The sequence below is a fragment of the Vicugna pacos genome, chromosome 18, assembly GCF_048564905.1.
Source record: "Vicugna pacos chromosome 18, VicPac4, whole genome shotgun sequence".
Lineage (NCBI taxonomy): Eukaryota > Metazoa > Chordata > Mammalia > Artiodactyla > Camelidae > Vicugna > Vicugna pacos.
Genome location: NC_133004.1, coordinates 28,708,633 through 28,852,811, shown reverse-complemented (window position 1 = coordinate 28,852,811; position 144,179 = coordinate 28,708,633). Strand labels below are relative to the sequence as shown.

The 144,179-nt window shown below is 45.5% G+C and overlaps 1 protein-coding gene across 1 annotated transcript; it reads right to left on the bottom strand.

Annotated features, from left to right (window-relative positions):
• Positions 1-50,530: 50,530 nt before the first annotated feature.
• HS3ST2 (heparan sulfate-glucosamine 3-sulfotransferase 2) lies at positions 50,531-132,538 on the bottom strand. Its single transcript, XM_006201198.4, has 2 exons — positions 131,603-132,538; positions 50,531-51,889 (listed from the first exon to the last, which is right to left on the bottom strand). The coding sequence occupies exons 1-2, from the start codon at positions 132,085-132,087 to the stop codon at positions 51,271-51,273; spliced, it is 1,104 nt and encodes a 367-aa protein (XP_006201260.4). The 5' UTR covers positions 132,088-132,538; the 3' UTR covers positions 50,531-51,270.
• Positions 132,539-144,179: the final 11,641 nt, after the last annotated feature.

The following is a 144,179-nucleotide window of genomic DNA, read 5'->3' as shown; positions in this document are numbered from 1 at the left end:
GGCAAAAATGAAATATGTGCAAGGTACAGTATTAGCATAGATTCAGGAAGTATTTCACAGAACTTTGATTTGGGTCTTGAGGGATGAATAGGAGTTTGCATATGACAAAAAAGGGACAAGAACATTTTAAGAGATGGGAAAAATAGAAAGCATGAGGTATAAAATGAGCTTTGAGAGCCTAGTCATTTCCTTCCTTTTGTTTTCCTTTGAGTATGATTTTTCTTCTTTTAAAAATTTAAGATGAAATGCTTTTTTTCCTTTTTAGATATTAGTATGATTTAAAGCTATAAATTCACCTTTGTATGCTACAATGGATACGTCCATACTTTTTAGTATAAACTGCTTTTAACGCTACTTCCCAGATCAATACCCTTTGGGTAGAAATCTAGTTATAAGATAAAGATGCAAATAGTCAGCATGGCGTAGTACTGCGAACTGACCACTACTTATTCCTTCAATTTCACATCCTACTCTTCTCCCCCAGTACTCATGCAGGAACGCTATTCATAGTTCTTGAACAAACCGTATTGTTTCTCCCTATCATGAGTTTGTACATACTATTATTTTTGCCTGAACTAGGAAAACCTCAGTCATGCTTCCAAGGACATTTGATGTTGACAACACAGTCTCCCCGTGAGTCTGCTAAGTTAGCAGCAAGATATACACAGATACCCTAAAATGTTACCTTGGTAGACAGTCATTTAATACAGATTGTCCCTGACTTACGATGTTTCAACTTACTTTTTTTTTTGATTCTACAATAGTGTGAAAGTGATAAACGTTCAGTAGAAACAGAACTTTGAATTTTGAGTTTTGAACTTTTCCCTGGGCGATGACACCTGGTATGATATTTTCTTGTGATGCTGGGCAGTGGCAGCAAGTTGCATATCCCAGTCAGTCACGTGATCACGAGGGTAAACAACTTACAACCATTCTGTACCCAGCACTCATTCTTTCAGTACAGGACTCAATACAGTACGTGAGATATTCAAAACTTCATTAGAAAACAGGTGTTGTGTTAGTTGATTTTTGCCCAACTGTAGGCTAATGTAAGTGTTCTGAGCATGGCCTATTTAAGGTAGGCTAGGCTGAGCTATGATGCTTGGTGGGGTAGGGATATTAAATGAGTTTTTGACTTATGAGATTTTCAACTTATAATGGGTTTACCAGGATATAAATTCATTGTAAGTCAAAGAAGATCTGTATTGATCAAATAAATTTGAGAAGTGTTTGCCAAAGACAATAATTTTTACTTTTACAAGACTGCTATTTTTATGATTGCAGTTAAGTACCAGAGTTACTTGTCTCATGAGGTCCATGGTAATAAATCTTGGTTCAGGATAATAAAACCATGTCCTCAGCACATGAATGTAATATTTCTCTTCCTTTTTGCTGTGGCAGAATGGCATGGACTCAGTTCATAGAGAAGCAATATATCTGGTTACCAAAGTCTAAAATTTTATGACTTGGCTCTAATGGAAACATTTTTCGAAAATGGAGCTTTGATCTGCACCCCAACTAGTCTTATTTTCTCTGGTTTTTATAGTGAAATAAAGATACAAACCTTTTAGATGACTCAGGGCCTAAAGATTTGCCTGAAGCTCCTAGATCTTAGAAAATTCTAGCCACAGAATCAAAGACCAATGAGAAAAATGAAAAGCTTCCATCAGCCTTACCTTTCTCCTGGCAGATGTCTTCATAAGGCAAAGGAAACTTTGTGGTTAACATAAAATAAGAGCCTTAAATATGTTTGATACTTATATGAAGCATCAGGCTGATTTATTCAGAGTTGCAGTAAGGTGGGTAGAAATCTGACATATGCATTTGAAGGATTATCTGGAAAATTAACAGCTCCGTAGCTTTGATGGAGGGTAAAGTTGCAAGCTGACTTCATCCAGAGGGGAGAGTACCCTTCAGCAATGGGGGAACTGTAGCGCATCCATCAGAAAAGGCTTTCAAAAGTTCTGGTGGACAAAGATTTTTCTGGACCAGCATGTTTCAGAGTAGGAGATTTTGCACACTACGGCATCTTTGGAAGGCACACCTAACCATCCACGCTCTGGGACATCATTGAGATGCCTTTTGCTGTTATGATTCTAGCCAAATTTATGTGGAATCATCAAATCCACAGATAAAACTCTGGGCACAATTCTTTGTACATTTCAGACGTATCTTCTGGGATCAATTGTCTTCCTTCCTGGAATACTTTCCTTTATTAATTCCTTAGTGGAGACATTATTCTATTTTGTCTTAAATGGCATTATTTAGCTCTTGTTCGAGACTGATAGTTTAGCTAGGTATACGATTCTAAATGGATAGTTATTTTCTTCAGCACATTGATGTCTCATTCCACTGTCTACAGGTTTCCGTTGCTGCTATTAAGATGTTTTCTGTAGTCAAATTTCTATTTCTTTTTAAAAATGTATCTTTATTTTTTGCAGGGAGAGGTAATTAGGTGTTTTTTTTTTTTTAATGGAGGTACTGGAGATTGAACCCAGGGCCTTGATGCATGCTAAGCCCAGACTGAGCTATACCCTCCCCTTTCTTTTTCTTTTATTTCTGGCTGCTTTTAAGGTCTTTCTTCTTGGCGTGGGGTTGTGTTGAGGAGGAGCCTGAATATTCTTCAGTTTCACTGTGATGTGTACAGGCGTGGGTTTTGTTTTTTTTTTTTTTAATTGGATTTGTGTGCTTTTTGAGTCTGAGAATGAGTGTCTTGATCAGTTTTGGAAAACTCTCAGTCATTATTTCTTCAAAGATTTCTTTTCTTCATTCTTTCTATTCCCTTCTTTTGTTCCCTCTTTGGGGGCAAAGTCTTAGGATTCCTTCTTGTGCGCCTTCTCTGATCTTGCAGTCAGGCCAGGTGCTAAGGACAGTGCCTTGAAGTGTTCAAGGTCTGTGCTTTCTCCCAATCCTGTAGAGTAGCGCCTACTGCTGACACCCGGTGTGCTGTCTATGGGGGTTTAGATGAACCTGCTGGAAGAGTACATGCACCCCATTTGCAGAGACTCAGATGCACTGTTTTGGGGGGTATGCATGGCATACTGCAGGCTGCACTGGCCAGCTGGGGATGCTGCAGGTGAGCAGTTCCACAGGATTCATCATGGTCAGGCCACTTGGTGAAGTCTGAGCCAGTTAGAAGGATCTGTGGCTGAGTTTTGAGATCCATGGGGTGATTGCCATGAGCCCTTGTGCCTTTTCCCTGATCCTAGCTCCCCCCAAGTTATTTAGCTGTGCTAACCCCCTCGGTGAACCGGGTAGGGCAATGCAGAAGTGGGCTTCCTGGGCAACGTCCCTCTAGGCTGGGGAAGCCAGGCACTCACTCTGCTCTCCCTTTCCCCCTTGGGAGAAATTGTAGGCAAGGGTCTCTCTTGGCATCGAGCTGTGCTGCCTTGTGGAGAAGGGAGATTCTTCTCACCCTCTTCAGTGTATTTGTTTTTGGATTTTGAATGAGTTGCCGGAATCTTTCCACTGGACTCTTGGGTTCTTGCAGAGGTATTCCCATCCACGGATGGTTGTCACACTGGTGTTTCTATCTGGGTAAGGGCTGGAATCTTCTATCTCACCATCTTGCTTACATCACCTTGCAGTGCCTTCCTTGGAACTATGACTGGGTATGTCTTCTAGAATCACTCTTAATTTTATATCTCCTGAACACTCATGATTCTATCTCTCTTTCTCTCTCTATGCAATATGCTAGGTAGTTTTTTTCAGGTCTGTTTTGTAGGTCATTTTATTTCCTCTTTATCTGTTTCTAATCGGCTGATTATCTGTTCATTGAATTTTTCACTTAAATGATTATTATTTTTTATTTTGAAAAATAGGTGGTTAGTTTTCACTCTGGCCTCTGCTCTTTGGGGATAGTATTCTTTTTCTTTCTCATTTAAAAATACATCTTTTCATATTCTGAATCTGACAGTTCTATGTTATGAAGTTCTTAGGGGTCTAATTCAGCAGTTTGTTGTTCCTTATTTTCATTCGTGGCGGCTTACTTATCCATGTGTTTTTTAGTGTTGGTTTGTGAGCTAATGTTTAGTGGGGCATTTTCTGTGGATTCCCGGGAGGCTGGGGTTGAAGTGCACTTCTAGAGAGAGTTTCTTTTTTTCCCCCTGGGCACTCTGAAGTGCTACCAACCTGGAACCACGCTCCTTATTTTTCACCCTGGAGTTTTCCAAACCATGTTGGGAGTGCAATTTAAATGTTTATTTTTACTTACTTACTGTCTTTATTTTCTGGGGGAGGTGATTAGGTTTACTACTTTTTTTTTTTTTTTGATGGAGGTGCTGGGGATTGAACCCAGGACCTCACGCATGCTAGGCATGCGCTCTACCGCTGAGCTATACACCCACCCCCGCCCCCACCGCCTGTGAGAACAATCCTGTGGTTATGAATTCAAAGGGAAATGTTTTTTCCCTTTTAGATCCCAAATCAAGTCCAACAGGCTTCCTTTGTCTAACCTCTTTGCCAGCGGGGAAATTATTTTCTAGTCAAATCTTTCAACAAGGGCATGGCACTTTGAGGGTCCTGGCCTTATTTTTCCACCATGGGTAGATCTAGGACTTCGGTCCTCTGTCCCTGTGTAACTGTTAAAATTTGTAAAGCTATAAAAACCTCTTGGTCCCTGAGATTGGCAAATGTCCCCTACCCTGTTACAACCTCAGTGTCAATTTGCCACTCTGATTTTCAGCCCTCCCTTCATATTTGACATCTGGGATTTCTGTTGTTTGTATTCTAGCTCAGCGATTCACTTCCTGAAAAGATTTTTACATGTTTTGTGTCAGCAATTTTTCCAGGATGTCTAGTCTATTAGACTATTAGAAATGCAAATCCTATGTTTTGTTTTGTTTTTTGCCCCTTAACAATATAAAATGAACATAATTGCTGCCAATACATATTCATTTAAAACATAATTTTTATGAATGAAAGAATTTACCTATTTGCATATTTCTTTGTACCTTTCCAAAAGAGGTGTTTATTTCATTAAAAATATTTTTTACACAGACAAATTTAAACATATGAGTTGATATCTTCATTTTGAAAGTTAGCATTTTCTTTTCCTGGTGTGGCAAACAGGCCATTATAGTCTTGTTGTTGCATCTTAATGATAACTTAAGATACCGCCTTGCACTTTTGTCCCAGATGTGGGGTTTTTGTTTTTCACTTGTGCAGACATTTTTTTTTCTCTCCTTGTCTAACCATCTCAGACATCATTATCATTGTACATGCTTGCCAATGCTATTTATAAAGGCAAAAAAAATCCAGAATGTATTTGTGTGTGTGAGAGAGAGACAAAGAGGAAAAGAGAGAGAGAGAAAAAGAGAGACAGAGAGAGATTGAAGATGCTCACAGACATGTATTTACCTGCTATGCAGATGTCTTTATGTGAGAATAGGAAAATACACAGTCATCAGACTGCAATTTTCTTCCCCAGCGAGCTCCTGAAACACACAGAAGCTTAACCGGGGCTGTGGCTACGCCTGTTTTTGCATTTCCTAGGGCCGGCGTGGGCTAGCTATTGATTTCAGCCCTGCTAACGACCATACAAAATAGAAGAAGCTTTTGTGGCCAGACTGAATCTAGGCTGGGAATTGCATGACTAACCATTCTCGAGACATCATTTGCTGAGATCATCAGAGTGGGTTTTATTTTTTTTGATTAACTTTCTGTCTCTAGTCTTCCTGTGGCTACAGGTGAGGTACAGCTGGGCGAGCAGTCTGGACAGGACTGGGGGGCCCCTGAGAGCCTGAGTATGTAACAACAGAAAAGTTTCTTCCTGGGGTAGTGGGTCCTTGGCTAAGTATCTGGACAGAAAACCCATACGAGGTGCAACCTTCCCTCAGTGTCACCCCACATTATCCCCTGGGGAATATGTACTATATGGGGAAGCCACGGTCTCTAGAGCTCGCTTTGTGCAGGGTTATGTAAAAAGTGCTTACAAAAGAACCACACACCATGCCCTAAATCATCAGATGTTTCAGACGCACTGAAAACTCCCTGCGGTGTCCAGAGCCTAATTTTCAGACTGTTGCTCACCTCAGCTGGGTTGACTACTGAGTTTCTAGTTCTGGCTTTGCCCAGGCATCTGATGAGGCTCCTCAGGGCTTTCGTTGGGGGGTCATCTCTGGAATATCCTTTGCTAATAAGTCACCTCCATGAATTATTCTAAATTTGACCAATCACGGCCCCATTGTTTGAACAAGAAGAAGTTGGGGAAATGGAATTTCCCACCCCTTTCATTCATCCATCCACCCATCCATCCATCCATTTGAATGCCCACAGAGTGTCAGGCACTGTGCTGGGCTCTGGGGCACAGACTGAAAAAGACAGGCTTGGTTACTGACAGCAGAGCACTCATACTCCGTCAGGTGAGATAGAGAGACTCTAAGTGATTACGGGATTAATCGTACCTGCGGCCGGCGGTGCATAGCGTGTGTGGACTCCTCCTAAAGACTTCCGGGCTCTGCACCTGCCCATTCTTCACCTGGAATGTTCCTCTCCCAGATGGCCACATGGTTCGATCCCTCCCACCTTCAAGTCTTCACCAAAATGTCACCTTCTTATTCCCCTGATTTAATTTTTCCTTAGTACTTATCATGAACACGCTATTTTTTATGTATTTATCTTATTTATTGTTCATCTCTCTACTTTGACATTCAGGCCCAGGAAAGCATGCATATTTGTCTGCTTTGTTCTTAGCTGTAACTTCAGCACATAGAACAGTGCCTGGCACATAGTAAGTGCTCATCAAATATTTGTTCAAAGAAAAAAATGAATATGAAAATAAATATACGTATATTCATGTATGACTGAAAAATTGTACTGTACACCAGAAATTGACACAACATTGTAAACTGACTATAACTCAATAAAAAAAAATCCTAAGAAAAAAAATGAATGCATCTTCAGTCTCAGTCTCCTTGGGTGATTCTCTGTCATCAGGCCATAGTCTCTTCTATCTGTTGTAACAAGGAAGCTAAGGAAAGGAGAAAATGTGGAGAGAGGCCCCATTCACCTGGCATGGCCTTTCCCTGCCCACTGCTGGGATGGTGGAAAACATAAGACATCCTTAAACTTAACCGATTCTAGCAGCATTCTTTCTCTTTGAGGGCGGAGTACCTTGCTCCTGATGCTGGGTCTTGCCTGGGGAGGAGTGAGAAGCTAAGTGAGGACAGTGGCAGGGCAAAGGAACCTCAAGCTACATTTTTAGAGGCCAATACAGGGCACTTTTGCAGATGGATTAGTGGTCCCACTTGATAGCAGTGAGTAAATGATGCCACCTTGCTGTGCTTTGGGTTTCTTCTGTGCAGGGCAGGGTCAGTTTCCAGGTCTCTTGTGGAAGGGAAATGGGCCTCTCTAACTGGCCACAATTCCAAGCAGATATGAGCAGCTCTGACCCGCAGCTGCGGCAAGATGAGCTGTCTTGAGGCATAATGATGGCGCAGAGCCAAACTGGGGTCCAAATATGCACAGCATCCAACAGCTAAACAGCTGAGAACAGAAACGGGACACACTAACTAAGCTAGTGGTCAAGCAGCCAGGAACCAAACCAGGGGCCAAGCTGTTCAGTCCGGAGTCCAGCTGGCCAACAGCAAGAGAAGACTCCCTAGACTAGCTGAAAAGCCAGGGTTGTCACTGAGGGTGGAGTGCCATGGCAGAGAGTGAACCTGGGACAATTACTAAGCGCATTGGGTGGCCAGCCGGCTCTGTCTGAATTCACTTTCCACTGTCCGATCAGTCCTTTCTATCCACCCGGTGGGGGGGGGGCGTATTTTTACCCTCCTTTCCTTTTTTGTCCAGTAGAGCCTGTAGTTACTGTCTTAAACCACCAGGTGGTGACCCTGCTTCGAAAAGTCAAAACCTGAGGTTATCGCCAGGAGCTGAGCACAGACAGGCAACCACGCTAGGTGCGTTATTTCCTTTAAACTTCAGACAACTCTAAGTGCTGTTATTATCTCTATTTTAGCGATGAAAAACACTGAGGCTTAGCAAGTTTGAAGAGCTTTGTCTAAAGCCACCCATCCAAGGGGACCCTCTTAACACATTGCTTTTTGAGTAAGTTTGGGGTTGGCAGAAACTGATCAATGACCATTTTAAATGCTGGGCAGCGACGGTGCTCTCAGATGACTGCATACATTGGAAAGAAAGATCACTAATAGTATTTAGTGCTCACGATGGAATCCTTCCTATGTCTCAGGAGCCAGAAAAATGTTTTACAAACACAATTTATTTGAGTCCTCCTATAACCCTGTCAATCAGGCCCTGTTATTCTCATTGTGTAGATGAGTTCGCTGAGGCTCAGAGAGGTTAAATAAATTGCTATGTAGGTGTGTCTGAGTAGGTGACAGCCCCAATGCCAAGAGCAGGGATTGCTTATACTTCAAGTTTTGAGTGGAGAGGTAGTTAGGGGTGCAGGGGAGTCTAGGTCCCAGTCCTCTGGTGGGGAGGTCAGGTCTCAGGAAGGCAGAATCCCCAACTTTCCTCCAGCAGGACACAGTCAGAGTTTTGACCTCAAATCCCACTGCCAGCCATGACTCAGGGATGTGACCCACTGTTGGATGGGTCTTGATTTTCTCACATACAAAAGAAGGGGTTGGACTCTCTCTATATAAAGGTTCCAAACTCAAATGCGTTGTAGGGCCAGGCAAGTGGCAAAAATGAATGATCTGAGTCAGGCAGGGACCGTGGGAAACTGGTGGACACATGCCCCATTTTAAGGGGCAATTCCAGACAATTGTTGCCATGAGGGAATGTGGGCTGATTGCTGTGAGATCCCCTGATTTTCCAGGAGAATCTAGAAGTCTAGATTTTTATGTAAAATCTCCTTTAAAAAATATTGCAATGGATTCAAAGTGTAAAAAAAAATGTGCAGATTAACACATGCACACGCACACACACATACACACACGCCATGAGCTGGATTTAGCTGACAGCCCCTTGCTCACTGTGCTTGAAGATGCCTCCAGTTCCTGCAGTTCTGAGGTTCTCTTATTCCTTGAGCTTTAAGAGTCAGGGTGCTGGCCAAGCAGAGTTGAGGAAGGAGCAGAAATTGGGAAGGGAACTGTAAGGGAGGTTTCCATGCACTCCTCCTCCTCCCAGCAGTTCTCCTAGACCAGCAGTTCTGCTTCGGTCAGTTTCAGGGTGACCGGGGAACTTGGTGATTCTTACCAAGCCAAGACTGTCCTCCTTCATCAGGTCTGGACCTCTGTGCACCTTGTGGGCCCTCCAGATGATTCTGACACACAACAAAGTGAGACTGTTGTCCTGGATCAGTGGTTCTTAGCTCTGGCTTCATGAGAGAATCACCCAGGGAGCTTTTAGACCACTGATGCGCAAGCCCTGCCCAGGGCCAATTAAATCAGATGCTCTGAGTAGGGAGGCTCTGGTCTTTCAAACAGCCCCCAAAGGATTCTAATATGCACCCAGGGCTGGGACGACTGAACTGGGTCAATGATCCTGGTCAATGGTCAATGCTTTTCACACTTTAATGTGCTGAAGGGTCACCTCTGGGATCTTACTAAAAATGCAGATTCTGAATCAGGTCTGGGGCTGGAACTGAGATTCTGCATTTTCGATATACTCTGGGGACCACTCTTTGAGTAGCAAGGGTCTGGATGGTGCTTTCCAAAATTCCCCGAGTAAGAATCACTATTTTTGTTTTTAATGCAGGTACTGGGGATTGAACCCAGAACTGCTCTATTCACTGAGCTATATCTTCTCCCCAAGCATCACTTGTTCTATTAAATGTATACATTTTGTGGAAGTAAGTGAAGACCACACAGATGAGAACACGTAAGGGCTATTTATTTAGAACTTGTTCTGGCAAAGGAGTCGGCCACCATTGCTTGAGTTTTGGCAGAGACTGGATGGCAGGTGGAGGAGGACGAAACTGGATAGTGGGCTGTGTGCTGATTGAAGGCTGGTGTCTCCCGGCAGCTGGAGGCGGGCTAACTAGAAGCAGGGCACCCTGTGATTGGCCAGGGGAACATATTTGGCTTTCTCTGGTTGGCCCTAAGGCCTGGTTGGCTTGGGCCAATGGCTACAGGGGTTGTTGTTTGATTTCCTGGGTAGGGTGCTGCAGACAATGGGTTAGAGTTGTATTTTTATATATAGCATGGCCATAGTCCATTTGTATATTTAATTTCTCGATTTCTGGCTCTTCTCTCGGACTGATTCAGAAGGTCTGGGTTGGGACCTGGGAATCTGCAGGTGATTGTTATCATTAGGAAAGGGGTGGGGAAGGGGGTGGAAACAGGTGGGAACCCTGTAAATTAGAAATGCCTGGGGACACGAATGAACAGTAGCTGCCGGGACCCTACGCCACAGAATCTCTGGACGTGTGGGGAGGAAGTCTGCATGTTCTGCACATCAGTTATCTAGCCCTGAGTAATGAAGCGCTTCAGAACTGAGTGGCTTAAAACAATGATTCAGTATTTCTTGTGTTCTGTGGGTTGACTGGGACCTCCCCAGTTCAAACACCCTGGAGCCTAAGGACAAAGGTGGGAGACCCTGTCCAAGTCAAATATGTGCCCTTTCGAAAGGCAACTTTGTAAGTTCTAGGAAGTCATCAATGAATTTGGTTGAAGTAACCTCCAAAATGTACTTTGGCAAGTTTTAAATATCAGTGTAGTGATTCCCATGGGCTCTAAGAGGGGATTTCTCTTTTTTTAATGTGGTTAACTGCGCTGGTGGGAGTGATGTAAAATGTGAGAAGTTTCTGAGTGACCGAGGTGATGAGAAGGTCCATTTCAAATAAGTTATGATGACGATAGCTAATATTTATTTACTGTGTGCCGCACACTGTTCTAAACATTTTACCTACTTAATCCTCACTTAATATTCATGACAACCTTATGAGCTGGGTCCCATTTGGCAGATGAGAAAACTGAGGCAAGGTAAATTTGCCTGAAGTCATTTGAACCCAGTCAGTCTCACTCTACACCGCATACACTCAAACACAACGTATTTATCGTATACGTGCAAATAAGAGGAATTAAGCTCCTTTTGAGGCCCCAAGTGTAACCTTTCATCACGTATTTCATGGACCATAGGAAAGAGGTTGCTTTGCCTGGCCTGGCTGGATCAGATAAACAGTCTTGTCAGGCCAGCAAAGACTGGTTGGGGGTCTCAGTCTCCCCAAAGAAATGACCTCCTGTCGCTGTCCAGTCCTCAGCCGGGAGGTTGACCCGCTCAGTGATCTTGTCCCTGCCCGGTGCCCTGCAATTGTCCGAACGCTCCGAGGGCTGGCTGGGCCGTCTAGGGCTGGCAGAAACGAAACTACAGGGAGAGCAGCCCCATCACCAGTTGCTATGCCAACCTGTGCTACACCCAAGGCTGTTTTCTGGGGGATGCTGAGGCAGAAAAGGTTCTGGAGGCTAAGATGTGGAGGAGGTGGGCGGCATTCAGAATCTCCCTGGATGGATTTTGAGTCGAGTCTGTCCGAAATATCCTTCCGTGGCTTACACCGCCTTGAGGATAGTCTTTTGCTTAACGTGGCTGCCGCCCTGCCCCGCCCTCTGGCTCCCCTCCTGTTTCCTCATCATGTGTTCCAGGCCCCCGGGACTGAACAAGCCTGGTTCTCCGTTCCCTTGCTCCAACCTCCAAGCCCTTCCCGCGGATTGTTTTCCGCGAGAACTCGGTGCCCTCCCTCTCTCCTCCTGCTTGGTTCACCCTCCGGCCTCAGGGGGCGCCACTGTGCTCGAGGACCTGTGAGCACCAAGGCTCTGAGTTTGCCCTTCCTTGCAAGCTAACCTGTGAGTGCTGCCACAGCTTCATGGCTGCTGGCAGAAGACGTGAGACTCCGGGTCAGAAAGAGAGGACAGTTTATTACTGACAGCAAGAGCAGAGTCTAGAGTATCCTCATTTTGCTCTGGTTTTCTGAGCCCCAGTTCCCACAGGGTGATGGGAAGAGGGCCAGTGACACCTGTGCACACACTGGGTGGTGTTACAGGAGAGGAACCCGGCGCTGAGGGAACCTGAATCTTTCATCCTGGGCAAGCCCGCCCATTGCTCCAGAGGGAGCTACGATCTCTATCTCCCAAGGCTGTTTGCTGTACAAAAAAGCACACCCAGGACAAAGGCAGTCAGGACCTCTGCTTTCAAGATGTGCAGAGATGCAGGAAGTCTGTGGAGAATCGTCTCCCAGTCACTCTGGGACTCAGTGTCATTTCCCCTGGTCTTCCCAGTTAGCTTCTTCTCAACTGTCCTTCCGTTGAGGGGAACCCTCCTTAATTCCACCCCCCTCCCCATGGTCTAAACCAAGTTTCTTTGTGGTAATGTCTCATAGAGCTGGGCTTCCATCACAGTCTGCAATTATGTGCTCGTTATTGAGATAATTTGATTAACGCCTATTTCCCATTATGCTAAATGCTTCATGAGACGTGGACCTACTTATTTTCACAACTGTATCTGCGATGTCCAACGTGATGCCTAGCACACAGTGGGAACCAAATCAATGTTTACTGAATGCATGGGGCTATCGAATAAAATAAAATAAAATCACTGGGGCCCAGAGAAACGTAGGAATCTGCCCAAGGTCCCAAGTCTAGCTTCCAGTTAACTGGACTCAAACTCCTGGATTCGCAGTCCATTTCCTTTTCCTTCTGTGGATGCTTAGATTCTGTCTCCACACAATGGTGGGTGCTGGTTGGGTGGGGCATTGAGAGGAAGGAGGAATGACTTGGGCGCTGTGTGGAGTATTTGGTCCACTTTGGCTGAAAGATGCCTCCTAGCCATTCTTGCTCTGGGCTCTACTGATAACCAGAGCTGGGTTAAAACTGTTAGAAGCATAAGAGAGTTTAGTTGAGTGGTTCAGAGCTAAGACTACTGTGGAGATTATAAAAATAGCCCCTTATTACTCCCCTCCCATGTTCATGACCTTGGGTGGTCCCCTCTTACACTGAGTCTGAGCTGGCCTTGTAACTTACTTTGGCCAATAGGGCATGGGCAAATGTGATACAAACAGAAACTCAAAAAGCTCTTGCTCATTGGGATCCTCCCCGTCTCATCCATCTTGGGATCCCTGTGACCACCTCTCTGCGAATAAATCCGGGGTAGCCTGCTGGATGATGAGACATGCACAGCCAAGTCATCCTCATTACGCCAGCTGACTTGGATCCAATCATCAGACATGTGGCTGAGGCTGTCCTAGACCATCCAGCCTTGGCCAAGCTGCCAGCTGACCACAGAGATCGGCTGAGCTGGCCCAACCAGCAGTAGCAGTCTGCCAAGTCACATAAACATGAGAAATAATCAGTGTGTGCTGTTTAAAGCCTTTTGGTTTGGGGATGATTTGTTACATAGCAAAAGCTAACAGATACAACCATGGTGTACATTTGTTTACATTGAAATTTCAGCCTCACCATTTAATTGTTTAACCTGAGAAAATTTTCTTAATACCTGTGTCTTTATTTCCTCACCTATCAAGTGAGGATAAAAATAGATCATGTAATTTAAAATGTTAAAGCATTAAATGAATTAACATTTTAAAAATTCTAAGAATGGGATCTGGTACCCAGTAAGTACTACATACAAGAGTAGCTACATTATTATTACTACTACTATTACTATTATTATTATTATTATTACTATTATTAGATTATGGTTTCCACCACTCATCCCATATGTAATTAAAACAAAAGCTTTAAAAAAATGAATACACATAAGGATGTCTGCAAAGTTTGCTTTGGGACTATTGCGTGCTAAGTGCCATCAGCAGTCCCTACCCCCTCATTTCGGGGGCACCCCCTGATGCTTTTGCCTTAAGCGTATGTTAGTCTGGGGGAACCCCAGCTGAGAACCCCAGGGTGGAGGGATTGTCCCTTGTCTCCTGGCAGACATTAAGAAGGCTGGAGCCGGCTTCCTCCCTGCAGCGGCTGCTGTGTTTCAGCTGACTTCATCTGTATTCAAGCCAGGGAGTGACAGCACAGAGCAAGGAATTCAGATGCACATTTGAGACCCCGTGATGCCTGTTCTCTGGACCATGATCTGTAGGGAGGGCAGAGCCCTTCCCGCTGACCCGGCCCTCTGCCCTCCCTCCGGGGCTGTGCTCATTAGAGGGAGAGCTTAGTTAATGGGGGTGCTGAACGGCGGCCCAGCCAGGACCCCGCACATGCTCTGCATGCGTAGCCTTGTAGGGCCCGCAGGGTTACAGAGACCAGGGCCCTTGCTGCAGAAGCTAATGCAGGTCTGTCTCTTTAACACATTTCCACCGTATGGTATTGATAGAGAGAGATGGAGCCGTCTCCCCGCCCTTGTATTATGTGATATCACGAAACCCTCCCATGGGGGTGGGTGTCATTGTGAGCAGTCATCTCTCCTCGAGCCCTTTGGTTTACACCCAGCTCATTATTATGTACCCAGCCCCCAGCATCCTGAAACACTTGATTAAGAGAACGAAATACTAGAGCATATGAGAAAAAGATGTCGTGCTGAAAGAAATGCTGTAGACTCTCCAGTGTTTCTCAATCTCTTTTATTTCATATTGTTTTCCTCCTGGGCACGCAGACCGTGGCGTAGATAAGGGGGCCAGGGAATGGCTCAGAACACAAGCTTTGACGGCAGACAGATCTGTGTCCGGGTCCCAGCTGAGTTCCGTCCTGGCTGTGGGGGCTGGAGGGTGCTACCCTATCTTGGCATCCCTCAGCTTCCTCAGCTCGAAAGTGAGGGTGCCATTTGTCCCTATTGGATAGAGTTGTTTGAGAATTAAAGGACATAAGACAGGTTTCCTTTTCCAAACTTCACACACTTCTCTGCTCTTAGACGCTGAAATGAGTACTAGGTGCGCTGCCCGCCCCCTCCCACCTGCTGGAACCACTTCATTCGATACAGGAAGACTCCGGAAGACCCGAGACGGATGCAGGTTGCACCAGGCTTAGTGACAGAGCCGCTCTCTGAGGGATACGTGCCAGGAGAAAGGGACAGTTGTGAAGTGAAAGGATTTCTAATGTAGAGAAAAGATAAAGGATAGTTGATGAGGACCCTGGTGGGAGGCATCAAGATGCTAACATTCCAGAGGAAAACAGACCTCAGAAAGCAGTCGTGGGAGCCGGGCCCAGAGGGGTTTATGGGAGAAGGTTGGGTATAGCTCAGTGGTAGAGCGTGTGCTTAGCATGCACGAGGTCCTGGGTTCGATCCCCAGTACCTCCACCCCTGTTAAATGAAAGGAAGGAAAGAAAGAAAGAAACCTAATTACCCACCCCTCCCTAACACAAACAAAAAACGGAGTTGTTTATGGAAGGCTGAAGGGACCAAAAGAAACATTTGGAACTTCCTCAGCTTCACCCCTTGCTTTCCAGCCTCACCAACTATGACTCTTGCTCTTGGATTTCCAGGAGATGCTCAATTCCCTTCAGGGATTCTGAACAAACCACCTCTCTCCCCCCTTTTCTGTAGGCTAAACTCTACCGTCTGTAACATGAGATGCACTGTGGCAAAGTGAGGGCCAGGTTGTGAGGTGTGAAGGTTTGGAAGGAGGAAGGAGCGCTCCAAGGACAGGTTGGGGAGAACTAGGTGTACTGACCTCTTTCAGGTCGGACACTGTTCTGGTTATTTATTTCTGCTGTAACAAATCACCTCAAAGCTTAGTGGCCTGAAACAACAATTTATTTTTATCTCCTATGTTTCTGTGGGTTGATTGGACTCCACTGGGTGGCTCTTCCTTGTGGTATCTTGGCAGGTAGATGGCAGTTGAGCCAAAGTCATCCAAAGGCTTGGTTAGATCAGTTGTCCAAAATGGCCCACTCACAGGGCTGGCGGGTGGTGCTGGCTGATCTCTGGGAACGTGGCTGGGGCTCTAGGCTAGGGTGCCTATGTAGGGCTCTTGTGTGGCTTGGGCTTTTCACAGCATGGTGGCTGGATTCTGCAAAGGGGCATCTCAAGAGCGAGCTTTCACAAGATCCAAGCGGAAGCTGAAAGGCTTGAAATGACCTCGGCTTGGAAGTCTCATAACATCACTTTTGCTGCAACCTGTTGGTCAAGCAAGTCACTAAGAGCATTCCAGATTCAAGAGCAGAGTAATCAGACTCCACCTCTCAGTGGGAGGAGTGTCAAGGAATTTGTGTCCATCTTTAATGCATTATAGAGGCCAATCCAGACTCGTATGAAAATATTTCCCCAGCATCCCAGCTGAGATGACAAAGATGCGTGGATTCTGGATTGGGGTTATGCAGGACAGGTCAGGCTAAAAGGCTGGGGACATTAAGGTGGGGTCCAAAGACCCCTCTTCCTCTAACCATCACCATCAACGTCATTGTCATCAGCTTGTTAATAAAGTTAGCTAATCCTTATTGAATGCTTTCTATGTGCTAAGTGTTGTCCACAGCAGTCCAGTGGGGGTAGTGACTATTATTAACTCCATTTCAAGGAGGAGAAACTGAGCCACAGAGACACGAAGCAACTAAGCAGGTCAAGATCACGCAACGTGTAAGCAATAGAGATGGACTTGGAAAAAAAAGGAGTCTAAGGGGGAGGGTACAGCTCAAGTGGTAGAGTGCTTGCTTAGCATGCATGAGGTCCTGGGTTCAGCCCCCAGAACTCCCCCTAAACATAAATAACCCCCCCAAATAACAATAAATAAATAAATACAATCTTAAAAAAATAGAAAAAAGGAATCTAGCTCTAGAATTCATGGTTTGAGCCACTACCCATCACTGCTTGACATCAGTGCCCAACTAGCCCTTACTGAGCACCTACTGTGTCCCACGCCTTTTAAGTCCTCTGTTGTCTCATTTAATACCAAGTGGAAATGAGGAATATGGCTGGAACTCAGCTCTGGGATCCCACAGTGAGTACAAGTCCCACTCATTGCACCCGGCTCGGCCTCCCATGCCATTCATTTCCACTGTCTGTGCCTGGGATTTGTCAACAGGGACAGGGGGAGCAACCATGTTCCAGTGTGAGTTCTAAAGACAGACAAACCAAGTGAGACTTGTCACTCAGGCCACCGAGGTGAGTCACTGAGACACGGCTCATCAGTTCTGAAGGCAGCCTTGCGGGCTGAGTGTTGGAATGATCCATGGCCCAGTGGCTGCAGATCAATTGGATGGAGTAGTGCGACTGTATCATTGTTGAAGGAATTCGAGTGTAATATATTATATGCATTAAATAAGAAAATCACACGTGCTTATACTGGTGGGAAGGGCTTGCCTCTTTTTGACCTCCTCATGTCCTGCTTCCGTGGACCAGGTGAGTAAGTCTTACCCATAAGCAAAATGTTGGTGTGCTCTTAGTCCCCAGTTTGGAGAGATCTGTTGTCAGAGAGACTAGCCTCACCCTCATCCTAGAGTTAAGAATGCCTCTGGACATGCGAGCTGACCTTGCCCCTGAGTGCTAATCTCTCCAAGCATAAGCTTGCTTCCTCAGGTCATCGCGCAAGAACTCAGTAATCAGTGAGGGTGTGTGAGGGAGGCTACCGTCACCCTCCACCACGAGGTGGTGAGGAACTGATTCTGGAAGCCTTGGAAACTGTCCCCAGGGCAAGCACGTTGGTCTTGTAATGGAACAATGGCAGTAGTTTCACAATCCACATCATCTATTAAAACAGAACCTTGTTGCTGTTCCTGTCAGAGACACTGATTGGTTCTAGGGACAAGCACCAACGGTTCAGAGAAGCTAAAAGACTTGATTCAGTTTGACAATTAAACCAAAACGTATTTGTACTTGACTTCATCCTTTAACTGATTCCTAGACAGGCTGGAGAGTGAAGCCGACGGTGGAGACCATGCACTTGTAGTGACATTTGTGTGCATTTCTGAGGTGGTTTCCAGCAGTCTGAATGAATTCTGGGTTACGGAGGTGATGATAGAGGAACAGGGGCCATTGGGAGTGTGAGTGGCAAGCGGTTAGTTGGAATGAGGGGTTGTGGGGTTTGGGCTGGTGAGGAAAGGATGTGAAGCTAAGAAGAAGTTCACAGGTGAGGAAAAAGAGACAGACAAGACCCCGGAGGTCTCAGTGTTACTGGAGCGGTGGAGCAGATAAGTGATTCCAGCTGGAAAGCTTAGCATTTCTGAAATAGATGGGGTACTTCTAGAAGATGCTGAGAAGTTCCAAGCGTGGCTCAAGTTGATGCAGGCAGGCATCAAAGTGGCGGAGCCCAAGAACTGAGGGCTTTCATTGGACAGGCCATCTTGGGACACTGAAGTTACCAGAGGGGCAGGTCCAGGAGGGCATGGATGTCAGTGATGGGACTAGAGGAGCAGGTGGTCAGATGGCCCAGGCTTCTTTTTTGCTCAGGATTGGAAGAGTTGGCAGGGAAGAGGCTCAGGATACTATGGGGATGGGAAAGACGTAGAGGGTAGGTAGTCCAGGTCGTCTGTAATTTGCATGGTGGCCAAGAACGGCAGAGCTGTCTGGTGGCATGAATTGTCTTCAGATTTCTACATTAGGCTAATGCTTTTGCAGGATCCCAAGAGATCTTGGCTGCTTCTGACTTTTGCTCAAGGTCTCATGTAGTTTGTGTGTCTTGACAAACAATTTGTTCCAGAGGCAAATGAGAAGGAGTTAGGAAAGGCACCATGGTGCACCCGGCTGTTACCTGGATGACATAATTACACATGCTTCCACAGCCTTAGGGGAGAAAAAAAAGCCTGGCTGCTTCTTCCCCTCTTTGCAATTTTCTACCCCTCCTGATGGGCATGCTTTTATGTTTCTATGGAATTTTGGAACGAAGAAAGCCACTGGTGGCCTCCGAACCCAGAGGAAGCTCCCTCCCACAGGTAATTTCCAAGGCTACCTTCTCCTTTACTGGTCCACCCTATCTCATTCCTTCCAGGAGCACCAGCTGTGTCCAAAACTGTACTCGTGTTACAGGAGCCTCCCAAACTATAAGGGTCCTTTTGACCTTTGACTAACTCCTAACCACCCACCATTTATTTTTCCTTTGTAATACTTACAGGAAAATGCTCACTTTAGATATTAACAAGGGATTCTCTGTCCTTCCTTGTCCACTGAGTCAGTGGCTTTTAGAGCTTTGGAGGAGGGATGGTTTAGCGGAAGAGGAGGTGAGTGTGTGCTATTTGGGGAGAAAGGCTTGGAAATAGCTGACTGACTGACCAGTGTGACTCTGCCATGAGAATGAGCAGATCTCAGCAAGGATTCTGCATGGATGATGGATGACGGCCAAGTCAGGAGAGGAGCGGGGTGGCTTTGGGGATGCCAGCATGCATGGCGGACAATGAACAAGAACCAGAGTCTCCCTCTGGCACTAGGTCCTTTTGTCTCCAGAATACAGGTGCCCCACCCATCCAGGGAACAAGTGAGGGGGCCTCCCTGAGCTGCTGAGGTTGTGTCTCCACCACCCAGAGGAAACGGAGCTTGGGCTACCAATAAAGACCAGCTCTGGAACCATCCAGAAGGCTCAATTTCTGGCGCCCCTAATTTGGGGACTGAGATTCTTACTTCTGGAGGGGGGCAGGCCATCAGGAACTCTAATCAAATCGTGTTTTAGATTAATTAAGCATGTGTGCATGCCATCCTGATAGCAAACGTTAGAAATCAAGTCACATTCCCTCAGGGACACAGAGTGGTGAGCAGAGGTGAGGTGGCTTTCGGAAGTCACTGGTGATTTCAAAAATGATGTCACCTGTGACCAGAACAGAGGAGGAGGCATGCAGCTGAGCAGGAGGCAGAGGAAAGAAGGGCAGAGAGGGAGGCTTGCTTCAAGAAACTTCTCTCGAAAGTGGAATTTCCGAGAGAACAAGCTCTTTGGCTGGAGAGGCTGTGAAGGCAGAGAAGATTCTGGAATCAAACCAAACCAGCATGTCTCTTAGTTCCCCTGAAGGTGAGCCATCAAGGAGACCGGGGAGGAGCAGTGTGAGGACTCTCTCAGGCGCAGGGCTGCCAAGGGGGGAGCTGGCGGTCGGGGCCCTTGGCCTCAGGAGCGCCGCCCTCATTAGCGGTCTCCGTGCTCCCCCCCACCGAGCGTGGATTGGAATAGTTTAGACATAAATGCCGCCTTCCTGATCGACTTGTTTCCATCGAGTCCATACCTATTAGGGACCTGCTGGTAATTATCCCGCTCCGCTCAGCCCCTGGGGGCCTGTATTCCGCAGCAGTAATGAGTCTGAGCAGCCTCTCTGGCATAATAAACACGCTGGGACGGGTGCAAGGGCACTGGCTTCCTCTCTCAACAGGGTGACTCGGCCTTCAAGGACGATCAAGAGATTCACGATCGCAGGCGAGCATTAATTGCTTTTGTAAAACTGCAGATGAGTAGCTGGCATCGAGGGCCCGCCGAGTCTCAGCCGAGAAGTAAGATCTTTATTCGTTTTGCTTGTTTGGACAGTCGGGGGAATAGTCCCAACAACGAAGCTAGCATTTAGTGAGTATCTGTTGTGTGCCAGGTCCTGCGCCAAATGCTTTCTATGCATTACTTTGTTTAAAATTCACCGCTATCTTATGAGCCCGGGACTACAACTGACCGCATTTTACAAATGAAGAAAGTGAGACTCCCAAGAAGTGACGTGATTTGCCTGGTTGGTAAAGGATGGATCTGGGTGTAAACACGGGGATGTTGGGGAGGAGGCAGGTGTCCTGGACTGGAGGGCACGAGGAGCTGTTTCCTGTGCCCTTTGTCTTCAAGCTTAAAGAGGGGTTGCTATTTAAAAGAGATGGAGGCAAAGCAGTGTTTTCATATATGAAATCTTTGTCACAGTTCCTCTTCCCGTCTCTCAAAAGGAAGGATCTCCTAAAATCTGCCTGGCAAACAGTCTTACTTACATACTACTTTAATTTAATTTAATTTAATTTAAAAATACACAGTATTTTTTAAAAGTGAGCAATACAAAAGATACTGTTCTTCAGCTTCTTTTTTTCAGTTATCAGCTTATCGTGGGTATCCTTCCAGCTAATGCAACATACTTACATGATTAAAACTTCTGTTCATTAAAAAATTGCTCAGTCATTATAAAGTGGAGTGGCTGAGTGCCAAGTGGAGGAGAGTGAAAACGGAGGACAATTTGCAGTGGTCTTCAGCCTCTCTGTACCCCAACAATTCAGCTCTGGCCCTGAACTTGCATGCCCCACTGAGCAAAGTAACATCCCTGCAGTTATTTGGAAAAACCCTCCTTAGACAGTAGCTTCATGACTGTCTATTTGGTTGTTAAGTAAGCTTCTTGAAGGGCTTCACTCCTCCTCTATAAATGGTTCATCAGCATATTCTTTCCAGCCACATGGGAACCTCTGCTTGAGAGGAATTTTGGTGAATACAATGTTCAGTGACACTTGAGTCCCCCAGTGATGCTTTGACTGATGCCTCAAATGAGTGTTTGCCCCACAATCTAGCTCTAAATCTACTGTGGATCAGGGACTGGGGAAATGAGCACTCACACACAGTATGTGGAAATTTGATACAATATTTATGTGTCTCAAAACTGGCAAGCCACTTAACCAAGTAGTTTAACATAAAATATTATGAATGAATGAATGAATTAATATAAATAAAATAAAATAAATAATATAAATAAAATAAAATAAAATAAATAAAATAATATAAATAAAGTAAAAATGCAAGATTTTCTGGACAAAGATTTTACCACCAATGTGTTTACAATACCAAAAAAATTGGAAACAATTTAAATGCTTATCAGCAGGAAATATAATGGTACATTTATGCAATGGAATTCTACATAGCTGTTAATAATGTCACAGAAAAACATTTATTGTCTCAGGAAAATAGTGATGTGGTTGTATGAAAGACATGATTGTGAAATATGGTTGTACACACACAGGTGAAAATATTGAAGGTATTCTAAAGCTCTCCACTTTTATACAAAATGTTTTGGAAACTGGTTCTCTGGACGTGAAACAGTAGGTTTAGATATCATAAAGGATTTCTATTCCTAGAGAGCCAAACCAATGAAAATCCTTACTTGTGGTCACTGCAAGTCTTAGAAGAAGTGGGAGACTCTTTAGAGGTGCTCTGCCTGGACCAAGGATGGGAGGTGTTGATGGTATGAACACTGCCCCTCCTCCATTTATTCAGTGGTGTTCACTGAGTACCTACAGTGTGCCAGTGCCTCTCCGGGGCTCCAGAGAATAAAACTTAACTCATTTCTCATTCCCATGTAGCTTACAGTCCAGAGGTTGGGACACATCTTAATGAAACAATTACATGAATAAATGTGCCCTCAAAGAACAGAACACATCAACTGTCCCTCTTATAGCAGTGACACTTGGAAAAATGGCCTTGAACGTGTCCCCTTACCCAGGACCTGATGGCCCTTCCCTCTTCTCCCTGGGAGCCAGGGCTGGTAGTTGGGCAGCCCTCATCTTTAAGTCTTCCACCTAAACACTCATCTGAAGCATCAACTGAAGCATCGCTGGGGGTCTCAAATGTTACTGAACATTGTACTCACCAACATTCCTCTCAAGGAGAGGTTCTTAAGTGACTGGAAAGAATATACTGATGGGCCATTTGTAGGGGAGGGTGATGTGTCAAAGAAGGGGTAAAGGAAACCATCTTCCCCTGTTGTCTTAGGATCAGGGGATAAGTGGGCCTTTGCTGACACCCCCTTCTTCACTCCCTTCCTCTGCCACTGCCCAAACTCTGGACTGAGTGAGACTCCCTGCCTAGGAAGATACCTCTGGAGGCCACTCCGTGGGGAGAACAAACATGGTGAGTGTAGGAGTGGGGCGAGGAGGAGAAGCCAGGCCAGGAGAGGGGAAGGCCCTGGGATGACCTGAAATCATTTTCAGTCACTAGACACTCCACTGTCCAGATTAAGTCTGTTTTGCACAGTGGTTTTTTTTTAAATTGAATTAATTGTAAACATTTAAAAATTGGGTGATTTAATTAAAAATCCAGATTTTCTAGCTTCTTTTGAAAAAAGTCACAAGATTCTGGCACCACTGGTCCCACATTCCTATATTATAGCAATTTTCAGGAACTGTCTTCATCATTTAGTTTATCTAGGCTCGGGACTTATACAAGAGCTGCCAAGTACAGCTGCACAGATTGTACACTGCACAACTTCAGAGGGTGTTGTGAATGAGAAATGTTGCCTGCTGTACGAGTAAATAAAGGATGCTGTGGCCATCAAGTCATCAGCCACTACCACTCACCCCCAGGGGACTGGAGGGAACTCAGGATGGAGACAAGTGGGCAACTGGGGCTCTGCAGACACCTCCAACAGTGCACCCTGAGGGAATTCTGGATGGAAAAGAACAGGATACTGGCTCTAGATAGCTAGGTGCATATCAAAGGAATGATTTCAATGAGCCCAGACTTTGCACATTCCCATACATAGAAAAATGCTAAATTCCTTAACTTGAGATGCCTGGTAGTTTTTAAGTTCATTTTTATTTAATTTTTTTTAATGGAGGTGCTGGGGATTGAATCCGGGACCACCTGCATGCAAGCATGTATTCTACCACTGAGCTATACCCACCCCCCGCTGGCATTCTTTAAGTAACAGCAATCTTTTGATATTCCAACTACCCGGTCTTTGTTGCAAAACCCCCTATGTATCCTGGCTCCTACCATGTCTCTTCAGAGCTGTCTCTCAGAGCGATCTGAGAGGCTGCCTCCTGGACTTGAGTCCTCAGAAAGTCCACCGAATAAAACATAACTCTCAACTTTTAGATTGTGCATTTTTTTTTCCAGTCGACAGTGTCATTCCCATAGACTAATATGAATGGTAATCTCTGGAACTGTGCAGTGTAGCGGCGCTGGCCCTTTTTCGCTTACATTTTGGATCTCTGAATGAGGGATTTTGACACAGAATGTGCAATTTGCACAAAAGCCATATTTAAGAAAGTCAAGGATCACCTGCACCTCCATATATCAGCAGTGCTTATTTCTTGCTGGTGGCATTATGACTGAGTTTCTATTCTCTTTGTGATTTTTTTCACATTTTCCACTTTTTCTGCAATGAACATGCATTCCTTCTTTAATCAGAGAACAGGGGAGAAATGACAATAAATGCTACATTAAGAAAAAAGTAAACGAGGTGCCTTGAGATTCTGGCAGGAAGGAGAGCAGAGGCCAGCATTTATTTGCAAGTGAGGGGCTGAAAGCAGGCAATGAGAGGATTTCTAATGAGGCCAGGAGTCCAGGGACTGCGCCAGAAGGGGACTGTGATTACCATCTGAATCTAACAGTCTTCTTTAGAAATTACTAAGTGCATGGTGTCCTGGGAACACAGGGCGACTTGGAAACCAGCACAGGAGCAGGGTACATTGCCCTAGGAATGAGGATTGAGGTTTGCTCTCCTTTCTCTCTCTCTCTTGGTTAAAAGACGTGAACACAGGCTCTGAGCTTGGGAGATGCTTGATTGATTGCCAAGCGGTGGTCAGTGAATAAAAAGTTCAATTAGAATTGTGCCTGCTGATGAAATCCGAATGCTGGAGCAGGAAACTGGCAGAAGCAGCCCTGTTTTCTGAAAACACAAAGCAGGAAGCCGGAAGGGGTGGTGCTAGGGAGAGCAGAGAGGAGCTCCCCTGGGCTGGAAGCGCTGTGGGCGGGAGCGGCTTCACTGCAGCCTCGGCAGAAACAAATTGCATCCAAATGCGTAAGCTGTAAGCCTTTTGGTATTTCAATGTCCTCATCTGTAAAATGAGGGTAATAATCCTTTTCTCACAGAATTATTGTGAATTGAATGAAAACCATTGAATGAAATGGTGTGACTTATATAAAGTCAGTTTCCTTTTCTTTTTTCTCAGCCTAGTTCAACATGTTGAGCCCTTATAGACAAAGCACCTGCAGAAGGCAGGCCACTGTGTAGACCCCGTGGGGAGCAATAGGGAGAGAGATACAATACAGCACCATGTTCTGTATGTATGTAATCTCTTTTAACATCACCATGATCCCATAGGATGAATATCTTTATAATAACTTCGTTTTTAACGTTTCATTTGGAAATAATCTTAGATTCACAGACAAGTTGGAAAAAATGGTATAGAAAATTCTTATATAGCCTTCCTCCAGCTTCCCCTAATGTTGACATCTTACATAACCTTAGTCCGAGTTTCAAAACCAGGAAATTAACCGCAGTGTAGTTCTATTAAGTAAACTACAGCCTTTACTCAAATTTCCCCTAATGTTACCCAATGTTTCCCCTAATTTCCTTTTTCTGTTCCAGGATTCAATCCAGAATCCTGCACTGCACTTAGTTGTTGTGTCTCTTTAGTTTCTAAGTTGCTGATATTTTGAGGGTTTTTTGGTTGCATGCGTCTTGAGCAAGGAATGAGGAAAGGTCATTGATGTGAGAAGGATCCACATAGCGAGTTTCATCTGAGATTAAATCAGTGCTTCTCAAAATGCTGTTTATACCCCTAGACATCAAGGTTACCTGTAGTGACTCTGCAGATCCTAGGAGACCAGTCCAGATCTAAATCAGCCTCCCTGGAAGTGGGTCCCAGAAATCTGCATTGTAACCTGTTTCCCAGGGGTTTTATTCACCTTAAAACGTGTAACCTAAAGGGAGGAAAGTACAAAGAGGGGAGGGAGGAAATAGAGTGTTAACCATTTACTTAAATTTAATTTATCTGAAGTGGAGGGTTTTTATGTGCTGTCCTCCCTATAGGAGAGTTACACATCCCTGTCTCTTGAGCTCAGCAAAGCAGTAAGATTTGCTTCTGTCAATCAAATGTGAGCTGGAGTGACATGTGTCACCCCTATTAATGCTAGTACATGGTTTATCACATCTCAGTAATGTACCAAGTAGAGGCTGTGTTATCAGCCTGGTCCTGAGATGAAGATAACATGGAGCAGAGCTTCATTCAACCCATGTTGGAAATGTGGAGCGAGCAAGAGACACCCTTTGCTGTGTTAAGCCACTGAGATTTGAGGGTTGTTACTGCAGCAGAACATAACCCATTCCGATTGCTAGCAGCTGATTTATCTAAAGCTAATTCACCAAGTTTCCTGTACACATAAATATTAGAATATTTTCTTTAATTTGTCTAAAGAAGTTTTTGACCAAATTTTTAATTTCTTTGAAACATTTTCTAAATGTGTCCTATTTTATTCTCACGAATGTCTTTTTTTTCTCTTCTGTTTGCTGAATAACCTATCTCTGATGTGTATGTTTCTCCCAATAAATATTTTCAAACCTGGAGCATTTTGTATAGGATTTACCAGTTTCATCCCTTTTGATTATTTTTGTCTCATTCTTGGTTTTTTTTTTCTTTTTTGTGCTGTGCATGCCTGAGTGTACTTCATGAGCTAAACCGAATTAATATGTAGCTGGCATTCTCTCCTGCTTAAGAAGACATTGGCATTTTGACAGCAAGGATGAAGACACGAGATAGATGAGCTGAGAATTATATTGAATTCCGCTCTGTTTTATTTTTCAAGATACTTAATTCATAAAGGAATTCTGGGATTATGAGACACAATTATATACATAGCATTACTACCAAATGTATGTATTTACCAAATTATAAAACTTTGCAGGAAAGGTCTCTAGACAAGCTGGCAAAAAGTCATGAAAGTGTTTGAACATCCATTCATTCCACAACTATTTATCAAGTGTCTCAGAACCACCAGAGGTACAGCAGGGAAGGATGGGTGGCTGGCTTGTAGAGGGTCCATTAAGACTAGGCAGTTAGAAGCAGGATTTAGGGCCAGTGGTATGCCTGAGCTATTTACTTCATGATCCCCTCCTGAAGCCTCAGTTTTCCCATCTGTAAGATGGAGCTGATCATAATTCACACAGTTGTATGAGAAATGGCTGAGCTCATGTATACAAAATGACACGGAGCCGGCCCCCTGCAAATGCTTAAGGAGCAGAAGCCTTGTTGGTATCAGACAAATTGTCCTCGAGTGAGGATACAGGGGCCATGAATAAAGGTTATTTTTGGGAGAAAAGTCTAACAGTGGAGAAAGAAAGATGGTGGCAGGGCCAAGGGTCATTTGCTTAGCTCAGGACACTTAAGTATGCTTACTGGTGGCAGAGGGACAGTGACAAAATATTGGTAACTCAAGGGTGGAGGGAGGGTATAGCTCGGGGGTAAAGTGCATGCTTAGCAGGCCCGAAGTCCTGGGTTCAATCCCCAGCACCTCCATCAAAATAAATAAATAAACAAACCTAATTACCTCCCCACCAAAAAATTAAAGTTAAAAAAGAGAGAGAGAGAGACAGAGATGGGACCATCTGTGGAACTACATCTTGGAAACCCAGAGCTGGTGTGGAATCCAGGTTATAGGCAGAGAAGTTAGATTCAACCCAAGAGGTGGCGCTGCTTCCTCTGAGGCAGCCATGAAGCCTAGAATGAGGGCGTGAAGAGGCCCAAAAACCCTGAGGGAGAGGCAGAGCTGGGGCTCTCAGCTGAGGGGCCCCTTGGTCTCTTTGATGGGAGGACAGTGATGTGGCAGCTCAAGGCAGCTGGGGAAATGTTGGCTAAATAAGGGCAGCTCTGAGCTGATCCCGTCCCTCTGGTCCTGCCCAGAGGTCAAGGGGTCCTGCCCCGAAGAGACCAACGCTGGGCAGGGACCTCTCCTTCCCTGGCTTTTTTACAGACTGCCTCTCCCTCTCCCCCCTAAAAACATTTACAAAGAATTCACCTGATTTCTAATCTGAGAAGCATGCATTTTTGGGTCTCCGGCTTTCCTAGGGACATAAAGGCATTGGGGTTGTCACTCTGTCCCCAGAGTGACTGTGTGGGAGGAGAAGCTGGTCAGATCCCCACCACTGAGTCCTTTGATGACTTGCTCTTTGCTCGAGAAATGCCAAGAGAGCTAATCCAGCTTTCAAGGCCCACTATGACCTGGCCCTGCTTGCATCACGTGCTACACCTCTCCACCCATCCTCTCCCCAGAGGTGTGGAGGAGGCAGGGCACACTTGGCCTATGACTGAGACAACCTCAACTATCCATCTCAAAGAATGGAGGCAGTGGGACGACAGAAAAGAAAGAAGTCACAGCCGGCTTCTCACTTGATGCTTCCGTCATATGTGAAACGTGGCTTTTTTCCTCTCCCACCTGGTGATGGAGACCCTGGGCTGCACCTGTGCTCACCCCTAGGGCTTCCTCCAAGCTGCTCCCTCTGCCTGGAAGACTTGTCTTCACCCTTCTTGGTCTGGGTAATTTCTACTTATCCTTCAGATTGTAACTTAAATGGCCCCTCCTCCGGCAGCCCTCCTTCGCTTCCCTCCCCTTTCACCATCCATCTATCCTGTACTATAATTGCCTGTTTAAAAGTCTGTCTCTCCGCTAGACTGTAAGTACCTTGTGTCCCGCGGCCTCCGGCCCAGTTCCGTGCTCCTGGCACAGAACACAAATCAATAAATGTCTGTGGAAAGACGCGCCGAATGAATGAATAAAAGAGAATTCAAGTGATGGTCCAAAAGAAACAGTGACCAACTCTACCTGCAGGTGGCGCTAGCTGAACAGGCAGACGAGAGTGGGAAGGGCATTTAGGAGCCAACAGACGTAGGAGAAAGAAACAGCCCGACATGGAACGGAGGTTCGGGGCTGTGAATGGTTCCCTGCGATGGCCGAAGGTTCTTTCACCTTAGTTGCTGGTAATTCCCGTTATCCTTATACAGCCGGCTTTCGGGGCTGAAGTGATGGCCTTTGTCAGAACATGCGTGCTGCTGGGTCTCCCGGTGGTTAAATCAAGACAGCTGGCTTTGGAGTTCGACTATCCGAGTTTAAATCCAGGCCGTGAAAGCTCGAGCCAGTTCCTTAACTTCCCTGAGCCTCGGTTTTCCCTCTGACAAATGGGCTCGATGATAATTGGAACCCACCCCCTCGCAGAGGTGCTACAGAGGCAGAAGGGGAAGCTCAGGGCGGCCGGCGCAGAGCAGGGCGCAGGCACCTAGCGACGGGCGGCAGGAGGGCGAGGGCTGGGCTGTGCGATCTGACTTAACCGGGTTAGTGCGCCTCTTGCTCCCGCCCTGCCCATTCCGGCGGCATGGGGGGCGGCTCTCCAGGCCTGGCGCACCCGCTTCGCATCTCCTGCAGCCTCCCCCGAAGGCGGGGAGCGGGCAGCAGAGGAGCTGGACTTTCCAGCCGCGTTGGGCGCTCGAAAGGAGGCTCCAGAGCTTGTGGGTCGGTGGCTTCCGCTGCTTCCCTCCTCCTCCGCGCTGTGGCTCACAAAGTGGCCCTTTAAATGGTTTTTATAGCGGCATAAAAGCGCCGGCGGGCGGCCGGGCCCCTCCCGTGACCTCCAAGCTGGTGGTAAATTGCCTCTCTAGGCAGAGGCGGCTGCTGGGAGCGCCAGGATCAATAGCTGAGCCCTCGGCCCGCGGAGGGGAGCGCTGGCGCGCTGGGCCTGGCAGCGCCGGCCTGATTGCTGGCCCTGCGGAGGATGAAGGGAGTCAAGGCCGAGACCGCTGGTCCGGGCAGGCAGGGATGAAGCCAGGCCGCCTCCAGTCCTCCTCGTCCTGGGCCCCCTGCATCCTAGGAATCCTGGGGTTGGCGGGAGTGTGTTAGATGGGGTTGGCAGAGATGGAACTTGGATCTTGGATCCCTTAGGCGGCTGGCGCCCGAGTCTGAAGCAGCCCCCGTTGTCCTCTTTGGCCTAAGGGCTCCGTCCGCAGGGGTTGGTGTCAAATTAGGAGGCTGTCATAATTCGACCGTGGTTGCTAGCATCTCTCTTGGACTCAACAAGCTCAAGTGTGTGATTCAAGCTTTGCCTTTCACTGTGACTGGGTAAATTGCTTATTTAGGCCTCAGTTTGCTCACCTGCAAAATGGAGTTATTCAAGTAGCTTCTTCAAGTTGATGTGCTCTTAGAGATTTGGTACATACAGTTCACTCCCAGTCTGCTCTGGTCTGCGTGCTGTGTTCCCCTCAAGCCTCCCTATTCATATGTTGAAACTTAACACCCAACGTGATGGTATTAGGAGGTGAGGCCTTGGGGAGGTGATTAGGTCGTGAGGGTGGAGCCTTCATGAATAGGCTTATTGCCTTTATAAAGGGACCCCAGAGAGCTCGCTCATCTCTTGTGCTATGTGAGGAGACAGCATGAAGAAGGGTATCTATGAACCAGGAAGCTGGCCCTCAGCAGACACCAAGTCTGCTGGGTGCCTTGATCTTAAACTTCCCAGCTTCCAGAACTGTGAGGAAGAAGTTTCTATTGTTTATAAGCCACCAGTTTATGGTATTTTTGTTATAGCAGCTAAAGGGACAAAGAGAATCCTACAGCTATGCAGGCGTGAATAATCGATCACAGCAGCCTCTCCTGCTAAGCCTAGTGGAGCCTCAATCGTTGCTCCCAGTGCCAGCTAATCAATCAGGGTTGGTGCTCAGGATGAAATCTACAGGCCATCAATGGCCTTGGGCCTTGCCAGACCAAGGGCCTCAAGCTCCATCACAATCACGCCTTTTTGCCTCACTTAAGAATGAATAACCCTGCAATTACTGCACATAAGCACGTTCCAGCTCTCACTGCATGGGAGAAGTTTGCATCAGCCAATATGTTTACAAATTAATGTGCACACCTTCTCAGCCATTATTTAGAGGAAGATAATGTATCTGGAGATGTTTCATCTGCAGAATCTAATGAACTAAATAAACACCATCAGACAGTTCTTTAAAACAAATGGAAACTCCGGTGTATCATTTGCCTGGTAGGACCTGTTTCAATGATGTAATAGCTCGTCAGGGCTTGAGACGTGGATGAGATAAGGTATGTGAAGTACTTACACCGTACCTAGAACATGGCATTTGCTCAATAAAAGTTAGCTCATGCTAATACTAAGACATCAGTGAATGCAGCAGGTGGGGTATGAATGTGCATGGTTTATCTAGGATTAGGTTCTGCTCCATAAACAGAAACGACGCTGCCTGATGCCATGCCCACGCTGCGCCCCCTTCCCTTCCCAGTGCCACCTTCCCGTTCCCCACGGGCTTTTCCTGAAAGCGCCTCGAACATACGCTTTCACGTGAATCCTTGTTTCCAGGCCTGCTTCTGGGACACCCAGTCTAGGACAGCCACCATCACGTGCTGATATTGGGACCAGTCAGATTCCAAGCCAGTTCAGCCTTAGAAATGAGCAGCACCTTTGTCCCTGCTGGGCACGCTCTCACCAACAGTAGCTGACACTCGTGCCGGACGCTACACCAACTGCTCAATATATATGAATGAGTTCAATTCTCACAGTAGCTCTATGAGGTAGATACTCTTATTATTTGCATTTCCAGATGAAGAAATGGAGAACCAGAGAGGTCAAGTGACTTGCCTAGAGTCCCACAATAAGTAGCCGTGCCTGAATTCAACCTAGGCCATTTGGCTCTTAGCTTTTGGGTCTTAACGGTACACTTTGTAGCCTGTCACTACGAGGCACCCAGGAGAGCTCAGTAACTGAACATCAGGAGTTATTGATGTAGGCAGCTGATCAGTTGGGAAGTGAATTACCCGTGGCTTTTAAACTAATTTGTTTGGAAATCAACCAAAATGTCTATGAGAATAAATTTTGAGTAAGGTCAGGCAAATCAAATCAAATAAAATGGAGTGATTTTGAAAAGATTATAATGAGTTTATGAATAATGCTTTTCTGGGACCTTGCTCACCTTTGTTTGGGGTCACCTCTGACCTCTGGACATCTTGGCTCTGGGATTCTGTGACCCAAATCCGAAATAGTTCCTGCCTAAAGATCCAGGTGACAGGTGAGTGCAAGGCTGTACACAGATAACACCACAGACACCTGGAGGTGTCATCCTTAGAAAACTAAAGAGGCCTGAGCTGTTTCCATGAGGCCTCTGTTGTCTGCATTCCTCCTTACAGAAGCTGGGGTCATCTCATCCAAGTGATGGCCAAGAGGGATGCTGTTTTGGGGGTCACTTGAAGCTTGAGCTAAAGTGAGGGAGACAGGCATACACTGTAAGGCAGTGGACTGGAATGTTCACAATGGCTTCTCCATTCACACATCAGTGTTGGGAGGGCTGAAACGGCAGGGTGCTGGTCAGCACCCCCCCTCTCTGACTCTCTGTCTCTCTCTTTCTTTTCATGTGACCTCTCTTCATGCCAGCTTGGACTTCCTCGTAGAATGGCAGTTTTGGAGTAATCTGGCTTCTACATGGTGCCAGGCTTCCACCTAAGAGTACAAGCAGAGATTCTGCAGCTTTTTAAAGACTATACCAGGAACTGGCATAGCATTGCTTCTGGCAAATTCCACTGGTCAAGCCAGTCATAGAGGCCAGTCAAGATTTAAGTAGGGTAAAAGGACCCAGCCTTCAACTGGAGGACTGCAAAGAATTTACTTCGCCATAGCTATGATGTAAGAAAGACAAAGTTTCATCCCTAAGCCACTAGGCTGTTGGGATTGTTTGTTACAGCAGCTTTCCCACACTGACTAATATACTTTGTCATATCTTAGATGTGGGGGCTCATTTGCACCTTCCCTCGAAAGGAAGTCCCTTCTATAAGGACCATCTAGTAAGTGAAGCAAAACTGAGAGAAAATGGAAGATACATAGAAGGAATAATCTCTGGTTCTTGTAAAGGCCTTTGTTTTCTGATGTTCCAACTCTTTGCATCAAAGGAAAATATGTTCAAGCAAGAGATACATGGACTCTTATGTTTGGTTCAAAGAACATATTTATTAGAGGAAAAAGCTAGTAATCAGAATGATCTATAGCCAAAATGGACTGTCTTGGAAGGAATGAGGAAGGAATTGAGCAGGGGCTGGTGTCATCAGGATGTTGGGTGAGGAATCCAGCCATTAACAACTCCACTCCCAGGACTAGTTTTACTCAAAGCCCGTGAAATCCCAGTTTGGTGGAACTTTTCCCATCCCAAGAGACCACTTGATTAGAACTCGAAGCTCTAGGTCATCCTGAGCAATCTTTCTAGAAAGTTCCAAAGCCAAGTAATAAGAAATTGGTCTCTGGCATTTGATAGAAATAACTTATTTTACAACTTTTTGTATTGTTCTACTCTGGATGTCTCTAGAGTAGGAACACTGTCTTAAGCATGCTCAGATCCTTTCTGTCCTTGATCCCCAACGTCCGGTGCTTCCATGTGACCTGCCAACTCTACCTCTGAACTACACCCTGCCCTGTCATCCTCACGACTTCTGCTCATGCGCACTGGCTTTCTTCTAGTTACTCACACAAGGCCAGCACCAACACACTTGCTTCTCTCTCTGCATGGAATGCTGTTCTCCTCCATCATCTTCTCATCATCCTTATCTCTGCTGAAGGTCACCTCACCAGAGGAGCCTTCCCTGATCAGCCTGTGTAGAATAGAGACCCCTCCATCATGCTCCATCCCATGTCTTCCCACCTAAAATGTTACTTCCACAAGGCACCTTGACTGTCTCTTTCACTTGTATTGCTGGAGCCCAGCTCAGTGCCTGGCACAGCGTGAGTTTCTGAGAAGTATCAGCAGAACAAATGGGAAAATGAACAGCCATGTGGAGCTCCCCCAGCCTCAAGTGCAGAGCTTGACACAGGACAGGCAACCCCTGACTTCATCAAGTGACTGGATGGACGCTGAGATTGGCAATGGCTTCAAGCTGTCACTACGCTGTGGTTCTGTGTTTTGGAATGTGCAGCGTGGTGATTTTATTCTTCAGAGGAGTCTGTGAAACTCAAGAGAGAATGCTGTGGGAAACAGGCTGCAGGGTGGGGTCAGCCCGTGAGGGATCCTCCCTGCTCTACCCTGAGCTTCCAAAGACTACTCCGTCCGCCCCCTCCTGGACCACCTCACACACTCTGGCACCAACAAGCTGAGCCAGCAGAGATCTGGGGGAGGCAAGTGAACATCGTCAAGGCTTAGTGAAAAGAGACCATCAACACTCGTGGTGTCTGGATGCGTTCCTGAAAGGACACACTGTCTGGGTGGATGGAACATGCAGTTAGAATTTCCTAAATGCTCGTGTTTGGATAATATTGTGACACAATTTGCCTTTTCTCCCTTTTCCTTCCTCCCATGCAGGCAGGTGGCAGGCTTGGTGTTCGGCTGCCTCGGGGGAGGAATGTGTCAGGGCTGAAGGCAGAAGTGTCCCTCGAGATTTCTGTTGTTGTTCTGAATACCTAAGCGTGTTAAGGGTGGGTTTGTGGGGGGAGGCAGAGTGGCTTGGGAGGCTTAGGAAAGAGAGAGAGGGGCTTGCTTCAGACTAAGGAAACGAGATGTCTTCTGGGCTGGTGTCAGAGAGTGGCCCCAGGGTCCCAGGAGTAGTGGGAAGACAGAGTGACCCCAGGGAGAAATGGCTACACAGCGTGTCCAAGGACATAAGACCAAATGGACCTTGGCTCTCAACCTTGCCGCAGGCCCCTGTGTCCTACCCCTGGGATGGAGGCAACAGAGAGAACTCTGAGCCGAAGGTGAGACAGGGAGGAAGCAGGCAGGGCACAGCCATTAAAAGAATGACGCAGCAATTGAAGATAGGACAAAAACTGGTTAAAACCTACAGGGCCCAAGATGGCGGAAAATTCCACTCCCAGTAGACCTTGAGCCTCATTATATGCTCATCGTAATACATCAGCACACTAAATGGCACACCCACAGGTGCCATGGCAGTTCTGAGGCTGACCATAAAAGGCCAAAAAGTGGGCGGTGGCCCAGTTCCTGGGAATCCCCGCCTCTGCCCTAAAGTAGCTGGAAGAATCCTTCCACTTGTCAGCATATAAAGTTACTGAGCCCATAAAAACTAACAGCCCCACACTTTGAGGCTTCTCTCTCTCTGACCTTCTGAGATGGTCTGCAGTCTGTCTATGGAGTATGTATCTCTCTGAACAAATCTGCTTTCACTCTACTTTGCTTCACTCTTGAATTCTTTCCTGTGTGAAGCCAGGGACCCTCACTTGGTGGGGCGTGTCTCAGGGACTCACCTGAGACCTGGGACACCACCATCCTCACACACACACCCATTTTCCTGCAGCAAAGGCACCACGTGGGTGGAATGATAGAACCCTCAAAGGCGACTGATGACCGCAGATCCTGTGCCCAGGCCTTGGCACTGTGTGTGTCCCCAGTGCAGAGCCTGGGCTGAGCTGAGGGAGGCCTGAGGAGCCGAGGCAGAGGTCCCTGCTGGCATCGTGAGGCTCAGGATGGGGAATTCGGCTGGTTATTGAAAACAGAGAGCTGTGACCATTCTTGCGCCCGACTTCTGAGTCAGGGCTTCGCATCCCCTCTGTATTTATTCCTGGTGGGCTGAGAACTGAGGGAGAGAGGAAGTGACTGTGGGGGGTGGTGACGGCGTTTCCGGTTGACTCAGCGTGGGGCTGAGTCTGTGCTTGGTTTCCCGGGTGTCCTTGAGGGGCTCTAGAGCCCGTTGCTTCCCCTGGGCTACGGTATTCACAGTTAAGGAAGTAATCCGTGCTTAATGATGCCATAAGCACCATCACACCTTCCTTTGTGTAAATAACGGCTGATAAAATGAGGTGTGAGCCTGCTGCTGCAAAGAACACTTAGCTGTTAAATGCTTTCCTTTCCGCTCCATTGACTTTCCCTATTTATAGCTATTCCAGCAGAGCGTTCGTGTCATATTCATTTCCTGCCAGCTGCTGGTTTCCTCATCTTGGTTCTAAAGGGAAACCCAGGGGTGCCTCCCCAGGACCACCACTCCCCGCGGCACTGGCCTCTGCTTGGGTCAGGAGTCAAGAGAGAAAATGAACGCTGGGGGAGGGCTCTTCTCTCCTCCTCTCTGGACTCGGCCTGGGAGCCTCTTTGCCAGCCAAGACCTTGAAGGGGGTTTACCTGCGCAGAGAGTGTTAAAGAAGCTGGGGTGGGAGGAAGATTCTTGTCTTGAAGAGAGGAAGTAGGGTGTGGGAGTAACAACTGATGTAAAAGGCCCCAGTGACTTCTAAGGGGGATGGTGACAGACCAATGCTGACACTGTTATTAATAGTAATAGTAACACTGCTCGTTAATCTTTAGTGAGTTGTTTGCTGTGTTCCTGAGCACCGTACTGAGAGCCTAAATGCATAATCCATTGAACTCCAAACCCACAAGGCAGGTCTTGAATAGGCAGTATATTGATCAAAGGGGACTCTGTTTCTAGGAGGAGGTAAGACACTGTGGCTGGTTAGCAGAAGTAAAATGAATTACGTGAGTGCATTTGGGGGAGATCACAGAGGTCAGCTAAGTCTTGTCTGAGCAAAGAGAAAAATAAAGAAATAAGGCATGTGGAACTGTGGGGTGTTTCTTGCTCTTTGGCCCCAAGAGTGATTTTAACCAAGTAGAATTTAGGTCTCAGTAGAGACTGAATCCACACCGGCATCACTTCTGGTTGCCCAGGGAATGGGTCTCACACTTTAGAACAATAACATTATAATGGAAAAAATGCAAATGAAATAAACAGTAATGAGGGAAAGTGCTGTGTAGGGCCCAATTAGGACCACCTTGGGGGAAGGCAGACAGTACCCAAGGGCAGGAGGGAAACGTGTCATGTACAAAAGTTACCTTGAGAGAACGAAGCATGGCACTACCTCTGGTTTCTCCCAGAGACGATGGAGAAAGTGGGATGGATAATAAATTGTGCACTTGCTTGTCCACATTCACTTCTTTTCCCGTCACTGGCATAGCTGCCTGGAGAAGAGTGTTCCTGGGCTCTGGTGAGAGACCATCCTCCTGGTGCCCAGTGGCTTTGTGCTTGGCTTTGGACACTGGGGCCATGGCTGACCTGGGATCTGAGAAGGACAGCACAGAGTCTGTCCTTGCCTCTGGAGGGCAGGTAGGCAGGCTCAGGGCCACCACCAGACAGTGACTCTGATGCTCTGCTGCTAGATTTTTCTTCCTGTCCTTAGTACCAGAGGGTTGGGCATGTCCCCAAGGAGTCATGGGAACAGACGGAGGGTCAGCAGCGCTTGCTGTTGCCATCACTGTATAGATGAGGAAACCGAAGCTCAGGAAGGCTGGGTGGTGCAGTGGTGGAACCCAAATGCTTCTGACTCCAGCCCAAACACATCATTCCCTCTAGCCTCTTATCCATCTTCTCAAAAGCAAAGCAACAGAAGGACAAAGCAGGTGTAGCGGATTCATTCCCCCAAATGGCCACAATCCTTTCCTTCTCTGAATCCTCTTCCTATACAAGGTAACTCTGACGTTCCTTCTATCAAGAGGCAGAGCTTATGTCCCCACTCCAGAAACTGGGCTGGCTTGTTACTCACTATGGAAGTAATGGTGTGTCAAATCTGAGCCCAGGGCTCAGGGGCTCTTGTGGGCTTCCACTCATCCCCTGGAACCCAGCTGTTGCCACGTGAAGTAGCTCAGGCTAGCCTGCTGGAGGATGAGGAACCCCGTGGAGTACAGCTGAAGATCCCAGTGGACAGCAGACACATTTGATCTCACGTTAGATGATGGCCCAGATCAGCAGGATGGCTCAGCCAACCCCGGAACTCATGAGCAACAACACACATTTATGGGTGAGTACCCCTGAAGTCCTGTGGCTGTTTGTTTCCCAGCCCTATTGTGGCAATAGATGGCTCATACAGAAAGCTGGAAAGGTGCACAGTGGAATGTTGGGCAGCAGGATGCTGAGGCAGACTCAGCAGGTCACAAGGACTCTAGGAATCTGAAACCCTCTGAGGAGTCTGTGCTCGGTGATGGATAGGAAAAAATAAATATTATCTAATACCATCCTCAGAGGCATTGCCCTTGGAGAAAGGAAAAGGAAACCAACATTGTGTGCCAGATGGTTTAGATTCACTGTTCACTTGTCTTCACACCATTTCACAGCAAAAGGAGGGGAAGGGACATGCGGGTGGTCACACAGCTAAGAAGTAGCAGAGGAGGAATTCTCACCTAGGTCTGACGGGCTCACAGACCACTTTCTCCTTGGTCAACCCCATGTGTTTTCCACCTAGTCATCAAGTGAGGATTTATTTTGCTGGGCCCTGTGCTAAGCTTGGGATTTCCTAGTTGAATGGGGACAGACAACTTCTGTCCCCTGTGAAAGAGAAGACTGTGTAAAATTGGGTGTTTTGGGTGCTGTGAGACAAGTCTATTCTGAGTGTGACCTCTCTTAGTAGAGAAATGCTGGGTCAGAGGGTTCTGGGCTCAGGGAATGAGGAATGGATGATGGTCTCCAATAACTTGATGCCTTTGACTCCCCACCTCATTCCTCATCCTGACAGGGGCTTGGGTCCTGGTTATGGATTTTATGCAGGACTGAATTCAAGGCTACTCTTCCACTGGGTTCTGGGTTTGCAGTGTTCTAGAATGGGTTATGGAGAGCGCTTTAGGGTTATACTTAAATTAGATTTTAGTTTGTGTCTGAATTGTCCTGGAAATTGTTGGGTCCTTGTCTAGCTTCGACTTTGGCGAGGATTGGGACGAAGTTTGTGCTCCATTAGGCTCTGTACTTGGCTTTGGATACTGGCTTCTTAGCTGGGCTGGGATCTGAGATGGATGAGGCAGGTGGACTCAGGGCCACCACCAGATAGTGACATCCTGCCAGCCCCTCTCTGATTGTTCTTTCCTTCTCTTGCTCAACCATCCCCTAACATATCATCTCCTGGGAAGTCTTCCTCACCTTCATTAGCAGAAGTTTATTCTTCCTCCTCACCCAGGAGCGGACATATAAAAGCATGCTTTGCATGGTTCTTGAATGTATCTGCCGCTTCCCCAAATAACTATGCCACTTGCCTGACACTTGCTATTGGTGAGTCCTGAGTTAATCTGTGTCCTAGACTCTAGAACAGGAGAACCCTAAGGACAGATTCTGACTGCCTGTGGCCACGGGGTTGAAGGAGCCAGGTGCTCCCCGTGGTCACCTTCTGGATGGGCTCAGGCTGCCCGGCTGAGTGTTGTGGGGTTCTCTTTGTGCAAAGTGAGATGAGAAACTTGGGGACTTGAGACGCTTTCTTGGATGGGTTTATTTTTCTCCCACCACCATGGGAGTGGAGGGGTGGGGGTGTGGGTTCCCAATCAGAAAGGTTGGTAGCAACCCTATTTCTGCAGGGTCCAGGCTTTCTGCCCATGCTCAGTAAAAAAGCCATTGGTCCAGAAACAGGCTTACAGAGGTAAAGGTCAAGATTCTGGGCCAGAGAAGACAGCACGGACAAAGACGGGGCCACAGCTGGAAGCCACATTGAGAGAAGATGGAAGAGCAAGGAGACGGGAAATTTAATAATCACATTAAAAAATTAAACACCAGGCCCCAGTGGTTGTTGCTTTCTATCCGCTGAGATTCACAACACTTGACATCCAATTATAATTGTGGGTTCCTATAAAACAGCCCATTAACTGCAACTATAAATTATTATTGCTTATGTGGAGTAGGTTGCTGGGTTAGTCGCTGATACTGAGGATTATGGAAATTATTAACAGTCAACAATGTCTCTTTGAGTCCTCTTGCTCTGGGGAAGATGAATGGACCCCGGAGGGATGAAGACAGGAGCCTAGGAGTTTTAACTACGTGTTCTCCCACAAAGTACAGCTGCCTTTGTCTTTGATGGATGGAGGGCTTCTCTCTGTACTGCTCCTCAAATTCCCATCTGGTCACCTTCCACAGAAAGGAGCGGACATGGCTGTGCCTGAGGACCTGGAATGCAAATACAGGCATGTGCGCACACCCACCTCTCCTCCTACTCACCCCAACCCGCACAGACACACACATTGTGTAACTCCTGCCAACAGCGCCTACCTCTGAAGGAAAAATCAGTACACACCGTGGATCCAAGGAAATACTAAAAAATTCTAAAGTGCTTATTCCATTCTTTATCAGCACCCAAGTGGGCAACGCGCACCCCTCTTCCATTCCTCTACTTCCAGTGAGGGGTGGGCCAGGCAAGGAGCCTTGGGCAGGGCAGTCCAGCCTTGCAGCAGAGCAGGGACTGCTCAGCCCTGACGGAATCGTCTGCCCGTCTGTCTGCATCCTTTTCACGTCTTCCAGGAACTCCTCAGAACTTCTTGTCTGTTGGTGGTAGCGTTCTCCCTTTTCCAGGGTTACTAAGATTTCTGCTTTTGCCATTGCAGTGATGTTTTGGGATGGAACAGAGCGATAAACATGTAGGCTAAATTCACCCTCTAGAAACCAGAAGTTGTCCATTGCATTCTAAAATTTGATAAGTTTTTTTAAAATTTTTTTTTTGGAGGGGGGCGAGGTCATTAGATCTATTTATTTATTATTAGTTTTTTTTTTTTTAATGGAGGTACCGGGGATTGAACCCAGGATCTCATGCATGCAAAGCATGTGTTCTACCCCTTGAGCTATACCTTCCCCTCCTTTAATTTGATAAGTTTTTTTTTTAAATGACAAAAAGGGTATGTAATATTTAGTAACTGCTTTTCCGAACATTTGGCATATATCATCACACCAATCTTCTGGAGAATTCTGCGAGGTGAGGACTACCCTTACCAGCCCGTTTTGCAGATGAAGAAACTGAGGTGCGGAGACAAGCTCACGTAGCTAACAGACGGCAGAGCCACATTTAAACCCAGGTGGTCCAAATCCAAAGCCTGTCCTTTTAACCTAACTTATGCCTTCTTTGGGCTAAAAACAGTATTTCTTAATTACTGCCTTTTTATAAAATGTAAGGCCTTTTAAAAATCACAAGAAAATATGAAATAAGAACTGTAAAAAGCTTTCTCATTTTTCTTGGCTTACATCTAAGCATAATCTTTATTTAAACTCCTGAATCTTCTCTTAGTTTTTTCTCCCCCTGCATCCCTTCTCCCGGTAATTTTTCTGTCCCTGAGCATCTTTATAGAGGGAAATCTTGTCCGTTCCTGAGTTTTAAAAAAGTAGGTTCTGTCAGAGAGCCCACGGGCCCTTGTTGGATCTTTTCGTCTCAGACAAAGGGGAGATGGGGAAGCTTGTGTTTTTCTAAGTTTTCTTTTGCTGGATCGGGGTTTTGGTCGCCTGTGATGAGTAGGAAGTGAATTTCCGGGAGAGTCAGCATTGCGGGAGAGAAGTTTTCTGCTGAGCAAAGCAGTTTCCTTTCTGAGTTTATTTTGGCAGCAGAAGTTAGCAGGGCACTGCCCTCCCCTCTAAGTGCCCTCATTAGGAGCTTACTGCGGAAATGCCTCGAGTGGCCTGGCCTGCTGCCAGGGACTTGTCAGGGCCACCGGCTCCACGGGCCCATGTCCTGTCCTGTCCCCATCTCTCTGAGTTGGGGTTCTTCGTGGGCATCCCACATTAGGCTTGTTGCTTGACAAGATTCCTATTTCTCAGTGCTTCCCCAACCTACCCATTTTCATTTTTTGTGTGTGTGACCATTTATATTGGGATTTCTTAAGGAGAGGAATTAAAAGCGCGTGCTTAAATAATTATAATAAAAAGATAAACTTTAAATTTCCTTTTTAACAAGAAAAGGATAAATACTCAAAGGTCTATCTGGGCAGTGAAATAACGGATGACTTTTATTCTTTTCCTTGTAATTTTTCTTATCTCAATTGGGTACCCATATTTTTACTTAATAGATTTTTTTATCTTTTAATTTCAAATTTTCAAACATATGAAAAACAGTACAACAGCCCGTCATGTACCCACTGTAGAAGTTTAACAAATGTTAACCATTGCCCTATTTGTTCTGGAGCGGGGGCCTGAGAATCTGCATTTCTAAGAGCTCGCAGGAGATGCTGATGGTGCTGGTCTGCAGAGCTCACCCAGGGTAGCAGACCCTTAAGGACTTGGCAGCATCCCAGGCTGAAGGAGGCCACCCTGGTTCCACATGGCTAGAATCTGTTCTCATTGGCCACAGACAATGTTTGTATTTTTTAAATCTTTGGCTTTTGAATCTTTTGACTATCCCCCTGTGGTTTTTTTCAGTCTTTTGAGTATCACCCTGCCTCTGGAGAAAACATTTGATCATCAGAATGCCTGAGATTTTGCTCTTAGTTTTGAGTACCCCAATTCTTACAAATGATTATCATTAACTCTTTGAATAGAATCCATCAAGGTAAATGCGAAGGGTAATTGACCCTATTCTGGGTCTCTCTAATCTGTTTGGAGATGAATGCCTCACTGTTGGCATGTAAGAGGATTTTAGGAGGCACACTGATAATTTTAAACATTTAAAAATATTTGTTAAGATCCAATAAGGTACAACTTTATTCTTTGAATTCTGAACAAACTGAGGATAAAAGAGAAAGGCACAAGGCAGATGGGCGATTACAATGACATTATGGCAAAGACTAGGCTGACTCCTGACTTTGTTAGCGTCAAGGGGGCCTTACTACTGTCCTCCCCACCCCACTGGCACCCTGGGAAGCCCACCTCAGGGGAAATGAGTCTGAGGAACAGACCCACTGACCCAGACCACTACCTGACTCCAGTCTGGGTGGAGAGAGAAGGAAAAAGAGCCGAAAGAGACTAAAAAATTTTTGATAAATTAGCTCTACCCATCCAATCAAGACACATGGACCAAGAGTGTGCCCACCAACCAGGTAAATTCTCAGTCTTCTGGGAAGAGGCGAAAGGGTGGACAAGAATCTAAAAGTGTTTTATAAAAATATCTTATCTTTGAAACCAGAGAAATGGGGAAAAGACGTCCCTTCATGGCAACAGCTGTATTCTGTATTTTAATTTATTAGGGTTAGTGGAGCTGACTCTCCACGTATAATAGAAACATAAGATTTCCTTCCTCTTAAAATAAATTTAAGTGAACAAAAAGGAGATGATTAAAAAAAGATTAAGGTAATAACAGGGGTAATACATGGAAATGGCAGAATTGTAAAGATGATGCTCAAATGTCTGGAGTTTGGGAAACACTGGGCTAATGAATGTTCCCTGAAATCTCAGTGCCCCATTTCATCTTCGCAAACTGCAGGTCAGGGTCTCTTGTTCTAATGTTCGCCTAAGGCAGCTTCAGTTCGGTTATTTGACCATTGATCATGGTTTGATTCTGTTTCACTCAACAGAGAGTGGTTTGAACGAATCAACTGAGACCCTTGATATATTATTGGCTTTGATTTCATATATATAAATCATTTATGGGTCAAGTCATATGATCTTAATAGTATTGATCCAAGGCTTTTAATTCTCTCTCCTCTTTCCCTCCCTCTCTCTCTCTCTCTTTTTTTTTTTCTAAATTCACTGTGAGAATCAGAGTAGGTAGGAGAGCAAATTCTATTTTTTTTTAAATGGAGGGAAATAAGGCTGTGTCCTTCAATAATTTGATGCAGTTTCTCGGTGAACTAGAAGCATGTCCTATTGCCACAACAAACAAGGGGCTAGTGTACTTTTATCCACTGGAGGTTAAGGTTGCATTCACAGGTTCCAGGAGACATCAGAAAACAGCCAAACCTGTTGGCTCAATGGTGCCAGGTAGAACCAGCTAAGTGTGAATTATGCCAAAAAGAAAACCTGCATTTGGCAAAAAAAAATCTTGACATCCACATAGGGAATGTTAAATCGTCCTACTCAAAGTTTCATTCACTCAGTTACCTGGGGGCCATTTTGCTGCCAAATTTTCCCAAAAGGTTAATTGCTATATACTTGTACTTGTACCTTTGTTTCCCTGGATATTCTGCCTCTGCCATTTCATCTTTGTGTCTCCATGTGGCCCAGAGTCCTCTCGCTATGCCTCTGTCCAAGGCCTCTGAATGGCTGCAGCCTCTGGAGAGAGGGTTCAAGACTCTGAAGGTGGCATGAGATGCCTTTAACGCCACTTTGAGGAGTCCAGAACTGACCCCATTAGGACCAGGTTCAGATCTGGGTAGAGTGAACTGCAGGGCTCATCCTGGGCTCCGATAGAGCCAGATGCCCAGCATGGAAGGACGGCCAGGGGTTGAGGAGCTGTTGCAGCCAAGCTACAAATGCATCCTTTGCTCCAGGCTTACCGGGGAACAGAGCCCCTTCCCAGAAGCCTGAAGGCAGGACTGCAGGCCCATCGCAGATGGCAAGACGCCAGCTCCACTGCAAGACTGAGCATCTGTCAGTCAGACAAGCTCTGGGGCTGAGGTGTGCTGGGTGGGCCATGCTCACAAAGCATATGTCAGTCAGCTGTGATCCAATTAGTCGTGTGTCGTCAATCATATTCTGGTTAGACGTGGATCAGCCTGACACGTGTCAGTCACACAGACTCATCTCCAGCCCTTCAAGGCACCTGGGAGGAAAATAAATGTCAGTCACACACATGCCCGCTGGGTGTGTCTCTGCCAAACACTCTGCTGAGCGAGGAAGGGGCGTCAACCATGTGCCCCCAGCAGGAGGAAGGTTGATGTAGGAATTAAAAGGATGCTGGAAGCTCTTGCATCCTCTCCTGCTTTTCTCTTGCTCCTTTCATTCCTGGTCTGGTCCCTCCTCCTGTAGTCTGAGTCTGTGTGTGTGTATGTGTGTGTGTTTGTACACAGTGGGTGGGTGCTAAGTGGTAGGAGGCAATAAAGTGGAGTTACCTCTTACTCAGAGATTGGGTTCTAACGTCAACAAGTCATGTGACAAAGTCACAGTTGCAAAACCGCCTGGGAAAATCCTCCTAATCTAACACTACTGCTTTTTAAAAAAAAAAATTCTTGTTTTTTGACGTGTAGTCAATTTACAATGTTAGTTTCAGGTGTGCAGCAAAGCAATTCAGTTATACACATACATCCATTTTTTTTCCAGATTCTTTTCCATTACAGCTCATTACAAGAAATTGAATATAGTTCCCTGTGCTATACAGTCAGTCCTTGTTGCTTATCTATTTTATATACAGTAATCTAACACTACCACTTCCGTCTTCCCTCATTGCTATGGATTTGCTTATTTATCCAGCTGAGCATCTGAGGAAGTAGCTGGGTTGCATTTAGGGGCCATGGAGGGTGAAGCATAGGTAATAATCTACATTAACATCACAGTCAGGGAGAAGAAATGCTCACACAGTCATGGGCATGCGAAGATGGAGGGGATGGAAGAGTCTGGTGTCTTCTCATGGTCACCGCCATGACCAAAATGGCGGACAGAACTGCTCACACTATTTACATTACCTCTTTCCTTCTCTCTCTCTGATAGAACATAATTGAATTTAGGTGAATTGAATGCTCGTATGACGTGACTCCTTCACATCATCGGATGAAGTGTAATCTGACTCATTGTAGAAGTGTTGAAAGCATCTTGGTCCAGTGCCAGAGCTCAGGTTCAATCCAGGCACGAGTGCATAACAAGGCTGCAGGTCCCCTGATTTATTTTCTCAGGTGTTTCCTGACTAGGCAGGCAGGGAGCGAGGGGTTTTACAGCAGTGTGCCAGAGCTGACGGAGCAGCCTCTGGAGAGAGGGTTCAGACTCTGCCTTCAGTGATGTCACAGTGATAGCCTGAAATTGCCCATGGTGGGTGCGTTTACACCAGGGAAATGGGCAGATGCTATAGATCAGGTGTCTACCTCATTGCCCCACACCCTAGTCCCTCAGAGAGCTGATTTACTAGCTGGAAATGCAGGCTCGGGGAAGTTGGCTCTGGAGGCATTTGCTGTGAGAGGTCAAGTGGAAGGGATAAGGAGACAAGTTGAAGGTCTCAAATGTGGGAGGTCCTGGAAGATGGTTGTGGGACAATTTGAAGATTACTTGGAATATATAATAATCCCTAAATTGGAATGTATTAGTAATCCCTAAGTAATCCCTTTCAAAGTGTTGGAGATTCATTGTTACAGACTGTTAATTGCCTTCTCAACATCCACTGTCACGTTCCTTAGTGTCAAAATCCTGGATTATCAGGGAGACAATATGTTCAGCTAAGAGACTATATTTTCTAGGCTCCCTTTCAGCTAAAGGTGGTCAATGAGATCTAAGTATAAGTTACTGGGTAGAATATCTGGGAAATCTCAAATGGGATTGACTTGGTTACGAGGAGTGCTTTTTGTTTTTATTTTTGCTTTACCTCTTTTCTTCTTTCTGACTGAAACATAGATGTGGTGGCTGGAGCATCAGCATCCATTTTGGACCATGAGGATGAGAGCCAATGGACTAAGGATGATGTGGCAGAAAGACAGAAGGAGCCTGAGTCCTTGTTAACATGATGGAGCTGCTTTACTAGCCCTGGACTGTCTGACTCCAGACTTCTTTCATTTGAGAGAATAAATCTCTAATTCGTTTAAGCCACTGTTGTCAATAAAAAGCAGTTAGGAATATAGTTCCTAAATAGCACAGTCATATTTCCAGTTCACACTAGAAAAATGGGATACATTTTGCTCTAAGTTTGTTTTAGGGGCTGAGGTATATATGTTTTCAATCTTTCCTTCTTTCTCTTTCTCACTCCCTTTCTTTCTTCCAAATGACAAAAGCAACACATTCTCTTTATTTATCAGGAAGCCAAGTTTATCAAGAGCCAAGTTCATCGTCAGAGTGTGAGGGGCCCCCTGGAGCATACATTTATCTACCTGAATTGGTTCTTCTGATCTCCAGTGCTGGGCACTGGAAGGTGAGCAGAGAGGAAGAGATCACATATGTCTCCTAGAGAAGGCATCTAAGCTGACTGGGGGCCCTGGAGAAAGAGTGGATCTGCACTTCTGCCCTTAGTACTGGGTAGGCAGGTGTCTGGTACACTCTGAATTGATGGAAAACCTGAGAGTAGCCTCTGGACTGGGGTGTGGTGGAGATGGATCTAGGATCCAATCCAGGGACCAGAATTTAGCCCAGTGCCCTAATCCTTGATCCCAGTTGCCTGTCCCAAAGGGCAGCATTTTCTCATTTATCTGCCAAGGGGGAGTGCCTTGTTCTAACTCTCACATAGGTGCTGTACATTCTAGTAATGGTAATAAAGACTCCAAGAGACCCAAGGGATCCCAGGAAGAATGTAGAGCTTAGGTACTTCCTTTCTTGGCATTGAGCAACTCAGGGTTAAGCGCTGAGGACGCAAAGCCCCAGTAGTTCATTCATTTACTCAAATAGTTATTAAGCACCTACTGTATACAAGGCACTGTGCTGCGGAAGACGGACACAGTCTCTACTTTCATGGAACTTACAGACCCACAGAGGAGACAGGTATCAACTAATAAACTAACATATAATGCCAGATCGTGTTATGTGCTCCAATGGAAGGAAAGGGGAATTACAAGACAGAGAATGACCGGCAGAAGGAAGGGCAACTCTAGGTAGATATTTGAGCGGAGAACAGGATGATGAGAGGGAGCCAGGCATGGTAGCTCAAGGATCAGCTTTTTTGGGAGGAATAAGCTGCTGCTGGAGTTCAGGGTGAGATCAGAGTAACAGTTACACCGAATGGTCAGAACAAAAGACAAGCCAGGAGAAGACTGGACTGGGGGTCTCGGCCAGCAGGAGCAGGACACCGAGACAGTTTTGGTCTGCAGGCAACAAGGACACCCGGGGATTTACCATCCAAACTGGAGCCATGTTGAGAGTGGATGGAGCAAAGCTAACAATGACTCCAGGACAACAGGTATATGCTGGGTCTGTCCTGGGAAAATCAGGGGAAGTGATCACCCTACCCTGGGGGTAACGGGTATTGGGTTTATTAGACCAGACACCCTGAAGCTCAGCAGTTTAGACTCAGCCACTTACTCTCGGGTTGTGAGAGTGACTGAATTCCAAGGCACATTGAAAGAGATGGGGTAGAGGAAATTGCCAGTTATGAGCTGACAAGAGGGGTAGATTCCACTGAGATAGATTCCACTGCCAGGAACCAAATCAGTGAAAACAAAGGGAACACAAATCAAGCACCTACGACGTGTCAGTCACGTACTTTCTCACCTAGTCCTCGCAACAAACCCCTTATCATAGTTACAATTTCTCTCCTGGTTTACTGATGATAAAACTAGCTCAGAGCAGTTAGACAATCTGACCAAGATCATACAGCGAGGGAAGAGTGGAGGTAGGATGCAGATTCTAGGCTTCTGAAGTTGTGCTTTCCCCCATGACACACTGTATTTAGACATAAGCAAAGTCACATTCCGACCGGCATAGGGGAATATACTCACAGCCTGACACTCAGGCACAGAGACCCAGATCTGTCTGGAAGCTTTGATACGCAGATAAGGTTCTGTGCCCCAGGCAGCTGGGGGTCCCCCAATATCCACTCTCCCCTTCTTCATAGAATACCCCAGTTTTAGCTGAGCCCTGTGCCACCAAAATGAAATTACATTTCCCTGCTTCCCTGGCATCCAGGTGTGACCAAGAGTTCCACTCAAGGGGATGTGCACAAAAATAGTACCACTACCCTTGCACAACTCTAGGGGGCACCATGCACAATATGAGGAAGCTGTGAGTCAAAGGCATGTTGCAACCTTTTTTTTTTTTTTAAGGACGTTGCAGCATTGAATGGAAGAGCCTTGATCTGCCGGCGCCCCCTTTTGCTCCCAAGAGATTGAATATGTGAATGGACAATGGCCAGACCATACATGACACTAGAACTCTCGCCCATACCTGTGGAGCAACTGGCCCCGAATGGTCAGGATTTGGTCAACGATATGCCAGCTTTCCTTTGTTTATGTCCCTGCTTCCAACTCAGGACCAAGCAGAGGAAGTCACGTATGCTCACAAAGCAATCACATAGGATGCCCACTTCTAGTTAGCCCGCCTCCAGCTTCCCCCTGCCAACAGCATGAAGCCTTCCCAACACAAGACTCCTTGCTCTGGCAAGCTCTGAGTCAGGAAGTAGGCTCTGTGTGTTCTCCTTTGCGGGGTCTCCACTGATTCCTGCACCCCCTTCCTGCTGGTGCAATGAGCCACTGTGAATCGTGAGCTGCAGGATGGAAGGGACCCGATTCTCTGGTATTTTGCAATCTCTGTGCACCTGGGACTGTTAGGGAGAAACACGCTTCACACAGACACACACAGGCGCACACACAGACACACACACACATACCCCCAGAGGAGCCTTTTCAGTCTGAGCGAATAGTCAGATTTCATATATTTAAACAGTACTAATTTGGAACTTGTGCAAGTTTGCCCCGGGGCAGCCTGGGCGAAAGGGTACATTTGCACTGGATTAAAAATCAGAGTTTGCTGAGCAGACTCGTGTGTACACCAGATTTCACTTGTTTAAATTAGGATTTTTAAGATACTTCAGCATCTTTCATTTGCATGTGATGATTGATATGCTAATTACAAGAGACTCTGACCTATTCATGAATACTTAGAGGCCACTCAGGCTGGGAGGTCTGAGACCGCTTCTAATGCAAAGGTGTAAAGCTGCATGTGTGCACACAAAATTTAGAATTTTCATCAATTCTGACTAGATTCTCCTTAATTGAGATAAACAAGCAAATTTCACTGATTTTTTTCTTGGGTGTTTCTTCTGTGTCCCAGTGTAATTCTGTCTCCCTGTGGATGCAGCCTCAGCCACCACGTGGTCCAGGATCACAGGACACAAATAGTTTTGGATGGGGAATGTATAAAGGCAATTCGTTAATGTCCACATACAGCTCATCCTTCTGGTCACCAAAGGTTCAGGGCGCAGTAGCAGCTCCCACTGGCCCCTGTGTCCCTTCTCCACTCCCACGGGGGATGTACAGACTCTCAGAACTGGATTCTTAGTACCATGGTCTCAGTCATTTGATCTCCTAAGATGCTTGCAGTGGGAAGATGGGCTAAGACACAGAGCTAATGTCTTAGGCTTTTGAAAGCCTTCTAAGTCAGACTCTTATTTACAGGAAACTTCCATGATGCCTGAAGGGCAGGCAGAGCCAAGTGGCTCCTTGGGGTTCAGCAATCTCTCCCAGCCACCTGTGGGTACTATGAAGCTATCTAGAAAGTATTCCAGAAGTGTAGTTCGGCGGGACATTCCTGTCCATGCCACCAGACCTCCAACATCCATCTACCCACTCACACATCCATCCAGCAGACATTTGCTGTGTGCCTACTACATGTGAGCAAGATACAACCTTGACCCTCAAGGAGTTCATGGTCTATGGTCAAGACCGGTATTTACACAATAAATAACAATAATCTTGTGTGATAAAAGCTGGAACTGAGACACGTACAAACTATCAAGTGAACGAGCAAGCAGATAACTCAGCTTGGTTGGGAAGGCAGCACAAACATCAACTGAGCGACACTTGGGTGAAGTCTTATAAGAGCAGAGGTTTCCGCTAGTTAGAGAACATGTCGGGGGACATTCCAAACAAGGCATGGAGACTTAAAGGGGACAAGAAAAGCAGCTCTGTGAGTCTTGTGCAGAGGTTGAGGGAGGAGAAGCAGATGATCCCCAAACTGTCACTGGGGTTGTCTTGGAAATGGTGCTGGAGGGTTCAGAATTTATTATGAGGCCACAGTATACACCCAAAGCAGGGCTGCGAACTCAAATGCCTACAGGGGTCAGATAGATGATATAAATCAGTGAGAGGGACCAGGTGGGGACTGGAAAACCGAAGAGTACAAGACCCATTCAAAGGTGGCCACAAATTTTTGCCATGCTGGAGTGCAGGCTTGGCGGGATCAAGTTTCCATTTCTTTTCTTTTTAGTAAGTTGGAAATGCATATTTTCATATGAACACTCTCAAGTTTGAAATGTTGGAAATTATTTCAAAACCTCATGCTGGCCAAGCAAAAACATATCTGATGTCCCATTAGCCTCTAGTTTGGATTTATTTCAGACATGAAGCTTAAGCAGGGAGCTGACCCTCTCAGACTGTGTTTCAGAAAGAGGATGTCCCACTGATCTTCCCAGCCTCTGCCAGCAAGAACCTAGTCCACCCCCTTGCTTTCACCCAGGTAGTCTTTGCACGCCCTCACTGCCCTCCCAGGCCAGCCCCAAAGCCGCCCCATCGGGCCTGGAGGAGCTGGATGAATGAGCTGTGCTCCAGGCTTGACTTAGAGAAAAGGCCCAGCCAGAAGGACATGAGAGAGCCGTATTTATTTCACATGGACAAGCATGATTTGGTCGCATGCTGAACATGAAAGCTCGCGTGAGGAAAAGTACCCGTAACAGCAGAATTATGTGCTTTTGTCCACAGGGGGCGGGGAGAGTCACAGAGTGGTTTTCAAAGACAGCGCCCCTTCAAGCAGAGTTGAGACCACAGGCTTTGAAGCCACTGGTTCATTTCATCATCAAAGGGTCTGTCTCCTCAGAGTGGCCGGGTGCTTCCTGCTCTGCGATCTCCCCAGGAGCTGCTCAGGTCAGGAGGGCAAGGCTGGTCTCCCATCCATCACCCAGGGCGGCTCGGGGAGTTAAGCTCAGAGGGGAGGTACGTGCCACTCAAAATCAGCAAGCCCACTCCGGGGCGGATAGTGACAGGGACAGACTGCTGTGTTCATAGCAACAAAACTATCACCACTTCTAATATGCCTCATAATCAGAAGATCTGCTTTTCCTAAAGCCCCTTAGAGGCTGAAGGAAAACCATTTGGAATTGACCTGACATGCCAGACACAGAGCATCCTCGCCTGGACAGACTGCGGAGGGCTAGTGGCAGGGACCCCCTGGTCTCTTGGCCTTAACTGGGCTCCCCGGTTCCAGGAGGATGGAACCCATGATGGGAACAGGGGCTGGAGCCTGGGTTTGCTGGGGAGAAGAGGATCAGAGTGTCTCAGGGCAAGCCTCATGGAAGAGACACGCCTTTGCATCTCGGTGGCTCATTCCCACCTGAAGTCCTGGCCAACGGTTTCATAAAATTTAATATTATAAGGTCTATAAAATTCCCGAAGCTGGTCTATCACTTCAGGATCGATCTGTACATGAGTTCTGCCTTTCGACTTGCCCAGGCATCGGGGCAGGAGGCTCGACTCCGGCTTTTTCAGGCAAGGGAACCCTTTGGTCTTGTTGAAGTAGAAGTGCTTGTCCGTGATGAGCCTCTTGATGCCCAGGAAGTCCTGGACCCGCGCCATCTCGCCGGCCGGGTCGGTGATGAGCCGCTCGCCGCTGACGAAGTGGATCTGGGCCAGCGGGAAGTAGCGCAGCCAGCTCTCCAGGTGCAGCGCGTACATGCCGATGCGGATGGCGTTCCACGACGCGTCCACCAGGCCCAGCGTGCGGTTGCGGAAGGACAGGCCCTCGAAGGTGGGGATGTCCGGCTTCTTGGAGAGCGTCTGCGTGTAATCGGAGATGGCGCGGGTCACGGGGTTCCGCACCACCACGATCAGCTTGGTGTCCCGCGACATGTTGAAGATCCGCCGAGGGGCCTCCTGAGTGACGAAGTAGCTGGGCGTCTTCTCCAGTGTGATCTGGCTCTCGAGGGTCCGGGGCATCAGGCTCCTGTGGGGTTGGAAACGGCACAGGGTCAGCCAGGGCTCGCCTGGGCTGGGGTCCAGGGAGATCATCTCTCTCCACCCAGCTCCCTAGTGGAGTCCCCCTCTCTCCTGTTTGACGTTTGAGGCTCCCCTGCTCTCACCTGATGAAGAACCCACTTTAACTCTTGTTGATTTTTTTTAAGTCTTAAACAGTTTGCTTTAAGTCAGGAAACAACCTGCATGACCATCAGTATGGGTTAAATAAATGATGGAATAGCTAATTAATAGAGTTAGGTAGATCTGTGTGTACTGTCATGGAATGATTTCCAAGATTTAGCGCTGAAACGAAAAAAAAAGCAAGAGACAGCTGGATCATTTAGGGAGGGATACCAAGAAACCAATAAAAGTATTTGCTTCTGGGGAGGGGCCTTGAGTGGGAGCAGAGCAAGAAGGTCAGGGTAAATGAGAAATGCTTTTTATTGTGTAATCCTTCACGCTGCTTGGAATTTTTATTGCATTTATTACATATTCAAAACATACAAAGGAAGCCACCGAATATTGTTCTTGGAAAGATAACTTCTCCAAATAGACGAAGAAAATCTTTTTTTGGAGGCAGAGGTGGGGGACAGTGTTTTGTAGAGGACAGCAAGTGTTTTAGAAATGAGTTCTGATGCCTTTTCCTGCTGAAACACATCTGAAATACATCCATAGTATAAGACCGAAGAAGCAAAGAACTCCAGACTGGGAGGAATCTCAGTTGTAAACTGGCTAATGCAACATCTCCGTCCTCTACGTTTTAATATCCTGGTTCTGAGATGAATACATTAGCTCACCCAAGAAATTAAAAAGAAAAGCCCACATATATATAAAATACATATACAACAAGTTTCTTCTGTAAAGCACAGGGAACTCTATTTGATATCTCAGACTAACCTATAATGAAAAAGAATATGAAAACGAATACATGCATGTATATGTATGACTGAAACATTTATGCTGTACACCAGAAACTGACACAACATGGTAAACTCAATTAGAAAAAAAACTACCTAGAAACACTGCTGAAGAAATTTTAAAAGACTTAAAAAACCCCACAGATGTCCAAGCCACATCCCAGACCAACTGAATAAAAATATTTGGGGATGGGTAATTTTTTGAAGCGTCTCAGATGATTCCAGTGTGCAGGAAGACTTGCAAATGACCAATACAGCAATCGTCCCTTCCCCACTCCTAACGCTGTGGTTTTTCCCACCCGCAAAGCACATTCCTCTGGGATACTGGCACCTGGTTCTTCTTAGTCCTAGTCCCTATTATCAGCTCTGCTCAGTGACCTGGCCTTGTAGTTCTTTGATCAAATATCTCCATTTTCTCTTCTCTTTTAGCAACTCTTCCTCACGGCCATACCTTAGGTCTTGTCGTTGGAACTGCCCTAATTCTGAAAAGTTCCACTCTAGGGCTCTGTAGAGGGTTGAACGGTGACCCTCTAAAAGATATGTCCACCCAGAACCTTGAATGTGGCCTTTTTTGGTAAAAGGATCTTTGCAGATGGAAGAAAGTGAAGGATCTTGAGATGAGGTCATCCTGGATTAGGGTTTCTTGTAAGGAATGTCCTTAGAAGAGGAGAGAAGAAGAGAAGAGACACACAGAGCAGGAGGCGATGTGAAGGTGAAGGCAGAGCCTACGGCAAAATAGCTATAAGCCAGGAAATGACAGGCACTGTTGGCAGCCACCAGGAGCTAGGAGAGAAGCATGGCGCCCATTTTTTTACTCGAAAAGGAACCAACCCTGCTGACAATTTGGTTTCCGAATTCTGGCCTCCAAAACTGTGAAAGAATAAATTTCCATTGCTTTAAGCCACCCAGTTGGTGGTCATTTGTTATGGCGGCCCCAGGAAACTGACACAGACCACACCTTCTTTCTTTCAACTTTCCCCACGGTCTCAGACTCATTATACCCGACCTTCAGATTTATCTGATGCCCTTGATTTCACTTTCCTCTAAACCTTCTCTGGACCCAGTGAATGGCCATTTCAGTAGCATCATCACCTTCATCATCATCATTGTCATCATCATCATTCATTTCTTCGTACTACTTGCTCTTCCAGTCGTTAATCATGCATCTTTCCAACTTTTCATGTTTTCTAATTCTGTCTCTGGGTTACCAAATGGCAGTAGAGAAAAAATGACAACTGGATTCTTTTTTATTTTAAATTAGATTTATCTATTTTTTTTAACGGAGGGACTGGGGATTGAACCCAGGACCTTGTGCATACTAAGCATGTGCTCTACCACTGAGCTATATCTTCCCCACCCTGAATTCTTTATATATTTATTAATTCTAGCTTCGATTGAGCCCTGAATGCTGTTTGATAATCTTTTATATTTGTTTTTACATGCCCCCCCCATCATTATCCTAGTAAGTGTTCCAAATGCTCACCATAAACTCCCAACCCTACTTCTGTCACCTAAGCTAACACATGACTAGTCTCCCACTACTCTGGAAATGTATACGCTGCCTCACCTCAACTCCTTCAATCTCTCTCTCCTCCACCTTGACAGTGACTGTATCTGCACCCATCCCGAGCCCCTCCCACTAGTCTCCGAGGACAAGGTAGGCAGGGGCTCACCTGCCCACCTGTGTTCTCAGATCCCTTCCCGTCCTGCCTTCCCTGCACCCATCCGTTATCCCCTTGAATCTTCACATTCACTGTGCAGCTGATAAGCGGATACAACGGATATTTTGCTTGTAGGCCCAGGGTCTACGATGGACCCTTATGGGTAGAAGGTTTTTACAGTATTTATTAATACTGAGAATGCCATTTTTAAAATTGGATCTCATTACAAGCAAACAACCACAGGTACATTTGAATAGAACTCTTTGGCTGGAGTTTTGTAGAAATCTGCCTGTGTTATTTTATGACCTTGGCACACAGCGTAATGAGGTGTTGGTCTTTGTGATGACAGTAGCTGAAATTACATATATGCGACAGTGCATTTCAGCATAAGGACTTTCCATACTTTATGGGGGTTATTGATACATAAAGGTCTTCAACACCCAAAAGATTGACCCTGACAAGCCACTAAGCAGATTTCCCTGCAATTGCCTTTAATAGACTAAAGAATATCTCCAAGAGAGGAAATGAGGCGGCACCATTTCCCAAGCTTACATGGCTAAGGAGCTATGATCTTTCGCCAGGAACACCAGTTAACATCTCTGTTATCAGTTTGGAAAATTCTGACCCATTCCAGTGATTGCCAGAGTATCACATTGTTCCCCCAGCCATGCACTGAAGTGAGGGTCCACCCTTCTAATTCTTAACTGGCACATCAGCTACAAAATCAAATCACAAATACTGAGGGAGACACAAACACGAGGCTGTTAATAACGTCACACACAGGTCATCACTCCGTGAGTCAAATGTGTACCTCAGATGTTCTCTATCTCCCCCAAGGGACATCCTTACGTATTTATTTCCCATGAGGTCACTGGAATAGTGTACAGGAGGCCCGTGTGATGATAGCATAAACAAGGACACTGCGTGTCCACCTATCTCCCTGCTCGGTGAGCACGTAGTGGGAGGGATTTTTCCTTAAGGCTCACTTTTTTCTCCTCGTGTCATTGTTCAAATTTTGCTTTCAGGGGCTAACAAACAGCTGAACTTTCCTCTCACCCTGTGACCCTGTTAAGCTTCAGCCTCCTTGCTTTCCTGTGCAGTTCTGCAAAAAATTACTGAAAGGATCATCTAACACTCACTGTTGGCCTCACCTCCCATCTGTTATTTTAACCTGCTCAGCAACAATTTCCCCTCCATCTGGGAACAGCCTCCAGATTCTTTTTTTTTTTTTTTTTTTAAGGAACCACCACTCCTGCTTTGAATAAAATCTCAGCAGGCCAAGGAGAGGGTGCATGAGCGAAGTCAGGCTAATCAGTGCCAGGGGTGTCATAAAGACAAAATGTACCATGTGGATTGAAACTTCCAACCAGACACAGGAGCCTGGAAGAGCCTCTTATCCAGTCCCTTCACCAGGCTTGGTTCTTACCCTTCCTGAGACCTGGTTTTCCCACGTTCCTCTGTGTTCTGGGAGTTACTGCACAGCCTTCTAAAATTTTTCCCTACTTTTAGAGTTAGTGTCAGTTTCTGCTGCTGACAACCCGAGAACTCTAACCTGTCATACAACCTGGCTTCCTCTCTGTGGAAGCTACCCTCCCCCCCCCACTCAGTTATAAACCCCGCGAGGCAGGGCAGGGTGCATCTTATTTGCATTAAAGTCTACCAGAGTGCACGGCACAAGTGAGATCTCCATTAATATTTCTGAGGTTTACACAAAGCCAACAACCGGTCTAACCAGGGGTGCACTGAAGCTCTCATCCCCCTTCCACATTCTCAGCTCTCTCTGAAAAATTCTAGACCTTCACAGGAGTCTGCCTCCTGTTTCTCTTACTCTATGTGATCTTCCTGGATGACCTCTTTCCTTCCCCAGCCTTAGGGCTGCCCGGGAGCTGTTGACTCCTCGTAAGTCTGTAACTGCAGGACCAACTTTCCCACACTCTGGATTGGAATGTTGGACTGAGAGTGGACCGGTATCTCACCTCCACAACCGAACTCACCATTTTCCTCCGCAGTCTTACTTCTCTCTTTTGCCTGTTTTTGTAGACAGTATTGCCGTGAATCCGCTCACAAAGCAGAGAAACCTCAGTGTCATTCTTTTTTTTTTTTTTTTAACATTTTTTTATTGAGTTATAGTCATTTTACAATGTTGTGTCAAATTCCAGTGTAGAGCACAATTTTTCAGATATACATGAACATAATATGTATTCATTGCCACATTTTTTCCTCTGTGAGCTACCATAAGATCTTGTATATGTTTCCCTGTGCTATACAGTATAATCTTGTTTATCTGTTCTACATTTTGAAATCCCAGTCTGTCCCTTCCCACCCCCTACCCCCTTGGCAACCACAAGTTTGTATTCTATGTCTATGAGTCTGTTTCTGTTTTGTATTTATGGTTTGTTTTTTTTTTAGATTCCACATATGAGCGATCTCATATGGTATTTTTCTTTCTCTTTCTGGCTTACTTCACTTAGAATGACATTCTCCAGGAACATCCATGTTGCTGCAAATGGTGTTATGTTGTTGGTTTTATGGCTGAACAGTATTCCATTGTATAAATATACCACATCTTCTTTATCAAGTCATCTGTTGATGGACATTTAGGCTGTTTCCATGTCTTGGCTATTGTATGTAGTGCTGCTATGAACATTGGGGTGCAGGTGTCTTTTTGAAGTAGGGTTGCTTCTGGATATATGCCCAGGAGCGGGATTCCTGGGTCATATGGTAAGTCTACTCCTAGTCTTTTGAGGAATCTCCATACTGTTTTCCACAGTGGCTGCACCAAACTGCATTCCCACCAGCTGTGTAGGAGGGTTCCCTTTTCTCCACAGCTTCTCCAGCATTTGTCATTTGTGGACTTTTGAATGACGGCCATTCTGACTGGTGTCAGGTGATACCTCATTGTAGTTTTGATTTGCATTTTCTGATGATTAGTGATATGGACCATTTTTTCATGTGCCTATTGATCATTTGTATTTCTTCCTTGGATAATTGCTTGTTTGGGTCTTCTGCCTATTTTCGGATTGGGTTGTTTGGTTTTTTCTCATTAAGTCGTATGAGCTGCTTATATATTCTGGAGATTAAGCCTTTGTCGGTTTCATTTGTAAAAATTTTCTCCCACTCCGTAGGTTATTGTTTTGTTTTACTTATGGTTTCCTTTGCTGTGCAGAAGCTTGTAAGTTTAATTAGGTCCCATTTGTTTATTCTTGCTTTTATTTCTATTGCTTGGGTAGACTGCCCTAGGAGAATATCTTTGAGATGTATGTCAGATAATGTTTTGCCTATATTTTCTTCTAGGAGGTTTATTGTATCTTGTCTTGTGTTTAAGTCTTTGACCCATTTTGAGTTTATTTTTGTGTATGGTGTAAGGGGGGTGTTCTAGTTTCATTGATTTACATGCTGCTGTCCAGTTTTCCCAACACCATTTGCTGAAGAGACTGTCTTTATTCCATTGTATATTCTTGCCTCCTTTGTCGAAGATTAGTTGACCAAAAGTTAGTGGGTTCATTTCTGGGCTCCCTCAGCGTCATTCTTGACTCCTCACATCTAACGTCTGTCATTCGGTTCTCATGTCTCTGCCTCCCTCTCCTGGCCCCACTCAGACAGCCTCAGGCTCTTGTCACCTGTTCCTCTGACAACAGATTTCTCTCTGACGCCCTCGCTTCTCCTCTCTTCTCTGTTCAATCCATTCTGCTTGTGTCCACCAGGGAAATCCTTCCAAAGCAAACCCAATATTGTCAACCATCAGCTATTCTTTGGAATAAAACCCACGTTCGTTGACTTGGTGCCCAAGGCTACCGCTTACCTCTCCAGAATTCATCTCATGCCACTTCCCGGCAGCCTGATGCTCATACTACGCTGAACACAAAATCCCTTCCTGAACACATCCTGTTCTTTCCTGTGTTCTGCACTTGCTGAGTTTTTTTGTTTTATTTTCTAAGACTCTGGATCATCTTTCTTATCTCTTTTACCCTGGCAAATGTCTGCTTATCTTTTCAAGCCCAAAGGAAAAGTCACACCCTCTGTGAACCCTTACTTGTAATTTCTTGGCACTTCCTACATCCAACTCTTAAAACTTAATCCCACTGTGTGAAACTTACAAGGAGTGCATCCATTTAGAGCAACAGATCGTCAGCATCTTGGGCGGGTCTCTTGTTCATTTGTGCCTTCCTAGCACAATTCCTGGCATGCCATAGGTGCCCCCCAAAATTGATCAAAGAGCCAGTGTCAAAGATAGGTGCCTATGAAGAGGTTTCCGGTAATTCAGTAAACATTTGCTAAAGAGAAAAAAAAATAAAAGCAAGGCTTTAGTTTGGGAACAACAAAGGAGAAGTGTGTGTGCCAGCGGAGATCTGGGAGTCTTCCCCGTTCCATAAAGTCCACGCTTTATCTTCTCCAGACTTCTGGGACCCTCACCAATAAAGGAAAAAAAAAATCCACATTCTCTCTGGTCAGCTTGAGATGTCATCTGGAGATGGCATTTTCTGGCCCACCCGGCGGGGCTGAGGCAGCCCCTGTTGTCCCCCTGTCCACACCAGGGACCTGCTATGAGTGTCCCAGGACGTGGGCACCTCTGAGCAGGGCTGGCACGCTCCTGATCATTACCGACAGGAGTCTCTGGAAGATTTCATTTCCTGCTAAATCTGTACACTCGGTGTACGTATCTGGGAAGGCCTGGCTGCTTGGGGGATTTTGGTGATTTACTAGCTCCTAGCTGGGCAACCAGCCTCCTTGAAAATCGTTGCAGTCTCCAGAGGGATAATTAGGAGCAAAAGAGGAGGGAAAAGGCTTTCCTGCAAGCAATTGGTGCTTAAAACTGAAACTGCTCCACCCGCTCACCTGGCACGTGTTGGCCGAGCAAAGCCACAGTGCCTGTGAGTCCCCTCTTGCATCATGGGACCCCTTCCTTCCAAGCCCACAGCCCCAAATCCTCACACTTACGTGACCCAGGAGGAAAACACCGAGTCCCAGCTTGAACTCCATCGATAATTCCTCAATGCTTACAGGATAAAGGTCTTAACAAGACATGTGTGGCTCTTTGTGATCTGGTCCATGGCCACCCTGGGCTCTGGCCAGAGTGGACTACTCAGTTTTCCCCACAAAATTGTATTTGACATGTTGTGCTGTCTGCATGAATCCCCTGTGGCTACCAGGCAGAACTTCTTCATCTCTTAGCTCATTGTCACCTCCACCAGGGAGTCTTCCCTGACTGTGTCCTTATTATTTTCCCCTTCCCAACAGTTAAGCATTTGCTACCCGTGATTCCATGGTACTCACTATAGACATATCCCATTTTTCACACATCTGTCGTCACCCTAGAGTGTAAGGTCACAGAAGGCAGGGATCACATCTGTCACCTTTCTATTGACAATGCCTGTCCTGTGCCTGGTATGCATTCATGCGTTTGTTCATTGAACAAGCATTTACTGAGCACCTGCTGTGTGCCAGGATACAAAGACAGGCATGTTGTAGTCTCTGTCCTTAAGGAGTTAAAAGCCTTGTATACCCTGGGGGTGAGGGGGCCCCCTTTTCCCAGTGAGAGGGACTGCACTGAACCTGGCTTCCTACCAGAGCTGGTGGCTTCCTCCCTCTGGCAGGAGGGGCCGTGCCTGAACCCAATTTCTGATACAGGGGCTGGGCAGCTGGCTTTCCCAGATAACTCCTGTAAACAGCTGGCACCTCAGACCAGCCTGCCTGGGGTCCCAGTAGTTGGACTGTCCCCTGGCCGACAAGACTGCTCTCACTCCTGCCCTATAAGGAAGGAAGCTGATGGAGGTGTTGGGTCCCTTCCCTGGAGGGTAAACCCATAGTTGGTCCAGACTCTGGCATGTCCCCCTCGGTGATGGTGAGGAGACAGAGCAACCCCATGCCGAGCTCTTCTACTCCTAGTTTCCCCAGTAACACCTGTTCTTTCCCCCGTACTTTGTGCATTTTGGAATTTGTCCTGAGTCCTGCTCTGAGACAGATGGAGATAAGAAGGGGATCCTGCTTGCATGGTGTCCACACAGAGAGGTTCAAGGGGCACCAGTCTACTTTGGAGGCTGCCTGTCAGTATGGGATGTGGAGTCAAAGAGATCTGAGTTTGAGTTCTGGCCCTTGCTAACCAGAAGAAGTGGGCACACAGCTTATTTCACTTAGCGTAACGTCCTACGGGTTCATCCACGTTGTCACAAACGGCAGCCATTCCTTCCTTTTTTTTATGGCCGAGAGAGAAATAAGCCAAGCACAGAAAGACAAATGCTATTTCACTCACCTGTGGGATCTGTCTGTTGAACTCCCAGAAGCAGGGAGCAGAAAGGAGGCTGCCAGGGGCTGAGGGGGTGCGGGACATGGGAAGATGCTGGTTCAAAGGGACAAACATTCAGCTGTAGGATGTATACGTTCTGGGGATCTAATGTACAGCATGGTGACTATAGTTAATGATACCGTGTTGTATACTTGACATTTGCTGAGAGGGTCAGTCTTAAGTGTTCTCTCCATACACACAAAATGGTAACAATATGAAGTGATGGATGTGTTAATTCACCTGACTGTGGTAACCATTTCACAGTGTATACACATATTACAGCATTGTGGTGTATATCTTTTTTTAAAAAAGGGCCGGCAGCATGCATCAGCCATGTACACAGTCTGCTACGGACTGAGCGTGTCCTCCTATGTCCCCCACCTCAAACTCATACCCTGATGTCCTAACCCCCACTGTGATGGTATGTGGAGGTGCAGCCTGTGGGAGGAATTAGGTCATGAGAGTGAAAGCCTCACAAATGGGCTTAGGGCTCTTTTACAGAGACGTGGGAGAGATGATCTCTCCATCTCTGCCACGTGAGGACGCAGGAAGAAGGTGTCCAGCTGTAAACCAGGAGGAGAGTCCTCACCTGGAACCAAATTGGTTGCCACCTTGACCTTGAACTTTGAACCTCGATTGTGAGAAGCAAATTTCTGTCGTTTAAGTTCCCCAGCCTATGGAATTTTTGTTACAGCAGCCCGAGCTGATTGAGACATGGTCACTGATGCCCGAGACGGGAACAAGCGGACAGCTCACAATTCTGGTGCCGTGACTGGCAGCCCAGTGTGGTTTGCAGCTCTGGGTATGAACCACCTCACTCAGTCTCTGCATTAACTCTCACCCTTCCTGTTCGTGGGCCGAGGAATCTGGGACACGGGGAACTAAAGTCAGTCACCAGAGCCACGTAGCAAGTTGCAAAATCTGGATTCAAGCAAGTGTGACTCTAACACTGGAAGAAAACGTGAGAATATAAAATTAATCTTGGCACGAGGACAGCCTTTCTAAGCATGAGACAAAACTCATGGAGGAAAAGACTGAAAAGTTAGATACATAAAAAATGCAAGTCTCTGGGATGGAAAAATACCATAAATAAAATAAAAGGAAAATGGCTGGTAAAATATTTGCGGTACATAAGATAGGAAGACAAAAGATGATTTCATATATTTTTAAGATCTGTGTACATGTTTATATATTTTATATATTTTTCAACATTCCTGCAAATTAATGAGAAAAAGAACCAGCTGGTAGAATAAAGGAACACAGACTAAGAGAAGTTAACAGTAAAAGAGCTACTAATGGGAAACAAATATATGAAAAGATACTCTAACACTCTTAAAATTAAAGAAATGCAAATTAAAACCAAGATGAAATAGACTGGAAAATATATTTTATTTAATTTTTTAGTTCTTTTTTTTTTAATTTTTGAGGCAATTTGGTTTATTTATTTATTTACTTAATGGGGGTACTGGGGATTGAACCCAGGACCTCGTGCATGCTAAGCATGCCCTCTACTAATTGAGCTATACCTTGCCCCTGATTGGAAAATTTATTTTTAAAAATTATAAGTTATTGCTAGCAGGAGTGTAGAACAAAGTACTTTCCAATAGTGGAGGGAGCACAGAAATCAATGCATCTTTAGGAGAGCAAGAAGATACTATCTACCCAAATGTAAAAGACATATACCCTTGAACCCAGCAGTTCCACTTCTGGAAATGTATTTGTACGAGCATGTAAAGCCCTGTGTGCAAGAATGTTTGTTGCAGCATTTGTGGCAGAGATGGGGAGGTGTTCACCAAAGATTCCTGCCCCTCCCTCCAATAGTGTAGCTCTGTTTCTAGAGGGCAGCTGCCCAGCCAAAGACTACATTTCCCAGCAGCCCCTGCACAGGTGGGGCCCTGTGACTGCTTCTTGCCATAAACCTACAGTGTGTTACCTCCAGGCTCGTGTGCTTACAAAGTAGGTATGTCCTGGATTTCCATTGTCTCTTCCGTCTTCTAGCAGAATGCAGAGAACTCTGAGGCCCTAGCAGGGGATAGTCCAAAAGATAGAAAGGACAGGAAAACCACTTACAACTGGGAAAACAGCCCCCTTGGACTATTGTGAGCAAGACATAAACTCTTCTCTTGTGGTTTGTTTGTTACAGCAGCTGGCATTGACCTAATGACTGAAACACTGTGACAGAAAGAGGCCAGAAGCAACCTACATGCCCCTGGGTGGGAAGCTGTTTAAATAAACTCTAGTGAGGCCAGACAATAGCTTATTATGTGACTTAAAAAAAATGAGGTGGATCTATAGCTATTGATGCAGAAAGGAATCCAAGATGTGTTATTAAGTGAAAAAAGCAAGTTGTAGAACAGGAAGTTCAATATGTGCCTATTTATATACAAAATACACACACACATAAAGATACGCAGTAAACTGTTAACCGTGGTTACCTCTGGAGAATAACTCTCGGAGACCTGGATGGCCTGAGGTGTAGAATGGGACTTTATTTTCACCTTTATCTTTCTGCACTCATTGGATTTTTTTCCTCTTTGCCATGAGCATGCATTCTTTGCAGTTTTTAAAAAACTAGCTCATAAAAATCTACATTACAAAGTCTCCATTGGTAATTGGTTAAGGAGAAGAGAGCCTGTATGGAAGCAGTCAAGGAGTGAGGGGGAGGAAATGTGTCTGGAGGAGCCAAGGTGTGGGTGGGGAGCAAGGATACAGGAGGCTGGGAATGCACAGCCCTGCTCTCCAGAATCTTGCCTGGGAAAGGGGGCGGGGTTGTAATAGAAAAGAACAAATCTGATTCCATATTAGATCTGTTCCTTTGACTTTAACCCTGTGCTCTGTTTACTAGGCTTAGTCTTGCTGGTTGGGCACCTTTTGTAAAAGAATGTTGCCTGTAGCCTGAAATATACAGGCTCTAACCTTTAAGGATATTAACACTTTTCCACTCATACCAAGATTACAATTTGTGGAACAGAAAATAACGTCTGTTTTGTTGGAGGTTTTACGGGGACACTGTGACCTGACCCACGTGGACAGCTGTAAGAACAAAGGATTCCACGAACAAAGAATTTCTACATCAAGAAGTTTGCAACAACCAAGCATACCCCCTCCCCCTTTCAGTATAAAAGGAGCCTGAATTCTGACTTGGGGAAGATGGCTCTCCAGGACATTAGTCTGCCATCTTCACAGTCTGCCGGCTTTCCGAATAAAGTCATTATTCCTTGCCCCAACACTTGCCCAGTTTATTGGCCTGTCGTGAGGCAAGCAGAATGAGGTCGGACTCGGTAACAGGATGACCGTGGGTGTTGAATGAATGGATTTTGCTGCTGCACTTACAGCTCCTATAAGTTTGCAGGCAACTGGACCTCCATTTCTCAGGCACCATCTGCAGCTAGCCTGGCCTGACCTTGGGGACACTATCAGGCCACCTTCTGTGGGTCACTCTGGGTCTCTCACCTTCTCTCTCAGTCTGGCCTTAGCTCCTTCCCCCCATGTAAGCCTACTCTCCCTTGCTCCAGGGAGTGGGTCCGTTAAGTCTGCGCTTCGCATGGTTTAATGCACATTCGTACTGATTGGGGGTCGGAGGGAGTCTTGCTGATATGCGGATTCTGATTCTGTAAGTCTAGGAAGGGGGCCGAGATTCCGCATTTGTACCTAACAGGCTCTGCAGTGAGGCTGACGGGCTGGTCCATGGCCCACAGTTTAAGTAGTCAGGCCCTGGCCATCCGTGCACAAATTGCATAGTCAGTGAATATCTATGCATTAAATGGGATCGGCTGATTGATGTCGGACGATGAACTGTAGATAATGTGAATTCAGAAAACCCAGCTCTTCCATTTCCCGGCCTTGTGACTTTCATAGTAGTTTCCTCAATGCAACGTGTGGGTGATGGTAATAAGGACTTCACTTGGCTGGATAAACATGTGAGAGGCCCATGTAAACTGTAAAGCACTGTGTCCAGCCATCAACGGGTTCCTCTTTCGCTGTTCAATTTCCCCCCTTTTGTTTAAGTCTTTTCTTTTTTTTGTCTTTTAATCTATTCAGTTATTTTTAAGAGTGAGATAGAATTAACATATAACATTATGTCAGTTGCAGATGTACAACATAATGCTTCGACATATGTATATGTTGTGAAGTGATCACCACGGTAAGTCTAGTAAATACTAATCACTATACATAGTTACACAATTTTTCTTGTGATGGGACCTTGTTCTTTTATTTTTAAAGAATATACAGTAATATAATGATTGATACGTAGAATAATTCTTAAAAGATAATAAGATCTGGGTGAAATTGATCACCTTCAGGGAGAACTGTAACTCTGGGCTCAGTGCTTACTGTGTACCATTCTTCCCAAAGTTCGTAGCATAAAGCTCAGTGGCTCTCCTTCCTCACCTCACATTCATCCTCAACTTCCCACCCCTCACCCTCTGAAGCAGCTCTCTGAGTGAACCCATGAACGCCAATCCCATTCTGTCCTGGTCTAGTTTCACCTATCTGAGATGTCAGCTCGTTCCCTACTTCTAGGGGACACTGTTCTCTCTTGGCTTGGAGAACACAATGTCTTGGTTTCCTTTTTCCCCCTCTAACTTGTTCTTCTCCACACATATTTCAGTTATTTTTCCTCCACTTACTCCTTATCTCTTTGTGTCTCACTAAACGGCCTCATCATCCACAAGTGGCCCCAGCAACACTCACATCTAATCTATAACTGAATCCAACTGGTCACTTCTCACCCAGCCTCTTCTGGTGATTAGTCCCTGCCAGTTCAGGTCCAATCACAGTTTCCTCATTCAGGCGCAGAGCTGCGGGAAGCAGCCCAGCATCTTTCTCTAGCAAGGTTTTGCTCTCCAGCATCCATTCTGAGCCAGCTTGGTCTTGTGTGACACTCCCCAGGGACGTCAACATCGAGGAAGCAAGATGGTCCCCTGGGGGCTACCAAATGGGCTCAAGGCTACCAGAGGTGGCACCAAATGGTGGCTTAGGGGAACTCTTTTCTCCTTACAGGCTCCCGAAGTCAATCTAAGTGAAAACAGATGGAGGGGAAGAAGGGAGAGTACCGCAGGAGAATGTCTGAAACTGGCAGGTTGGCTCCAGTACAAACACCTGATTGTTGACACAAAGAGGGCCTTGGCACAGCCAGCAGTTCCGCCACGGTCCTCTGGCCAGCTCACTCGCCCGTTCTGCACAACACCACCAGACCTTTTCCATTCTTGGTAAATGATCAAAGCCTGCCCTTTCCTGCCCCTCTCAGCAGATGAGCTCACACCATAGAGAATACAGAAATTGTTAGAACAGAACCTCTTCATTTCCCTGCTGCCAAACACCGAGTTTTCCACACTGATTAGCCCCAGGCCGAGAATGGAGCCAGTCCCCTTGGCCTGTGCAACTCCACCTCCGCCTCCCAAGGTTCCCTGCCTGTGCGGTGTCCATGGAGGCCCCTCCTTCCACCTGTGCCTGGATCCACACTGAGGACCTGTCAGTCCTTAGAGCAGTTCTGAAAGCTACCCAGGCATCTGCAAACACCCCAGCCAAAGTCTAGATGAGTCCATGAGTTTATCTTATTTTTTTTAACACCAAGCTTTACAATCTCACACTCCAGAGTCCCCCCAGGTACTACATGTGCAGGGTGGAGTTCTGCAAGCCTGCCCCTACTTCCTGCAGCATAGCAGTGCCCCCTAGCAGAAGGTGATCCAACTGCCACTGTTGGAGGCAACGCCTTCTGCCTGGCCCACCCCAATTCCCTGCAGCCTCCCTGGGAGAAATTAGCCACTGCCAGGAGTCTTTTCCATTTTGTCTCCCAAAGAGGCAGGTGTAACAGAATACATGAGACCCAGTGTTTGCAAGGGTGAGCTGGGGTCGGCTCTCTGATCGTGCAGGGAGCAAGGGGAGCAGCGCTGTTGGGCAAAGCACTGGGGAGTCAGCTGCTCAGATATCATCCAGGCCTCCCGTGTACCCAAAGCGGCATGGAAGGTCGTTGAGTCAACAGCACTTCCACAGGGTCCAGGACCCACCCCAAACTGCAGATCTGGATTCTTGTCCAAGCTATCATGTGGAATGGTCCAGCTCAGCATTTCAGTTCTGCAAGGCAGTCGGGACACCCAGTAAGATGAGCTAGCGGACACTCTCAAATCCTTCAGTCCTGTCTTTTCCTGACTCCAGGCCTTTTCTGCTATTTCTGCCTAGAACACGTTTCCCTGACTCTTCCATGGCTCAGTCCTTCCCATCCTCAGATCTCTGTTCAAATGTCACCATTCTCACATGGCACTCTCTAAACCCCATGGTTTATTTCCCTCATAGCTCTGAGCACAGTCTCTAATTCTCTTAACGTATCTGTTTATCTATTGCCACCCCTCCACCCCAGTTAGTCTGCAAACCCCATCAGGAAGGGCTGGTGTCTTCCTTGCTGACTGTGAAGTTTTCAGTTCTTGTCACAGTGCCACACCATCACAGGCAGCCAAAAAAGCATGACTCAGGCTTGTTGAATGAATAACAGGGGAAGAATCAAAGTCTAAAGCATGAAGACCTTGATTCCTTGAGGAAATGCAGTGGTCTGAGCTCTTTATATGTCATCTCTGTGGTGCAAGTGATTCATGGATGAAAAGTACTTTTTTTTTTTTAACAGTTTTGTGTTTATTTTAATGCATTTTAAAAAATTAGAACTAGAACATCATCTTTGTTTAACAGAATTCACTGCTTAATATGAGGCTTCAATATGGAGTGAACACAGAAAATGTGACTTGATCTCCAGATAAACATTAAGTAAATAATAGTATATATGGTACAAGAATTTAGAAAAAAGGTGGTCCTTCAGTGGCTCAAGTTTGGGAACCTCTGACTCAAAACAATGTTAGTTCAGCCAAAGAGCATCCAAGCCAGAGTAATGTGGACAGAGACTCATCCAACAATTCAATAATTCAGTAATTATTAAGCACCTGTTTGCCAGCCATTGTGCTAGGAGCTGAGGTCATGGCTCTAAATAAGAGATGTAGGTAGCACTTGCCCTCATGGAGCCTCTGGTCTGGTGGAGGAGATAATGGACAAATAAGCAATATATCATTGCAATTTGGGGTGGAGGCAAAGGTGAGCAAGTGTAATGAGGGAATTGAGTGGTTGGAGGAACCCCACAGTGGACATTTGAGCAGAAGGTCAAGAGATGTGCATTGGCTTGGATGAAAGAACATAGGATGAAATGAAAAGACAAGAGGATAAGACAAAAAGAGGTGTGGACGGTACGATGGTATTGTAGGGAACCTAAAATGCGTTAGCAAACTACACTGACAGCGGTCAAGAGTAGAACTAGCAACAGAGAAAATAAAAATCAGAACAAACATGAGCCTGATCTTGGGCTTCTCAAGTAAAAGTCCACAAGACTGAACTGGCGAGAGAGAAGGTGACCTGGAAGACAGAGTCTTCATAGGCAGTGAATAGTTTGTTGAAGAAGAAACCCGAAAAAAATCGGACAGAGCTATAGGCAGAGATTTCATCAAAGAGATAAAAGATGGCAATGTGGGCAGATCAAAAGGTCAGTTTAGTCTGAACAAAATAAACCTTACATCACAAATCCATCCATATATCCATGCATCCATGTATCTATGCATGCATCCATCCATCCATCATCTATCTATACAAACGTGTGTCAGGGCAAACATTTAAAATTATATATGAAATGTGAAAGTTCTGTAAGGATTATAGATACCCAGAATGGATAAAGCAAACAAAACAGTTTTTCTACAAATTCAAGCCAGACAAAGACTTTGTAGCAACATTAAGTCCTAGAAAACACAGACCATCACCCATAGAGTTTGGCTGAAAAAAAAATTGTGACTGCCAATGCTTAGTACTTAGTCAATTTGCTTGTGAAGGCAAAAGAAAAAGCACTATAAGATGTGCAACAGCGTGAAAAGCATTTGACCTCATTCTCCAAAAAGCTCCTTGAAAATAAAAGCCATGACCCGAGCTCTGGTGTGAAAGAACTGGAGAATGGGGAAGTCGTACATGAAAGGACAGTGAATGGGGCTGAACAAAGCACTCAGCCCAAATAACTAATACATTTAACTCCTAATATCAAGATTTTTTTTCCTTTAAAAAATTAGATAGAAAAATTAATAACTTATACTTTAATACTATTGAAAAATTAATAATTTGACCAATCAAATTTAAAATCTTAGGTTAAATGGACAAAGACTGAGAAGCTGGCAGTAGAGGAAGAAGGGGAGGGGAGGGGCAGAGGAAGCACATGAGATTCTTTATCAAAAGGTCCTTCCTTCTTATTTACTCTAGTAGAGAAAAGTAAAATGAATTAAAAACAGGACATCTATCTTTCAAAATACTGGAAAATAAAGAAGGAAAGTAAATGCAGCTCATATAACAAAAGAGACAGGAAAGGAAAGCTAGGTGACAGAAACAGAAGAAGTAGGACTGATTGTGTTAATATTTAAAGTCATTGGAAATAGGCTAAACACCACAATTAAAAAAAAAAAAGACAACATTGAAGATTTCTCATTCTAACACAAAGCCTAGTCAGTTATATCTGTGGTTACAAGACCACCCCAGAGCACAGGGATGGAAATATTTTATATGAACATGGAGAGGGTCAGATACAGCAGGAAAATGACAGTCTAAAGAAAGCTAGAGTCATGCTACTAACACCAGAAAAAGTAGACTCTGAGGCAAAAGACATTAAATGAGACAAAGGGCATCAGTGAATATTGATGAAGAGCTCAATTCACGGTGGAACGTCCATGTAACACGGTGGATCAAACACAGTGTTCTTCTACCCTTCTTCTCTGGCCACCACTAAATTGGTAATGGATGGATAAAAGGTATAAATGCAAAATATCAAGAGAACGGGTAGCAGATAATGAAGAGAGACTTACTTTTGGAGGATGGGAGGCTGAGTTATGAGGGATATTGGTCTTAGAAAGAGAAAGCTGAAACTTAAAGGGAGGCTGCAGGGGAAAGGGGTGTCACTGATGAGCAGAAAGGGGAATCTTCCAATAGTTCTGGAATTGGAAGGACCAGGGACCCTGGTCAGGTGAGAGGTGGGGCAGAAGCAGAGTCAATGTTTAGACAGAGCAGCTGGACCTACAGAGCTTCCCCCAGCCCTACAGCTGGGCTGGAGCCTCTCTCCTAGTAGGGCAGAGATGGGGAGATGATCCTCCGAAGCTCCTGAAACAGGCAGCCCCCAGACACTGGCCAAGGTGAAGAGCAGGGCAAGACACCGGCTGGCAGGGTCTTATCTACCTTAAGCTGACAAGCAGAAGATTCCTCTCAAGAGAAAGATTTCAAGTAATATCTACCATAGCACAGTTTATTAGGAGAAAACCTGCCGCATCCCACCGAGATCCCTATCTTTCCATCTAACACAGAATCGTAACTCAGCGCGGAAATAGGTCAAAAGAAAAAAAATGATCTTTTCAACAGATTCCGAAAAGGCACTTAGTAAATTCAACATCCATCACTAATTACGAAAAAAAAAATTACCTGAAGAAACCAGGAAGGCTGCGTCTTTAGCATGAAAAAGAATATCCTTCTCAAACCCACGGGGACTTCATATTCGAGGATGAAATAGTGTAGTAGCTAACTTTTATTGAGAGCCACGTGGCAGGCATGGTTCTAAGTACTTTTGTATCTATTATGTCATTTAAATCTCACCTCAGGATCACTAGGTAAGTATTGGTATTTGCATTAACCTTATTATTCATATAAGGAAATTTGGCGCAGAGGAATCACCTGCCAAAGACCCAACGTACTGATTGGTGAAGCCAGGATATAAAACTAAGTGTTTTGCCTCTAATGCCCAGGCTCTGAGTCTCATTAAAGTCAGGCACAATAAAGATGGCTGCTAACACAATTAATATTTAATATTGTTCCATAATTTATAGACAGTTCAAATTAAAACTTTAATAAATGGGGAGATGGGAATTCATACTATGAATCCATACTTCTCAAATGAATCTATAAATCAAATGTAATACCAGTCCAAACCCCAAGAGGATTTAAACAATTGAATTTGACATCACAGTTATGAAGTTTCTTTTGAATGAATAAATTAAAGAACCAATGCATTGTGTTAGAAGGAAGAATCATGGGGCAGAAACTACAATGTCATATGCTATAGATCATAAAGCCGTAGTAAATAAAACGGTGTGTTTCTGGCTCAGGAATCGGCAAATGGATTGCTAGGACAGAATAGGAAATCAGAAATAAGCACAACTATATAAAAACACACATGATGAAAGTAGCATGTCAAGTCAGTTGGGAAATTATGGATTATGAGGACTTTGCTGGGACAATTGGCCAATCAGCTAGGAAAAATGGAGTCAAATTCACATTTGACTCATTCATATCTACACCAATATTAGTTTAAGATGAATTACTTCAATGTTAAAAGGAAAACAATGGCATAAGAGATTAAAATATCAGTAAATATGTATATATTCTTCAGAAGTGGGGAAGCTTTATGACCATGATATCAAAGAATAAGGCAAAGAAAAAGACTTCACATATGACTACATAAAATTTTTAAAGCTTGGAAGACAAAAAAGTCACCATAAGGGTCAATAAAACTTAAAAAAGCAAATGGTGTTCCAGATATGATAGACAAATATTTAATATCTTTAATAAATAGTTTATTTTATAAATTAATAAGAAAAACTCCCCAGAAGAAAACTGAGAAAAAGACACGAAACTGGCAAAATACAAAAATTCATTAGCTATCAAAGAAATACAAATTAAATACAAGTAAGATAGCACTCTGATCTATCACAAGTTAAGAATTATTTAGTGTTATCCATGGTGCATAGAAATATACACTCTCCTACAATGCTATTACTGCAAATAAGTTCAAATTTAATGGAAGGTGGTCACTAGAATTTATCTTGTTGAAATGTTAAGATATTTGCAGAAAGATCTGTATTATAAGGATGCTCCACACAGTATTCTTTATTTAATGAAGTGAAATAACAAAAACAACCTAAATGTGCACAATACTATATGGATTAAATGATGCACGTGCATTTAACGAAATGCTATGCTGTGGTTATAAATAAATTTTTAAAAAATGTTTAAGACAATGGGAAGATGTTGGTATTAAACTGGTAGCTCAAAAAAAAGTTAGAAAATACCATATTACACATGATAACTGGTGTGTGTGTGTGTGTGTGTGTGTGTTTGGATGTCAAGAAGGAGGACATTGTTACCCCTGGATATTCTGATACCCTCTCCCTCTCCTGACCATGCATAAAAATATATGACCTGCTGTTCTTTATGACTTTTCCTGAAAGATGTGTAGCTAGAACAGCCTGTTCGTTGTTTGAGAGTCATGCAAAACCCTTCCCCACTTTGCTCCCAAAGCATTTGTAAATTCTAAATAGGAAACCAGTCCAGAGATGTAGTCCATTTCAGCCAAACGACTTAGAACCAGCAGCTTCAAAGAAAAAATAGAGTGTACATACATAGATATACTGGATGACACAAAAGAGCATGGTGGGGGGGCCCTCTGGGAAGGGAAAGCAGGGGGCTAAGGGCTGGGTGAAAACTTTATTTTTGTTATATATCTTTTTTTATATAGCCTTTGACTTTTTTTTTTTCTAAGTGCATTTTTTTTTTTCCAAATGAAGAGTGCAGAAGGGGAAAAAAATACAGGTGCTGGAACCAGACCTGTGTAAGTTTGAATCTCTGTTTTGCCACTTAACTCATGTACAGCCTTGGGGAAGTCACCGACCTCTCACTGAGCCTCAGTTTCCCCACTCAGTTAGGGGAGAAACTAAGCCTCAGTCTGCAGGATTATGGAAAGGATTGGAGATGATGCGTGGAAATTTCCCGGTGTGTTGGCTGGTGCGTAGCCGTGCTCATTGTGATCAGTCTTGTACCTGCCTGAGACTATAGGGAGAACTGAGGCAGAATGCAATTATCCATTGTGGAACAAAGCCAGGATACCTGAGTCTTGCAAAACATGCTGTTGAATGTGCAATCAAGATATGTAAGTACACACAGACGCAGAACATACCCAGTGTTTTCCCCTAGGGTTCGGGAAGCAAAATGCATTTTACCATGGCACATCTGCTCGTTTTTTAAATTCCACAACTAATTAACCAGGATCCTCATCAGCCAACTCCATGTGGATTAACTAAACATGTCAGCAAACCCTGGCCCTTTTCTGTAAACACAGGCGATTCCTTCTCTCCACTAATGCCTCCAGCAAGATCCTGAATGCCTGGGGAGCTGAACAGCAAAGTCTAATCTTTGTTTAACCCACTGTTAGGCACTTCTTATGCCGCAGGTCAGTTTGATAACCTTAGGAAGGCATACTAACTGAGTGGATAAACCCACAGTGTCTGGAGTTGGTCTGACATGGCTTGTAATTCTGCTCGATCACTTTTTAACTGAGAAATTGTGGGTAAGTTATTTAACCTCTATAAACTTCAGTTTTCTCATCTGGTAAATGGGGCCAATTATGGTGCCTACCTCATAGGGTTATTATAATAATTAAGGGTGGATGAGAATTAAAGGTACTTTGCACAGTGTCTGGTGCTTGGTGAGGCCTCAAAAAAAAAGATAACAAAACAAGAAACAAATACATATGTGATTTTGCCTTTGAAGATTCCAAGGAGGGATCATGTCCTCACAGAGACCACGGAGAAGTCACCTGTTGCAGAAAGATGCATGCAGCTGAGTTCTCTTTGTAATAACCAGAAAAACGTCACAAAGAAATTTTACATTGTCCTCTGTCTTAAGCGCATAAATAATTTGCTTATCAAATATCCTCAAAAGGAAAATGTGAGGGAAGATGTTTAAAAGTATGACTGCATCACGTTCAAAAACATTTCAGTGGTTTTCAAAGAAAAAAAAATAAAGCAATGCTCCTTTAAGAAGAAAATCCTTTTAGAAGACACCACAGTCTGGTTATGACTCTGATTATTCAATAGGATCTCACATATGTCAACATTTTCCAAGAGGTGGGCTGTCACACAAATGTAACTAATCATTATTTAATCTCAAGCATTTATGCGAAAAGTAATTTTCTGATTAGCAAGGAGGTTAAAGGAGGGATGTCAGAAGCTTTTTTTTTTTTCCCTTTCTGATTGTACAAGATTGTCATGGAAAAGACATGGATTTTTCCTTATCGTATCAAGAATCTGGACATGGAAGAAGGTAGTCACTATTTAACTGCTATATGTTGAATCAAACCTAAGAATAGCCACTGTTTCAAAGGCAGTTCTTCCGTCTGCTTCATTTTTAAAGAAAAAGTTGTCAAAATATTGACAAAAGTCCACTATTTCTGAGAAAAAAAAGTTATAAATAATTCTCCAAATCTCAGGTCTTATCCTACCTTCTAGCTGTGGTGGAAAACCTTCTGAATGTGTCAAGCACGATCCCTCAGGAGACAGTTTCCGTGCAGGGAAAACTCAGGCCTGAGTGATGGTCCAGTCTCCACCCCTAAGAAGTCGGGCTCATCCAGCAAGTCACGTGAACTCTCTGAGTCACTCTGGACACACGAAACAGAGAAAGTCATGTATTTTCTGCAACGGATGACTTTAACACTAATTTGAGGTGTCAACTAGACTGGGCTAAGAGATGCCCTGAGAGCTGGTAAAACATGGTTTCTGGGTGTGTCTGTGAGGGTGTTTCCGGGGGAGATTAGCATTTGAAATCGGTAGACTCAATAAAGAGAGCTGCCCTCTCTTTACTCCCAGTATCCCCTGAGGGCCCAAAACAGAACATAAAGACAAGGAGCAGTGAATTCACCCTCTTCTGGAGCTGGGGTGTCTGTCTTCTATGCCCACAGACACTGGGCCTCGTGGTTCTCAGACCCTTGGCCTCAGACTGGGATTCACACCATCGGCTCCCCTGGTTCCCTGGCCTTTAGCTGTGGACTGAATTCCACCACCTCTCCTGGTCCTCCAGCTTGCAGACAGCAGACCGTGGGACTTCTCAGCCTCTGTTACCACATGAGGCAATTTCTATAATAAATCTCCTCTTATATGAAATCTATATATAACCGATTGCTTCTGTTTCTCTGGAGAACCCCGGCTGATAGGATCTCTCATAGGGCTTCTGTGCCGATGAAATAAAATGGATACAAAGTGTTAGCACACTGCCTCCCCGGTGAATGGTGGAAAGGGCTGGAGGGAGCGAGGTCACCTGCTGTAGATCTGGGAAGGGCCGACAGAAGCCTGAAAGTAGAGTGCAAGGTGGAGGCAGCCGCTGGCGGTCGGGGAGAGGGAGGCCACAGGCACACACACAGATGGCTCAGAAGTGCTGGGGGCTCTGATGATTAGTAATTTAACAATGGCATCAATGTAACATCTTTCAGTTGTGAGGTATAAACCAGCAAAGGAGCCAAGGTCTCCTTGGGTTCTTGAGTTCGGGGTTTTTCATTTGTTTCTTCAAAAAAATTCTGTGAAGCAGAAGTCACGTTCTGAGCAGTGTAAAAGTGCCTGCATCAGGCCCATGACCTAAAGTTGTGCAAACTGTCTCCTCTCCCAAGATGTTCCAGCCAAGGGAGAAATGAGGTGGGATCCAGTCTCCATTGGGTTTACTGAGTGTCTCCCCGGCAGTTGGGTTTACTGAGAGTGATGCCTCAGTCTGTTTTGCAGGAGGCTGGTGCTGGCCCTGGGCTTCATACAAGGTTGGGGCCAAATACAGATCCCCAAAGGTGGGCCATCCAGGCCACGTGTCCAGTGGAGTGGTGTGCACCTACCCTTATATTACAGCACCCCTCCCCAGGCTGCACTGCCCCAGAAAAGTTTTCTGCCTGTTAACATCAGAGAGAGAGAAAGAAAAGCTATATTTCAGTTTGTTTATTGCTCTAAAGCATCTGTTACTTTGCTATGTTTTGCAGGGAAACTTGGCATCTCATATTCATAAACTGGGCTGCTTTGGGTTTAATTGTGTAGCTAAGTCGAGCTATAAAACGGGATCTGTGGCAGCCTGGAAAGATTTTCCAGGGAGAAGCAAGTGAGCCTCCAGGGCTATTTAATCCGTGTGTCAACTGCGCCCCTGTGAGTGGTGCAAATGTAGCTCTCAGTCTTGGGTGTGAGGGAGTCCGGGCCCTTACACAAGCCACGGGAGAAAAGCTGATTTCTGATGACCTGAGCCTGGGAGAGAGCCAGGCTGGGGCAGAGCTGGTCCATTGAAATCTCTGGCAAAATCCTCGGCTTTTGGCGGCCTATGATGCCCAGACAGGACTGATCCTCTTGGTGTTGTACCCAAGACCTCATGTCTTCCTGGCACACTGCAGTCAGGTAGGTGCTGTTCCTCTGGGGAAGGGTCCCCACTTTATCCCCAGCAGAGGAGCATCTCTGATAAAAATCTAGAACAACACTGAATCTACAGGGACAAACCATGGGGTCACTCTGGTGGGAAGTGAGATTCAAAGGCAAGAGCCCCAAGTCCAAATGCTCTCTTCTTTCTGGGGTTTGCTTTGCTTCTCCCAATGCCTTCTTCAGAGACTGTGGATTGAGGTGGCCTCTGAGGGAGGCTCCCGTATCTGAGGCTTAGGGAAACAAGGGTGGAAAGCTTTCTCCTTCCAAGTTACCTCTCATAGAACCTTAAGATAAAGATGCAAAAATGGCCTGGGGGCTTGGGTTTAGGGCTAAGGAGGTGTCTAGCAAAAAGGAATGACAGTCAAGGTAGAGGTCCAGATGGATCAGATCCCGCCTAATTGCTCACAGGGGACATAGCTGACAGGAGATATTTTCCCCTCCATTTTACAGATGGGAAAACTGAGGTTAGGGAAGTTACCCGAGCTCATCCAGCTCGAAAGTGGTGGAGGCTTGAACTCAGCTCTGTCTGACCCAGCACCTGCCCTAGACGGTAAAACTGTGGGCCCGGGCATCCAGGGAGGAGACACAGGATGTAAAGCATCTTCCATTACAGAGTGCGGGGCCGATGGGCGATGGAGACTCCGGCCAACACTTGTATCCTCTCGGAGAAGTATGGTGAATGAAGTTTCTGCATTTCCTTCTGTCTTGGCAGGAGCTCCAGTTTGGAGACAGATGAACCTGGGTTTGAAGCTCAGCTCAACCTTTTACTAGTGAGTTCTGAGGCAAGTTACTTAATGCCTCTGCTTCTCAGGTTTCTTATCTATAAAACAGAGATGATAATAGTAATACTTCAGAGGGTCGCTGTTGCGAGGATTAAATGAGATAATACAATGAGATGGATCATGTGAAGCCCTTAGAATGGTCCCTGACATGTAACAAGCACTCTGCCAGTGTTAGGTGTTGGAATTAATTAACAGTATGGTAACATTCGGACCAAGTATGACCTAGCTGCTTTCCTGACCCTGTGTTTCTCCCTTTTGCTCTGCTCCGTGATTTGTCTAGAATTGGGACCCTTACCCTACCTGGGGCAGAACCCCCCCAGCTGTGGTTTTGGAAGATGAGTCTGGAAGCCACCCCTCTGGCTTTTCTCTAATAGACACAAAAGAGGGTGAGGCAGATCTAGACTCTCTCTGTGGCTGGCTGGCTGGGGACCCCGATTTTTCCTGCAGGCTAGTCCCAAAGTCAGGTTCAAGCGGTGTTGGGTAGTTGTGGAATGCTTTTGGTCTTGGGTTCAAGTTCCATTTTTCAATCTAGGAAAATGAGTAAAAATCATATTTTCACTTCCACCTGCGTACCTGCATCTGTTTTTAAAATTTACTTTAGAATTAGGAAGTGAAGAGGAGGTGTGACTAATTGCTAACCTCAAACCTCAGCAGAAGGGGAATGTACAGTTCAACTATCATCTAATATTTCATCCTTAAGCCAAAAAAGAAAAACACAGTTAAGCGGTTATTCTGGCCATTCTAGAGACTTCCCAAGACAACATATTTCATTTTTCTTTTTTTTTTTGGATTGTGCTAATTGTGACACCTCGAATTTCCCATCCGTCACCGACGGCACAGACAGGCCTTCCATGAACAGCTCTTCCATGTAACAGCTTTTCAAAGACTTCTATCTTTGAACTTTCTTGTCCTGCCAACATTGCTCCTATTCCTTCAACCCTTGCCCATTGGGTTAGTTTTTTTTTTTTTTCTTCTTCTTTTTTAAAGTTTCCTCTGTGAAGCCCTCCACACTGCTGGGTTGATGTTTCAGGCAGCATTTCCCTGACGGAGAGGCTGGAGACACTCCATGAGCTTCTGTACTACCATTTTCTCTCATCCAGTGACTCTCAGAGAAAGGAACACAAGTGGTCAGTGTGTTCGGGAGCTGGTGTCTCCTGGCAGTTTATAGTATTCTGCAAGCGTTAGAAAGCGATCTGAATTTGCCCCAAATGGAGCATATGGTTAGCAGGATGGTTGCTCTGGTCTGGGAATCTTCACACAGCTGAGTTCACCTCCCTCGCTGATCCCCAAGACTCTCTTTGGAAATCCCACATATGCTGTTTTTTTTGCAGTGGAGTCAGAAATAAAGATTTTCATGTGAAATTTCTCAATTATAAAATGTTGGCAAGGGTTTTTTAAACAACATCAACAGCCACTAAACACAGGAAAAGGACCCAATTAGATGTGATCCTTGACACTACAGCCCAGCTGCCAGTTTGCAACCTGTGCGCCTTAGGCCACTGGCATGTTCTTTCTTTTACCAGATGTTTATTAAAGACCAATTAAATACCAAGAACTTGAGACGATGTTGGGAGAAGAAAAACCAGCCAAGGACTCACAGTTCCTGCCACTGCAGGTCTTGCAAATTGCTAAATTAAGGCGAGAACCTTAGGCATCAGTTTCTGAGATGCTATGAAGTGACTTCTCCAGCTTCCTCAGGTCCCTGGAACGTGAGGTGAGTGGTTAGGATTCTGCCATGGAGGTCAGCTGTCCCAGTGTAAACCTTCATTCCTACTCTCATTGGCTTCTAGCAAGCTCTGCTTTCTCTCAACTTGATTCTTACCATTCTGACGTGGCCAGATATGCATTCTTTTTTTTTTTAAATTGAAGTATAGTCAGTTACAATGTGTCAATTTCTGGTGTACAGCACAATTGGACATGCATTCTGGTCCTCTCTTTAGGGCATGGAGGGGGCTGGTAACTGAGGGACACAGAGGACAGGGACACAGCTCGTACAGGAGCAATGCCTGAGAGCAGCCCTTGGAGCTGGCCGTGTTCACGTGGATCCCGCCATGTCTCCTGACAGCACTGATGTCTGCACTGCCCACCAGGAGGGAGAGTGTCCTCTCAGGGACCCTACTGCATCAGGGAAGGAAAGGAACCAGAACTGCCCTGAGCACATGTGTCAGGAGCACTCACATCTGCGCCTCCCAACAGCTCTACAAAGGACCTGCTTTCTTATTTCTATTTTACAGATGAGCAAATTGAGTTTAGACCAGGTATATTCTGTCCCAAGTTCACAGAATTAGTAGATGTAGAGCTGGGATTTGAACTGAGGTCTGTCCCTTGGTTGCAGACAAAAACTCAGCTCAAACTAGCTCAGATGATAAGAGAATTTATTGTTGCACATAATTTGGGAGTCCAGTGACTCATCTAGTCTCAGGCCCATCTGGATCTAGGGGCTCAAGTGTGTCATCGGGGCTCTCTGTCTCCATCACTTGGCTCTGCTGTCCTTGGTATGTTGGCTGCATGTTGCAGACAGCCCCCTCCATGTGACTGGCAGAGATATCCATTAGCCCGCCTTAAGATCTCATAGGAAGAGAGACTTATTTCTACCAGAGACCATATATTGTATCTTAGGGACATTTTGATTGGCCCAGTTTGAGTCACATGCCATCTGTGAAAAATCATAATGGCCAAGGGGTAGAGTTCCCTGATTGGCCAGCTTGGGTCATGTGCCCACCTCCGTGGACAGGGTACAGTCTTATATACTCCTCCTTCAGGACCACACGGCACAAAGGAGATTCTCCAAAGTTAAATCAAGGTCTGGTGTCAGTGAAATAAGGGAATGGATGCTGGGCAAGCAAAACCAATAGGTGTTCTCTACACTTGCTGGTATCAAAGCTCTTCCCACACCTTTTTTGGAAAAAAGACAAATCAAGATAGAAGACTTTGCAAATCTGAGCCTTTCCTTATTCATTTAATTACTCTTTAATACCTAGGTTGGAGGAATGTCCTTAAATAGTCCCAGAGGTGGGCTCTATGCAGTATGGCACCTTGTGGGGCTGGAGGGTTCCTTGTTCTCTCTCACCCTGACCGATCCAGTCTATGGCTGGCAATCAGGGGCTCTCTCCCAGGCCAGCAGCCCCTGAGCCCTGTCTGGGGTGCTTGGCCATGGAAAATCCCCAGGCCTTGGTGGCAGAAGATGACAGTGGCTGCCTTACCCACTCTGGCAGCCCAGGGAAAGATTTCAGACTCAAACATATTTGGAGGAAGGATTCGGCTGTGGCATTCCTAACTCCAGATTAATTTACACTCCAGCGGCCCCCAGAGAGGCTGACAGACTGATGGATGGTGATGCCTGCGGGGTGCGCAGCCGCGTGAATGCTGCCACGAACTCAGCTCATTAGCTCCGAGTTCCTCTCCTTCCCCTGCCACACCTTGGGCAGTTAGTCTCACGTAAAATCGGGCCAGCTCATAGGGCCGTGTGCACTCAATGGCAGATCCCCGGGGTGGATATCCAACTGGGTTACTAACACAGCAGAGGGTGCACAGCCCCCTGCCTCCATCCACCATCTGCCTTCATCCCTCCAAGGGCATGGCGCGGGATGCGTAGGACGTCTGGCAAGAATATATTCCACACAAGGAGCTCAATTACCTTCCCCCAGGGAGCTCAGCAACAGTTTCGAGGACAGAACTCTCCATATGACAGCCCCGCCCTGCAGGGGATTAGGCACGTGAAGGCTCCTAAGTCTATAAGTCACCGAGACTCTTGTTGGAGTCTGTTGGAATCCAGAGAGGGACCAGTCAAACTGGTTATTTGCTCAAAAAGCAGAGCCTGAGTGTGTAGCCAGAGCCCAGACAGCCTGACTAGATGGTCCTGGCACTGGCTGAGAAAGGTGGGTGCTCGGCTTGTGAAAACGAAGCACAAAATGGCTGACTGATTTTTTCACAGATTCCCCCCTAAGACTGTCGCAGGAATATATAAATAGGGCTTTAGGCAAATGCCAGAAGACCTTCTGCACCCTGCCCCTTCCTTCTCTGACTTCATCTCCCACCATTTCCCACTTCCTCACTTCACGCCAGCCTCACCGGTCATTTTGCAGTTGAGCATGTGAGGCACATGCCCACTTCAGGGCCTTTGCACATCCTGTTCTCTCTGCATGGAAGGCTCTTCCCTCAGAGCACTATACCTCTCTTACCTTCTTCAAGTCTGCACTCAAACGCAACTTCTCAAGGAAGACATCCCTGACCACTTTACTTACAAATGCAACAGCCCTCCCCCCTACTCCGCCAGCACAACTTATCCTCATTTCTTGTTTTATTTTTCTCTGCCTCACTTACCACCTTCTAATATACTCTATAATTTACTTATTTCTCTTGTTTGATCATGTTATGCTCCTGCTTAATATCTTTCAGGGGTTCCCCATGCTTACGGGTCTTCTACAGGAAGGGGTGATTCAGGTGGTCCTTGGGCTCAGCAATACTTAACATTGCATCACAGACCAAAGGCTAACCCTTTCTAATCTCTCCTGCTTAGTCAAGGACAAGGTCTAAGTTGGTGTTAGCATGTCTCTAACATGATATTTTCCATTTTTATCAAACAGAGAGCAGGTCTTAGGCTCTGAGCTTTCAGCAGGCAACAGTGTCTAATCAGAATTGAAGATCATCATTTTGTGTCTGTTGTATTTATTTCATTGACAAAAGACACCAGTTTTCCAATTATTAGTGATAAAAATGTTACTTTCTAAGTAATTAGAAAACCCAAGTTCCTAATATGAAGCAAATCAGGAAGGGGTGTCATGAATGACAGAAGTTTAAGAAATCATAATGTGTAAAGAGATGTGAAATGTCATTCAGTGGTGCACTCAGCCTTTCATAATCTGGCACTTGGTGAAGTCTCTTAGGTACCCTGTTTCATGCACCTTGACTTTGGAAACTCGAGGGTATATTTACTATTCCCCTGGCATTTTGTGCAGTTTCACACGTCTGTGTCCAGAATGGGCATCCTAGCATTGTCTTCTGGGTGAACTCCTGCTCATGCTTCAGAAGTCAGCGTCAGCATCACCTTCTCTGAGAAGCCCCTTGCAATCCTGTATGCAAGATAGATTTCATCCTTTGCTTCTCCCTGCTGCCTGCCTGCCTTGTTTATATCTGCATTGTTGCATGAATTACATGGCACCATCTTACTTGTTTAGACAGCAGTTCCTTGAGCGCAGAGATTGCCCTGTTCCTCCTCATAGCTACATAGACAGTGGCCAGCACATATAAGATGCTAAATAAATGCAGAGTGAAACACTACCTCATGGACACTCTGCACGACCATCTGATGGCCTGGAACCTTTAAGTCTGGAATGAAATCCAAGCTGATACTGGCCTGCACCCTCCTCAGGGTAAGTCATGACTGCTTCAGATTCCTCTCCTCTGTCCAAGTGAGACTCTCCCAGCCCAACACGAAGGGACATGCACCCTCCCCTTGTGCACCTAGTCAACTGGCCAATGGGTGTGTCAGAAGGGACCTCTATTCCCCAGCCCACTTATAACCATGTGGAAAGACTTCAGCTAGAATAACACTCCTGGTCTCTCTTGCCACCCTGCAGTCACCCCTCACATTGACTCAAGTAGCTGGCGAGTTTGAAAGAAGTACCCAATCATTACTGTGGTCAGCAGCCCTCCCCGAGCCCTGCCGGAACCAGGTATCCCCAAATAAGGGCATTGCCCACTCTTTGGAACCATCAATGCCGAGGAACAGCCTTTGGGGAGCACTCACAGTCCCAGCTATGCTGGTGACCAAGTGGTGAGTCTGACTCCGCAGGACGGTTACCATGATCTTTTGACCACATTCTCAGCCAACTTCATCAGTGACAGAGCTGGCATTTTGATTGCCATTTGTCTGACTCTTGACTCAGTTGGTTCTGAACTTGGGAAGGGAAGAGAGGAATGCAGTCATACTCTGCCTTCCTCCTCGCCCCAACTTTCAACAAGATACAGAGTCCTGGAAGTCTACAGAAGCCGGAAGTCACGGGCTCAGGCAGAGGACCTGGGCTTGAGTTGTCGAAATCGGTAGTCAGGACCCAACTGGGGATGGGGTGCTGCTGGAAGACTAAGTGTCCCATGGTGGCTGCATTTTACCCTCAACACACACCTAAACACTCAGGCCAAAGCTCCAGAGCCTCAGCCCCTTAAAAGGGATCTGCTTTGTGAGGAGCCAACCACAGCAAGCAGCCACTCTTCTGGGTCCACTCGTCCCCCTTTTCTGCTTTCATCTTTCTGAGCCCCCAGTTCCAGCCACTCATGGCCATGCTCCCCGTCTTTGGCATCCAGGTGTAGTGACTAAGGGCAGGGACCCCAGAGTCAGACAGACAGGCTAGGGCTTGATCAGCATCCCCTCCACTTACTGCGGGCTGGACCAGCACAGTGACTACATCTTCTGGTGTCTCAGATCCCCTTCTTTAAAATAGTGACAACAGTAATACCGACCTGCAGGGTCACGCTCAGCATGGTGTCCGGCACATAGTAAGTGCTCTGTCCATGTCGGCTGCTGTGACAATGTCCCACTCGCACGTGTTTCTGCATCCTTGGCCTCCAACACCCTTTCTTGTTCATGTTTGGTGTTAACCCTCACACTGCAGCTGCAGGTAAGAGTCCCGCCCACTGCATCTGCCCAGCCCTGGGGGAGCCACACAGAGGGAGGCAGTCTACATTGTCTCCCCACAGGGTAGAAGGATTGGGCCCGTCCCAGATTGTCCAGATACTGGCAAATTCTCAGGGTGTAGACCCTGATGAGTATCTTCTGAGGATCTCAGGGGCTCAGAACACTAGGCTCCTTTGGTGCTGGTGGCCCAGGGACGTAGGATCCAGAGAGCTAAGGAGAACCAGGCACTCTGTCATCAGCCCAGCTGGTTCAGCTCCCTGGGGCCCGTGGGTACAGCAGGTGCCAGTACTTGTCCTGACTGTGACAGGTGCCAGCCCCAGCAGCTGCCTCTGCCAGTTCTCAGCAGTGATGTTCACAGTGAATAATGCCTTTTCCCAGACAGCATATGGCCTGGGCAGGGTTTGGCATTCAAGAGGCACAGACTCACAGCCATACGGCCCCACTGCCTGAGCTCTTCTGGCCAAGGCAGGCCATGCGGGGGAGCCTGGATCGGGGGCTTGAATGAGCATCACTGGGAACCAGGCTTGAGGAGAGCAGAGCAGGGGCCCCACTGGAGGCTGGTTGGTGCAGCGGCCAAGGCACAACTTCCCAGCAAGTCCAAGAACATGGAGACTGGAAGTGAGGGAGGGTTACTCCCCCTTCTAGATTTTCCACTTATTAGAAGCCAAGGGAGTGGTTTTCCAGGTTGGCTTATGGTTGCGGTGGGATTCACTGTTTGCAAAAATGGCTCCAATAACTCCCTTTCCTGTATTAACCCCCTTTGGTAGAACCCTCCCACAACGACTCCAGATTTGGCCACATGACTTCCTTTGGCCGAAACAATAGTAGCAAATGTGAACCACACAGAAAAGCTCATGAAAAGTTCTGGTGCACCAAGGCTGGCCCTCTTGTTGCTCCTGGAATCTTGTGGCCACCACTGAGTGCTCCCAGGCTCACCTGCTGGAGGACTGGAGACCATGTGGTGATGGGGCTCCCATCATCTCAGGTGTCCTAGATCAAACCATCATCTACCAGGCAGCCCAGTCAACCCAATTTTTGGCCACAGATGCATGAGTCCAGCCAAGTTCAGGTGAGCCTGGCCCAGCCCAGAAGAATGGTCCAGGTGAGCTCAGGCCAAATCGCCAGAGTTATTGAGCTTAATAAATGACTGTTGCTTTAAACCACGAAGCTTTGGAGCCATTTGTTACAGAGCAAAAGCAAACTGACATGCATAGATTTTATGTGGTCATAGATCACTAGAGCAGACATGGCTTAATCCAGCTAGACTCTGAAATACCTGTTCAGAACATCCCAGGATGGTCATTTACAAAATTTAGAGAACAAAGGGAGTGAGTGTGAACTCAAAATGACCTGTACCAGGAAGAAAAAGCCATCTCCTGTCACTCCTGCTCTTCTAGTCTAGCTCATCTGTCATCCAAAAGTTTTAGTTGGATGTAAGTTGAAATCAAGGGAAAATGGTCCAAGAAACTAGGCATTAAAAGTGAGGTAAGACTTAATGGACATTTAAATGCCTACCATGTGACAGGCTTTGAACTTGATGGGGTTTTTTGCCTTGAAGTAGAGTTTATTCACAATGTTGTGTTAGTTTCTAGCATACAGCATAGTGATTCAGTTACAAACAAACAAACAAACAAACACTCTTTTTTATTAGATTGTTATAAGATACTGAGTATGGTTCCCTGTGCTATACAGTGGGACCTTGTTGTTTTATATATAGTCATTTGTATTTGCTAATCCCATGCTCCTAATTAATCCTGTCCCCCTGTTCCTCTTTGGTAATCATAAGTGTCTTTTTTCTGTGTCTGTGAGTCTGTTTCTGTTTTGGAAATAAGTTCATTTGTATCATTTTTTAGATTCCACACAACAGCGATAGCATATGATATTTGTCTTTCTCTGTCCGACTTACTTCACTTAGTACGATAATATCCAGGTCCATCCATGTTGCTGCAAGTGGTATTATTTCATTCTTTTTTATGGATGAGTAGTATTCCATTGTGTGTGTATATATATATATACACACACACATATATACACACCACATTTTCTTTATCCAGTCATCTGTTGGTCAACATTAGGTTGCTTCCATGTCTTGGCTATTGTAAACAGTGCTGCTGTGAACACTGAGGTGCATGTATCTTCTCAAATTAGAGTTTTCTCCAGATACATGCCCAGGAGTGGGATTGCTGGATCATACGGTAAGTCTGTTTTTAGTTTTTAAAGGAATCTCCATACTGTTTTCCATAGTGGCTTCATCAAATTACATTCCCACCAGCAGTGTAGGAGGGTTCCTTTTTCTCTGCACCCTCTCCAGCATTTATTGTTTGTGGACTTTTTAATGATGGCCATTCTGACCGGTGTGAGGTGATACCTCATTGTAGTTTTGATTTGCATTTCTCTGATAATTAGTGCTATTGAGCATCTTTTCATGTGCTTATTGTCCATCTGGATGTCTTCTTTGGAAAAATGTCTATTTAGGTCTTCTGCCCAATTTTTTCTTTAATGGAGGTGCTAAGAATTGAACCCAGGACCCCGTGCATACTAAGCATGTGCTCTTCCACTGAGCTATTTCCCTCCCTCTTCTGCCCATTTTTTCATTGGATTTTTTTTTTGTTGTTATCGAGTTGCATGAGCTGTTTGTATATTCTGGAAATTAAGCCTTTGTCAGTCACATCGTTTGCAAATATTTTCTCCCATTCCATAGGTTGTCTTTTTGTTTTGTTTATGGTTTCCTTTGCTGTGCAAAAGCTGACACATTTTGAACTTGATGTTTTAAACATTCTTGGTTTCACTTGTCTCCACCACCCCCATTCAATAACCTACAAGATGGATTCTGCTTCTGCAGGTTCTGAAGCCCAGGCTCAGAGAAGAGGCATTGTTTTCCCTAGGAGTGGAGAAGCCAGGGTTTGAAATTAGCTCTGCTAATTCAGAGTTCAAGCATTTTCATGATACCACAGGATCCCTACTCCAGCAAACCCTTGTTTGACCACTATTTATGGGCCCGGTCCTTTTCTGAGTGCTTTACATAAATCACTTACGCCTCAACTCTTACCCAGTGGGGTTGGAACTCCTGTTATCATCACTGTACAGATGAGGAAACTGAGGCATAGGGAGCTTAAGTAACTTGTGCATGGTCACACAGCTGAAGGGTGGTCGATCTGACACCAGGCCTCCTGCTCAAGGGCTCATTTTGTTTGGGTTTTTCCTTATTGGTGGCTAAAAATCTGGAAGTCATTATATAAATAACACCTTTTCATTTTGCCTCTTATAAACCAGCAGTCAGGCCCTAGGCAGGGAAACAGACTGCCTAATAAGTCCTTGTTTTGGATTCTTTGGGATGAAGTTTGGGAGCATCCTATATTCTGGGGTCTAGAGCTGCCCCCTCCTCTCTCCATTCTCAAAAATGCAGCCCACCACCCAGTGCGGGATGCCCAATTCAGGCACTTACGTGAGTCAGGCAGGTTAACACGTGAGTGCAATGGGCTGGGGCAGGGGGGAGAGGCGCTTGTGGGGAGCCCTAGGCTGCACACCTCGTCTAAAGAGGAGATCATTTCTTTCCAGCTGATTGTTAGCAAGCAGGAATATGGGTCCACTTTTGCCCAGTTTTCCCATTTTCAAGACAAGCAAGAAATTAAATTTTTCACTAGTTTTTATTTTTAGGTTGGCACCCAATAAAAATTTTTTTTTCTCAAAATACCAAGTGAGCCAAACAAAACTTCTTTGAGCCAAATATTGCCCAAGAGCAGCATTGGCTGTATTTGGCACAGGAGATAAAGCTCAGGGTAAATGACAACAAAAATTAGAATGAGTTTAAGGGGGAACTTATCTCCCGGGAAATGTCCGGACTAATCATCTTTAAGGTCGATAAGAGATGTGAAGGGTGGATTATTAAATAGTCTTTCACTTGGGTTTATCTCCAGGGCTGCCATTTGACATCCTAATACTCTGTTGACAAATCACAAGACTGTCCCATTTCTGGGTAGAGAGGAGATTTACAAGCCAAATTCTGAAACGTTCATCTCAGAGAGTCTGCTGTACTAGCGGCTCTTGGGGTAGCTGCAGCACACAGATCTCGTTTCCCTCAACAATAAACAGGCTGTCTGCAGAAGCACAGGCACCATCTGTAATCGTTGGTACCCAACGAAATGTTTGTATGCCTGGTCAGTTCCCCGCAGGGCCATTCCACGCCTGTCTCTGTCTGCACCGCCCAGGTGAGCTTCCCTCAAAGAAATGAATCTTGGTCCCGGCCAGCATCAGAGTCTGAGCCACACAGATTTCTAGCCCAGGAGGTGTTGCCAGACAGTGGCTGCTCTCAGTGTGAAAGCCTTTGCCTCCAAACCCCAGACCCCGGTGGGTGGAAGGATATTTGCACCCGATTCCCTCATTCATCAAAGATTTATTGAGCATCTGCTATGCTCTAGGCACTGTTCCAGAGTCCAGAGGTAGACTGAACAAGAGAGAAAAAACCCCTGCCTTCATGGAGCTTGAGCTGTTGTGGGGAGATGGACAATAAACAAGATGAATAAGCAAAACCAGATGTTAGAGAATATAAGTGCTGAGGAGAAAAAAATTAAAGCAGGGGACAGGGATGACGAAGGGTCAGAGAGGTTAATGTTTTACAAAGAGTGTAAAAGAGTGGGAAGGCTTCACTCAGAAGAGGTGTTTGAGCAGAGTTTTATAGCAAGTGAGGGAGCAGGGCACGAGGCTCTCAAAGGAGAAAGCGGTCCAGGTAGGGCAAACACAGGTGCACGGTCCCCCAGGTGGCTCTGCACCTGATGTGTGCTAGGGACAGCGAGGACGCCGAGTTGCGGGAACACAAGAGCAGGAGAGGAGGTCAGAGAGACAAAGCTGAAGGGGCTGGGGTGTGGGACCTGGAAGGTCACAGAAGGACTTCGACGTTTATTCTGAATGAAATGAGAAGCAGGGGAGTAACCTAACCCGATGTATGTTTTAGCAGATCTCATGGGCTGCAGTGCTGGGGACAGACGGAAGAGAGCAACGGGCAGAAGCAAGAATTAGCTAGAAAGCCATGGACAGTCATTCACAAAAGAGACGACAGTGGCTTGGCGAGAGAGGGTGAGAAGTATTCAGGTTGTGGCTACGGCCAAACCCCCCAGTCCTCGATTATTGCTGCCACCACACGCGTATTGGGCATTCCCAATAAGCCCAAGGGGCCCCTGAAATTGTCTGAAAATGCTGCTTTTTGTGTACGGTATATATCTGGGAGGGTCAGCATCGGGCAGTACCCCCCAGGGGTTATAAACTGCGCTCTGCATTCAAATGGCCTGAATTCAAGTTCCATGTGGGCCCCTGACTCTCTTTATAACCCCACACAAGCTTTTAAATGTCTTGGTATCCTTATCTGTAAACCCAGGATTTTAATAACTGTACCTACCCTAGAAGTTTAAGAACCAAAGACTGGGTTTGGAAAACACTTCGTAGTAACTATTCAATATACGTTAGCTATCTTTATCCAGTTTTTTCGAGGGGTCACTAATCGAAATACGGTTGAGACTCCAAAGCTTCGCCTTCAACCTGAGCAAGACCACAGCTGGTATAAAAGGGCTCCTTTTGCGCTCTTGGCTTAAATTTTAAAAAAGGTTGAAGATCTTGGGGTTTTCGCTCAGGCCTGCTCTATAATCTTGAAGCAGGAGACTGAGTCCTGGGCAGACTGAGTAATTTGCAATAACCTACCCAAGATGGCAGAGCTAGAAAGTGGCAGAGCCGGGTTTGAACCCACGTCTGGCTGATGCTAAGGCCATATCTTCACAATACCATGCTGCCTCTTGAATGGGGAGAGAGATCTTTTGCTTAAAGGTTTGTCCAGCAGGGTTGACGCAGGAGGCTTCTAACAGAAGAGAAATCAGAATCAGCCCTGCCTCGGAGGGCTAGTTTTACAGAGACTCCCCAACCCCACCTCCAGCTTCACTGGGCTTCCTTCTGCTCTTTCAACAATAAAAATCCCAGCTGCAGATCTCGCAGTTTAATACCTGTCAGGAAACTGCTGATTTCATTGTAGGTCCCACTGCTGTTCAGATGACCACAAACAGGTCCATCAGAAATCCTCAGGGGACAGCATTTATAAGTGATTCTCCCTATAGACCCTACTGGGGGAGCCTCCTAAAACTGCTGTTTCATTAATGGGCCATCTTCATACTTGTTAATGTTTAATTACTGACACTAATGGGCTCATGTATTTTAAAAGTGAAATTACGGGTTTTATTCAATTAGGAAAAGCACCAGAGAAACTGCTGAATAAATCTGGCAAGGGACACAAAGGACTGCTAGTTAAATAGGCACCCCCAGCTCAGGAGACCTCAGAATGCTGCGGCAGCAGAATTAACTCCGAAAAGAAACAAGTCAATGCCCGGCATTGTAAGATGGAGCATGGTTGTGGATGGATTCATCTTTAGATTTAACAAAAGTCCTGGGTATGGCTCAGGCTTAGAAATGGATCTGAAACTTAACTCCTGTTGACTTTGAAATATTTCTTGACTTCGCATTCTCTGGCTGATTTACATGGAAATAACACATCGGATAAGTAAAAAGGAAAAAAAAATCGAAGATCCTGTATAATCCCATCATGTAGCAATAAGGATTATTAACAGTGTGTTGTATATTCTTCCAGGCTTTTAAAAAATTTCAGTTTGTATGGTTTTGTGCGTGTATTTTCAAAAAGTAAACAGCATCACACTAAATGAATGTGATGTTCTGTAACTTTTAAAAACTTGTTAATAGACAATGGATAATTGTCCAGGTTAATAGTTTATATTTATGTACTTCAGTTCTTTAAACAGTTGCATAGTATTCCATACCAATCTGCTCTCTTGGATATTTGTTTGCATTTTAAAATATTCAAGCAAAACTATATTAAACATCCTTGAAGTTAAATATGCATCTACCTTTTATTTCCTTGAAATTGTTTTCTAAAAAGCAGAGTTTCTGAATGTGTGAGTCTAAGGCTTTTCAACAAACAGCCAAGTTTCCTTCCAGAAGTGTTACAACAACTGACATTCATAATAACACTACAAGAGGATAGTTTCACATTTTTCAATTTCATAAGTGAAAAATGCTGTTATTATTCTACTTCATTTTTTCATAACTACTGAGTTGAGCACTTTTCTCTCATTTGTAGATTGTCTGTTTGAATTTCCACTCTGCTTCTTCATGCTCATTGCCTGATTTGCTATTAGGCTGTCTGTCTATTATTTATATGTTATAAATCTTTACGAGTTCAGGATAGTTAATGTTTGACAGTATTTCTTTGGTGTAAAAAATGCTTTAACATTTTTACATAGTCCAGATTCTTAGTCTTTTCCTTCACGTCTTCTGTTTTTGGGTCATGCTTAGAAAATTTTCACCATTCCTTAACCATAAAGTGGTTTTATTTTTAGCATTTAAATCTGCAATCATGTTGAGACATTTTGATATATGTGAGGGAGAAATTATTTTCCAAGTGGCTAATCAGTTGTCTCAACACCATTTCTTTTTTTTTTTAACTGAATCTTTCTTTTTAATTAATTTTTTTGGTGGGGGGAGGTGATTAGGTTTATTTATTTATTTTTACTGGAGGTACTGGGGATTGAACCCCAGACCTTGTGCATGCTAAGCATGTGCTCTACCACTGAGCTATATCCTCACCCCACCCCCCCAACACCATTTCCTGAATAAGTCTTTCCCACTGATTCAAGTTCCACCTTATATAATAAACCAAAAATGTTTTGGATTTTCGATTCTACTCTACTGATCTTTCTTATAGCAGTACTATACTTTTAATTGTTATAAATTTGTTTTAATATAATAATCTTACTCTCCAAATTCAATTTTATCTAGTGTTCTCATTGCTCTCCAGATGAACCCTAAAAGTCAAGGTTTTTCTTTTCATTGGTGTTTCCATTTACTCAAATGAAAGGACTGGATTAATTTGAGATTTAATATTCAGGTACATGTCATGCCCTCCACTCATTCAGGCCTTTCTTTACATTATCTAGTGAAGTTTAATAGTTCATATATATTCTGGGCATTTGTTTAAGTATTTAACATTTTATTTCCGTTATAACAACCTACTCCCTCAACATACACAATACTGTTAACTGGTTGTTGTTGTTTTGCGTGTGTGTGTGTGTATGTATTTTCTCCTCTGCCAAGCTTTGCTAAGCACTCTTATCAGTTCCTATAGACTGTCTATTGATTCTCTTTGGTTTTGTGGGCAGACAATACCATCATGTGCTAATCAGGAAAAAAAAAAGATGACTTCTTTTCAGAATCTGAGTCTAGCTTCACTTTTTTCTTGTCTTATTACATTGGCTATACCTTCCAGAACAATACTAAATAGTTGCAGTCATTGTAGTGTTGTTCTAGGCTTTAAATGCCACTTAAACATAATGTAGGAGGCTAGACAGATAAGTAAAAAAGACTTTCTACTAGTCCTAATTTCGTATCTTGTTTTCAGAAATGACCACTGACTTCTATCAATGCCTGATTTTAAAGACATTCAACTGATTGTGAGTTTTTCCTTCTTTTTACCTGCTATGGTGCTTTAATTGTATTATTAAGCTTCCTAATAGCAAGCCCTATTCTAAGCATTCTTGGAAGAAATCCTACTTAGCTACAATAAATCCCCACTACCACCAAATTCTCTAGATAGATATTTATTTGTGCTAATTTAGCTGAATACTATTGGCTTCTATATCATTCAGGTTTTCTGCATCTATGTTCAGAATTGTGTATTAGGGAAATCCAGTTACTTGCCAGTAAAATAAACATAGAAGTATGTTTTTTATGCGTCTGGGATAGCATAAATAATCACGTGTCCAGAAGCTGGAAGACGCCAGGAAAAGATTCTCCCCAAGAGTCTCCAGAAGGAGCAGGGTCCTGCCAACAACTTGATTTTGGCCCCGTGCTACTGATTTTGGGTTTTGTCCTTCACTGCTTGTGAGGATAAACTCTTACCATTGTTTTAAGCCGCTGACTTTGTGGTAACTTGTTACAGCAGCCTTAGGAAACTAACACAATGTACTTGCGGCTTCCCTGAGAGCACCCACAGCCAGCATGTCTGTTCACAGAATGTCTACGAGGGAGGCCCTTCTCAAGACCATCGTGAATCAGTAGGCGGAGAGCCAGTCTGAGTGCCCAGCAGAGCTCAGGTGGCAGGCGGACAAGATCTCAGGGCAGAAAGCTGTTTGCAGGAGCTGGTGGACTCATGACCATTAAGAGTTTGGGAGGACTCTTTGGGCTGCAAACAGAAAGCAAAACAGAAAGGGCTGAAATGGGGAGAGCACTTTTGCCACTAAATGGGAATGTGCAGCCCCCACTGGTTCCCAGGGTATGGATGATGTCCCCAGACCCCGGCCTCTCTCTGCTCCTCCTCACCCCCTTGTTGTTTTATCCATGTCCCAGGGCCAGGCATCTTATCAGCCCAACAGCTCCAATAGGAAGATGAAGTTGCCCTGATGACTCTGGCAGGAAAGTCCTGCCACAGACACTATGGTTCATCTCGTACTGTGAACCAATCACCATGGCTAAGGGGGCTGGACGTTCAAGGACGTGGGAGACTCGGAAGTGGATGTGACAGCAGAGATGCAAACAGTACACCTGTGGCTGACAAAGCTGGATGGTAGTGTAGAGATCTTGGGATTCTAGAGCACAGGAGCCTTGACAACATACCTTCATCTTGAGGGCCAAAAGGCCTTTTGCCTCAAGTGAGTTGTTACCTGTCAAGTTCAAGTTGATGGGAGTAGGAACCTTGTGCCAGAATTCTTAGGCTAAGCTGGCATTGGCAGATATGTTGGATTTTTTTCTGAGGTCGCCCCCACACACTGTCACTTTTGCCCCACTGCCTCTTTAAAGGCATTCCAGGACACTGAAACCACCATTATCTGCTTTCTCTGCAATTCTTACCAGGCTAATGGGGAAAATAATTAAACCTAACTAAACAGGGATGCTGTAAATTCAAAAGCAAGCACTGTCATTTTACCCAGAGCCATTTAAAAATTGAACTCAGTATCATCTTAGCATCCACTGTTTTCGAAGCTGTGTTAGGCACTGAGGATGTTAGTATGGATCAAAACAGACCTACTACCGGCTATCATGGATCCCCACCCAGGACGTCGCAAACCTTTCCTCTCCTTTCCTCTCATCTGTCAACCTTGCTCAACTCCTCTGGAAAGATGAAAGCCAGTAGCCATACTTTTGCTGCCCACCCTGAGCCTGGGAACGTCAGAGACACGTGAGAAAACCGGTCCCCTAGCCAGCATCCTGAGAGTCAACTCTGATCCACGAGCACAGCAGAAGCCACAGAAGGTGTCTGTGTGTCTTGGGTCCAAAATGACCCAACAGACTAGGGTAGGTAAGTTCAAATGCTGCAGGAGCCAGGCAGGTAACAGAGATGTGCGAGACAGGAAGAAGGTATGACAATGGATGCTAAACAGCTGGGATGGCAAGGATACCAGGTGCCTGGTTAGTCTGCCTTGAAAACACTGTGGGAGGCCAATCAAACCGCTTCAACAAATCCACAGGCTGCTTCTGGCTCTGCATCCTACCTGTTTGCAACTGTTGCTGCCGACTCTCTTCAAAGAAACCGAACAGAGTCCTGCCTAATAACTGAGACATGCAGCCACACCAGTCGCCTTTAGGGCCTAAAACAAGAGTGCCTCCTAGGCCTGTTGGTGCAGTCATTCATTTAGTCATTCAACAAACATTTACTGAGTACCTATTATTAAGTGCAGGGTGCTGTGCTTGGCATCAAGGCTAAAGTGGTAAATAACCCCCCCACCTCCTGTCTCCCACCCTCCGCAGAGCTCACCTTCCTAGGGTGGGGCTGGAAAGACAGGCAGTGAAAATTAAACAAGTAAGTGAAATATGTTACAGAGAAAATAAACAGGATGGGAGAGGCTACTGGAGAAGAAGGTCTCTCCGATGGATACACTGGGCTCAGGTCTGAATGATGAGGGAAGGAGACGCACACTCATTCTAGGATTCAAGTGAAAAGGCTCTGAGGCAGGAAGGTAGGTCAGCGAGTTCAGGAAATAGAGAGGGCCCGCGTGGCTCCAGTGAGCACGGTCAGCCGGGGGCCACTGAGGTCAGCAGTGGCCAAGATCTTGGAGGCCGTGATAGGTGATTTGCATTATATAATTTTAAAATCCATTGACCCTTGACTCCTGGAAGGAAGCTCCCTCCCCAGCTCTGGATTACAAATGAAATCGTCATCTGGATGATGTGCCTAACAGAGAGAACCGAGGCTGGTCTGAGGGTCGCGAGTCTTCTCCAGCTCCCCTGGGACCTCGCCTTCCACAGACATCCCAGGGCCCCGTCCAGCCTCCAGGCCTCTCTGAATCAAGAACCACCTCCCCAGCAGGCACACGGTACTGGCTCTCAGTGCCAGCAGCCAACTGGGTTTAGCTCGGTTCCGATGCAGCTGGGGCAGCTGCCCCCAAGCCACAAGCAGAGACAAGGATGAGCAGGATGGTGCCTGCAAGTCTAGTGTCCCTGATAAACCCCCAGAGTGGGCCACATGTCTAGGGGGCCAGAAATGAACCATACACATTCAAAGCCCATGACATGACTGTAGCTGTGTCATCCGTTCCTTCCGCAAATATTTCCTGGGAGCCCATGATGTGTCAGGAAGGGTTCTAGGTGCCGGGGCTTACAGCAGAGAACAGAACAGATGACAATTCCTGCCCAGAGGGAAAGAGAGACTCCTCCCACAGAAAAAAAAAAAGTAAATGATATAGTGTACAGTGATAATTACTATAAAGGCAAATAAGACCCAGAGGTAGGATGGGGGGTGCTCTGGTGTGTACTGGGGGGAGGGGTGGTTGTAATTTTAAATACTGTATAGGGAGCGTCTCACTCACATCGAAGCAGAGATTTCAGTGAAATGGGGGAGCAAGCCATGTGGCCACCTGGGGGAAGAGAATTCCAGTGCAAAGAGCTAGTGCGAAAGCCTTAGGGAAGAAGATGTGCTTGATGGTTGGGGAAGAGCCACGGGGCTGGCCATCAGGGTGGGGAGGAGGCCGGCCGGAGCTGGGGCTGTATGTTATCAGAACTCTCCGGGTCTGCAGCCACCTGGTGGCTCACTCACTATCTGCCTGACTCCTACCCCTCCGTGGGATCTTAGTTCAGCCGCCCCATCCCACCCCCTCCAGGTAGCCCTCTGGGACCAGACCAGATGAAAGCGCGTCTCCCTCCTGGGAAATAAGGCATTTGTTCCCCGCCAGCCTCCTTTGGTACTGCTCAGTTACTGCCAGAGATGAACGTTTGTAGGTTTCAGTCAGCTATACATCACAGGTTATAGATGGCTGGAATTCTCCATCAAGACTGGCAGTGGGAATTTTGAAGGGAGACAGAGGCTGCCTCTAAGGTGGACTAAGAAGCCAAGTCTGGCAGGAGAGGACCACTCCAGCCCGACAAGGAAGCCTTTGAGACAGGAGGGTGAGGACGCCCCGGAAAGGATGTCAGAAGGTCTGGCAGCTGGAATGCTGACAATGGAATGGGTGGTAAATGATTGATTCAATTACACTTTCAGCCAAGAATCACAGCACACATACTAAATTCAGTTATCTAGCCTTTTGCAAAAGTGTGAGTCCCCAATATCCTTCCCCAGATATCCCCTTTGTGCTAAGAATTGAGAGGCGGTTTGCATTGTTTGCAAACCAGAACAAGAATTTGTACCTTGGTTATTGTGAAATACTTCATTCTAGTCTCGAATGTGAAGGCTTGGGTCTTTCCTTGACTGCGATAACTGGGTGGGGAGACGGGACCAGAAAACAAGGATCGGGGGTGGGGGTATAGCTCAGTGGTACAGTGCATGCCTAGCATATGTGAGGTCCTGGGTTCAAATCCTAGTACCTCCGTTAAAAATAAAAAAGAAAACAAGGATGGAGCGGTTTTATCATAGTTCTGATCAGCAAGACTGAGTTTTCTCCACTGTACTCACGGAGCCCTTTGCAATCCATACAACGAATTCGTGTGCATCATGGCAGAGAAGCCTAGCAATGAGTGCGTTTTCCTCACTTTGTAATGCTGAAACAGGCTCAGAGAGGTGGAGGAACTTGTCTGAGGTCACACAGGACAAAGCGGGAACTTGAACCCAGGCTGCCTGACTGTACCTTTAAAGTTCTTACTACTCTGGCCCCCTTTACTAAATTGATTACCTCCCCAATATAGCTCACTCTCTCTCAAATAGAAGAAATTGGTACCCAAAAAGGCCTTCCTAGAATTATATTTGTAACAATAAAGAGTAATCTAATGATCCTGTACTTCATAATTTGAGAACATAAAGCATCTCGGTTGTCTCCGCAGCTGAATTTTCTGGTTTAAAGACAAGCAATCCACACCACAAACATATGTGCTTATGCATCAAGTCTGTGAGCTGCTTGAGAGAGACACAGAGTGTGTACTTTCTTGGTGTCTAGCACTGCGCCCGGCACGCTGTAGATGTCAGGAAAGGTTTGTAAAATGAATGAATGAACAACAACGGAAAAGGCTATCCTACTTAAGAATCCCTCACATCTCTCCTCCAGCTCCCCTCCGATGCACCAAGGGGCTTATTAATTATGGATGGGATGGAAGCTCTGAAACAGAAGCTGATGTGGGTATAATCACACCCTGTGTTTGCATGATCATAAGTAGATTATTAAAAATGGATAAGGCAGCCATAATTGGGCTCCAGCCTACCAGAAATCTTAGAGGAAGCAGATGGAGCATGTGGGCATTTTTTTTCTGTGCTTTAATCTAAACCAGCAGAAAAAAAAATTGATTAGAAGATTGTCTTTCACATTCCATTATTGATGTCCGGGCTATCATTAGCAAATGGGTCGCTGTAAGAGCTTTCCCCAGCGTAGAATCAGAGACATGGCGATCTTATTTAGAGAGAGTTCAACTTTGCTCTGTTTGTTAGGCTCTTTTGAGAGTTTGGGCATCTGGCCAAAGTTGTAAGTGAATTTTTCCCCAAACACATTTTCCTTTCATTTTGAAATGGGGCTGGAAAGGAAATGATAATAACGCGTTTTCCACTGTTTATGCTTTAAAATCGTCTCAAACACTCATCAAGAGGCTCTGGTGGAAATAACAAGGAGGCTTTCTTAAAGGGAAGTCACTCAAAGGCCTCTGGCTTGAAGAAAGAAAATGCTGGTTGGATAACAGATGTGTGGAAAGATGCAAGGAATGTCTTGTGAGACAATTAAATTCATATTGTCTGGTGTGAAAAATTACGACTATGGAAACTCAAGTTAACAGGTAAATAAGCAAGGAGGAACATAGTTACTGAGGATTTACTTATATCACTGCCAAATGGTCCTATTGACTCATTTCATCCTCCTGACCATCTTACGAGGCAAGTGTTATCACCTCCATTTTACAGAAGAGAAAATCAGAGCTTGAGGCCAAAGAGGTATTAAGGAACAAAGCCCAAAACTGAACACGGCCCTGTCTGATCCATATTGCACGCTCATCCACATTTGTTGTACAAATCTGAGTCATTAAAATTAATACTATTTTTGTCACTATATTTAGGAAATCTCATATAAAGTCATGGGTATAAGAGCTTTTCTAAATTTCTAAAGTGTTTTAAAAATCAAAGTATATAGTCAGTTTCCAATGTTGTGTCAATTTCTGGTATACAGCATAATGTTTCAGTCATACATATACATAAATATTCATTTTCATATTCTTTTTCATTATAGGTTAGTACAAGGTATTGAATATAGTTCCCTGTGCTGTAGACAAGAAATTAGTTTTTTTTTATCTATTTTATATATAGTAGTCAGTATTTGCACATCTCTGATTCCCAATTTATCCCTTCCTACCCCTAAGAGCTAACTGAATTTTTATTACACAAACAGGTGTCATTCAGTGTCTCCGAGCCTCACTTTCCTCACTTATAAAATGGGGGTGACAGTGGTATATACCTGTGGGACGAAATGACATTGTGTGTCTAAAACACCTCAGGCGGTGCCTCACATATTGTATATTAGCATTGAAGAAATGGTTGTCACCGAGATTATGTAGCATCTGTTGAAATGTTTTTATTTTCACATTGGAAGGACATCCCCAAGCATCAGCTGAGAGCTAGAAAAGCCTTCAGAAATGGTCCGGCCCTGCTCCCTCTGTAAAAGCCCAGAGGATAGACATGACATGCTCAAGGCAGAGAAAGATCAGGATTGCTGCTTCCTGGGGTGCTTTGAGGTCACTACCAACTTGATGACCCGTTAACTCCCAAATGGAAGCGGATAGGGGCCTCTCCTCTTGCAGAGCCTAATCCCCCTGCTCCAGAATGGACTCCCCACCACTCTTTCCCACCAGAAACGCTCAACACCTAAGAGGTAAGGGATGGAGAAAGCTTTGATTTCTTAGTGAAGGTTTATGTTTGGGGGCTGGGCATGGAGGCAGGAAAGAAGAATAATCCTGCATCAGCAATGGGATTTCTATTTCTGGGAAATGACACAGGATTGAAAATTTACATACTTAACCATGCAAAATAAGCTGAAGAAAGTGCATCAGGACAGGCAGCCTCGGGAAAGGAACTCCAGCTTGCAGGAGGAACCATTGAGAAACTGTACCTCAAGAGGCCTGCCATTTGATATCAGCCTTATAAGTCACCTTTATGCAATTAGTAAAAGGTGCCCCATTCAATACTTCCATCTGTTGGGAAACTATAAAAAAGTTATACAAATCTATCATGTTTATGATGTGACTTGGGCCCCTTTAAACGTGGCATGGTCGTGTTGTGCACGACCTGCCCAGCAGTACACTGCATCCTTGCTGGGCCAATTCACTACCTACCCCTCTGAAGAAGGAGAGTGGTTTACAGAATTAAGTGGAGAATGTGTCTACAATGGACATCTATTGTTTGTGTCACTCCCATCCATTCATCCTTTTTATAGTACTAATCCCAAATACTTCTTTTTTAGGATTTGGATGGGGCAGATTCCAAACTCTGCTTGAGAAGTGGGACTATGACCCATGCCTAAACCAAGCAGAACATCCCACTTCCTAGTTCAAAGATGAGCATGTGATCTAATCAGAGCCAATGAATCTACAACCAGACTTTTCCTGGGAATGCTGGGAGGGAAGAAAATATTCTTTCTGGTATATTTGGAATTGTGAGGATATGAGAGCTGAAGCTGTAGTAAGCATCATGTCATCATTAGGAGCCTGAGGATGAAGTCAACACATGGAGCGGAGAAAAGAGAGAGATTTGATGCATTGTTTTTGATACTCCTGAACCCAGCCATACCTGAAGCCAGATTGACCCCTGAACTTTGCAGTTATATAAGAGAAAAAGTTCTCTTTTGCTCAAGACAGCCTGGGTTTGTTTTAATGTCACTTGTACACAAGAGTCCTGAGCCTCACAACACCATCTCCCGCTCCCTGATTTTGAGAGGGCTGGAGACCTGGGGTGTTGGAACCCTGCCACTGTGGCTTTGTCAAATGTGGAGAAAGCACAGTCCAGGGCTGGGACTGTCTGTGGCCTCACCTTCCTTCCCTGTCCCCCAGGATGCTCAATCCCTGACCTTGCAAAATCTTCCAGCTCAGGATCCACTGTCCTCTACTCAGAGGAAATACCTGGAACTCTCATCAATTAAAAATGCAAAGGAAAAAATGCGAAGCCTATGAAAACTGTCAATGTCATAAAATGGACAGAGGACAAATATGTTTTTGAAAATGACTTACCAAAGGAAATAGAAGTCCATTCCAGTAGCATTTGCTTTGTACTTTCAATAGAATGAAAGAAAATGCAGGCATCATGAAACAAAAACATAGCTGAGATGAAAAGAAAAAGAGATAAAAATGATTATGGTTTAGAGGCAGAAAGAAATCAAACCATTTAGAAATGCATTTGATACAGTAACAGCGAAATGAACAATGCAGAAATGAGGCACAGGTATGAAAAAGTTCCCCAGGATTCAGAGGAAGAGGATAGATTGTGAGAGATGGGACATACGAAAGAGGTAGTGCAAAGAAAATTTGTATCCATGAACAAGATACCAAAACAAATGTAACAGAAACAAAGTTCTATATGAGGAAAAGAAAGTTTCTTGAAATAAAAAAATCCAAATCTGTGTTTCAAAAGAGGGCAAATGGCATCAGGAAAAGAAAAAAATCATAGAAAGACACCAAAACCTAGACATGCATCCTGGTAAAGTTCTAACTTCAAGGAAAAGAATTCTACAGATATTCAAGTGGAAAGCTTACCTACAAAGGATGAGCTAGCCTGGCCTCAGATTTTACCTCTGCAGCATCAGACAGAAGGGGTTCCAGAAGCTTGCAAGCCCAGGTCTCTACACACAGCCAAGTTGCTGTCCCCATGTGCAGTAACAGGAAGCTATTGTCAGCTACTCAAGGCTCAGAAGGTTCACTAGCCATATTCGACACTATTGAAATAATACTCCAGCCAATCGCTGGCTGATTCAAAATACAGTTGTGAGGCCATGCGTGTCTGCGCTTATAAACTGAACAGTTGGATGAAATGGATGTTTTTCTAGGAAAAGATAAATCACCAAAACTGACTCAAGAAGAGTCAACCTGCTTCGACCAATAAGGGGGCCAGCCTTCTTGCTCGACCAGACAAGCAGCATTGGAGGATGCTCTGTCTCAATGAATTTTTATTTGCTTTGGCTGCCAGCACTGGGGAGATGCCTTTCATGGAACTGTTCTGCGCATGGCAGCCTTCCAGTCTTGGAGGAAGCCCAGCCACCACACTGGCTTCTACTTTAGGGATCTCTGCCTGCCCAAGGCCCTCTTCCCTCGTCTCAGGATGGGGAAAGTCAGGCTGCCTCCCAAAGCACCTTTAGACCAGCCTCATCTGTAACTGGTCTAGCAGAAAATCCTTGACGTTTCTACCAAACAGATAAGGCTGTTCTTAATAATTAAAACAAAGGCAGTTTCCTCCTATGATGCTGATCACCGTCATGAGCATGGAGGAGGGGAAGGCAAGGAAGCCTTAGATGTCCATCTTCTTCAGAAATCCTTAATCCTCCTTTTAGCCATTCCATGGACTCCTGAAATAGCCGTGGTAGAAATTTTACCAAATCTTTCCTCTTCCTTATGGAAGGAGCCATTTAGAATCCTTTAAATAATACACCCAACCACATGGATGAGTTTCAAAACATTATGTGGACAGAAAGAAGCCAGACACAAATGAATAAGTACGGCATGACACACTGTATGATTCCACCTCTGTGAAGTTTGAGAACAGGCAAAATTAATCTTTGATGATAGAAGACGGAATAGCGATGACCTCTGCGGGGGTAGGGATTGCCTGGAAACGGGCCCAAGGGGACTGTCTGAGGTGATGGGATGTTCTAGATCTTGATCTGGGTAGTGGTTACACAGGGGTATGCAGATGTAAAAATTGATCAAGCTCTACACTTCATATCTGTGCATTTCACTGTATGCAAAGTATACTTCAATTAAAAATAATGCTTCTAAGTGGTTGAGGAAGGCGAGCTGGTAAAAAATGGGACTACATGTTCAGGAGGTAAAAATGTGTCTATAATTTCTTTGTGCAGATTAGTCACAACCTGATTCTCTTCTCAGTTTGACTACATAGAAAGATCTGAAGGGATGTGGGGATTTTTGGAAGGACCAAAGGGAACACTTTTTATCTTTTCTGAAAGCATACAGAATGATTTAAGTTTCTTGGGGATGCAAGTCACCATCGGATGCACGTAGTCATCAGGGCCTGAGAGTCCAACCTGGAATGATGAGAGAAAAGGCGAGCTTTTCTGCAGGAGAAAACAGGCATTAATAACCAGCTGGAGAAAATTCTTCAGACAAATTGAATGTGACAGAGAGGGGAAGGGGCAGCCCTTGTGAGGCAGAGAGTCATTAAGGGCTTCAGGAGGCAAGAAAGAGGATGACATGAAGCTTGAGGGAGGGGTCTTTGGGGCTTAAGGTGGTGCCTTCCTTCCCCAGGAAGCAAGAATCTAAGCTGCTCTGCTAGGCTGCCCTTTGCCAGAGGAAATGCCTGGGGACCAGAGCCAGCAAGGCAATTACGAAGCTTAGCTGGGAGGAACTATTTATGAGTTTGCCTCATAAAACATGATTTCTCTCATTTGCCATGGATCTGCCATTTATAACCGATAATGCTGCATTAAAAACCTGCCCCCAAACTCAGAGGTTTCAAATAACGATCACTTATTTTTCCTCGCGGGTCTACAGGTAGGCTGAAGTTGCCTTATCTAGCCCAGGGTTTGTTCATTTCAGCACTGCCGACATTTGGGGCCAGGTAATTCCTGGTCATAGGGGGCTGCCCTGTGCATTTGTAGAATGTTTGGGAGCATCCCTGGCCTCTACCCACTGGATGCCCATTGCACCCTCCTCTTAGTTGTGACAACCAAAAATGTCTCCAGATATTGCCAAATGTTTCCTTGTGGACAAAATCACTTTCAGTTGAGAACAGGTGGTCCAGGCGGAGCTTGGGCCTGCTCCACGTGTCTCCTGTCCTTCCAAGACCAGCTGGCGGTTGCAGAAGCACCAAGGGAGCAAGCCCAATGACACAAGATTTCCAACCTTTGATCGTGTTACATCAGACAACATCCCTTTGAGCAAAGCATGTCACACGGCCAAGCCCAACCGTGATGGAGGGGGAGACAGGAGTGAATATTTGCGGAATAATAATCCAAACCCTTCCAGTCATCAACACCACAAGTGGCTGAAAATTAGATTAGTCTAGTAAGTTCTTTACCTTTTATCTTAAATTATCCTAAGAGAAACCCAGGGAAAGTGACGTAACAAATAGGGAGTGGAAAATCCCCATGAGTCAGGGGAACATGGATTATACCCTCTTTTAGGAGGGTGGGTTCTCATCTTTATTCTTAAATCTATGTACAATATCTGTACCACTCCAAAGAGGAGACAGCTGGGCTGCAAGAGAGAAAAAAAAAACCCAAAACTTTGACTTGGAATTGGAAGACCTGAGTTCTACTCCTTGTTTTGCCACTTACTTACTAGCTGTTTGATTTTGGACAAGTCTTTTGACTCCACTGAGACTTTGGTTTCCTCATCTGTAAAATGGGACTACATCTGTTTCTACCCAATAGGGTCGATATAAGGGCTAAATTACACAATGCATATAAAACACATGTGGTTGGCAGTTTCCAAGATGACTCCATCGATTCTGTCTCACCCTACACACACATGCTACTTCTCTCCTAAGAGGCGGGGTCTAATTCCTTTCTGCCCTTGAATCCAGATCACCATCAGTGACTGGTTTGACTCACAGAAACCAGCAAAAGGAAATTCTAGAACCTCTGAAGCCAAGTCATGAGAATTCCCACAGCTTCTGCCCGAACCTCTTGGAACACTTGCTCTTGAGATGCTTCTTCTCAGAACCCAGCTGCCTTTCTGCTAGAGGCCCAAGCCAGGTGGAGAGGCCATGCGTCAGCACTCTGGTTGACCACCCCAGCTGAGCTCACAGCCAGCTTCAACTGCCAACCATGTGAGTGAGCCACCTTGGACGTTCATCTCAGTAGAACCTTCAGATGATAACCGCTCCAGCGGACATTTGACTGCAACTGCATGAGAGATGCTGTGTAAAAACTGCCTAGCTGAGCCCAGTCATCCCATGGAACCATGAGCGATAATAATAAATTATTGGTTTAGGTGACTAAGTTTGTTTGTTACACAGTGTTATGCCATTGTAAGGTATTATTTCAGAGCAATATCACACGTATACAACTAGGGGAAGCATCACACCCACTCAGCAGTAGCATAGTTATTATGATGAACAACTGTGGTTTATGACACTCAGTAGACTTATCTCTTATTCTGATAATACAGCATCCCAATTGTGCTTTGAAGGAAACACCGGTTTGCAAAGGCGTTCCCATATGGGGCTGCCAGTCTTAGCAAATAAAATACAGGATATTCCAGTTAAATTTGAATTTCAGATAAACAACGAATAATTTTTTAGTTTAAGTATGTCTCCTACAATAGTCGGGATTTACTTATACTAAAAAAAAATCTGTGTTTACCTGAAATTTAAATTTCACCCATTATATTGTATTTTATTTTATGGGAGCAACTCTACTCCCATACCCAGCCCCAAGAGTAAGGATGACTCCCCTAAGCTAATATACACTGTATTGTCCAAGCCATGGTTATCACTCAATCCAGGGCAATGAGAGAGGGACTCCAGGATTTCTGTGGGAACTATTTGAGGGGATCCTGTCTCTTTTGCTGAAATGAATTCTATGATGTTGTGAAGCCTGGAACTGCCAGAACCCAAGGATGGAAATAACCCAGAGGAAGTAGTTCCAAAAGATGGAGCATAATGGCTTTGTTTGTGCCCTGGATCAAGCCTTTCCTGAAGCTGCCTCCAGACAGAAATGTTAAGAGCCAGTGTATACTATCCACCACATTCCCTTTCCACATCTGTGGTGACATTGGAAACCCATGTTAAAATGAGGTCTCCATGAGTTGGGTCCCTGAGTGACCACGATGAGCAGAGGTCCCCTCCCAAGACTTCAAGGACATGTAGCATGAGCAAGAAATAAACCTTTGCTGTGCCAAGTTTAGTGATATGTTGGGGCTGTTTGTCATGCAGCACAACCTCGCCTGTTCAGTCTGTCTAAATCGAGTTGGAATGAGAACTAGACAATAAAATGGATGTCATCTCCACATACTGAAGTTGAGCTGTGACACTTCCACATGGCCAACGTTTCAGTAAAAGGCTTTCCCCCCCTTAATGTATAGTCTTAGTGTTTCAGTGGGCTTAAAGAGACAGAGGACCCAATTATTTTAAAGAGGTAAGTGCATACGTCTGTAAGCTCCTGATGTGGTAAAATAACACGAGGGGGAACTGACAACTGCCAGAAAGTGAGATCATCTCTGTTAAACCTGCTATTTAGGGCACACTGCATGCTTCATGTCCCTCTGCATGTTTAAATACACCAGGCTGAAGACCATTCCCTTTTCCTAGATGAGAAAAACAAGGCATAGAGAGGTAAAACCCCCACCCAAATCACAGTGAGTCAGTTGCATTGTCCAAACCTGCTGGATTTAAAATGTTCAAAGTATGAAAGCTTTTAAAGACTTTCAGGTTGAATGTAAGATTTTAGAAAGCAGCTGGATAATTTTATAGCTTGTATAACCTGCTGCTAAGATGAATGCAATCAATCTAAAGGCCTCGGAAAATCACCACCGTCCACAGCAGAGTGTCAGGGTTTCTCAATTCGGCGGCAGGCGTGGGGATAATCATCCAGCCTCATGTTAAGTTATGGTCTCTCTAACAGACAGCTGAGAACAAAAGGGAGAGAGAAATCAACTTGAACACACAGAGTACTTCTCTCTAAGACCAGCAGGGAGGAAGGTGAGTGAGAAGTCACAGAGTCCTCAAGTCTGAAACAGAGCCAGGAAGTGGGATGGTGGAGGCGTATGTGAAAGCAGAGACTTCCTTTCTAAAGATGCTCAAAGGCGAATATTTCACAACTACACTCAGAAGCAATCGGGATGCTTTAAAACAATGCTGCATGGGGCTCTGTTTTAGCTATATCTGAAGCTACCACCTTTTGCTCCAGTCTATGGTGAACATCAGTCCATTTCTGTCCAAAAAATCTTGCTGGAACACCTAGGGTGTGTTGTGGACGAAAGCAAATATAATCCAGGAAAGCGTGCTAGGATTGATTAAATATCTACTACAGTAATGTACTGGGGACAATAGTTCATATTTCCTCATTTAGTCCTGGTAACAATCCTCAAAGGTCTTTTTACCCCTGATTTCCAAATGAGGAAACTGAGGCTGAGAAAGATGACATGATCTTGCCCAAGGTCACATAGTCAGTGGAAGAGGCTCATCTGACACCCAGATCCATCCCCTTTGAGCTAACTCTGTCTTGCTGCAGCTGTGTAACAACAAATACGACCCAACTCCTGCAATTAAAGAGCTTGTCCGTGAGTCGGAAGGGAAGGACACATACAAAAATAATAATTACAGGATTCCAGAAAGCACACAAGGCTGGCCTGACTGGGCAAGAATTTGAGATAAAAATGAGACTCCCAACTGAAAAAATGTTTCTTTTTTTTTTTTTTTACATGCAATAGTTTATTTTTTAAATTGAAGTATAGTCAGTTACAATGTGTCATTTTCCTGTGTACAGCATAATGTTTCTGTCATGCATATATATATATATATATATATACATATATTCCTTCTCATGTTCCTTTTCATTATAGGTTACTACAAGATAATGAATACACTTCCCTGTGCTATACAGAAGAAATTTGTTTTTTATCTATTTTATACATAGTAGTTAGTATTTGCACATCTCAAACTCCCAATTTATCCCTTCCCACCCCTTCCTCTCTGATATTTTTTTTAACATCATATGCTGACAGTTAATCATATTCCTTGCTCTGTGGCTTGTCATCATCATTGGTCCATGATGGCTCCTTTCTTACATATTTATTAAAGTACTCACTTTTCTCCCCTCTCCCATAGGCAATCCATTCTCACATATTTAACATGCATCATTTTGCTTCACTATGTTCTTGCAAAATGTATATTGTTTGGCATGTGGGTTTTTAAAAATTTACATAAATGGTATCCTGCTGAATATCTCATTCCTTTTCCTGCATTTCTCACTCCGTGCTTTACGTTTAAAGTCTATCCCTGTTGTTTCTTGTTCATCGAATCTGCTGGTGCCAAAGGGCTGCAGAGGACTCCATCTGTGCCCCTCCCTCCTTGCCCACCCACTTTCCCAGGGATGGACATCGAGACTGTGTCCAACTCCACACCAGGATAACTACACTGCAGTTTCCTTTCTTCTACGTGTCTTTTTACAGAGCTCTGTGAGAATGTCTTTGGGCTATCTGCCCAAGAGTGGAACTCTGGAGTTTGATATGTTTAATTTGACAGTAATGTCAGATTGCTGTTCAGAATTACACCAGTCTGCCTTCCCATCAGCAGTGCCTGAGAGTTCTTATACCCTCTTATCTGCTCTGACGTATGGCATTTTTCTAATTTTTGCTAGTTTAATAGGTGTGAAATGACATCTCAAATTGCTTTAATTTTAATATCTCCCATTACAAATGAGCTCATATAAAGCATACAGGTTTTTTTTAACTGCCTACTATGTGCTTGGCACCGTGGGTGAGAAGGAACAAGTAGGTGACACGGTCCGGGATCTCACTAAGCTTATCTGAGCGTACAAAGTAGGCCAAGTATATGACAAGGGAGGCACTAAAGTTGGGAGGGCAGAAGGGCTTTCAGTGAGATTGGGAACATCACTGCCCAACACTGATAATATATGAGCAAGTGTTGACTGGACCTCTTGGCCCAACACAGCAACCAATCTGAAGGGCCAACTTATGTCAGACCATCTGGAAATGAAATCAGACAATAAAGATCTCTTGTTAATGAGAAGACAACTCAATCTGAGAAGACTAGAACTTTACCAAAAGTTGAATTTACTTTATCAAAAAGCCTCAACTTCAGCATCCTACTAAGTTGCTAACCGTACTGCGAACGAAATGCAGCCATAATTAGAGACAACATTAGGCCCCACAGCAAAGTAGCCTTAGTTAACATGGATTTTTCTACCAGTAGAAATTCTGGATAAGATAGTCCAGTGAAAAAATGGTTCACAAAAGAGAAAGAGAAATCCCTGAACGTCAGAAATGAAGAGAAGTTTGATGACTAGAATGATATCACGATGGCCCATAGAGATAACAGACCATATATAAGCCTTAGTCGATGAAGCTGTTACAACCCCCTAGAAGGACTGAATGTGTGACCCTAAACTCATGGGAGGTGGTTACCTGGAATCGAGACCCCTATGTAGAGCTGTGAATTTTATGAGCTGTCATTTTTGGGAAGAAAGACTAGAGAAACTTTTCCCACTGGCCCAGGGGAACTGTAAGGAACTTTGTCTTTATTCAGGTTCTGGGAGAGAAAACTAAGTCTTGAAAAATTGAGACTCTGAGCTTGTGTCTAGCATGGTTCAGGAGTCCCAGTGCAAGAAATCAGCACAAAAATTTGTCCTGGAGCAGAAGAAGCAAATGCAAAGTCACTCAGTAGAAACATTCCCAACACAGGACACACAGCATTCACACGGCAAAAACAACTCCCAACTAAGATGGGGGGCTCAAAACTTAAAAATTACAAAACATGCCAGGAAATGATCCATCATAATGGAGAATAACATGATATGACAAAAAGCGAGCGGGTCTTCTCAAGAACTTGAGATAATAAAGCAATTTAAAAAACTATAAAATAAGTATGTTTACCATTTAAGGAGATTAAAAGGGAAAAACAGAAACATGAATGAAAGAATAGCATGTTCTGGGGGGAAAAAAAACAGGCAAATCCTAGTTTTGGCAAAAGTTCTAACCCTTCCAAAGTGAGCCCTTCTCTTGTGAAAAACAAATACTCTCAAACAAATGAAAAATCAAAGGAAATTTTCTATAGTTCAACACAGAGAGATTATAGAAGAAAAACAGGGGAGAATATTGAGAGATAAGAGACATGTATTAGAAGGTACAACGTGTGTCTAACTCGAGAGCCTAGAAGGTGGAAGGAGCACAAATGGAAAAGAAAATCCTCAGAGATGGTAGCCGAGAATTTTCCATAATTGACAGAAAGCATTAATCTTTAGATTTAAGAAACAAGGTGTGTTCTGATCAAGATAAAGTGAAACAAATCCATAGAGACATTGCAATGAAATTACAGAACACCAAAGAGACAGTAGAAATTAACCACTGATAAAAGTCATATTTGCCTATAAAGGATTCACACCTAGATTCAGAGCTGACTTCTCAACAAGACAAGAGTTCAGAAGATGCTGGAATTCCATCTTGCAGGATCTGAGGGAGAATAACCGCCAGCCTAGAATTCTGAACTGAATTAACTATGAATCCAGAGTGAAGGCAAAATAGAGACATTTTCAGATTAAAAAGATAGAATTTACCAGTCAAAACGGCATGCTTCAGTCAATAGTGAGTGAACGCAGAGGAGGAAGTGGATGAAAGATGTGATGGTGACCAAAGGAATCAGGAAACCTCTGGATAGATCTGCAGAGAGTTTACTGTTTCTTTAAAAAGGAAGTAATGATGATAAAAGGATTGGGGTCGGCAAAAACAAGGTATAACTAAAATCCCAGAAAAGACACGGTCGACGGGGGTTGGTGATGGGGATTAGTGTGCTAAGGGTCTTGTCTTTGGGGGGGGAAAGAAGGTAAAATATTGATAGATTCTAGGCTGTAAAGATAACCCCAAAAAGAATATAAGTATTACAGATAACTTCCAAAGGAGTTGAAGTAGAAGAGTCAGGGTGGCTTTCGAGCCAGTTTACAGCTTGGAGCAGAGGAAGAAATGTAAGAAGCACCTTCAAAGAATGTCGTCATCCTCTCCAGAGCCACTAGCATCCCTCTGCCTCGCAGCTGGGTGACATCACTGCTCCCTCCCAGGGCAGCCAGCAGCTTGATTTCACCTCTTAGATGCACTCTGACACCATCAAAGAATTCCTATTTTGTGAGCTCTTTTGGGTAATTGCAAAAGCACGCAACATCTCTGAAATAATAAAGTTTCTTTGCCAAGCAAAGAATATGCAGACCGGGCTAGCAGTGACCTCCCTGACACGAGGACACAGGAAATGATGTGGCATGAATGCAACTGAAGCTGTCTTAGGGAAATCTTGTGCTTCTTGACACCAGGCCACGCTTGCTGGGCAAAGCTACCCATGGAATCTCTGATTCCACTTGCTTCTACTTACCTTTGTAAGTCAGGTGTCCATCGCCATCAAAGCCAAAGTCAGAATCGATTTGATGTCAAAGATGCGCCTGCCCCAGAATTTCAGCTTCTTGTACCAGCTAAACGCTGGCAGCTGTGGCATTGCAACTTCCTTTGGAGTAAAGTTAAAGCCTCCTTTTCTTGTTTTGCACAACTTTGAGTACTTTTTTTCCCCTAGAAAATGACCATTTATCTTACATTAAAAAGCTGAGGCAAAAAGACACAACTTTTTGCAAGGATCACATTCCTAGTGCATGAATTTGAAGGTAGTCCATTTCCACTGCAATAAGGTGAATTCTGCAAAATGTTGTATATATATATTTATAAACGTGAGGGGGGTGGGATATAGTTTTCATCATGTTCTTAGAGGCATTTATAAGCAAAATGAAGTTAGAAGCACCTAAGACATTAATTCTATCTAGCAGGAGGGGTGGTGAGGGGCTTATCAGAATCTTTAGGTGAAAGGGGGAAAAAACCATGTCATCTTACAAAAGCATATAATATGCTACCTTGAGTTGGAAAAAAAAAAGAGTGGAATGGTTTCTACCCCGGAAAGAAAATTTCACGTAACTTGTAGAAATTAGCTATGCAACAGCTTTTGTACCAAGAAGAAAACAACGTTGAGAAATACTGCTCTAAGGTATGATTTAATCAAATGTGATTGACGGGCCATTCACAATTACAACTATTCTAAAGCTATAGGCAGAAAGGAACATTGTTCCTCCCCTCCTTCGCTACTTACACTTTTGTTTTTTTTCAAGAGCTCCTTCCAGATTTCCTGAGCAGCTTTTCATTCTCCATGCATTTGCAGCTGTGAGTCAACAGTGCAGTGTGGTTTCAGTGGGTGCCTGAGGGTTTTGCTGAGTCCTGCCCTGCCCAAGCGGTCCAAACACTCGCTGAGTCATTCAACAGTTTATCAGTGTTGTTAGGTGCCAGGTGCTTTTCCAGGCACCGAGGAGATGGCCGGGGACAAGGCTGGGTTTCCTTTCGCAGTAATGCACAGGTGTTGAAGGACATTCGGTGCAGGGAGGGTGTTATACGGGTTGCCAAGGGCAGTGCAGGGATGCACTGAGATCATCACAGTTTAGTGCAGTTCACAGATGGGGTGACAGTGTCGGCTGGCGGTTGTGCAGGGAAGCGTGGGGCCGGGCATCCGTGGTTGGACAGAGGAGAGCAGCTCCAGGCTGGGTTGGGCAGCGCTGGGACTGTGTGGTGAGAACAGTAGATCAGCATCCCCATACCGGAGTCCTAGGGTAATGAGACCAAGGCAGGATCTTCTAGGAAGAAAAGGCATCCTCTGGACTCCTTCCTAGGCTGGAGGGCACACCCTAGCAGACCTGGTACCACCCATCCCGCCACCTGGAACGAGGAAGAACGCAGTTTGCCATGGCCACCTGGCTGCACACGCCATTGTCTCCTCTCTCAATCACATTCTTGCCCTTCTCAACAACACCTGACCTTTCATAAATGCAGCTCCAGGAGCCTCTGCTGCTGGGTTCCAGCAGCTCTGGACACCTAATCGATAGCTTTTCATAACAACTTTCTCCCCAGCAAGGACTCTGGCCCAAACTATTCAGCGATGACACAGCTGGGTTGAACTAAACAAGGACGTCAAAGCAACCGAAGAGGCAATTTGTCGTTTATGATGTTTAAGGACTTATTCTGCAGCTGCTGTAGGAGAGAGATGCTTCCGCCAACTGTCAGAAAAGCCTCTCTGATGCAGCGTCCCAGACATACTGAATCTGAAGGGTGGTGTTTGGTGGGTCTGCTGGGAACACATTCCAAAGGAATCCAACGTGGATCATGCAAAACCCCAGGCCATGGAATGCTGTCTCCCAAGTCCCAATTGCATGATGGATTTTTGCTCAAAGAGATTCTAGAGCAAGACAAAGGATATTTAAGTCCGTTTTCTCCAAATTCAGCCATTCAGGTATGCCCCCCCACAGCCCTGGCCGTATGTTTGCACCATTGTTTACTTTCTATCTCTCTTTAAAATCCACTTAACTTTTTTTTTTTGCTTACATAAATCTATTTTTTTAAATTAAAAACAAAACTTTGTTAGAACCATAAATGGAAAACCAGTATCTCTCACCAGAAATGGGAATTAACTATACAAATGAATGCAGAAAGGGAAAAAAAAGATTAAATTCCAACTAGATAGTGTAACACTGTTAAAAGGTGTTAAAGACCTATGAACACCAAGCAGGCCTTCTCCCTGACTCAACTGGTATGAAGAAATGAGTCCTGAAAAGAGAATGCTTTCACTGTGTGCTTTGTGATGTGAGTACGTATTGTCCCAAACCACCTCAAGGATCACCCCAAGCCACCTAGTTATGATATGTTCTCCACTCAGGTTACACAAATCTAGTCTAACTGACTCTACAAGTGAAAACACTGACTGTAAGGGCACACAAGCCAGCCACCCAAGGTCAAAGGCAAGTTGATGAACTTATGGGAACTAGAACACAGGTTTCCTGACCCAAGATCAGAGCTCTTTGGACATCACAATTGGATTAAGCTTTCCTTCCTTGAAGGCACAGGACCTCTGAGCATCACGCACTTTCCCTGGCAGAACCGGGCTGGCGTCCTCCGTCCACCTCCCAGCTGTCCGAGGTCAGCACTGACTGGACACGGTGGTGTGCGCAGAGCCCTGGAAATGGCTGGCCGCCCTGGGGCCGTGCCTCAGCGGCCCTTCTGGAGGAGGAGGCCTGGTCTGAAGGATTCAGAGCAAACGAAGGCCTGAAAGGCACCTTTTAGCAAGAGACCAAGATGGAACTGAGAGCTGAACCCTTCGTTTAGACCAAGCTCAACTTGCAAAACAGGGGTAAGTGGAAGGTCCCAGCTGAGCTATCAATACTGGGCAGTGAAGTAGGTCCCCGGTGGGATGCTGAGCTTCTGGTCCTTGGGCGTCTCCGTGTCCGCTTCCAGAGAAAGGACTTTGGAAGGGAAAGCGGCTGGAGAGCTTGACTTCTCTTTGAGCGTGTGAAGGAGAGTGCACCGATATGTCACATAGCAGGTGCATTCTGTCCCCCGTCTCAGTTCCCTTAGCCCACCTTGGACGTCAGCGGCAGCTGAGGGGACAGTTCCTGTGAACCCCAGCCGCTCTCCTTCTTAGGTACCTCATGAGTCTCTGATATTCCGCCCCAGGGCTTCACCCAAAGTGGTGGGTGCTCACCCTCCCCTCACCCAGGGCAGGCCAGAAACACAGGGACGGAAACACCCTTGGGAGAAGCTCTTAGCCAACGGCTCTTGTCTGGAGAGACAATTTCGAGGCACTTTCTAGCTGTTTCCTTAGGATTCCTTGGATTCCCCAGCAGGATTGAGTCCAAGCGACTGACCACCATGCCAACCCGCTATTTGTAACTGACTTCTCCCTCTTCCATGGGTCCCTTGCTCCACTAGCATGCCTGCTTTCAGGAATCACCTCTGAAAGAGGTCACCTGTCTCTCCTGCAGAGAAAAGAGAAAGATCACCAGATGTATGTGAAGGATAAGGCAGCCGATAAATCAGAGTGAGGAATAAAAGTAAATGTTAACAGGACAATTGCTACAAGAAACAAAAGTAATATTACAAAATCACTAGTTGTATTCTCAACAAGAAAATGCTACATCCATGCAATGATGGAGAAGGAATAATCCCAAGTCAATAACGGTTGCACAGAAAATAATAACCGACTGGTAAAGTAAAAGTCAAAAATGGAAATGAGACTCCAGATTTCCCATTTCAAACTACGTATCAGTGAGTAAAACAACTCAAGAGATACTACAATGTTCAGAGGCAAAGGGAAAAAGTGAGAGAAGACAGAAAAAAACTATAGAGGACAAATCTGTAAAGTTTATTAAGAATTTAATGGATAATTCAGATGAATAGATAAGGTGGATACTATTAATCAGAACAGAAGTGCTAGTAAGTAGCGAGGTAAATTCATGAACCATACCTAAACATATCCTGCTTAAGTATCTCAACTTAAACAACAGAGAAAAATCACAAAGCATCCAGGCAAGGGAGGAAAAAAAAAACAAATAAAATGAAACAGTCTGTCTGCAAAGGAAAAAGAAGAGTCCAACTAACATCAAACTTCGCTGTCACACACACACACACACACAAACACACACACACACACACACATATACACACACAAGCACACATACACACAAACACACACACAAACACACGTCCTAAGACAATAGAACCCTGTTTTTGGAGTTTTTTTTTTTTTTTAAGATTTTGCTCTAAAAATTTTAATTCGGTCAAATTATTGCTCATGTGTGAGAAAAGGAGAAAGATATTCTTTTTTTTATTGCGTTACAGTCAGTCTATAATGTTGTGGCAATTTCCAGTGTAGAGCACAGTTCCTCAGCCATACATGAACATACACATATTTATTGTCACATTCTTTTTCACTGTGAGCTACCACAATATTTTATATATATTTCCCTGTGTTTATCTATTCTACATATGCCTGTCAGTATCCCACCCCCATCAAAAAAAAAAAAAGATAATGCCAAGATTCTGAGCTTGGATCCAATGGAACAGAAAGATATTCTTAAACCTACCAAGGGGCTCAAATTAAAATGTTAACTGGAAAAAAAAAAGCTATTGATAAGAGTTCTCCAACTGGTTGAGAGATAAAAAAAAATCAAACAACTAAAGAAATGTATAAACTTAGCGGAGAAAGGTGAAGACTGGAAACAGTAAACACAGATTTGGGCTGTGAATATAGTAATGACACTTACATACACTATCAAATGTAATATTTGACATAGGAGATATATTATATGAGATGATTTAACAATAATTACTGAGAAGTCAAGTCCTCAGCAAAAGCAGCTGCCACTTAACCATTCTGCCCTTGGCCTCCGTGGACCCTGGGGATGTCCCTTCCTATAGTTTTCAGCTAGGCCTTTTGTTTTTCAGCTGTTACACTTTAACTTTTTTATCTACTACCTACATGTACCTCCTACTTCTGTGATTCATCATCAGATAGAGTTTGGGGGAAATGATACCCACACGAGTTCAAGATGTCATGTTGAAAATTACTTTAAAACTCACGGTAAGAAATATCTTTCAGATGCGTTAAGTGTTTTATAAATATGAATTCAATTTTACCTAGTTCTTTTTCCATCTTGTGAAGATGCCTGAGCCCTTGGTGGAGTTTTAAAAATCTCGTGGTGATACTTTTTTTTAATTCCTAATTTTGCTTATTTGTGTTCTTTTATGTTCCTGATTAAATGCCATAGGTGTTTGTCTATTTTATTGATCTTTTTCAAAAAGATCAGTTCTTGAGTTCTTTTTGTTTGTTTGTTTAAACCAATGCTATTGTTTTCCTAGATTCGTTTTCTGTTTTTATGTTTCCGAATTAGTTCTTCCTTGTTTCCTTACGTTTGTTTGTTTTGCGAGGGAGGTTATTCAGTTTTATTCATTTATTTTAATGGAGGTACTGGAGATTGAACCCAGGACCTCATGCATGCTAAGCACATGCTCCACCACTGAACTATACCCTCCTGACTTGTTTCTTTATGTTTGTTATTATAATTCTTAGTCAGTGCATCTTCTTCATTTAATAATGAAGCTAGGCTGCTGTGGAGTAGAGCTTTGGCTGCATCTGACTGGTTTCAATAAATATTATCATTATTTTCCACTTACTGCACCATTTACGATTTGGAAATTCTTCATTTACCTGGGTAATTGAGAGGTGCGATTTTAATTCCAGAGGTTATCCTTTTTGTGATGTACAAGGTGTAGCAATGGAAGCATGTGATTTAGGAATATGGAGAAACACAGAAGGAGGAGGAGCATTTATATGATGGGGACAATGATGACAGTAACAATGTCAGATGTCTTGGTGTGTGGTGTGAACATCATCATACTTGAAATAGGTCAATACGAATAACCAGAGCTGACCCTGGAAAAGCCTGGTGGGCCAATAACCATGGGAAAACGGCAAGGTTAGGAAATCTACACCATCTTTTCCCCAGGCGCCAGCACAGAGTAAGAGATGTTGGAGGGGTGGACACCACTAACACATCTATGCACACACTGTCTGCTCCACTGTGGTTTGTACGCGAGCCACCCCACCCTTGACCCCTCCCCACCTCTGCGGCAATCTACTTCCTGGTCACGCCCCACCTTGTCACCTCTCCCTCCAGCTGTAACAGGCTCCTGAGTTATCGCAGCTACTTCCTTGAACTCAGTGATCACCCACAGGCTGGCAACACTCATGTTTTTGCCTCTAGCCCAGGTGGCTTCAGCACAACCACCCAACTAATGTTTTCATCACTTAAGGAAAAGAAACCCATTCAAACTAACCCAAGGGAAAACTGGAGTTTGTGAAAGGACCCAGGGGCGGGCACCTTGTAGATACGAAGTGCAGGGGTGCAGTCAGGCTCCACTGTACACACAGTGTCCGTGTCCAATTTCAGATGCCACAGAAAGAACATGGTTGTGGCCTATCTGTAGCAGGGACTGGGGAGTGAAGTCTGCTGGCTCTGGGAAGCCTGGGCTCTTCACCAGGTACTGGGAGGAGGGAGCTGTGGGCATCTCCAGGCCAGGGTGGGCGCTCTTCCCCAGCTCTGGGGGGCTCTGGCTGGAGAGGGCACACTAGGGAGCTTTTCTGTCCTTGCTGAGTTGGCTCAGAATGGAGGGAGTGGGCAGCAGGGGATGCCTCTGGCTCCATCCTTGGGCTGTCTGGTGCTCAGGTCAGACCTACTGTTGGTAGATTGTGAATGGTTTTGTTTTGGGGGGAAAATCCTTGGGTGCCTCTTCCATCGTGCTTTGTGATCCATTTTTTCCCCACCCTACATGCCCTTCCAACTCTCCACAGGCCCTCAGCCAGATCTTATCCACTGCTGCTGCCCTTCCTCCCTCGACCTGGCTGACATCTGTGCGGGCCACCATGGTCCAAGACCACAATGGAAACTTCCCAACTTTTGTGTCAGACCCCAGCATCACTCAGAGGTGTGGCTGTGAGGTGGGAAAGGTTTAAAGGCCACCCATATCCTTGATTCTAACTCATAACAAGGATGGGAGTTAGGGAAGCTTGTGAACTCCAAAAACCTGGGAGCTGGTTCTCTTTGATAATCAGAAATTAGAGGTACAGAATGTCTTTCAGTAGCTGAGTTCTACAATCATAGATATTAAAAAAAATTTTTTTTTTGATGGACGTTCTGGGGATAAAACCCAGGACCTCACGCATGCTAAGCACACACACTACCACTTAGTTAACCTTCCCCCCCAGATATGGATATGTTTTAAAATAAAGTTTTATTTTTTAATTGTATCTTGAAAAGTATTATAAAGTAGATTTCTTACTAGTGTTAAGCTCTACGAATTTTAACACATGTATAGAGTCACGAGACCACCATCACAATCAGGACACAGAACGGTTCCTTTCCTCCCCCCAAATTCTCTCGTCTGCCTCTTTATAGTCACCCCTCCCCCTGCCCTAAACCTTGGCAAACACTGATTTGTTCTCCATCATTTTGATTTTGTCTGTTTGAGAGAGTCATAGAAATGGAACCATACAGTACATAACCTTCCTTTCCCTCAGCATAACGCCTCTGAGCTTCATCCAAGTCACAGTTTTGTTTTGTTTTGTTTGTTTGTTTTTAAGGAACAATAAAGGTTTCACAAGGTCAGTTAGATTGGAACTGTAAAGAAACTATGGGCAGCCCTCAGGTAATATATTAAAGAGCAGATACTGGTCTGATCAAACCTAGAATCCAGAAAAACTGATACAAAACCAGTCCGGAGAAAAAGATCTAAAAATACTGCATAGCTGGATCTTTTCCTTCCGTTCTTCACGTCTGCATTTGGTTTTCCCATGATGCTCCATCAATTTGCAATTTAAATTGAAATCACAGCTTTTTAAACCACCCAGACTTTGTAATGTCAGCCAGTCCCTCCCAAGCTGTTGATGGACCATGACAACCAAGTATAATAAAATAATACAGTGACATCAAAGCAAGAGGGATCCAGGTGGGAAGGTCAGCATTCCCCAAAGTGTGAGGTATGTACCTCTAGTGGTTAAAAAAAATATATAGGTGGCACATGGACATGACTTTAAATGCCACCTACTCACATCATTAGAAAATAATTCTCTTTCTTTTTCCATTCTATTCAAATCTTCCGATTACATCACAGAGAAAGCCTTAGTTAGATGCTAAGATGTTGCTAACATGTCTCTAACAGGTTTTGATCTTTCTCTGTAACAGAAAATGGAGGCTGCCTCAAGCAGAGCATGGCACAGGCAACGATATGGGGCTGGAATCTAACTGCATGGTTTGGTTTTTTTTATTGCATCGGTTTTTATAACGGCTTCCTACTTCTGGCAAGTGACGATTCTCATTTAAAGACAGTGATAAAAAGTTTCATGTTTAAATGAACAGGTGAAAGCAAAAATGATGAGTGGACTTTAACACCATGTTAAGCATATACAAGTATTTGTAGATACTTGTGAAGATGCCACCCAAATAACTGAAGGTTGGGGAGCAACGTGCCAGATTTTAGATAGAATTTTGTTGACTCTGTGATTGGAGAGGCTTGTTGACGGATTGTCCCAGAGGCAAGAGAAACTTGGATGATCACCCAGCTCTTCACCAATGGTGCACACACACAGGCTCTGAATACTGATCATGCAGCCAATTCCAATGTTGTGTGCTTCACGTCAAAGCTTTGCTTGAGCTTGGCTTTAAAGGGAATCGTGCCATCTCTGATGCACTTCACTCTCCTGCGAGGTGGCTGCCTTCTCTTACCACCACTCTCTTCCTCTCCAGCCTCCTCTGCACCTCCATCCCAATGGTCTTCTGCCATTCTGCAGGTGCCGACTACTGCTCAAGGCTGAAGAGAAATTTTTCCAGGCTGATCCTTATGGTCCACCCTTGCCCATCCCCTAGCCTTTCCTTTTTAGCAAGACCTCACTCTCCAGGTTGGACTTCTATCTGAACCAAACCACCGAATCTAAGAGGCACTCACGTTCTATGCAAGCTAGGTCATCTCTAAAAGATGAATCTCTGAGCATCTCCATCCTCTCCAGCCAAAAGAAGTGTGTAGCTGGGTGGGGAGCATTGAACTGTTCTGAATGACTATGGCACCATGAGCTGGGGACAGTGACCAAGCTGCAGAGAATTTCTATCCCTTGGAGAAGCCGCCTGGAGCAGTGATGGCATCACAAACTCAGAATCCTCAGGGATGCTGTGAGCACGTACAAGGATGACAGTAAGAAGCAATGAGGATTGCTGGCTCCCTCTCTGGGGCCCAGTTCTACAACCAAATGGGTTTCTCCATCCTTGGGTCACCCTGGCTCCAGATTCCTCTCCTCACTGGCCCAACAGATAAGTCGCAGCTTTCCTCACCTTGACAAAGGTCCACATTATGCCTCTTGTCTTCCAGTCATGCCCATCAGCTTAGAGATGCTTGCATCTCCTCCAAACACAATCCAGGAAAGAGGACCCTCAACAGTCACAAAATCTAACACATACTAATAACATGGAATCACTACAACCACCTCGGAGGTAGGGGTGCTTGGTGCCCTCATCTTATGCAGGAGAAACCAAAGCTTAGGAAGTTAAGCTGCTCACCCCACAGCTAACGCGTGGCAGAGGCAGGATTAGAAAGTGGCGGAAGCAGTATCTAAGGTTCACCCTCTCGGGGTGATGAACGGCAGCTTATGGGTAGCATTCAGCCCACAAACATGCTCTGTTCAGCCCACAGTGTTCTATACAAGTTGTGAATCAGTAAGACACAATTGTAAACTGAGAGCTTGCATTTTTTGCAATGCCATAGTTCAAGCTTATTTTTTTCCCCTAAAAAAGAAAAAAAAAAAAAAAACCCTAGAAGACCTGGCAATACAGAGATGGCAAAAAGTGTTGGGACTGACGAATGGTTGACCCCTCTAAATGGGACAAGTGCCCCACCACCACCACACTGTCCCACAGTCACCTTCATTCATTCACACACATGCTCACGGAGCCGCTGTAAGATGCTGACTCTGTGATGCCATCACTGCTCCAGACTGCTTCTCCACAGGACAGACGCTCTCTGCAGTTAGGTCACTGTCCCCGCTCACAGTGCCCTATTTGGAACAGCTCACGGCTCTCCATCCTTCTACACTTCCCTGGGTACCAGCCACTTGGATAAGTGTAGGGGGTGCTCAGAGGTTCATATTTTAGAGATGACCTTGCTTGCACAGTTGCCATTTGAATGATGTCCAAATTTAGTACCTATAAAAAAAGAGCTTTGAAATAAGACCTTCTCAGAATCTTTGCACCTATTTCCTCCTCGTCATCCTAGATAGGAAAGAACAAATAAATTAAGTCAAGTTCTTTCCCTTCTGGCACAATGACTGCCAGACAGAGATTTGGCCAATCTGCCCAAGAATTTCTGGTTCATAGAGAAGTTCGTGCTAGAGAAAATACAAGAAAAAGGCCTTAAAGCAGGAATTTTGCCACCACAGAGCTTTGCAATGACTTAACTCATTTTTCACAAAATTAATAATTCAGATCCCACACTGTTTCAGGCAGAAGTGGCCATAAACTGCGGAGAGTTTAACCAACCACTTCTAAAAATGGGGATTGATCCTGGGAAATGCTACCTCCACTTTAAGTCATCTCACTTGAACAAAATGAAAGCTGTTAGATGATTTCATATCTTCATTAAAACCATCAAAGCAGAAATGCACTGCCAAGAGGCTGCCAAGGCGGGGAACATTTCCCCGTGCTCCAGCAGCTCTGGGGAAGTCAGGGAGACTCAGATCCCCATGATTTTACAGAAAGGCATTATGGTGTTGAGTTCTGTTTGAAAGTAACCACACATTAGCCCCCTAAATCTAGCAATACCATCAAGGCAGCTCCCTTGCCAGGCATGCTGATGAGGCTGGAACATGAATGAGAGGTTGGGTGCCACACACACGGAGTGACACGTGCCTTTTCGGGGTTGGAGCAAAGCTAATTTGATCTTCAAAAATCTCAAGAGGTTACCTAAGAATGCTGCATTTATAAAAAAGAGCTTCAAAGACCTCTGAGAGAGGGACTCTGCCACCTCACATTGATTTGGGGTGACCCCACAGCCTCCAAGCCACAGTAGAACGTGACTTTCCTCTCTCTGGTTAGTTCAAGGACGCCAACAGGGAGACGCTTGGCCCATCAAGCTGGGGGCTGTATTTGGAAGTATGTTCGGTTCAGATGCCAGCCTGCTGTCACTTTTAAGGGCCTGAGAGAGACGTCATCACCATCATCATCACACCACCATCTTCCCTGACTCCCCTCACACCTTGCCCCCACGAATCTGTCAGCAAATCCTGCCACTGTACCTTCTTGCCACTGTCCCCAGCACCTGCCCACCTCTCACACCTCCACTGTCACCATTGCATAAGCCCCCTCACCACTTCTCCCGCTTCTGTCAAGCAGCCCAAGACGTCCTTTTAAAGGGCAAGTCAGATCATATGACTCCTTAGCTCCAAATCATCCAACATCTCCTCATTTACTCAGACTAGAAGCTCAAATGCTTGCAACGGCCTACCAGGCCCCGCATGGTCTGATCTGGTTATGCCTCCGAATTTATTTCTTGTCACTCCCTTCCTTGTTCTGGCCACTCCAGCCATTTTGGTTCCTAGATTTCCCTCAGTCACATCAGCTACCTTGCTGTCCTCAGAGCCTTGGCATTTGTTCTCCCTCTGCCGAGAATGCTCTTCACCCTGGTGGCAGCACGCTTTGTCCCTTCACCCCTTCAGTGTCCCCTTCTCGGTGAGGTCTTCCCTAACCCCCACCTGGAGTCGCAGTGCCCCCTCCCCACCCACCACACTCTCCATCCTCCTTCCCTAGATTTTCCCACAGTGCTTATCGCCATCGGACACAGATATGATTTACTTATTTATTTACTGACCATCTCTTTCCCACCCCATAGAAAGTCAGCACCATGGGGGCAGGGATTTTTGCCTATCTTTGTCACTACTCTCTCCCCAGGGACTCTAACAGTGCCCGGCACAGAGCATTAGCTCAATAAAAATCTGTTGAAGGGATGGTTGAGTCCTCATCACCACATCCTGCATTCTCTCACCCAGCCTCCCAAGAGCCCTGTGGGAAAAGCCCGGTGAAGGGCCGGGGCCAATTTGTGGCCTTGAAACAGACCCACCAATTCCTAGTCAGCCCTCACCCCTACACACAGTCACTCAACAACTATTTGCTGAGCACCTACTGTGTGCCAGGCACCGTGCTGAGCTCCAGGGACACAGCCACGCACAAGACAGACAAAATCCCTGTGGTCCCAGAGTTTTCAGCCCGGAGAGGGAGAGACAGCAAGCAAAAAGAAAAATGAACGAGAACATTTCAGATTGCAATAAGAGGTATGAAGTAAATAAAACAAGGTGAGGATGAGAGAGAGTGAGGTCTGGGGAAGATGAGTCAGCTAAGACTGGGTAGGAATGCATCTTTGAGGAGGTGACATTTGAGCTGGAACCTGCATGATGAGAAGCGGTCAGATCTTGGATGCGCTGCGGGGAAGAGGGATGCAGTTGGAGGAAATAGCAAATGCAAATGTCCTAAAGCTTAGGCATCAGTTCCCCACAAAGCCTCTCTGACCCACCCTGGGGGCTCCTCTCCGCGACCCCACATGCCCAGAGCATTTTCTCTCTCAGCATGTCCTGCTAGCAGACTTGTCTGCCCCTTCAGCTCTTTAAAAGACAGTTCTTCTTTCCAAACTTCATTTTTTTCAGGACTTAGCAACAGCACCTGGCACACGGTAGGTGGTCAAGAAATGCACGCAGAACTAAAGTGAGTTGACAAAAATTTATTTTGTGATTTGACTGTAATCAGAGGTCAAATCATGGGATGAACGTATTTAGAAGCAGCATCCCCATGGGGCCACTCCCTTCATCCACCCCCCTGTGAAAACCCCATCTGCCCATTGAGATCTAAACAACATACCACCTCCTCCAGAAAGCCTTCCAAAATTCCCCCAATTGGATTTCATCTCCTCTCCGTGCATGTATCTCTGTTATGGTTCCTACCGTCAGCTGACTTGTGTAAAAATTTCCAGGAACATTTCACAACCCATCAAACTAGGAGGAGCTCAGGAGCAGGCCTTGTGTCTTACGCATCTCCAGGTCCCCCGCACTTTCCTCGATAAAGGATTCATGACCTAGAGTGACAGCCAACACTTGTGGGAACACACCTTCCACGTGCCAGACATTTCCTGAGCACTTTTACATGATATCACTCGTTCAGTCCTCACAGCATCCCTATGTGTAGGCAAGAGGAGTTGTCCCCTGTGCAGATAGAACGGGGGCCCAGAGAAGCCACACACACCTGGCAGGTGGTAGAACCGAGATTCCAACTCATGCGTTCTGATTGGAGACTCCAAGCTTTTAATTTCTGTGCTGAAACTGCCTCCCCTGGGAGTTTCTGTCTCCTGGTCTCCACTCTGAGTTCATCTCATCCTTGAATTTAAGGCTCTGCTCCTTTCCTCCAATAAGATCCCTTTACGGTGCCTCCCGAGGCACTGCTTCAACGCTCACCTCTTCACCTGCCTCAGGGTTGATCTGGGACGCCTTCACCTGACAGTGAGCACCAAGACAAGGGGCCCTGAGTTAGCAGAAAGCCCCTCCTCATCACTGTTGTTGACTATCTGCCCAGGGTTTAGGAGCCCTGCTATCACAGACGCCCTCCACCTTGCTTCTGTTAACAAGGAATGGACACCAGAAATTGACACATAGTAACTGACTATACTTCAATTAAAAAAAAAAAAAAGAATGGGAGGTCCCAGGAACAACTTTCCCCAGAGTGCCTTTTTCGCAGCTAAAAAGTCCGTGCAAAGAAAGGACACTGTCTTCCCCTCTTTATTCAGTGAGATCAGACTGCCTGAGAAAGCAAGAGTGACATCCCGCCCTGCCGTTATGCTTAAGCCTCATGTCATGCACAGCTGAGGGGAAGAAAAGGAACTTTGCATCCCGAGACTTCAAAAAGACATCCTGCCTCACATGAGCCTCAAAATCTTAAAAACAAAAAAACAGAAAGAGCTTTGAGCCCCTTTCACATAAGTTGTCAAGTCCCTAGTGGAAACAACTCTATCTCTGACCTGTGCAACACCGACACCTGCAGGTATGTGACGACCTATGGAGATACGATATTCATGGGGGAGACCACTGATTTCCCACCAGCGAGAATAGTGATGAAACCAATAGTAACCTCGTCCTTTTTTTTTTTTTCCTTTTAAATACTTGCTATACCCTTTATTCAGGGAACTTTGTTCTTCGGAAAAGGCTAAACTACTTTGTAAATATTGCAAGTCACAATACTTTTCTGAATGTTCATATTTGTTCTGAGTTTTCCTTTGGCTTGTCTCTTTCAATCATTAACACATCAAAGGAATCTGAAAGCTGGAAACATCACTGGATTTACTTACACTGGATTTCCCGCAAACTCTAGCAGGGTTTCCCATGATGTCGGTATATACCTACCCCAGCTCGGTAATTCTAGCTACTATATAGACCTACTAAGTGTCACTCAACCACATAGTGAGGACATTTATTCTTTTTCCCACTTCACTGTCATTCCTTCTGATTACACCAAGGAGAAGCGCTTCACGTTGATATTGGTATTTCTTTAACTGCTCTGACTAGTATTCCCTAATGTCCTCTTTTAAACGAAGAGCAGGCTGCGGGCTTGGAACATCCTAGCCACCTTCAGTAGCACAAATGCAATAGCACTCTTCTGTTTCCAATCTATTTATTTTTACGATTACTTTCTAATTATGGCAAGGGATGCTGCGTTCCCATCCAGGGTAGTTTTCAAACAAAGCTGTTTTTTGAAAATACGTATTTTAACTACATTTGCATCCTGGGTGTTGGGCTTACAGATGCACAGCACATGTCTAGAAGGATACACAAAAGCGGGTCCCTGTAATTGCTCCTGGGAAGGGAAGTAACTGCATGGAGGGGAGACCTGGTGGAAAGGAGGGGAGTGGTTTTCATCCAATACCCTTTGTCACTTTTGACACCTGCACTGTGGGAACATATTATCTTTTCTAAACTGTACACGCTGAAGAAACAATAAGCCCCATTCTTTATGAAAAATTATCATTTTTAAATGTGTTAACTTAAACAGAAATATTAAGAAAATAATAGTAAAGGTCGTGCCAGGTATTGGCAACTATGAAGGTGGTACAAAAGTGTCTGAAGCCTGGAAAATACTACCCTCAGAGGTGTGGGGGTGATGCTGCCCTTCAGAAGATGGCCCTAATTTTCTTATTCATGGGGGCTGGTGGCCATGGGCCCTGAAATGCAACCAGGATGGAATCAGCACTGCCGATTTCAAAGGCTGGGAAGCCACTCCCAGTGGACTTGGGTCCAGGACATCATGTGATGCTCAAGCCCCCGATCACGCAACCAGTCTGGCCCCCGTTCCTTGGAAGCACATGCTCAATGGTAACCCCTGGCCCCTCTTTCTATGCCATTATCCCCTGAGGAAGCCCCGTGAGTGAGGCATTGGACCAACAGTCCAGCCGTGTAGCTTGACAGGCAGCAATTACCTCTGAAATGCTAGGTTATTTCCACTCACTGGTGGCTTTTACCCACCTCATCAAGCTGCCCAAGGACTACAAAGCACTCCAGCCCATCAGTGCAGCCCATTAGGAGAACAAAGTGGCAGCAGAGCCGGCCTGCAGCAGCTTGGCACTGATGCTGGCAAATGGTAGGCGTCTGACAAATAAATGGATTAACCTGCCCCGGGGTTGGTTCTGGAGGAGAGAGAGAGAGAGACCCCCAGGTTTGGGTAGACTGCGTGACCTTTCAGACCCCTCCAGCCTGACTCACAGCTTATCTACCCACCCCACTGCCACCAAGCCCTCGCTCATAGGGACGGCTTCCCCTCCAGGTCCTCCAGTGGACTCCGATCAAAGGGGAGCTGTGTGCTTCTGCCCCCTCCCCACCCACTCGGTCACTCCGTCATTCAGGAATGATTCGCGGAGGTCTAACCGACGGGAAGAAAGTTACCCTAATGCCTGATGCATGGAATAGAAGCAGGCATGCAGGTGACTCAGCCCTGCCCTGAACCTATTAGGGACTTTAGGGATGTGACCCTAAATATCTGGGTGGTATAGCAACCAGTGAAGAATACGCCCACCATAGCATCTTCTTGTCTCCCGGTGGGTATCAACCTGCACTTTCCCTCATTTCAGAAGAGACATTTTCAAGGAGATGGCATGGGTAACCATCAAACATCTAAATGGGTCAGCTCCTTGACCAACCAGAAGAGACCCCAGCTGGCTGCAGAGACGAGCAGGATCTCCCGGGCTCCCCACTGGGCCAGGCATCCACCACCTGTCACTGGCCCTTTGTAAGGTCCAACAGGTGTCCAGAGCAGAGGGCACCTCTGAGGGAGAGAGCTTCCATCCAATATGGGAGCATCATATCTCATGGAATCTAAGACTCCTATCAATCACTAAGACACATCCTCATTTCAGAGATGTTAAAAGGCAGAAAAAAAAAATAAGTGCTTCTTAGAATCCATGCAACAGTTTAACATCCAACACAGACTTGGCAATGTGTGCGAGCTGAACAGCACTGAGGCTGATCAGGGCCTTTTCTTCCTAAACAGGCCATGGGGGAAGCCTGGTCTTCATGCCAAGCTCTCCCATCGTCCCTCTCAGCTCCAGGGGGAGGCGAAGCCAGCTCTTCAGAAAGCCTCCTTGAGCGGTGACAGTTGTGCTTGCCCATTCTGAATGCTCCTCAGTGCCTGACAAGAACCGTACATGTGCTGGAACTAACTACTGTATCTCCAGCTGCTGCGAGGCTGACACCAAGCTACAAGACGGACGGAGGATTTATGGAGTCAACGGGTTCATTTAATCAGCGTGTGTGTGACATCCTCCTGGACCAAGGCAGGAAAACTCCTTCTGAAGACGTGTCTGCACACACGCTGGAATTGTGTGTGCATGCACACGCATCTGTGCACACTCAACAAGTGTGGGTCAGTCTGTGTGTCATGTGTCATCTGTTTGCTAAAGATGGAAAAGACTTCTGCCTTTGGTTTCATTTCTTCTTAAAGTTTTGCCTTTCTAAAGTTTGGCTTTGCTATTGGAATTTGATTTCTTGATTTAAAGAGCTGGATAAGGCGATAGACCTTATTCTGTGCTTTTTATTCTCTTTCTCACTTAGACTGTTGCCTCCATGGGCAAGTGCTGTGTCTTCTTTGCCTTACACTGTCCCCCAGAAACCACCGCCGCCGAACAAATAAGTAACCAGAGTTGTGAAGTGGAGTCTAAAATGTACAGAACAGGCTCATCTATCACAATTTTGACACTGGAGCACAGAGTCAATTATCTCATATTAACTTGCTCTTGTTGGCATTTTGGCACATTTAGGGAAGATTCACTTCCTCATCACATGGGCTCCCCATCCCCCGCTGCTGAAAACTAGCCAAATGGAGAACACTTTACACAAAACTCAGCTTCCCCTAAGACTTGCAAAACTGCTGGGCAAGGCAGCACCTGTATCTTTTCATAAGAGATGAAGACCCTGAGTATTCTGTCTCGCACCCAAGCCTTGATGAATGATAGCATCACAAATAAATTCTTAGGTTGGGGGGCTCTAAGGCACATACGTTGTCAGACATCATTCTCATTTTAAAGGTGAGCAAGCTGACAACCAGAAATGAAAAGTGACTTTTTAACCAATGCAGAAAGAAGGAGAGAAGGAAGGGAGAGAGGGAGGTGACAAAAAAAGATAATTAAAGCAGAGCTGAAAGTAGAACTTAAGGCCAAGACTCTTCCTCATCTATCATGGAACTACTTTTCCAGCAATTAATTCATTCCTCAGCCCCATGGAGTAACAGCAGTAGGACAGAAACCAGTAGTTCCCACACTAACAGTGCCGATGGTGATAACAGAGGGTGGTGAAGTATGGGAGTAATAGTAGTGATAGTGACAATGTTACTGCCTTCTCTTTATATACCAGAGAATTTTCCAGGGCACCTTCATATGCAGTGTTTCATTCATTCTTCAAAAGAACCCTCCGTGGTAGTCACCGTAGGCGCCACCATATGATAAGAAGCCAAGCATCAGGAGGCTCACTCTGCTTCCAATGACGTGACATCTAGGTGACTGTCTCTGGCCTTCTGGCAGCAGGGCCTTCCTGGGTCCCTCGTCAGCATGGTCTCACTCTGCGTCTCTGTCCAAGTAGCTAGCTGACCCCACCCTGCACACCCAGCTGCTACCTTGAGGAGGAAACTGGGAGACGGGAACCTGGCCAGGTGCAGAGGTGAGGTAAGCATCAGTGATCGGATCTCAGAGAACTGTGTAAGGGGAGGGACCCTGCCGCAGAGGACTGGGCTCTCCTAGGGTGGCCTGAACTGGGCTGATTCCATGAGGGGGCTGAGGCTGGGGGCAAGGAAGGTGTAGATTCTGGCTCCTGGTCTCTTTGGTCAGTGGTGTCTCTTTGGCGCTATCATTCTGCCTTCAGACACCGTTTGTCACCTCCTGGTTCATCTCCATTTACCCGCAGAAAAAAGTCTCTCTTTTGATTTTTCCATTGTTTGTCTGACTGGGGCCTCCAAACCCAGGGGTTTCAACGTGGGCAGATGGTGATGAGATCCACTGTCTGCAGCTCTGCACCTCCACTTTTGTAAAATCCAGTCCCCCACAATAGGTGCAAGGGCTCTTTGGCCATGCCTACCCAGTAGACACTGGCTTCATGGTGCCAAGCTGTGTAAAACAGTGGTTAGAGTACTTCACTGGAAACGCAAACATCTGTGCGCACATGCACACACACACACAGTGTGTATGTATAAATCTTTGTGGGACAGTACATGCCAGTGACTTTGGTTTCTAAACTTCATCAGCTTGCTTTGGATCCCATTTTAGATGCTCTCTCTTTTTGGGGTTGCAGTTTCCACATCTGTGAAATGATGAGGGCAGCGGGCAGACAGAGGAGCATCCTATCACCTGCCGTCCTAACTCACGGAATTCAGGAAGAAAGTGAGAACTTACAGGAAACCAGGTATCTCCATCACTTCTGCAAATTACTTCAGTGATAATAAAGAATAAAAAACATACAGAGAAATGTTCTGGAAATTATGGAAACAGCATCCAAATGGGGCAGGATTACCCTATGCAGAAATGGCAATCTACACCAGAAAGCTACACCTTGACTCTGGGATGTGGATTTGCAACAGCACGAAGCACAAACTACACAGCCCCTCCTGATGCTGTGGGCTCCCAGCCTTCTGGGGATGGGGCGATTAGTACCAGACCTGTGGGCTAAATGCTCCTTTAGAAATATAAAGGGGGAAAGGGAAGGGAAGTCAGACCTTGGGAAGTCGGGGGTATCGGGAGTAGAGAGAGAAATGGAGCTGTCAGCATGCTTGATGTTAAATAAAACCTACCAAGATTCAGCTGAGAATTTTAGCAGAATCCGAATGTGCTATATTGAAAAAAAAAAAAAACCACGGCTCCCATCTCTAAGGTTCACAGCTAAGCTGGCTTAGAATCACACATACCAAGGTTAAAAATAAAAAGCAGCCATCCCTGAATGACAAGGGCTCCAAGAAGGAAGCCTGAGGTGTGGTGTTTGGTGGTGGAGCAAATGAGAGAAGGAGTCAGAGGCTGGATGCAGGGAAGAGGTGTTTACCAGAGGGCACAGTATAAGCCAGATGCTCAGAATTTTGCTATTTTGCACTTAAAAGGCACTTCACTTTGGCAAAGGGTTTCATAATGATCTTTAGACTTTCCATCGAGGAAACCCTGCTGTGTATTAGAGCGTGGCCATGGCTGACCCACACAGCACTCTGCTCTTGGATGCATTTGTCTCCCCTGCCCTGGGGTCTGGCTCCGACGCTGTCCTTGTACACCTCGCGCACCAGGATGGGACGCCTGTGGGTCACAGCTTGGAGAGGCCAGATCTGCCATCCTGTGCCACCCTATGTCACTGAGCCAATGTAACAGTGCTCAGGCCACCCACCGGCCAGCTGTTCCCTACTGTGCTCTGCTGGGGATGGACTGTGTGTCTGTCTCCTGAGGATGGGGCATGTTCCACTCCTGTCCAAAACCATGACCACAGTAGGCCAGAGCTCACTGGCAAATGGGACAAGTTGGCCCTGTGATCCCCCTTCTTACAAATCCAGGATCCCTATTAGGAACTCAGAGGGGGTGGTCCTTCTTCTAATGAAGTTGCCCTTTATCCAACAGGCTTATGACTTTCTACTCCCTAAAGGCTTTACTTTTATAAAATTTTTTTTAAAAAGCCCTCTGTTACTGTGTCAGCTACCATGTTACCCCTCCCCAGTTCCATCACTATGCAGACATTTCTAGCAAGTCTTCAAGGGGCCAGGTGGATGGTGAGAATTCTGTGACCCATGTGTTATGGGGAACCCATTCATTACATCATCCCCAGGGATGCCTTGCTCACCCCCCCCCCATGTGGGCCAGTCCTACACCCCAACACCATACAGGGCTTGGAAGGTAAATAGGCATTGAACAGTGGAGGTTGCCACCTTCCAGAAGCTTCAGGATATTCCCAGACACCACCAGCCTAGATGACTGGCAACCCCAGCAGTGCAGTGGGGGAGTGGATGGTCTACCTATGACTAGTGGCCCCTGGGACCCTAGCCAATCTTCATCTGAGATGCTCACCAGTATTCCAAATTCCACATCTTGTTAGGCTTAGAAGCATCCCTGTGCAAAGTGTCTTTGTTACACTTTTAAAGCACTTTAGAAAGGCCTTGGGAGGCAGACAGGGCAGGGACTTTTTCTGCTCATTGTGATAGATGAGAAAATTGAGGCTCAATGAGTTTTAGGAATTTGCTCAAGCTAAGCGGAAGAGCCAAGACTCACATCCAGGGTCCTTTCTACTACTCAAAAACACTAATTCAGGGTCAGAGCGATTGGGAGTCTCTGCTCAGATACAGCAGCAAATACCTGGAGCTGAGAAGGAGACTCCAGAAAAGACCTTTCTCATCCTGACACTTCAGGGGACGCCCTGTCATTCGGCCTAAACTCCGGGGACCTCGCCCGAGCGCAGAGTCCTGCCGCAAGGGGGCCCTGTTCGGACTTCCCCTTCTCAGGGTCCGTCAGAGGCCAGGGAAGAGCTGGCGAGGGTCAGGAGAGGGCTGTGTTCAGGCAGCACGTGTCCTGGCTGCCGCTTCCCTGGACACCCAGCTCCACCCCAGAGGCTGGACACGGAGCCAGCCCTCCAGCAGCTCGTCCCGAGGTCTGGCCGGAGATCTCCCTTCCCTTGCGGCGACTCCAGAGCCAACCATCCTTTGCCCAAGAAACCGCGCGCCCATCTACACATTCACTGGGAAGTTCTGGATGAATCCTTCTCCTAGAGTCTCCCCCACGTGTTAGCCGGAACCCACACGGGCGAGCCAGGTTAAGGGGAAGCGAAGGCGCAGGAGAGGGCTCAGAGGACCGAGCGCGCGGAGTGGGGCTTCCGCTCCTTACCTGTACCAGTCCAGCCCGCGGCCGTAGTTCCTGTCGAAGAAGTGGGGCTCGGTGCCCAAGGCCCGCACGTCCGGGTGCACGCGAATAAACTCCAGCACGGCGCGGGTGCCCCCCTTCTTCACGCCCACAATGAGGGCTTGGGGCAGCCGCTTGGTACCCAGCTTCGGCGAGCCGGAGTGGTTGGAACCGGAGAGGCGAGGGGCGGGCGCGGCGGCGGCGGGCGCGCTGGGAGCGCCGGGCTCGCTGGGCGTCGGGCCCGGGGGATCACAGGGGCGGGACTTCTGGAGAAGTTTCTGGCCGCCCGCGCTGGGGCCGCGGAGGCAGCGAGGCGCCCCGAGGAGCCGGCTCCGGCCCAGGTCGTCGCAGCAGCACAGGAGGCTGTAGCACAGGTAAGTGCAGGAGAGCGAGAGCGTGAAGGCGAAGAGCAGCCTGCGCGCCCTCCGCGGCTGAGGTGGCCCCGCGCGGCCCAGGACACTATAGGCCATGGCTCCATGGGCGCGCGCCGGGGGTCATGGTTTCTGAGGGAGCGCTGGCGGCGGAGCGGCGGGGGCTCTTCGGCCGCCTAGAGGGCTGGCGCGGCGCGGCCCGGGCCACGCGGGTCGGGCGTGGGGGGCGCCGTCTTCTCCAGGCGCTGCCAGCCGGGGTGCGCACCATGCCCGGGGACCCCAGGGGCGGCGGCTCCGCGGGGGACGGGCGGCGGCGCCTCCGACATCCTCTCCGTCCTAGGTGACGGGGCTCCGGGCAGCGGGGCGGCTCCCGGCGCTCCTCGGCTCTCACGTGCGCCGGGTTCGGAGCGCGCCCAGCGCCCGAAGCCCCATCCCGGATCCACGCCGCGCGGCGCCCGGAACGCTCGGCGGCGGCGCGGCGGTGCGGGCGGGCGGGCGGGCCGGACGGTGGCGCTGGCGCCGGCCGCGTTCCGGCTCCTCGAGAAATGCCGAGCGGAGCGCGCTGCCGGCTCTATTTAAGGAGTCGCCTGACGTCAGCCGCGCGGGTCCCCCGAGCCCGCGCCCCGCCCGGGGACCCGGCCCGCCCCCGGTGCCCCCACTTTCTTACCCCTCTCAGGGACACACCACCCCGGCCCTCCCCACGCAGGCCGCTCCCTAAGGAGCCCCGGCCGATTTGGGTGATGATGGGAGGGTGTCGAGGCGTTTGCTCCTCTAGAAGCCTGGACACCCCGGCCACAACGGCCTCCCGACACCCAGGGGTGGGAGCCCGGGTCGAGATTGCGCCATCCAGACCCAGACATAGACCCAGGCGCAGGCACAAGCACCCTGCATTGATAAACGGTCCCACCACACGGACACATGCACGCACGCAAACACAGGTACACACGTACCTGGGCGGGACACACCCCACATGGGGCGGGGAGGGAGAAATCTCCTAACCTTGGCATAGAAACACCCAGGGGGACACTCTCTCTTCCGCCCACCCCCATTTCACCCAGCGGAGAGGGAAACAGCCATCGTGCCTTGTGCGCAGGCAGGCGCGGCACTGGGACACATGCTCTAGACGGGATGGGTGGAGGAGCGGAGTGTGAGTGAGATTCCGTGACTGTTCGTGGAGCTCCTCAGCCCCCCGCGCGCTGACTCACACCCAACGGCTCGCTCTGTCTCACACCCATGAAGCGTGCGCCCCCACCCACCGTCACTCCACCTCTCCCCGAGCCTGGCGGGGCAGCTAGCCCCAAGGAGCGGACGCCGCGCGGGGCGGATACCCCTCAGCCGCCGCCCCCTAGCGGCATTCTGCTCCCCGGGGAGCTGAGCAGGTCCCACAGCGTCCCTAAGGTCCAGGACTTCTTCACGCCGCGGCACAGGGAGGAGGAAACAGAGGGCGCGCAGGGCTCATCCAGGAGCAATTCTTCTTGGAATGATTCCTAAGTGACTGCCCACAGGACAGTTCTCAGTGACTATGACCAAGACAGGCTTGAGTGACCGACCCAGTACTACCCTGAGTGACCACACTAGTGGATCAGAACTGTGCATCAGAAAGGCCTAAATGACTGTGGACAAGAACCCAGCTAAGTTGTCTCTCCTCAACAATGCCATGCCACGCTGTCCAGCTGTTCATCAAGTGAGTACCCCCATAGACTGTCGGAGTGACCACCACCACCCACTCCCCAAACTGAACATCCCTTTTCAGCAACCTTCTTCAGGTGCTAACTTGACCACGCTCCGTGGACCTTAGCCCAAGCTAGGGGAAATTTTGTAGCCAAACCAGACCCATCCCCAGAAACCTTAGGACAATCCTACTACTACAGATAATAACTTCCAAGTTTGTTTCAAACACTGGGCATGTATTAACTCATTTAATATTCACCACAACCTATGAGATTTTTTACCATTATCCTCACATCATGTCGCTTCTTTAATCCTAACATTTATTGAATGCTGCTTTTGTGCAAATCACTTGGCATGCACTACCTCATTTATCTTCAGAGATAGGTACTATTATAATTCCTAACTTACAGAAAATGAGACTAAGGCTAACACATACTCAGTAATGGACAGAGCTGGGATGAAACCCAGGCAGTCGGACTCCAAGATTCGAGCTCTTAATTAGAGTGTTTTGCAATTCCCTGACTTCCTTTGACCATGCCTCACATAACTCCACCCTACATCGGAACTAAGTTGTCTATATCACTTCCGAACTCTGACACCTGGGACTGAATGAGGAATTCCAGGTATGGATTGAAAAGTTCAGCAGACTGAGACGTTCCATGGAGCTCTCATCTCCCTTCTGTAAACTCTGTTTCTAGTAATGCCACCCATGACCTCATGATCTTTTTCTTGTAGCTACATCACGCTGCTGCCAGCTCAAGCTTGCAGCCAAGTAACATCTCTGTTTCTTACAAGTGCTTCTGATTAAGACACATCTACCCCATACTGTGCTTGCATAGTGAGCTTTTTTGGACCCAACATGTAGGTCCTTCCACATTTGACCTGATTGAATTGTATCTTGTCTCATCAGCTCACTCCTCCAATTAAAAAAAAAAAAGCTACTTGAATCTTGAATCATGACATAGCTTTCATTTATTAAAAAAAAAAGTAGAAAGATGATATGCTAGCCGCTTTACCCTTGATTCCAGGGGTACCTTGGGCAAGTGGGTTGACCTCTCTGAACCTCAGCTAAAATGGGAATTAGGATAAACTGAAACCTCTTGGGGTTCTGATGTTGCTTAATTCTATGATTCTCATTACTCAAGGCATGAACCACTCTGTTGGCATCATGTCATCTCTGTGTTTGATTACAATTAATTAATTCCTCACTCAAATTTTTAATAAAAGTGTCAAAACACATATGTTGCAAGGAGTTCTAATAAGTACTTTCAACAGTTTTCCACATTGTGAACGTGCTATTTCCACATTTCATTGTTAAAATTACAAGGTTAAATGTGGATTAATCCACTCTGACAAGTGCTTTTTTTTTTCCCGTAGGGGGAAAAGAACCATGGATATAGTTATATCTCCTAATTCTGTGCTTGGCTTAATTTTTAAATTATTTTTATCTTTGAATTTATAAACTCTGAAATTTCTGGATATTCAGATACATCAGAGCCATGCAGATTTCCCTCTTCAAACTTCCAACCAGAATAGTGACCACGACTTAGATAAAAATTTTCAGGAGGGAGACACTGGACATGCCTGTGCATTAACCTCTCCCTCTATTTTTCCCCCAGAAGTGCCAGGATTTTTCTTTGGGGGCATCTGGTAGGATTATGTTGAGTTGTGTGGCTTGTCAGATCACACTCACTTTTCTATCATGTGAAAGAAGATGAAGGTGACTCAGGCCTAGTATGACTCTGGTGTTAGGGACCCAGGGTCCGCCATGTTTCCTCCATCCCCAACTCACCATATAGTCCAAGATGACTTATTCATCTCCAACTATCCTGTCCACATCCCAGACATGCATAAGGAAAAAGGACAGAAAGACATGGCATGTCCCTTCGAGGACATTTCCTAGAAGTTGCCTGCATCACTTCCAGCTGCATTCAGTCGGTCAGAACATCGTCACCTGGCCTTCAACCTTCAAGAGACCCTTTGAAATGTAGTCTTAATTCTGGGTGGCTATAGTCCTGGCTAATATTCAGGTGTTTTGTTAGCCAGAAAGAACTTGAAGAAAACTTATGGAGAGCAACTGGTAATTGCTACCATTCTTGGGTTCTTGGAGAGTTTTCTCTCTCTCTCTCATTCTTTCCTTATGTAGGTTTGTGTAGGCTGAGCCTAGTTCAAGGGCAGGCATCTGGCCAAGCCCAGTCAATCACAACTTTCTAATCATATTTCAGTGATCGAAAGCAACTCGACTCTAATTTTTTAGTGAGCATCAACTAGAGAACTTTTGTTTAAACTGTTGGAAAGAGAAACTTTTTCTTCTGAGATGATGAACTAATATAAAATAAGCCTGAACCTTCCAGTGGCCATCTCTGCCATCGAGAGGGGAAACTCAGGGGAATGAAGCAAACACAGAAGAAAGCAAGACCAAAAGTTGAGGAACTGGAGTCCTGATTGTAACTGAATCTAGCTGTGCCAGAAGCATGGTCCCTGGCCTTTTTGCTCCAATGGACTAGTTGTCTTTCTGTTACTTGCAACTGAAAGAGTCTTGACTAATCCAAAAGATAGTTGCCACCTCAATTACAAGGAACAGGGACTATTTAAATTAAAAAATGGTGGAGGTGGAGTGGGGGCTTATTTCTAAGGATATACACAGACTAAGACTGGAATTCTTCAAAATCTGGACAGTCAGAGGATCCAACTGCATTATCCATCATCTCTATTCCTCTCTGTATCTTATTTATTTCCTTCTGACTCTTAATTGCCTTTTTTCCCCCTTTATTTATAAATCAGTAAGGGTTACTGAACTGCAGGCAACAGAAACTGACTCTGGCTAATAATATAAGCAAAAAGAAGAATTTGAAATAGCTCACACAGAAAAAGCACTTCAAGACAGTACACAGATTTAATAAGAAGGCTGGAGAATTGGGCTCATAAACAGAGTAGCAACCACAGAACGTATTTCTTTCTCATCCTTTTCTTTCTGAGTCCGTTTTCTCTTTTGTGTCAGCAGTATCTTGAGTCTTCCTTTCCACTCTAATACCCCGCGTGTTAAGACCTTGAATTTGAAATTATAAAATAAGGACGCTTTCTTTCCCTAAGTCTTTGGACCCAATCAAGCTTCATTATTCAGTTTTATGTCAGTGTCATTTTCAAAAATTTTCCCTAGTGCTGAGTTTCATAAAATGTGAGAAAATGTTCCAAAGAGGGTGGTTCTTTTGAGGCAAAAGACTGTGAAATGAAGTCACATGGTCTGCAGGTTGTGTGAGATGCAAAGTTCACATCTGAGCCAAGAGGATGTGAATGGATATTCTACATTTAAGAAAGAGATTGGGAGTGAGGATGAGAGAAGATTTTATGCATATTCACTTCTCTGGATAAAATCAGAGGGCAAAAGTTCAAGGGACAGATATTGCCTCTAGAAGGGAACCAAATCTAAAAGACCAGGAACCATGGTTGATTTTAAGTGTTTTGTAAGATTCCAAGCCTTTGTCACTCTCCGTGTTGGTTTACTTCTGCCATTGGCAATAGTAGCCATAATAATAACAAGTACTCCTTACTGAGCATTTACTCAGCAGCAAGCACTGGGCAAAGCATTTAAGTGCATTACCTAATTTAATCGTCTCAATAAACATGACACAGATTGTTAATATCCCTACTTTATAAATAAGAAAACAGTGTCAAGTAGGGTGAATTTTCTGTGTTCTCATAGATGCTGCAGAGTGAAGAAGAGGGAAATGAGTGCAAAAAAAAAAAAAAAAAGAATTGAGAGACCAACGATCAGCTTTACCCATAATCTTCCCTCAGGTCAGTACACGCCCCCGCCTCCCATCCTGCATTATTTAATCCACATTATCTTATCTTCACCCTATCTTTCCATCTTGTCTTCCTAGTAAGACTGTAAACTCCTTGGTGGCGGGGATTAAACAGCTAGTTCCAACTCAGCCTGGTACTTGGAATTTGGGCTGGTTTTTTTCATGTTGCGACTCCCGTGGTTTCTTTATCTCTTTTCTCCTTCTTGCTGGACCATTAAATATTACCCCATCAGGGCTTCCAAAAAAGAACAAATATTTCATTTCAAAAAAATCCCAAAGTGAATTATTTGTAATGTCAGGGAAGACACTGAGCCTGTTCACTTGTGCAATAATCCGGTTGAGCTGAAACTCTCTCATCTCTGTGTCTTTAACCAAATGGAAGCAGATAAGACTGTCACAACTGGTGTCATCACCCCCCATTTATCAATGCCCTGTGACACAGATTCAGATTTTAGTGGTGGAGGAGTGGAAGAGCTACCTAGCTTCAGAGAACAATTTAGGGAGATATATTTGTCAGCTTATGTTGAGTTTCTTGTTTCCTTTCAGCATTTTTATTATACAGGTAATATATTCTCCAGGAAGAAACAAATGAAAATACTGAGAAGCAAAAAGAAAAAGATCCCCCCAAATCATAACACTGAGAAATAACTGTCATTATTCTTTTTACATCCTTCCAATTATAAATGCATCCATTTGTTTGTTTATGGGTCAGCCCATCGCTACTAATTTGTAAGCTGTTTTTTTAACTTAACAATATTGTGAATCTATTTTATATCATTAAGTACAGACCTAGATAAGTCTTGTAGTTCAGAAAGAGAAAAATCTTTCTGCTGGGAATGCTAGATGTAAGGATGGTATAAGGGTGCAGCTAACGAATGGAGAAAATCTAGCATGCACATGAATTAATTCACCATGGAAGTGAGCAGAAAGTGAGAGTGAAAGACTGGGTCTTGGTAATGATGTTTGAATCCCTGGATCAAGCTTTGCCTGAAGCTATCTGTTCAAGAGACAGTAAAATATAGTAGTTAGAAGTGTAGGGTCTGGAAGCACACAGCCTGAGTTCAAATCCTGGCTCTGCTAATAAGATTAAACAAGATTATAAATGTAATCATTCAGAGCACAGCCTCACTAACAAGAAGCCCTCAATAAACATTAGCCATTATTATGCTGCAAACTTTTCAGTTACATCCATCAGTAAGATCTCTTTTTGACTTTAGCTATTTTGATTGATACAGAGAGGTACTTTTCAACTAGATATGCATCTTTCAACCTACTTGAAAGTTTTATTGACAATAAAGTAAAATCAACCTCTGTCCTCAGTAATCACCTAAGACCCCTGCTACTTTGGATCCAACTTAATTCCCTGATATTTTACATGTTTCTAGGGAAGTAACCAAATATCCTCTCTGGACAGTTCATGGCAAGTGTTCAACAAATGTATATTGTAATACCCTCAAAGACTCCTTTGCCTGGAGGAAAGCAAATTTAGCCCTGAGGACGTGAAACAACTTAAAGGACTGAATTCTCTGTTTATTGATCACCTCCTTCGTGTCCTCTTCCCTCTTTATTCAGTCTAAATTCCACAGATAAACATAATAATCACTTTTTTGCTTATATCATCAACTCCCTTGACCCTCTCTCACCATGCTGTATTTCCTAGTTGAAAGAAATCAACTTTCTGCCCACTCAGTGCCTAGTGTCTGCACCCACACAGCTGAACACAGAAAATGCACAAGCATGATGACTAGTCTCACTTAAAATTCAAAATTTTCAGTCTCAAGTGGACCCTTGACACTTCCCAGCAATCATTTCCCTAGTCTATTCATTCTCCCATTCCCCTATATAACCATTCAGTTCCTTCCCTCCCCTGCTTGAACCTCTGACACCTCCTTCCCTTCCCCGTCAGCTGATGACCTTGCTTCCTACTTCGCTGGTAAATAGAAACAATTAAAGGAGAACATTTACCACCGCCTCTACCCACCTGCCTGTAGCTATGGTCATATAGTCTATTCATTTTCCTGCTAATGTGTTGTTATGGCCTGTGTTTTTCAATAAGGCCAACCCCTCCACTTGTGTCCTCTATCCAGGCCACTCTCTTCTGTTCAAGGACATGAATCCAGAAATCCTTCCCTTTTTCTCCTGCATCATCAGTTTTCTCCCTCTCCGCTGGGTCCTTCCCTTCAGCATACTTGATATTTCTTCCATCTTAAAAAGGAAAGAGAGAAAGGACCCTGTCTTGACCTCATCTCTCCTCCAACTAGAGCACCATTTATCTTCCTCTCTTTACATCTCAATTCTTTAAGAGAGATCTCTACTCACTGACTCTGAAGTCTCTCCATCCACTCATCCTTGAGTCCATTCCAGTCTGGCTTATGCTCCCATCTCTCATCTAAAACTGTTCTCCTAAGGTCACCAACGACATCCATAGTGCTAAACTCAGGTCAGTTGTTAGTCTTCATTGCACCTGACCTATCAGCAGCATTTGACGCAGTTGACGCTCTTCTTCTTGAAACATTTTTTTCCACCAGGATTTCAAGACACCACAGTCTTCTGGTGTGTGTTTCTTCCCCCACCTCTCTACTTCTCATTCTAAGCTTCTTTTGATGGTTTCTTTTTGTCTCCATGACCTTTAACTTGTAATATCCTAGGAATTAGTCCTTAGACACCGTCTCTTTTCTGTCTACACTTACTCCCTAAGGACATCCTAAGTTCATGGCTTTCCATACCACTCATACACTACTGCATCTCAAATTCATATCTCCTTTCCCCTGAGCTGTCCACTCAGACATCTCCACCTGGATGTCTAACAGACATCTCAAACCACACATGTCCCAAACCACACTCCTACTAGTTCCCTAACCCACTGTTATCACAGTCCTATAACCTGAGCAACAGTCTTGGTCATCTGTGTAAATGACAACTCTCATCTTCCATTTGCTCAAGCCAAGAATAATCTAGAACTAGGCTTGACTACTCTTTTCCTCTCACACCCCACATGTGATCTGTGAGCAAATCCTGTTGATTCTCCCCTCAACACATATACTGAATTTGACTGCCTCTCCCCACCTCCATTGCCATCCTCTTAGTCCAAGCTATCATTCGTTCTCACCTAATTTCCCGCTGTAGCTAATCAGTCACTTCTCTTCTCGCATTTCTGTCCCCATTCTTCCATGCTTTCCTTCGGATTGCAAGACGCTAGAAGCCTGAAAGCTACATTTCCCAGAATTGCTTGCCAGCTGGTTTCCCGTTAGGTTTGCCCAATGGGAGTTCCTGGCAGGAGACTGGAAAACAAATGGAAGGGAGAAACCATGCTTTGCCTCTAGAAATGTGTCATATAGCATTAGTGACAGCAGACGTGGTGGTTAAATGCACGTTTCTAATTTCTTGTTCATGTAGCGTGGAGGTTGAAGTGGGCATTCCTATAACCTCAGCAGCACAGAGCTCTTGGTGTAGTAGACCCTTCACCTCTCAGACGATCTGGGGGCCCTGGGATCCTGCAGTGTTAGTGGGAGTGTGATCTCCTGGCTTTTTGCAACATGGATGTGGCTGTGGTTCCTAAGGCAGCAGGAACAGTAGCAGACACTCCCGCAGTTCCAGTGATGTAGCAATCATGGGCTCTGGCAGCATCATTTTCCCCTTTACTTCTGTAGCCTAGAGATGGTTTCTGCCGTTACTAATTTCTAAACAACTTTGTCCTTCCCTTTTTGCTTTTCCTACCCTTCCATCACTTTTAGAACCAATCTCCTGTATTAAATTCTTTCTGTTTAAAATACCCAGAATATTTTGTTTTCCTGAGCAGATACTGAGTGGTACAACCACAGTAGTTCTTCTTAAAATCATCTCAAGAGTGAGAGGGCGCCTCCTGTTTAAAGCCCTCTGAGGCTTCTGATCTCACTCAGGGAGAAGATCTGCCCCAGGGGCTAAAGACTTGTCAACTTGGTAAGAACTGTTTTGAGACAATGAAACCAATATAAAACTGTCAACTGCCCAGATTGCTCCCTTCAACCCTGCCGCCCCCACCCCAACTATTCTTAAGCAACTAGCAGACTCCAAACTGGCCTCATTCAAAAATGAGAAATAATCAGAAGAATCTGGCAGGGGACCTGTGAATAAATACTGGAAGATGACTTTGGTTCCCTGAATTTCCTCTTGGTTCATTCCAACACACTCTTCCCCTTCTCATCACTCTGCGGTCTCCCTCTCTAGAGGTCAGCTTAGTGAACTTTTCTGTAGAATTAGTGACTGGAGAGGGGGCAGCACAATTTCCCAGTTGTGTGCATGGCAAGGGAGACCTAGGGGTGCAGCTGCTCAGGCTTGTACCTCTTTCCTGCTTCCTGCAACACCTGATGGCTCCAAGAACTGAACCCTTTGAAGACTGTCTGGCAGTGTTGCCTACTTTAGGTATTCAAGGCACCTTTCTCAGCTCTGCTGTGCTGGGTGATTCTTCCAATTTTTTATTGTAATTTCTCCTTTGCTGATGAGTCCTCTCACCTGCTTTGCTCATGTAGGTTAATACTTTTATTTCATTCCTTTGGACACAGTGGTATTGTAAGAAATACAATTTGTGTGACAGAGGGGTTCTGAAAGGACCTTGAACTTCTCTAACAAAAAAGCACTCAGGTGGTGTCTCTCCAGCTAATCTCTGTGTGCCAGAGAGGCTGCTCCTCCAGGTCTGAGTCTTAAGCTCTGACAGATATCAAATGTGGACCCTGCAGGTGGCAAGCAGTGGGCAAGTAAACAGCTTTAGAAGGTCAGCTGGTGGGTAGGTGGGAAACCTAATTAATTTGTACCATACAAGTAGTACACGAATCATTCCTTTTGTAAAAAATGTAGAATAATGCAGCCAAAGGGAAGGTGCCCTCTGACCGTACCCCAGCAATTTTTGTCCTCTCCCCAAAAGTGGCTAACATTATCACAGTTTAGGTAGTGTGCTTTAGTCTTTCTTCTATGCTTTCAGGTATAGAAAAAATGGGAAAAACCAGCATTCTTGGGGGCTTGAGGAGAAGTATACACGTATAATTACGGTATTCTGCAACTTGCTTTTTTCACTCAACGTGTTAATGCCTGTGGATTTAACTCAGTCTCTACAAAGTATTTCATCATATGTATGATGCCTCCTGTTGTTTCCAGTTTACTTTTTTTATAGATCACGGTTGATTTAACCATTTCCCTGTGAATAGGCATTTAGTTTTGTATCCATTGTGATTTCACTTGGCTGCATCTAACTGAGAAACACAAAGCAACAGCACTTTGAATAGGGTATCAGTTAGCCTTGTTTAAAGGAAATGCAGGCGTAGGCAGTCTGTGTCTGTATGGCGGCTCCATGAAGTTACCCAGCTTCCAGCTCTTGGTCACCTTGGATGTGTCCCACCTCCCTGTGGTTGAAGGTGGGATCTGCAGTTCTCACAATCACATCCTCAGTAGAGGTGACTGCATGGAGGAAGGGAAGAAGGGTACCCACCTTCCCTTTTCAGATTTCCTATAAGTCCCATGCAAATGTCCGCTCACCGTTTCTTGGCTGGAATTTAATCACATGGCCTCACCTGGCTGTAAGAAAACCTGGGACATGAACTCTCTTTTGATGGGCAGTGATCTTAATAGGTTCTGTTGTTTTGAAAGAGACAGGGATATTTGGCAAGCAGCTAGCGGTTTCTGCCTCAAGTTGTTTCCAATCTGCTGTTCTTACAATGCTTCAGTGAACATCTTTTAACACAAGGATCACGGTCATATATTCACAGGCAACTAGAACAGACCCTAGGCCAGAGCTAGAGTAGGGGGTCCCTGACCTCCCTCTGTGCCAGTTAACTCATTAACTCTTTAGTTGCTGGATCACGGGACAGCGTGGGGCTGAAGGGAAAAGGTTAAAGTGGTGTGGACAGTAGGGGTCAAGGGCACTTATAGAACCTGAGGTGGGGCTATCTACCAACCGAAATAGAAGTATTTTAGCAACTGGTAGAGCCCAGCTCTTTCTTGCCTTCACTCTGTACACGAGCCAGTATCTCTCTGGATGGATTCACTGGGCCATCAGGTGTGCGTGTTTTAAATTTTTGTTTATTTTTATTTTTAATGGAGGTACTGGGGATTGAATCCAGAACCTCATGCATGCTAAGCACACACACTACCACTGAGCTATACCCTCCCTGCTTTACATTTTAATGGCGCTTCCCCAGTTTCCCTCCAACTTGTCTATGCTAATCCACACTCCCCCAGCAATGCCTCCCAAGCTCATCAACTCTACATTAAGAAATTGTATTTTACAAATAATTTTGCCTATCATATGGAAGAAAGATAGTACCTAATTTTTGTTTTTATTTGCATTTTCCTGATTACCACTGAGGGTGAAAATCTTTTTATATGTTTCTTGGCCACTTAGGATTCTTTGTAAATTGACTGTTCGTGGACTTTGCCGATTTTCCGGAAATTTATTTTTGTATATAATTTAAGGTAGCATTCTAATGTTTTTCCAAATGAATAAGCATTTGTCCAAAATCAATCACTGAATAGTCCTCTCTTTGCTCACAGATAGAAAATACTCCATTTTCCTCCCTGGACTCTCTCTTTGAATCCATAGACACATTTGTCAGAATTTTCAAACAATATAGTCTTAACATCCATTAATTTTGTAAAAATTTTACAAGGCGTTTCCAGAGTAATAATTCAAATGAGAAACATAAAGAATAGACGAAATGCTTTTGAAAATAAAAATAAGAATAA

Bases quoted from the DNA above. Each gene is read 5' to 3' on its own strand.
- HS3ST2 (XM_006201198.4), bottom strand. From the start codon at position 132,087: ATGGCCTATAGTGTCCTGGGCCGCGCGGGGCCACCTCAGCCGCGGAGG. The intron at 51,890-131,602 runs GTAAGGAGCGGA...CCAACCCCACAG, and splicing joins CGCGGGCTGGACTGGTACAG to GAGCCTGATGCCCCGGACCC.